This window comes from Triturus cristatus, chromosome 4_1 (assembly GCF_964204655.1).
Source record: "Triturus cristatus chromosome 4_1, aTriCri1.1, whole genome shotgun sequence".
In the NCBI taxonomy this organism is placed as follows: Eukaryota; Metazoa; Chordata; class Amphibia; order Caudata; family Salamandridae; genus Triturus; species Triturus cristatus.
In genome coordinates this window covers 608203745-608347923 of record NC_140585.1, presented here as the reverse complement: position 1 = coordinate 608347923, position 144179 = coordinate 608203745, and the positions used below count along the sequence as shown (strand labels likewise).

Sequence of the window (144179 nt, the reverse complement as noted above, 5' to 3'; positions counted from 1 at the left end):
GTCACACGTTTCTCCCGTGTACCTACGGGCAACCACAATTCCGTCTTTCCCCAGAGCAGCACTTACCTCTGCTCTGCTACGGAACTGTTGAACTGTTACAAATTCCCAACTTCCTACCTCCCAGAAGCCGTACAGACGACATAGAACTCAAAACGACTTCAACATATAGTGTTAGTACATATATCAATACCAATCAATAATCAATAAGCTATATACATGCCAAAATCATCAAACCAAAACAATAAAAACCATCTCTAGCTACCAGAAATACTGGTGCAGTTCTGATTACCAAATCCTCCCCTGCTTCCACGGACGGAATGATTTCTCAGTCACACGCACATACACACATCACACGCTGGTGGGGCCCATAACACCAACATTCATTCTCTCAAACTATCCGTGCCTACAGAGGGATATCAAATCCCGAACTACAGCTGTCCACTTGGATAGAGGAAACCCCTTCTACTGAATTACCCTAACAGTTCCTCCATCCGGAGGTCGATTAAATCATTTAGTTGTTGTAAAGTTTGATGACGCTTTTAACTCTCAAATTAATCAATAAACATTTCAAAGAAATAATCACCCGACACAGTTCTTCAAATAATGATTTTCTTTATCTAATTAAATGCAGGTTAAATCCTAATAATGCATTATTATCTTTTGTCATATTTACCTATTCTGGCTAATTGTCGTTTTCTAAGTCAGAAATGGTCCTCAGAAAGTTCATCAGAGTTCTAAAGTCTCCGTCCTCTCCTGTCAGCATAAGGATCTCTGATCATCGATTCTCCGTCAATAGTGGTCTCTAGCGAAGAGCAGCAGCATAGAGTGTAGCCCCTTACCTCTCTAGACTACTAATATTTATACTAAAATTTTCATATAACAGTAACATTTTCTCAATTCCCAGGCAAATGATTGGCTGAATTCAAATGCATCTCAATACTTTAGGAAACATTTTCTAATGTTCTCATGTGGAAGAAGTTTTACAGTAGGCGTATGGGAAAAACTGTTCCCAGGTACAAATTGTATCTCTTCGTTGGTAACCGGTAGAGTTTGGTAGTTCATTTGCAATTTGCAACATTAGCTTCAGGTTCAGGGACATTGGCACCTCGCCCAGGGTAGTCTTCATGGGCATGGTCTGACAGGTCACACAAGGGACACGAACGAAGTCAGTGCAGGCGCCTTTCTCCATTGTTCAAATGATGAAGTCATGTACTTTAGTTAGGTTTCAGTCGGCGGCCATCTTTTGGTAGGCCAGAATAGTCAACTTTAAGCAAAGAAACACAAAATCGTAATTAATACATAGAAATGATTAAAACAGTGTTATTCCCTTGCTAATACCCTTATGTGTATGTATTTATCTAGCCATCTGCAACAGTCCAAGCCGTTAATGCTGGTTTATTTAAGCGCAAATCACATTAACACTGCTCAAGCAACATTTATCGTTTAATTTGCATACAGCTTAGTTCACTTATTAATTTAAGCCATTCAAATGCATTCCCACGTGTATTTTCTTTGTTAATAAGGTTGATTTAGTACCATCACATCAATCAATTAATTATTTGAATTAATTATTAATCATTTTAATATAAACTTATATAAATGGATTGGGTATATAAAAAGAAAACATTTTACCCGCTCCATCAGTACCATTGGAACTAGCGGAGAGCATCCATAGTTTTGGCAGAGGCCTGTCGCCAGAGGAGATGGCAGACAGACAGGCCACCAGGGATCATGAGATAACATTGGCAAAGCTGAAATTGAATGGCCAGTTGGAGCTAGAGAGCAAGAAAATGGCTCTGGAAGAAAGAAAAATTCAGATGGAGCACGACATGAAAATGAGGGAGTTGGAGATAAAAGCGAAAAGTTTGGAAAACCCTCCCTCTGGTGGCAGCGCAACGCCGGTGCAGATAGAGTCAAGGGTGTACATGCCAAAAGATGTAGTTAAAGAATACTTTAAGAATGATGACATAGGGCAATGGTTCAAGGCCTATGAGGTAGCCATGTCTTCCCACCGGGTCCCTGAGAGAGATTGGGGAGCGGGGTTGTGGGGGCGGTTCCTCAGTGAGGGGCGGGACACACTCTTAGATTTGCCCTCTGACATGTATAACTCTTACCCCCACATGAAGGAAGCTTTAATGACCAGGTATGGGCTAACTCCTGACTTATATAGACAGAGGTTCAGGGGGTGTACCAAGATTGCTGGGAGTACGTATGTGGAGTATGTAACCTTTTTCTGCAGAGCACTGGATGGCTGGGTGAAAGGTAGCAAAGTTAATGATTACCAAGGTCTCTTTGATTTAATTGCATGGGAGCACTTGTCCCTTAATTGTTTTCCTGAGCTACGCCAACACCTGATTGATAGCAAGCTGACTAACCCTAGGAAGCTTGCTGAAGAGGCGGACCGCTGGGTCAGCACCAGGGTCCACAAGGGTCAAGTGGGAGACTCCGCCAAGGGTGGGCAGGGTCCCCAGCAGAAGAGTGGGGGAGATAAGGGAAAACAGAAAGGGTTTCCAAAAGGTCCCCAAAGTAATACCCAAGGGAACCAGCAGAGAGGTTCTCAGCCTCCCCCACCCCCGAAGCAGACAGGGGCCCGACAGTTAAACCTGTTCCCAAGGGGCCCCCATAGTGTTATAAATGTGGTGAGCTGGGTCACTTTGCCAGTGATCCCAAGTGTCGCCAGTAAGTAAAACCAGCACCCACTGGTGCTCTACCGAAGCAGATGGCTACAGTAGCCTTTGGGGAGGAGGTAGAAGTCCCAGGTGGGTGGGACCCCGTCCAGCTGACCCTAGTCTCATTGGGAGACAGTGAAATGGTCCCTGAAACCTACTTGCCCTCCAACACTAAGAAATATGGGCAAGTGGTGACCATCAATGGGAAGAAGGTAGAGGCTCTTTGAGACACAGGCGCCAGTGTGACTCCAGTGCGGCAGCACCTGGTATCTCAAGAGCAGGTTGTACCCCATGCCTATTGTCGGGTTGTCAATGCTGACAACACAGAAAGCCGTTGTCAAATGGCTCAAGTTCCCTTTGAGTGGGGGGGGGGGGTCTCTGGTACTCTGCAAGTCGCTGTGAGAACTGCCATGCCTGTAGACTGTCTCCTAGGAAATGATTTGGAGAGCTCCCCTTGGGAAAAGGTGGAGAAGACAGCTCACCTGCGGATGGTGGGTTTACCTGACTGGGCGTGCGTGACCACCCGGTCAATGGCAGCCTGTAGGGGTGTGCAAGACAACCTGGAGCCTGAGGGAGAGGCCCAGGAACCGGCCTTAGGGAGAGGGCGCAGGCGGAGCGGGAAACCGGCCCCTAAAGTTCCCACGGCCCAGGAGGAAGCAGACCTTGAGGGGGATACCCTGGAGCCTACCAGGGAACAGAAAGCCAAACTGGGGGACCTGCCTGAGCTGACCCATTGGCAGCAAGAAGGGGGCCCCTCCAGGGAGGAATTCTGCAGGGAGCAGAAAGAATGCCCCTCTCTCGTGGGCATGCGGCAGCAGGCTGCAGCCCAGGCCAATTGTGATCAGTCCGGTACACATTTCATCTACTGGGAGAATGACCTCCTGGTAGCCTCAGAGCGAGACGGGTCAGTGGATGGAGTTAACCTCTCACCCACCCTGACCCCTGAGCAACAGGATGACTACCGCCAGCTGCTGGGGCAGTTTCCTGACCTGTTCTCCCTGGTTCCTGGTGTCACAGAGTGGTGCGTCCATGATGTGGACACAGGAGACAGCTTGCCTGTGAAGCACAAGGCTTACAGAGTAACTGGCAGGGTCAGAGCCTGCATGAAAGAGGAGGTCTCAAAGATGCTTGCTCTAGGGGTGGTTGAGTCCTCCAGCAGTCCTTGGGCCAGCCCAATGGTCTTGGTCCCAAAGGCTGCAGCGCCGGGTGCCACACCCGAACTCCGGTTCTGTGTGGACTACAGAGGACTCAATTCAGTCACGAAGACTGACGCGCACCCCATCCCCAGAGCTGATGAGCTCATTGATCGGTTAGGGGCTGCACGGTACCTCAGCACGTTTGATTTAACGTCTGGGTACTGGCAGATCGCCTTAACTGATGGGGCCAAAGAGAGGACAGCATTTTCCACACCAGATGGGCATTTCCAGTTCCGGGTTATGCCATTTGGGATGAGGAATGCCCCTGCCACCTTCCAGAGGTTGGTCAACCAGGTGTTGGCTGGGCTGACCGAGTTCAGCGCCGCCTACCTGGATGACATCGCAGTGTTCAGTGGCACCTGGAAAGAACACCTGCACCACCTCTGGGAAGTGTTGATGGCACTGCGAAAGGCAGGCCTCACGATCAAGGCAAGCAAGTTTCAGATTGGGCAGGGTTCCGTGGTGTACTTGGGACACCAAGTGGGGAGCGGCCAGGTGGCGCCCCTCCAACCCAAGATTGAAACCATCCTGGCTTGGGAGCCCCCAAAGACCCAGACAGAGGTGATGGCCTTTTTAGGACTCACAGGGTACTACAGGAGGTTTGTCAAGGGGTATGGCAGCATTGTTGCCCCCTTGACAGAGCTGACTTCGAAGAAGCAGCCCAGGAAAGTGATCTGGACTGACACCTGTCAGAAGGCTTTTGACACCCTGAAGACTGCCATGTGCACGGCGCCCGTGCTCTTGGCTCCTGACTTCTCCAAAGAATTCCTAGTGCAGACAGACGCATCAGAGCATGGTGTAGGGGCTGTTCTCTCACAGATGACTGAGGAGTGCTGGGACCAACCTGTAGCCTTCATTAGTAGGAGGTTACTTCCACGGGAACAAAGGTGGAGTGCAATCGAGCGAGAAGCATTTGCTGTGGTCTGGGCGCTGAAGAAGCTAAGACCCTACTTGTTTGGGTCTCACTTCCGGGTTCAGACCGACCACAGGCCCCTCAGATGGCTGATGCAAATGAGGGGTGAGAACCCAAAACTGTTGAGGTGGTCCATCTCCCTACAGGGTATGGACTTTACGGTGGAGCATCGCCCTGGCACAGATCACGCCAATGCTGACGGTCTGTCCAGGTTTTTCCGCCTTAGTGAAGAGGAACTCCCTGGGGTAGGGTAGTTCCCCCCACATTTCAGCTGGAGGGGACACGTGTTAGACCTGGCACCTTGGCGTGAGTTTCCCTTCCACTTTTTGCTGATGTGCCTCATGTGTTTTGTTGGTGTTAGCTGCTCAGGGCACTGTGCCACTGCTAATCAGTGCCACAGTGCAAGTGCTCCCTTTTGAAAAGTGTATACATTGATTGGTGTCCATGTTTGGCTAATTTGGTTTACTTTCAGCCCCTAGTAAAGTGCACCAGGAGTTCCAGGGCTTGTAAATGCAAATGCTGCTGGTGGGCTGCAGCACTGGTTGTGCCACCCACAGAAGCGGCCTAGAAAAATGTGTCTAGGGTCTGCCACTGCAGAACCTGCGTGCAGTCTGGTACTGTCATGCTGACTGCGCAAGTGCACCTACTTATCAGTCCCTTAACCTTCCCTTAACTACATATTAGTCACCCCTCTGGTAGGCCCAAGGGCAGGGTGCATTGTAGGCATAAGGTAGGACATGCCCTGATGTGTGTGGCATGTCCTAATAGTGAATTACAGCCATTTTCGTGCTTCACTATTGAAGGCTACCTGCTCTCCATAGGCCAGAATGGGCTGCTGGAATTATTACACGCTATAATCCCAGCGGACTCAGAGAGCATGGTAGAAAGTCAAGTTTAATATGCCTGAACTCAGAATAATAAAATACTTATTTTAGTAAAGTTTATTTTAATATCCTGTGTTTGTAAATACTACTTTTAGAAAGTTAGTATTTACTTGCTTAGCCATTTCAGTCCGCCTCTGCTGTGTGTGTGTCTGCTGCCTAGTTTCAGTGAGGGGCAGGGCTGGGGAATTCCAGAAGACAGGCTGCCTGCCAGGTGGTGGGTAGAGGCCTGCCCTGCCTGGCCTGATCAAAGTGAACAACTGCCCCCTCGAGCCGGAGCTCGCAACGTAAGGAGAGACTGCCTGTGTCCAAGCGCCGAGCCTCTGCGACCCCAGGCCCTAGAGACCACTGCGAGGACTGACGACGCACTGGTTCGCCGATCCTGGCCGATGCCGACAGCGCTGCGTGCTGAAAATCACCCCCGAGCCGCCCCTCCTGCTTCCCACCTCGAGGTGTGCCGTGACGTCTGAAAGCGCCCCACGAAGCATCGCCGTCCACTGACCAAGCGGGACTAACGCGACGCGGGACGCCCTTCTCAAGACTGCTGAGGCCGCCACAAACTTTGCCCTCAAGAATAAGGTACTGTGAGCCCAAGCGCCCCCGTACGACGCGTGCTTTCCTTTGTACGGCCCGTACGTCGCTGTCGTCCCGCTACGCTACTCACGCGGGAAGCGTGAGGCTCTGCGCGGTTCGTACCAAGCTCGTACGGCACGTCCCTGCACCTGTACGGTCCGTACAGGGTGAAGATATAGCCTTTTGCTCACACGGGAAGCGTGAGGCAAACAAAGACCCGTACTGTTGGTATACGACGCGTACGACGACGAGAAGAGCCGTACTGGAGGTGTACGAGGCGTACCGAAGCAAGTACGATGCGTAATGACGCCGGTACGAAGCGTACCTTCAGCGCTACCGTGCGCACAGACCCCAAGAACTCTGCATTATTGCTAAAATTGCCTTTTAAGAACTGTGGCCTCATAGAACATTGAGATAAGTAACTGGAACCCTCTTTTGAAGAGAAGAACTGTATTTTTGAAGCCTGCTTGAAGAGTCTTTTATAAAAAAAGCTTTTATTTTTACAAAATACAAGTCTTGTGTCTGTGTGTGGTGGGTTGGTAATTGGTGTGGGATACCATAAATGCTTAACCTTATGTACTCTGGGATTTAGCCTGACTGCTCGCGCCACGTTACCTAGAGGGTGAGCATGGGTTATTTTCACGAGTAATCCTTTGCCCTGACTTAGAGGAAAGGGTCCCTGCTTGCCGCAAGTGCATACCTGCGCCAACCAGAGACCCCGGATTCTAACAGCCATACCTTAACATTAAAGCACATATCATATGAGTATAAGACATCCTATCCTCAGCGGGCATGTCCAACAAGGTATCTCTCCCTTCATTGACAAAGCGACCCCAAACCCCGCTCCCCAATCTTTCTCAGGGACCCGGTGGGCCAACAATGCTAACTCATATGCTTTGAACCATTGACCAATATCCTCATTTCTACTGTAATCGTTTATCACATCTTTGGGAAAATAAAACCTACTTTCTGAAGGCACAGATGGAGTGCTGCCACCAGAGGGATTCAACTCTAAACTCTTAGTTTTAAGCTCCATCTCCCTCAACATCTTCTCACGTTCAAACGCTAATTTCTCTCTTTCAAAATCTATTCTTTTGCTCTCCATTTCAGCTTCTCTCCTGCTTCTTGCATTCTCTAACTACAACTGCCCTCCTAATTTAAGTTTTGCCATCTCTAATTTGTACCCCCTCTCCTTCTCACTGTCTTCCAACTCTTCAGGAGAAAGGCCCTTAGAGGAAACACTGCTTTCGGGAGATGCCCCTGGCCCATTCATGGGCTCTTCCACTTCCTCTTCCTCTTCCGGTACCACCACCGGATCAGAGGGGTTTCTGGCCTCTAACCAGTCCTTCAGCGCTTTAAGGAAGTCCTCTTTCACTCTGAGACCTGTGGTAGGAACTTTAAACTGGTTGCAAAATTGCTCTAGCTCCTTTTTCTTGTAGGTATTTATCAATTTTTTTATCAAATTCCTCCACAACAGTAACAGAATGGTCAAAACTGGCAGTGTTTAAAAAAATATAAGCTCCAGGAAAGCGGAGAACAAAAATAGAAGATCCTACCAAAACAGATTGTGGCTGCGCTATGGTCTGCTTTCACTATGTAGCATACACTAATCACTGCACATGAGTCATAAATGCAAAGTTCAATTCCTCACCGCTGACCACCAATGTTAGAACCGGCGGTCTCTAGTTGGCAGAGGTATGCACTTCTGACAAATAGGGACCCGCCTTCTCTAGTCAGGGCAAGGGGATTGCACACTCAGATAACCCCTGCTCACACCCTTGGTAGCTTGGCAGAGCAGACAGGCCTATCTCAGAGGCAGTGTGTTAAGCATTTATGACCACATACAGTAATAAAGTGAATACACTACAAACGGACACAACACAGGAGTTATTATAAAAATAGGTATTTTTATATAAGGCTTAGCACAAGACCAAATAACGATAAAAATTAACCACAATCTTAATAAATACTCTTTGGAAGGAAAAATAATAGTTCAGGTAAAGTTTCTTCTTAGGAAATAGATCTTTAGCAACAAAAGTATGTATTCTTCTCAAAATACAGTTCTTGGCAACAATGTGACCCCCACGGGAGTCACACGATGTCAAGGTTACGATAGTCCCAAGGTTCGGCGTCGACCGCGAGGAGCGCTACGTCGAGCCTGGAGTCGCAACAGACCCCACAAACACAGTACCTTTAGAATGAAGCACCACGATGATCCACGGCGCCGAGAGGTCGGCGTCGAGAGGTCAGCGTCAATAGTGTCTCGGAGTCGGGGTGATCCGCAGCGGCGTCGAGAGGTGACGGGCCGGAGCAGCGCTCACGGCATCGAGAAGGGCGCCGCGTCGATGCGATCAGCCGCGGCGTCGAGACGGGGTCACTTGGAGCTGGAGCCGAACTCACTACTCACTGGCATCGTTACTGGCATCGATCGGGCCCGGCGGCCGGCGTCGAAGGCTCGGAACACTGGAGCCGTACTCACGATGTCGAGCTGGATTCGGTGGCGTCCGGCGACGTCGAGATTGCAGATTTCCCCTGTGCACTGGAAACACCACGTTCCAGCAACAAGCAATTCAGCAGAGGGTGAAGTCTTTTAGCCCTGTGACTTCAACAGGAGGCTGGCACTCTTCCAGACCTTGGAGATTTTCTTGCAAGCTTGAGAGTACACACTAAGTTCCTCTCTCCTTGTCCCTTGGCAAAAATAAAGAAGCAGCTTCAGGTTCCCCCCAGCAAACAGCACACTGGCAGAAGGGGGAGGCAAGTCCTTGGATCAGCAGGCTTCTTGTCCTTGGTAGAGGTTTCCTTGTCAGAAGTGATCTAAGTTCTTTTGTTCAGGGGTCCTTCTTTTATACCCCTTTTCTGCTTTGTTCCCTTTGTCCAAGCAGGGAAATTCCCCCCCATCCCAGGTTTGTTGTGGGTGTTGCCAGGCCGAGGCACCTGGCCTATTCACTGAGCAGGGCAGGGTCATCAGCCGCCCAGCAGGAGGCAGAGCCAGTATTGTCACTGGCAGGGGCAGGGGCAGGGCCATCAGTCGCCCGGCAGGAGGTGGAGCCAGCATTGTGTCAGGCAGGGCAGGCTACCAGGGACTACTCTTCCCCCACTCTAAAGGTAAATGACTCATTCACCCCACACTGACTCATTCAGACCTCTGGAGCCACCCAGCCCCTGACACACACACCAAACCAGCAGAGACCGGTGGATAGTTGGACAAGAAAATAGCCACTTTCTAAAAGGGCTCTTTTCAAACACAGAATTTAAAAACCATCCATCCTAAAGGATGTGTTATTAAATTCTGAGTTCAGGGATACTAAACTCGAATCGCTACCATGCTCCCTGAGTCAGATAAGATTATAACGGAGTTAATAATCAGTCTGCCAATTCTGGCCTGTGGAAGGCAGGGAGCCCTTCAATAGTAAAAAACGAAAATGGCTGTAATTCACTATTAGGTCATGCCACGCACATCAGGGCATGAGCTACCTTTTACCAACAATGCACCCAGCCCTAGGGCCTACCATAGAGGTGTCTGAAATGTGGCAAAGGGAAGGTTTTAGAGACTGGCAAGTAGGCTTCCTTGCCAAGTCGACATGGCAGTCAGGGACTGCACACAGGGTCTGCGATGGCAGGCCTGGGACACATTTTACAAGCTGCTTCTGTGGGTGGCACAACCGGTGCTGCAAGCCCACCAGCAGCAGCTAACTTACATGCCCTTGGCACACGCAGTGCACTAGACTAGGGTCTGAACAGTAAGTCATCCAAGCCAATCATGGTAACACCAATCAATGTATCAATTTAACATAGGGAGCACTTGCACTGTGGCACTGATCAGCAGTGGCACAGTGCCCAAAGCCATATTCCAGCAAAACATCGTAAACAGAGGAGGCCAACAGAAAAAAATGGAGGAGAGACTCATGCCAATGATGCCAGGTCTAACATATACCAACCCGCGTTCACCCACCTCCCGATAAAAACTGTACCTCACTAGTGTTGCAGTGCCTCAAAACACCCCAAACCAAGACGGACAATTCCCATTTCACCAATGAAACTGACCCTTTTCTTGCAAGGTGGGTAGCTGTGGAATTTGAGCCCTGGCCCAGCTACCACCCAGGGAAAACTACCAACCGCAGACATTTCTAAAACTAGAATCCAAGAGGGGTCTTGGGTGGTCTGGTTTGCATAGATCCCCCTGCCTTATCTTACCCACAAAGCCCTTCAAACTGCAAACGTTAGCAAAAAAAACCACATTCTTGTCACATTTCTTACGGAAACTTTTGGAATCTGTAGATATCCACAAACTCCCAATGAACCAGTGTTACCACATTTGCACTGATAAAAACAGTACCCTAGCTTTATGGGTTGGCACAGCACCCTCAACAGGAAAGGCATCAAACGAAAAATGGAGAGATCATATTTTTCCACTCAAAACAACCCAATTTTTGCAATGGGGGTTGCTGTGTATTTTGGGCCGGGGCTTGGATGCTGCCCAGGGAAACCTACCAAACTGGCGTTTCTGAAAACTAGACTGTAAGGGGAGTCCAGGGTAGTCCGACATGCATGGACTCCTTAAACATTTCTTACCCACAACGCCATTCAAACTACATTTCTCTGTATTCTCTGGGCATCCACTAATTTCCCACTTAGCATTCCAGCACTTGCCCTCATAAGAATGTACCCCACTAGTCTAGCTTTAAGGGAGGATTGCCCAGAAGATGTCCTAATAGCACTTAGTAGGGTCGTGGAAACAGAAAGTGAGCTTGTGATCCCAGAGAGATCTAAGAACTTTCACAGGGTTGAAGCAAATGGGGTTCCTGTCACTCCTCTGTGGAATACCTTTGCCAGCCAGACAATGGTGGTGGAAAGACTGGATTTGCCCAGACCAGTATCTGCCAGGCAGGTTTGTAATGTCAGACATGTCCATGGTGGGGAAACTACCTACCCTATCGCATTGGTATCCTTTGAATGGGAGGAAGCACTTGCCCTAGAAGGGCAACTGTAAGTCCCCACACAACCATAAACTGTATCCTACAGGCAAGGAAAGAGCTGGGAGTGTTGGCCACCCAGGCATCCCCCAAAAACAGGTTTGTGTCAGGGCCCCACAAGTCTTACCTGTTTCACTCGTGGAGCTATCTCGCAGGGACGCCGTGAGCAACCTCCACCGCTCCCCTCCCTACCCGATCAAGGTGAAGAGACAGACCCAGGTACAGAGGAGACCGGGGGAAGATGCCTAATGGTATCGGGAAAAGACGTTGTCGGTGAGGATCAGAGGAGGAGTTACGCTAGACCGGGGGTGCTCTCAGGGGTATCGCCAGCTAAACAGAGGAATAACAATTAATTAGTGCGCCTGCCTTCCTTTCTTGGACCACACATACAGGCGCAACAACCACACAAAAATGCAGAGCTGGTAGCAAGAGTCAATAGTCACCTGGCATCTGATGGTTGTGTTTCCATTTGTGGTTCCCCAGATAGAGGGCTGTATCGGCGATCCCGACGTCTTACGTGCAGTGGGTCAAGGAACGTCATGCATGCTTGCCGGACAGCAATATGCAATGGAGTAAACAAGGATGCTCCTGCGCGGTGATGCTCAGGTAAAGTAAGAACGTGAACACGCTTCCCTATGCGTGTCACGAAAATAAGATGCAAATGCGCTCCTGCGCGGTGATGCCCAAAGAAAAAAACACATGACCTCGCTTCCCTGTGCGTGTCACGAAGTTAATGTGCAAATGCGCTCCTGCGCGGTTATGCCCCAAGAAGAAAACACATGACCACGTTTCCCTGTGCGTGTCACAAAGTTAGTGTGCAAATGCGCTCCTGCGCGGTGATGATACAAAGAAAGCCCGTGACCACGCTACCTGCGTGTGTCACGGGAAGAGTCAGGCATATGATGCAACCACGCTTCCTTTAGCGTGGTGCGGCATGAACCTGCGAGGGTGCTGCAACAGAGGCGGTCCAAGAAGTTGACGCTTCCTTGCGTCTCTGCTGGGTCACCTCCACGAGAGTCCGGAGGCGAAGATCCGCTGTGTGGAATAGGCGGCGGGAGCAGCAACACGTATCCAGTACTGGAAGCACTGACGGGAATGGGCGCCGCGGTTAAATGCGGCCTCACCCGGAAGTGCTTCCTATCGTTCTGTGAGCACTAGACCGCTAACCTGACAGCGGTGCGTGCTCCGCAAACCGGAAGCCAACATTCGTATGGCAGAGCAGCCCCGGCTGGGACCATGACAGTACCCCCTCCCAAGACCACCCTCTCCCTACACGGGGGTAGCAGGGCGAGGTTTGCGTGGGTACTGGGCGTGAAAGACACGCACTAACAAGAGGGCATGGCGGACATGGGACAGAGGTTCCCAGGAACGTTCTTCAGGCCCATACCCCTTCCAGTCCACTAAATAAAAGAGCCGCCCTCTAGTCCTAGAGTTCCTATCGTTCTGTGAGCACTAGACCTCTAACCTGACAGCGGTGCGTGCTCTGCAAATCGGAAGCCAACATTCGTACGGCAGAGCACCCCCGGCTGGGACCATGACAGTTTGTGGGGATGCTGTCTCTAACCATAGAGTACAGGAGACCGGGTAAGTGTAAGGGGTGGATGCCATCCACAACATGAAGAACAGAGAGCAAGGGGTGGGTTACCTGTTCTGATAGGTAAAGACCCTTAGACTGGCATTGGTGAGGCCACTTCTGGTCTGGTGGTGTTGTTTGAACTATCTCATCAATAGGAAATAGGGAACCTGAGTCAGAGTCCTACAAGACTAAAGAGAGTGTATACCACCCTTGAGGAGTCGTGTGCATTCACCTTAGAATTCCTGGACTGCCAAGGAAATGGACCCTGAGTGGGCAGAAGTGAGAGTGGATGAGGGTGTCTACAACCTGAGATTGTTGCAGGGATTCTGCTGATACACAGAACTATGCGAAGAACCCCAGGACCTCAGTGAATTGTGGTGTACCAGAAACTCACCTCAGAACCCAGAACCCAGTATCCGGCTAGCATAAGTGTCCCATTCGTTATCCGAGATTTAGCTCGGCGGTCCCAATGAAAAGACAACCCAGAACACGCGACTCAGTACATACTCAGGAATGGTGGGAATCGGAAATACCTGTTCGTATATTATTCTCACATCAGTCCACAACAATAATCAACAGAGACACGTTGTAAATAAAAGGGGTTTATTTTTATAGACCACGTGTCCTAAGATGCAGTACTTTGGCTAATACAAGCAGACAAATGATTAATATCAAAACCAGCAACATAGTTACAATACCATAGAATATAAAAGGGGTGATCATATTATAATGACAGTGGATACTACCACCTTCCCTTTACTAAGAAGCTAATATTATTATTATGCTAATAGAAGGTCTCTTAGGCTTGAATAGGGGACCCCATACCTCAAAGATCAGCTTAGTGAAATCACATCACAGGAGCATCAGGAGACTTCTCGCAGGAAGGCTCGTCTTCGGTCTGAATAATAAACATGATGTCTGTGATACTAAAAGCACTAATTTTCAGGCATTTGCAGCTGCGCGTGTGTTATGGCTAAATAGTGGGCCGATCAACCTAGAGTGAAAAACATGCATTGTGTAATAACCCAGACTGTTTGTCACACCATGTACAGACCAAGGTCGCTGCGCAGAGCTTGGGATGGTAACAACAGATTGCTCTTGTGTGAAGCAAGTCGCGAGTCAGCAGTTTGTTTTAAGAAATAACATGTAAACGCAGTGCCGTGTGCAAAAGCAAAAAGATGGCTTTCTAACATCTAACGTGGTTATGCTAACTTAACAATGCCTGTATGTATTCAGAGAGAACTCACTACACGCCCCCTTGATCGAAGCACTATTTAGTAGGCAAGAAAAGAGAGAACGCAGAGTTCAGTTTCGTCAGAGCAGAACAAGGCGTAACCAATCCAAAAATTGAAAAGCAAAAGGGGAAACTGTGGTGTCCGGAAAAAAAATGTAATCAATTAAAATAAAAAAAAAACTCAAAACAACCATCAGGGAGAAAGCAAAAAAAAAAAAAAAAAAAAAAGGTAAATGCCGCAGCAGGGTGCCGTCCAGGAGCGACAGGCGCCAAGGACGATAGTTCAGTCAATCCATGAATGTATAGGCAGCATATGTGGCAACCGCTTCCAACAAAAAATCATTTGCAGGGCCAGCGAAAGTCTCAGCCATCCAATCCATCAACGAAAAGGAACACACGTGGTCTTCAATCAGCGGAGCTTCCAGCACGATCAGAGGGCACCCGGAATGTTCCTCCAAATAGCTCATAGCCAAGAAGTTGTAGGCAGCTGTAGAGATGTCCCAATTACCCAGGATCCCATGTGCTGCTCCACAAGCCATTATCCGGACACCAGAACAGGTCAACTCGTGAGACACTAAGGGCCTCATCAGTCGATCGAAATCCGGCACCGGAGCCACCAGGCTGGTCAAGCACAAATCCAAAGGCCATTCAAAGGGACAATCCAGGCAGTGAAGCACAGGCTGCACGCAGGTGAAGTAGCAATACCGGAAAGATAATCCATATGCCAGGCTTAAGGTCGCCAATGGCAGAGTTCCATAAAAGTCAAGCATCCTATCACGAAGAAGATGCAGGCGGGACAGGTGCACGTGCGGCACAGAAGGAGCAGCCATTCCGTAGTATGAAAAGGAAAAGCAGCACGCCCGCCACTAGTGCCAGAAGCAGCGGAACACCTCCAAAGATGCTCGAGAAAAGGGAATGAAAAAAGCCCGGAACCACACCAAAAATAGTTTGGAAAGAGGTCACGAGACCCGAGCCCACAAGTTTAAAAAAATGAGCCAGGCCGGTCGTGGACGAGGCATTGAAAATAGTATGGATCAAAGAGCCGAAATGCAGGGGGAGGTCAGTATTCAGAAGCGCCTGTACCTCTGTGCGCGTATTAGCAACGTGAAGGTCGAATGTTTCACGAGAGGAAGTCAAAGACACCTCTTTTTGGGACAATAAGGCTCTTATTCTGCTCAACTTGTTGAACTCTGCTTTCAAGGTTGGAATCGAAGGCCAGATGGAAGCATCCAGCCGCCCATGCGGGGGTGGAAAGAGAACATTATTGCAGCAGACCACTTTCTGCGAGACAGTTACAATATACGGGATTCCCACTAACATCCCACAGCAAGCTTCACTATTCAAAATTAAATAACTACCGTTAGCAAGCAGTGTGAAAGAAGGCGTAATCACAGGCACTGGGACACCCCGTAGGATGCATGCTAAATTCGGTGCTTGTACATTGCATGCGCCGTGTAATTGAATGTGCCTACATACCAAGGAATGGTCAGGTGACGTGGTACATTCCTCGCCCTTCAAATAAACCTCAGTCCCGTCCCTAGTACATCTATACGTAAAGGGGAGGGACCAAACCTCATGTATGAAAGCGGTGCCCAGCGGTTCATATCTACCCAAAGCATAGTGTTTCATACAAGACGTAAACTTAAAAAGCGCAAAAGGTAGAGTTATCAATCCGTGGACTAACCACGTAGCCGAATTGAACTCCGCTACAGAAAAAGGCAATGGTTCTAATTTTTCAATATGTAACAATGAATATGTAGCATCCTTCATGGACATAAATCGCTGCTTGTCAGTAAGGTTAAAGGGAAGGAATAACGATGTAGTGTTAAGATAGTCCCAAGGGACTCTCCCTGCCTTTAAAGTCTGCAATGTCCAAGCAAACTGCATAACAGAACGCAACTGGTTTTGACCATGATATAACACAGACATATCATCATGCACAATATCAACTACTGATGAAACAATATTATCTAATGTATAAATTCTAGAAGAGAGAGTGCTAATGCTGTTATCTATAACGGCTAAAACCTTTTCCATGTTGGCTTGGTCAATAGCCCTCAATCTGGAAGCCGCCTCAATCTGTGACAACTTCCAGACTTCGTTGTAAATAGCATACGCCCACCTCTTGGTTCTGCCTCCCACAGGACCCTTAACAAAATCATTCAAATCTATTTTGTCATGTAATTGTGATAAATGAACTTTGACAGACGCCAAAGTGGAATGTCGCAGCCAAGATTGACATAACTTGCCCACAGAGTATGTAGTTACAGTATGTGACGACTCAAACCGAGGGTCTACGCGTTCCTGAGTATACCCCGGTTTCAGTCCCAGAAAACGTCGTTGACAGATATCTGAACTGCTTTGCCAAATTAACCAACCCTCACCATTAATTTTCGAAATATTGAAAGATGTATTTGAAACTAAGGAGTGCAAAGCAGCAAGGGACAGATCTGTGTGGTTATCCCAATTGGGATAAGCGCCCAAATCCGGCACAGAAGGTGATTTTAATTGTTTAGAAGTAGCCAATCCAAAACAGGTGGTTTGGAAGATGGATGAATTCAAAAATAAAATATGATTTGGTATAAGACAGGCACGATGTAAAGCCTCTGTACCCTGTACCTGCCACGGCTTGGAACCCCAAACCGACTTTAGATCAATAGTAGCCTTCCATACATCATAACCTTTGATTGACAACTCGTCCATAAAGGACTTAGAATAAAGCAACTTTGTGTGTGTCAGTCTAACCTTTGCGGTAGGCTCAGGCAGCACCTTAAAATAAAACGCTGCCGGGTTGGAAACACTGAAATCGGTAAAATATGAATACTTGTTAACTAGTGTTTGTGAACTTCCGAATTCGGGAGTAGGACAGTGTTCCCATTGGGTAAAATTTACAAAATTTCTAAATGTATTTGCTTTATGCAGGAAATGATTGCCATAATGTTGAAAACAATACTGTTCCGCATAATTAGCCGCATTTTCGTATAAATCTTCAGCATCAAAAGCGGCATAATATTTCAAATCAGAAAACAGTGACTCAATGGCGTGTACATCCCAATCATCAGAACGTATGTTCTGCCTAACCACATCACCCATAGAAACACGAAATACATTAGGTACATTAATGACCTCTGTAGGCCCATGAATTTGGAATTTAACAGCATCCCATGCGATTCCATCCAAGACGGGCCAGGCAGTAATATTCACAAAAGTCTGGTCCCTCTTCATGACGTGGGACGAGGAGTGGGGGGCCAAAGTTCCATTGATAAGTCTAATTGTCGATCTCTCACTCAGATAGTGGCCATCCACAAGACGGAAAAAAACTATCACGAATCCAATGGACATAAACAAAAAAATACTGAAAAGCAACAGCCAAATGTATGTCCAAGGGGCAATCAAAAAATGTCTCTTAAACCAGCTGAAAAAAACAGCAATGTTCGATGGGGGGCTTAAGGGCAACGAGTTAGTGTCAAAGGAGAAGCGGGACTGTCCAAGCGCCGTAGATTGCAAAACAGGCGAGGGACCACGTGTAGGATAAGCATACTCAGTCTCTTCGGGCAAACCACCAGCCGATGGTATCAATAAGGGATCAGTAACCGATTGCATCTCGATGGCAACATCAGGCAAGGTGTTAGAAGCAAGAGTCAACATTGAATTTCTTTGCATCGTCTGGCATGAAACTGCTGGAGTCATGCTAAGAAGTATCGGCCACTCGCTGAAGTTTGACATTGTCAATAGAGATGTACCTGTTTTCTTTGCGACCAGGAAGTGGAGGTAAAATGACTGTTCGTGTACCCTGCACTCCAAGCACTGGAACTGGTGCACGATAAGAGGGGCCGAACTCCTTCTTGTTCTCCACCTTCTCACGGACCAGATCTCCAACTCGGGGTAGCCAGCCGACTACCGGAACCTGAACTTCAACTTCAGATGTGGAGGGCATGTGTTCCTTCGATAGAGTGTCTCTGGCGTCTTGTAGAGTCTGTAAAACAGCACAGTGATCATCTACGTCAAAGGGTGCGGTCGACGCCGCCATGTCTAGACCATCAAGGTCTGGTACAAACATTCTGATTCCGAAGAGCATCATGTACGGGGTCCGCCCACCCAGAGACCTTCTAGGGAGATTATTAAGTGCACGTTGAACGTTATACAAATGGGCTAGCCAGTTCCGGCCTGTGCCTAAAACACGGGCTGTCAATGATTGCTTTAAGTCACGGTTCATTCGCTCCACCACACTATTACCCTCAGGTCGGTAGGGGGACGAAAATTTGACTAGGACCCCCAAATTTCTCATAGCCTCCTTGTAAGCCTTAGAGGCGAACGCAGGGCCCTGATCAGAATGGAAGGTACCACACGCAAAGGTTCCCACAAAGACACGCAAATCTCTGATGACAGTCCGCGAGTCAGCACTCCTTTGTGGCCATACCCACAGAAAACGTGTGCACGAATCCACTGCAACCAAGATGTACTTGTACGCAGTATCAGAAGAAAAAGGACCGCAGTGATCCAAATAAACACAACCAAATGGTTTATTGGATATGTACAACTGCGTTTGTGATGGGCGCGCAACAGTAGAAGGTTTAATCTGTTGGCAAATGTCACAATCAAGAACATAAGCGCGCGCTTGTTTATATAAACCAAACCACCAGTAACGTTGTTGTAGCAGAGAGATAGTGGCTGACACTCCGGTGTGGGCTGACGCCAACCCCTCATGAGCAGCCAGAATCAGTGCGGGTCTGCAGTCCGCGTTGGGAATAATTCTGTCACCAACGTCGTTAATCCTCACTAATGGGACATTATCAGGACTTAAATGGTAAATGTAACGAGAAGGAAAACCCTTCGGGTAAACGCCTCCCTTTTCTGTAGCAGCAATAGCTGCCAAGATGTCATCATCAATCTTACTTTTTGATCTGGTAACTGCTGCCACTAAGTATGTAGCCACTGCTGTTTTTGCTGCCTCGTCAGCCAAGCTGTTGCCGACAGCATGGACACCAAGTCGTTGGTGACCAAGAGTGTGAATTACATTCACGAGTGGGAGACGTTCTTTAAAGTCTGCCACTCGAACCCAAAGCGTTTTATGCTTAATTGTGCCACCTTTTGTGTCTCGATAATCATTCTGAGACCAGAAGTGTAAATTGTCATTATAGGACTGGACACAGTAGAAAGAATCACTCACAATTAGAGTAGTGACTCGGGGATCAGCAAACTCCAGTGCAAGCACTAGAGCCCGAAGCTCCGCCAATTGCGCGGTACAATCGCCCAATGACTGCGTATGCACTGCATCAGATTGGAATTCACCATTTACGAAAGTACCTACGACAATTGCGCAAGCCGCTGAGTAGGCGTGCTTTGATCCAATTGCGGGCTGCGCAGACCCGTCAGTGTATATGACACAATGGTATTCTTCGAGCGGGCGCAAAGACAGAGGAGCCGGATGAACGAATTCATACTGCAAGAACTCTTGAGTCTGTAATGAGGCATCAAAGATGTAAGTGACGTCTGGCGACGTCAGTGTTGTGGCCCATTGTATCCACCGAGGATGCAAAGCTTTAGAATTTGGTACACTTGCCTTTGTCACTGCTTCCAAGGCAGGATAGGGTGTTACAACCAGAATCTGTTTCCCATGCGACAGTGCGCGTTCTTTAAGGATCGCCATCTGTACAGCAGTCAGAACTTTTTCGACCGCGGAAAAACGTAATTCAGCAGAGGTGTACAAGTGGGATTTGTACGCAATGGGGACTGTATCGCCCTCATTAAACGTCAAATACGTGAAACCCACGGCGCCTGGCACTATTCTTATTACCAGGTTGGTGCGGTTATCACGTGTCAGTAAATATTGTGAAGCAAGAAGGTCAGCCTGTAAAGACTGTAAAATTTTAGAATGTTCCAGCTGCCAGCTAGACTTCGAAAATGTGGGTTGTACCAAGGCGTAAAGCGGCTTGATACGCTGGGCATAATCAGGAATGTACGTACGGCCGAAATTCAGAAAACCCAGCAGAGATTGTAATTTCTTTAGTGTCGTTGGCGCACTCAAGCATGCGCACTTCTCCAGAAAGTGGGGAGCTAACCCCTTACCTTCATTGTTGAGCTCGTAGCCCAAAAACAACACTGTATATTCCGCGATGTGGGACTTCGCAAAATTGAATTTGTAGCCATAGTCAGCAAAACTCTCCACAATATTGTCGACTCGAGACAGATGCGGCAACAGCTCATCATCCGTGAGGTAGATATCGTCAACATAGGAGTATGCTTCGGGGTCTATTCTTTCTAAGAGAGAAACCACGCGAGCGGAAAAGACGCCAGGGCTATTTTTGTAGCCCATGGCTAATCTCGTAAACTGTTTTTGTTTACCGCCCGAAGTAAACGCTGTCCACTGGCTACTCAGTGTGGACAGGTTATGGCTAAAAAAGCCATTGGAAATGTCAAGTGTCGTTTTAAACCGTTTACGCACGAGACTGTCGACTAGAGCCGAGCTATGTGTATTTTGTACCGCGCAGGTCCGGCAATGGGAGTTTAGGTGCCGGTAATCCAAAACTAAACGGTACGAGCCGTCAGGCTTCGTCACAGTGAATAAAGGGTTATTCATAGGGGACACACATGTTTCAATTACACCCTGATATTCCAATTGTTCAAGGATCGCCGCGACGTGAGGTCTAGCTTCACGACGCATGGGATATTGGGGCTGTGGCTGGGGCATAGACCGCAATGGAATCTCATGGCAGGGGGACAACCGGTCCCAACCCACCTGAGTACGATACACCGCTGGCGCAAGAGCCAGCGCCCACTCACCAGCGTACATTTCAGCTTGGTCCTTAGGCACCGTGTGCGCAAAGGACGGGAGGATTTTCTCCTCCCCTCTAGGAGCTTCCAAAATGAAGGCTGGGGGCCAATCTGCCTCCGCTAGGAGGATATCATAGGTGGTGGTCAGATTATCCCAAAAAATCCCTTTTATAGTACGTTGTATGTCACCCTCTATTAATAAGACTATTTCATAAAGTCTATCAGGGGGAGCCACTCTGGTATCAGCTGTTTCAACAGTAACCAATACATCAGTTGCTGTCGCCGCCAGAAATGGACGCAGAGCTTGACGGACTATGGTAATTTCTGCTGCGCTGTCCAGTAGCGTCAGCGCCCATGTCCGGTTCTGAAGCTGTGTCCGCACTATCTGAGGCATATTTTGCCGTCAGAGCCGCCACTTTCTTCTTCTGAAACGGGGGTCTTTGTCGAGCAAACTCGTCCTGCTTGCCTTTACCCTCAGTCTGTCGGGGTTGGTCACGCTGTTGTGGAGCACCCCGACCTTTGCCACCGCCTCCGCCACCAGACTGTGTAGCCGATGTTTCCTGTGAAGAACGAGGAGAGCGCGGTTCAGAAACCTGAAATCTATCAGGAGACTTAATAGTAGCACGATCTCGCAGATCATAAGTGCGTTCACTACTTGACTGAACGGGAGAGGCAGGCCGAGAGCCCTGTTTCTGCTGCTGCTGCTTTCCCTGTTGTTTAGTCCGCCAAGGTTGTTTTGGAAAAATTGGCCGACCATCCTTACCAAAAGTTTCTGCCTTACCCTGCTGCTTAGAATCGGGATTTTTGATCACAGGCTTAACTCCTAAAGAGCTACGACCCAAATCGCGATATGCTTCTGAAATTATTTTTGCAAATTCCTGCGGCTTGTCCTCTTCAGCAACTTTCTTCAGTTCATTACGAACCTGAAAGTGCAACGCATCACCCTTAAGGTTTCCCATTATCATGGTAGCCACCAGGCCAAAATCTCCGAGGAGCCGCATCCCCAATTCTATCGCAGACTCCGCTCCATGGTCCTCTTGAACCTGTTTAATTATGGAGGGCAGCTGTAACATAGACGGAGTGCCGAAGCACTGCGCGTACGTCGCAGCAAAAATCTTACCCCAGGATACACAATCATCTATATGGGGAACTAAGTCTTTAGGCAAACTAATGGTGAGGATCCTGTGTTTTTCCACAGGAGTTGTATGCGGATAAACCGCCTCTATTTGGTCAAATTTTTCAGCAAGCCAAAAAGGATAATCATCCCTTGTGAGAGGGCGCTTGCCCATTACAGAATTGACCATAACAGGACTAATGACCACCGCGTGACGATCACTAGGTTGTCCCGCACTAACAGGCGCCCCCGCCTGTACAGTGCGCGACACATACTGTACCAATGCCCTATATACTGATATAAGGGCAGTGTGTAGTACACGCAATTCAGCCACCGTCACCGTGAGGTAACGGGGATGAGGCGTAAATCCGGCTAGTACCGGCCAAGTGGCCCCCGCAATTGATAAAGGGCCCATTCTCGGCGGTATAACCACATGGGGGAGGGCGCCATTAAACCAAATCTGATGTTGCCAAGCAGATATTGGTGTCCTATACGGCGCATAGTTAGCAGGCACGGCAGTAGCAGTGTAAGAATGAAAGGTATCGTCATCCCCACTGACTGCCGGAATCGTCACCCAGGAATAGAACAACTCAAACGGGTGAGCCGCATCGGCTCCCACTACAAAGATGACGTCCATGCCCGTGTCCGGCACCCCATACTGCGTCAAATGACGTTTCAGAGCTGCACGGCTGTGCGCCGCAATGTCTACTGCCATAAGGAGAAGCTATACTTCAAGTATTTAGTAGCACAAGGGTTCAATAACCTTTTTAATTATCAAGCTTGAAAGAACCTATATCAATAGAACTAGGTAGGTTTAAATCCGTCAGACTTGTTATCCGGAAACAAGAATGAGGGTGCTGTGGACTAAATGTAAGCACTACTAAGGCGTTTCAACTCATAGACCAAACGTTAGGTGCGCCATGTTGCAGGGATTCTGCTGATACACAGAACTATGCGAAGAACCCCAGGACCTCAGTGAATTGTGGTGTACCAGAAACTCACCTCAGAACCCAGAACCCAGTATCCGGCTAGCATAAGTGTCCCATTCGTTATCCGAGATTTAGCTCGGCGGTCCCAATGAAAAGACAACCCAGAACACGCGACTCAGTACATACTCAGGAATGGTGGGAATCGGAAATACCTGTTCGTATATTATTCTCACATCAGTCCACAACAATAATCAACAGAGACACGTTGTAAATAAAAGGGGTTTATTTTTATAGACCACGTGTCCTAAGATGCAGTACTTTGGCTAATACAAGCAGACAAATGATTAATATCAAAACCAGCAACATAGTTACAATACCATAGAATATAAAAGGGGTGATCATATTATAATGACAGTGGATACTACCACCTTCCCTTTACTAAGAAGCTAATATTATTATTATGCTAATAGAAGGTCTCTTAGGCTTGAATAGGGGACCCCATACCTCAAAGATCAGCTTAGTGAAATCACATCACAGGAGCATCAGGAGACTTCTCGCAGGAAGGCTCGTCTTCGGTCTGAATAATAAACATGATGTCTGTGATACTAAAAGCACTAATATTCAGGCATTTGCAGCTGCGCGTGTGTTATGGCTAAATAGTGGGCCGATCAACCTAGAGTGAAAAACATGCATTGTGTAATAACCCAGACTGTTTGTCACACCATGTACAGACCAAGGTCGCTGCGCAGAGCTTGGGATGGTAACAACAGATTGCTCTTGTGTGAAGCAAGTCGCGAGTCAGCAGTTTGTTTTAAGAAATAACATGTAAACGCAGTGCCGTGTGCAAAAGCAAAAAGATGGCTTTCTAACATCTAACGTGGTTATGCTAACTTAACAATGCCTGTATGTATTCAGAGAGAACTCACTACAAGATTGTATCCCTTCACTCTGAAAAAGCTAAGGGTCCAAAGTGACCTCAAGAACAAGTAGGCAAATCCTTGCAGCCCAACAGCTAGAAGTGAGGTCTACTCCAGGCACAAGATTGGAGCGTCCACCTGTCAGCAGATTGCTAGTGGTTTGGTTCCAGACACTGTCAGCAGCCTCTGTTGGTTGCTTACCTTTTTAGCAGAGCTGGCCCTCACTTGGGAGACAGAAGCCTGGCCTAGGGAGCACAATGAACCAAATTGCCTTGTTGGTCATGATGGCCCTATTCACTTACTGGGACGCCTCTGTGGGTAGGCTAGCTCTAACTCTGGTGGGGTGTGCAGATGACAAGGATTCCCTATGGACTGAGTTAGTGGCTGGGTATGAACCTGACAGAGTGGCAGTACTGACAAAGGCAGAACTTCAAAGTAGGCCCAAAGGTGTTGAGGTGGTGCATTGACCTGCAGGGAATGGACTTCACAGTGGAAGAAAGACCTATGACGGACCACGCCAATGCAGAAGGCATTTCCAGGTTTGTCTGCTTAAGAGAATGAGAACTGCCAGGGGGTTGGCTAGTTGCTCCTCATTTTAAGTGCTTATGTTACATAGATGATTCTGAAGATTACGTTTAGTAGGAAAACCCACATATATTTGCTTTTGTTATTTGCTATTGTCATACTCAGACACTTATGGGCAACATTTCCTTGGTTAGAATTTCATGAATCAAGAAATCTAACAAAATATTAAGCAACTATGTTAAAACACGAACTACACCTATATTTCTCAATATGTTTTCAGGCTGTAATGAGATATTTATGTAGGGTTAGTCCTGAATGTGCCTGAAAATAAAACATATAGCTTGTATGGATGTTCAAACACTTGTACCTCTTTGGTCTCTTTGAACAGCCTAGTACCGACATTCTGAAAGTGTTGGCAGGAAGGTGAGCAAACACCCCATCAGTGAAAGCATTAATAGACTTTATGAAGCCCTACAATTACAATAAGCAACTTAACATCATGGTGTCATCACAATTATCCCAGATGGCTCATTGTTGGACTTGGCCCTTTTTGCAGGGTTATCCCCAAACGTTTTGATTCTCCCTCCTATTTATTTTCTGACCTGTTGTTGTTAGTTTTAGGACTCTGGGCACTTTACCACCACTGATCACTGTTAAAGTGCAAGTGCTCCCTGTGTAAATTGTTGTTACAATTAGTGCTCCCTGATTGGCATATTTGATTTACTGGTAAGTCCCTGGTAAAGTGCACTGAAGTGTGCCAGGGCCTGTAAATCAAATGCTACTAGTGGGCCTGCAACACCTATTGTGCCACCCACATGAGTAGCTCTGGTAAGGTAACTCAGACCTGCCAGTACAGTGTCTTTGCACTGTTAACTGCCATGTCGATCTGGCAAGTGCACCCACTTGCCAGGCCCTAACCTTCCCTTTTCTTACATGTAAGGCACCCCTATGGTAGGCCCAAGGTACCCCCCTGGGCAGGGTGCAGTGGATGTAAAAGGTAGGACATATACTGGTGTGTGTGACATGTCCCGACAGTGAAATACTGCCAATTAAATTTTACACTACTGAAAGGCTATCTTGCCCCATAGGATATAATGGGAAATACTTTGTAACATCTTACAAGTATAACTTCCCATTGGGATAAGATAGGGAAATAAAGTTTAGGCTCTCTGAACTCAGAATTTAATAACACATCTTTTAGTAAAGATGGCTTATAAATGATGTGTTTGAAAATGCCACTTTTAGAAAGTAGGCACTTTCTTGTTTAACCATTCTGTGCGCCTCTGCCTGTTTGTGTATTGAATGTCTGGTTTTGGAGTGACAGGGGTTGGGGATGTGCAGTCACTGTAGCCAGCCACTGGGGGGGGGGGGTTGACGTGTGCCTGTGCCTTCCTGGATGACTCAGAGCTGAGCTGAATAGACCTTGACTGAATTTAGAGTAGTGGGAGATTTCCTTGAACCTGAATAGGGCCTGTCTCCCTTGCACAATGCTGTCTCCACCACCGGTGGTCATATTGCCCCAGTGAGGACAGAACTGGTTTGAACTGGGCTCAGATACCCTTGCACCAAGAGAACAAAGACATTCTGGGGTATAAGTATTAGACCTAAACCCCAGAACTTTAGACTACTTCTGGAATCAAGAGGAACATTAGCCAAGTGGAAGAGCTAGAGAAACTGGAGGAGTACTGCCCCTTTGCTGTGTGCTGTCTGGGGTTGGCCTGCAGTAGCTGTTTCTGCCAAGGAAAGGACAAGGACTTTGCTGTGTGCTGTGTCCCCCTTCTTGAGGAAGATCTACAAGGGCTTGAGTTGAGCTTGCCTTCTGTTCTGAAGTTTCGGGGACATAAAGACTTCACCCCCAGCTCCCCTGAACTTCCTTGCTGGGAGGTCTGACCTGTCAAGAGGTGCCTGTGACTGTGTTGAGCCTCTGGAGGTTGTTCCTGCTGTTGGGAGCTGGAAAAGCATTGCAACTACAACAAAATTGACGCATCACAATTCTTGTGGTTGTTTTTCTCATGCAGCACCGCTGTGCGAGAAGAATCTCCACGCATCGCCACTGCAAGAACTGACGAATCTAAGGATCACTGCTGAAGAAAACGACGCAGCGGCGCTCAATGCAGCTGCATTGATCGTTGATGCATCACGGATTTCCACGCATCGTACCTGTGCTGCAAGATTTCCTGACGCATCACCCGCAGACCAGAACCGTCTCAGAATCAATGCATCACTTCCCCCTACAGACTGGATTTGACGCAACACTTCTCCTGCGTACAAGGAACTGACGCATCTCTTTGTTTTTCGACACTTCCCATCTCTGTGGCTGTATGGCCTTGTGAATTTTGTCGCAACTACAGGTACTTTGAGAGAAATCACGCATCCATAGTTTTCTAGGGTCCAAGTTGTTTGAAACTTTTTTAAAGTCATATTCTTTCTTATCACACGTATGTTGGATTTTTGTCATTATGGTCTTGTTGAGTTTAGATAAAGATAATTTATTTTTCTAAACTGGTGTGGTGTCCATTTGTGGTGTTATCATTGTATTATTGTGTGTTTTTAGTACAAATACTTTACACATTGCCTTTGGGATAAGCCTGTCTGCTCGTGCCAAGCTACCCTGGTAGTGAGCAGGGGTTATCTAAAGTGTGTATCCCACTTACCCTGACTAGAAGCAAGGGTCCCTATTTGGACAAATGTACCTATCTCTGCCAACTAGAGAACCCCATTTCTAACATTCATCTACAACAATATGACCTGTATGGCTAGGCCTCAAATGCTCTCTTCTTGACTGCTCATTCTCTGCCGGTTTTGTACACGATCATGGTGTAGATGGTGCGCTGGATATGGTTGATACTAAATAAGAGGATGTCCATTACACTCCATTATGACCCAGATCACTGAACATATAAAACATTTGTTTTAAACTTTACGGAGAGAGGTTACAGTCTTCAGGTGAGCTGTGACTGAGCCACCACAAAGTCAAAGGTTAAGACTTAAAGGTTAAACTGGATTCTATGAATATTTGCCTCAAGCAAATCTTTTATCATGGAAATACATGTACTACATGCATCAACTAACAAAAGCAACAGTGTAGATAAATAAAGTCTTAAAGCAGCATAAATCAAGTTAGATAGAAAGTTAAGCATTTAATGAACATCATAACACTGGAAGGTTGAGAGATCCACTGAGGCAATGGAGTTCCCCAAGGCCAATAATGGGTGGTATTGGCCTTGTCCTCCAATATTCCAATGTTTACATTTGTGTGTCTCCCTTTTTAATTTAGAACATTCTACCTCAATTGTTTAAATGTTCTAATACTCTCATACCCCTTTTGCCTCAGGCTAAACTGCTATAGTCCATGCCTGTGGCTCGGGCATAACACTCTGGTTCACAGACTTAAAAAAACAGTTTAGCTCTTGGAAGCCAGCTATAAGGCTATAGAATACGACAAACATGAAAGAGATGTGACATAGCACTGACAGGTTATAGCACAAAAACAGGTTTATAAGCATTTTTGTAACAATCTGCTTTAAAGTAAGCACCTGACCACAAGCGAAACAACAATATATTTATATTTATCACTTAAGAGAAGCAATGCTCCACAAAGGCATGTTGATTAGTGTCCGAGTCTTCAGTGCTTTTTCTTCAGACACCAGTTTATACATTCAAGTTGCAGCAGGGATCCTCACAACTCCAGTTAAGGCCAGTAGCAAAACATGCAGTTTCAAGTGGTTCGTGGCATCTCTTTGCACTGCCACAAAGGCCCTTCTCGAGGGGGACTTTGGAACTCTCCATGCACAGTGAAGATGTTTTATAGGAGCAGGTAGGATAAATATCTAGTTGTAGCAAGTCCACTGGTTAACCTTTGCATACAATGTAGTTTCCTCTAACCCAGGGCATTCATCACTCTCCAAACAGAGAAGAGATGTTCCATCAGGGGATGCAGTCATCAATGGCAGGACCTGGGCACCTGTATCCTTTGTGGTCAGCAAGAGACTAGTGTCACAAACTCGAAGCAGCTTTTTAACCAAAAAGATAAAAATGGAGACAAACGATTAACAAAGGTCTCGGTTGGGAATTTCTCAATGCAGCAGCAGGAAAGTCATATCTATCCAGAGAATGAAAAAAGACAGGCATTTTAGAGGGTAAAACCACAAGTGATTGTTCGTGAAATGTAAGCAAACATATGGGGAATTCTATGTTGGTCAGGCTCCTATTTTGTGCTGTAGTAGGACCCACTTGCTCTTCTAAGAAATGGGTTCTGTTAAAGGGACATGCACTCTAAAACTTTCACCTCAGAAGCACAAATAGAGTGTCTGCTGTTCTTTGTGGTAAGTAGTACAAATCTCCAAATTCCACCATGACTAGTCAGCCTGCAAACCACCCAATTTGGCACTAGGAGGAACAGTAAACTTACATCAGTCTTGAGATTTCATTAAGGGCATGGATCCGAACTCTGTGCTCCCTCTGTGTAGGTCTGTGTTTGACAATGAGATCTGGCTTGAGGTTATCTTAGTGGTTGGCAACATTGAGAGTAAGCACAGATTTTGTTGGGTTAGGATGTCACATTTTGAAGATAGGTTTTAAAATGGCAGCTTTGTATTCCTATGAAAAATTTTATGAGTTTGTGGTCAGAGGCCGGGATACATTTTTGGGACAGGTGATGGCATAGGTGGGAGGATCTGGACTGACATATAGCCAACTTTCAGTTCAAAATTATTAGGTTGAGAAGTATGTAGTTCTTATAAAGATAATCTGAAAAGACTCATTGTGGTTACCTGTGCAAATTAAAGTACCGAAATTGTGAGCTGGGGACACAGCTTCATATATAATTCACTGAAAAAAATAAATGTTATAATGATGTTGTAGTTATGTCTGGTAATGGGATCTTAAATTATTTGAAAAGAAAAAATCTCTGAAATTCACTGGAAAAACAAAGGTTAAAGTGACTTTATAGTTAGGTGAAATGTAATATTTTAAACTCTAAAAAACACTGAAATTCACTAGTTATAGTTAACCGACGTAACTATAACTTGCGCCCCAGCCATGCACAGATTTGTCATAAATGTCATTTCAGATGGCATCAGTGATGTATGTTATCAATGATGTTACCTGATATGACAAGATATATCTAATATATGAGGTCATAAGCAGCAGCTGCCTCTGGAAACAATATAAACATATGTATATGTTACATATATATATTTATTTTTTCACTGAAAAAACCCAAGGGTTAAAGTTTTGTTATACTTAGGTAGGATAAAAAGATCAGTTTTTGTTATTAAAAAAAAACCTCAGAAGTCCATGAAAAAAACAAAGGCTAAATAACGTTATGGTTAGGTGGATATGTCAGTGACAACATTAATGTTTTGAACTCAAAAAGACCATAGAAATTCACAAATTATAGTTAGCAGAGTTAACTATATCTTGCGCCCCAGCCATGCACTGCTTGGGCCTCACATATTACATCACTCATGACAATGTCTATTTTTGAGTTTTATGAGTTCAAAACATTAAGGTTATCACTAACATATTCACTTAACTATAAAGTTACAATAACCTTTGGCTTTTCCAGTGAATTTCTAGTTGTTTTTTTTAACATAAAGTAAAATGTTATTACCCTATGTAAAGCCAACCCCCTGCCTCGCACAACGTCTGTGCCCCCCTCCCCCGCTCCCACTATGCTCCCTAATATATTTTTTTTAGTTCAAGACAGGGTGCTAAGTTACAGAGTTCTGTAATGGCCACCAGCAAAAAAATATTCATGTTGTTTGCAGCCAATCAGAGTACTCACTCCCGCATAAGCGAATATGCCCAATGGAGAAAAAGCTCCCAGGGCCAATCAGTACTCTCTATTTTTCAACTGGCCTTTTTGCAAGAATCCGGGTAGTCATAATCAGTACCACGTTTACATATGAAATGTCCTTTTTGTGTTGCTAATAACTATGGCACTGCTTGACGAATCTCCATAAAACCTTCCCAAATAGTGCAACTTTTTGTCTAGTTTGTGCATGGAAAGTTACGGGGCAATCAGTCATGCGGGGGCTGAGAAAAGGAGGGGTCCCAAAACTAGTTTTCCTCATTCATTTTTCCATAGGAACTTTAGACATGGCTACTGCCAAGAAGCAAAACAGATTTACACCAAATTTGGCAGAAATCTAGACCGTGGTCCAGGAAGAGTGTTTTTTTTAATTTGGTGTATGTCCATTCAGTAGTTTTGAGCAATTAATGCTCACAAAATTGTATTCTATCGCACCGCGGAGTATTTTTGGCACCAACAGATCTCATAGTGACAGCTGATTTGCACCACTAAATCAACAAGGATGTGGCTGCAGCCACCATAGGTCTTGAAACTCAGTCTCAAGTGCTAGGAAAAATGTTTTAAAAAACATAACATAAGGGACAGGGTCGGGATACCATGACCCCCTAGGCATGGTGGTGGAATTCCAGGGGGAAAAAAAGCAATATGACAAGGTCAGCTCTGGCCATGTCATATTGCTTATATTTTGGTCTTTCAGCCATAATGCAAAGCAACCACGCTGCTGTACAACATGACTCGGACAGCGGGAGGAGGGTAGGAAGGGGCAAGAAACATGACAAACAGCAGGAGTAGGGCAGGAGGTGGCCAGCAACACAGCAGACAGTGTAAACATGCACGCCTAGAAAAAGTAACTCAGAAAGCATGACCATTGGAAGGACACTGCACCAAGAAGCAGTACTTTTGCCATGTCTTAAGGGAGGGAAAACACAAAAGGAGGAAGTGAAGCTGGCATGTGCTGATAAAAGAGAAGCAAGCAAATGAGAGTGACAATGTAGCCAACCGATGGTAAGCGATGGGTGGGCTCTAAGCCCCCTATAAGTACAATGTTTTGCAAGCGACAGACTAAACAGTAAATCGAAAACCAATCTCCTCCAACGTCTCGGTAAACAACATCATAGAGTCAGTAGGCTTAAACAGGTCCTCATAAGTTTGAATATTTTACAGCAATTTGTATTTTTTTTATATCTGGGAGTTGAATCACTAAATCAACTACCATTATGAATTTCATGAGATAATGAGGACACTGAATGTGCTCCTAATACTATGCCAGATCACACCTGTAAGACATTGGGTTATTGGTTGGGGGTGGGGAGAAGCCCCACTCAGGCAACAACCACAATCCTTACCAGGATAAACCACAATAAGTCACTGAATTAACATGTGCTTAACCCTCTGGCAGCTTGGCACAAATGCAGTAGACAGACACTGTGTAACGTATTTATGCAGCACATAAACCTCAATCAAGTGAAAACACAACACAAGAAATATCATAAACAAATTTTGAAAAGTAGAGTAAATTTTAATAAATGAAATTATACCAAAATTACAAACAGACAATCAATAGAACAAGATATATTTAAGTGTTTAGGGAAAATAGCTCCTAAAGGCACAAGGCGCCGTCTGAGGGTATTGGGTGGTGCTGGACCAGGACAAAGTAACAAGTTATGACTGTGGCGCATAGGCCAGACACAGATCCAAGGTAAACCCGCTGGGAGTTGCACCTTCTTTCCTTGGAGCAAGGAGTGCGTGGTGTGGCTTTGCGAGGCTTCACGTCGCTCAGTCTCTGTTCAGATGAGGCTTTCAGCTGTGCGGTGAGGCTTTGCAGAATTCTGAGTCACTCAGTGCCTGGTCTTAAGAAGCTTGCAGCTGTGTGGCGAGGTTTTGAATCACTCGCGTTGATCCGATGAAGCTCTGAACTGTGTGGCAAAGGTTTGCAGGTCTTTGTGTTGCTTGGAGCCAGATGTGATGGAACCTTCAGTTAGGCAATGAGGAGTTCTCTCTAATGCCAGCCAAAGGTCCAGACCCTGGGGAGGCACTTCTTGGGGATCAGGGACTCACTCCAGCAAAGGCCAGCAGCAGGTCCAGTTGCAGCAAGTCAGCTGGAACTTGCAGGGAGGTCACTGAAGCTTGTTGTGTCCCTGTAGCTCAAACAAGAGGTCAGCAAACTGAGCCTTTGAGTCACTCCAGGTTGCCTGGGATTAAGCAAGCAGGTGCAATCTTTCTTCTCAGACATGGGAGTCCTTCAAGCAGCAAGGCAGTCCTTCTGTAAATTCTACAGGTCCAATAGTATTCTGAAGAGTGTCTCTGGAGGTTCAGTATTTATACCTGGTGCGAACCTCTGTGTGTGTGTGTGTGTGGGGGGGGGGGTCCCTATACTACCCCCACATCTGGTTCTGGAAGGATTATGTTACTTACCCTGTTCTTGGCATCTAATGATGTAGATTCACATGCATGCATAAGTCAGCCATCTATTGTTGGGCTCGGAGGATTACAGGTTGTTTTTGGTTCAAGACGTTTTTCGTTTTCCTCGAATCACGAGGCTAGATGATGACTCCTCTTGGACTACACATGGTCATCGACGCCATCTTCAGATTGTTTTGCTGTGGGTAGGTGAGAATGTAAGAATGTATACAATGAAATGTCCATATGTTATTATGAAATAAAGTGTATGAACTGCAATCTACACATGATTTTTGGGGAGGAGAGTTAGCACATGTGAATTTACAGCACTTGATGCCAAGAACAGATGCTTACAGGGTAGGCAACATAATCCGTTTGAGGCATGTGTGCTGTAGATACAGATGCTTTGCATGGACTGTAAGGCAGTCCCTCTATCGAGGTAGTGGTTAACTTGTGGGGGTTGCAGTTGTTTGAAAAAGTGTTTTAAGTCCTGTCTGACCAACATTGGCTTGTTGTCATGCACTGCTCCAATCTTTCTTGTGGAGTGGGCCTTTGGGGAAACAGGTAAGAGTTGTTTAGCTTTTGCATAGCATGTTTGGATACATTTAACGATCCATCTTGAAATGCCTGATTTTGAAATTGCCTTTCCCATTGGAGGAGGTGCAAAGGAAACAAACAATTGTTTTGTTTTTCTAAATAATTTAGTCCTGTCGATGTAATACATTATTGCCCTTTTGACATCTAAAGTGAGTAATGCCCTTTCTGCAACGGTGTCTGGTTGCGGGAAAAAATATCAATGGATAGATTAACATGAAACGTGGAAACCACTTTTGGTAGGCTTTTTGGGTTAGTTCTAAGTACTACTCTGTTCCGATGTAGTTGAAAGAAAGGCTCTTCAAGAGTCAACGCCTGAATTTCATTGACTCTTCTAAGAGAAGTGATAGTGATTAAAAAGGCACGTTTCCATGAAATGTACTGCAATTGATAAGAGTGTAATGGGTCAAACGGAGGACCATTGATCTTGTTAGGACAATGTTTAAGCTCCATGCTGGGCAGATGGAAGTCTAAGAGGAATTATGCTTTTAAGTCCCTCCATAAAGGCTTTGATAACTGGAATTTTTAAACACACATATGTGTTGTCTTTTTTGCAGATATGCCACAATAGTTGCAAGATGTAATCATATAGAAGAGTCTGCCAATCATGCAGTTTGTAAATGCAATGAGTATAGAATAATTATCTGTACCTTAGCATGAAGAGGGTTGACGTCTTGTTTGTGGTAGAACATAACAAATCTTTTCTAATTTGCTGCATAACATTGCCTTGTAGTTGGTTTACCAGCCTCTTTCAGAATGTTCATACATTATTGAGGTAAATGTAAGTATCCATATTCTAAGACCTCAGGAGCCTAATCGCAAAATTATTTTCTCTGGGATTGGTAGGTCTCAGTGTTCCGTGGTTCTGTGTGAAAAGGTTTGTGTTGAGGTGAATCTTGTGAGGGACTAAAGACAATTCCAGGAGTATTGAAAATCATGGTTGTCAAGCCCATGCTGTAGCTATTAGTATCATGGTGAGAGATGTTGGTCTGAGTTTCCTGACCACTAAAGGAAGTAGTGGGAGAGGTGGAAAACTGCATGCAAATATTCCTGATCAATTCATTCATATAGCATTGCCTTAGGATTAATGGTGTCAATACCTGTTTGCTGAAGTGTGGGCATTTCGCATTTTCTTTTTTTGCAAACAGGTCTATTTTTGGAAACCCCAACTTGTGAAAATATAGTTGAATAACACTGGGGAGAATCTCCCATTCGTGGACTTGTTGTGGAGTTCTGCTTAGAAAGTTCGCAATTTGAGTGCTTGTCCCTGCTACATGTTCTGCTAGGAGATGAATGTTGCAGTGTATTGCTAATTTCCATATTTTCTGTGCCAAATGAGATAATTGGAGAGAGTGTGTCCCCTCCTGTTTTGTAAATAATACATAGTTGTCATATTGTCTGCTCGAATAAGGATAACTTTGTGTTGTAGGTGAGGTAGGAAGGCTTTGATTGCTAGATGAACAGCTTGCAGCTCTAGGTGATTGTCATGGAGATTCTTGTGTTTGGAATCCCATCCTCTGAACAGTGAGGTTGTGGAGATGGGCTCACCAACCTGTGAGGAAAGCATCTGTTGTAAGAATTATGTGAGGAAATGGGTCCCGAACCAGCCACCCTTTGGGTAGATTCTGTGGATTCCACCATCCAGAGAGTGATATGTGCGGCCGTCTACCAACACTCGGTCATGTAGTTGACCCAGTAATTGAGTCTATTGTTGAGAGAGACATTGTTGAAGTGGTCTCATATTTAGTCTGGCATGTGGGTCTATGTGGATTCAGGATGCCATCATGCCCAGAAGTCTGAGAAAGGTTTTGGCAGGAATTTGACTTTCTGTTTGAAACTGCTGAATTAATTCTACTATATTGTCTATTCTGTCTGTGGTTGGGTAAGCCAACGCTAAGTTTGTGTTGAGCACAGCCCCTAGGTGCGACTGAGTAGCGGCTGGTAGTAGATGAGACTTTTGAAGTTTGATGGTAAACCCTGGTTGATGTAGCAAATTTATGGTTTGTTCAGTGTTTTGGTTGCAAAGATTGAAGCTTATTGTTTTGATTAGCCTGTCGTCTAGGTATGGGAAGACATGAATAATTTGTCTGCGCAGATGCGCTGCTACCATTGCTAGACATTTTGTGAATACTCTTGATGCAGTGGTAATCTCAAAGGTAAAAACTTTGAACTGATAATGTTTCTCTTGAAATAGAAATCCGAGGTATTTCTTATGTGCAGAATGAATTGGTATATAAAAATAGGCATCTTTTAGATCTGAAGCCGCCATGAAGTCCCCTTTTTGTAACAATGTAATGATCTCTTGGAGAGTGATCATATGGAAGTGTTCTGATGATAATGATTTAATGGTCTGAGATCGAGATTGGGCCGTAGGGATCCATCTTTTTTGGGGAGAAGTATAGTGAATATACTCCTGTTCCCTGAATTTGCTGTGGAACTGGTTCTATTGCTCCCTTTTGTAATAGAACTGTTATCTCTTTCTGCAGAAGGATATGACGTTATGTAGTTTGTGTTTGCGAGGTGGGATATTTGGAGGAGTTGTTATGAGTTCCAGATAATAATATTGTTGGATAATGTTGAAGACCATTGGTCTGTTGTGATTGATTTCCAATTGTTGAGAAACTGTTGCAGACAACCCCCAACAGGTGTTAAGTGTTCTGGGGGGATGGTAAGGAAGACATTGCTTGTAATTGGCATTTGAGGAACAGGTATTGTTTTCCCTGCCTCTTCCCTTAAAATTGTTTCCTCTATAGGAACCTCTGTAGAAGGTGCTAGATATCGAGGTTTGTCCTTGATTTTTGTATTGTGACCTACTGTCAGTGGTTGCCGTTTTGGCACCTTGGTTATAATTGGGCCTACAAAAAGAACCACAACAGATGTTAGCTTGTAGAGCTCCCATTGATTTTGCTACCTTGGTGTCCTTTTTCATTTTCTCAAGGGTTCTGTCTACTTGAGGCCCGACAATATTTTCTTTATCGAACGGGAGATTTAGTATAGCCTGCTGTACATCAGGCTTAAATCCTAATACCCTTAACCATGCATGCCTGCATAATAGGATACTGGTGTTAATACCCCTAGCTGATGCGTCTAGTGCACATTTAATGGAATTGTTGGTAGTACGTTTACCTTCATTTACTATTTATGGCCCTTTTTTCTATGGTCCTCGGGGAAATGTAGGAGGAGCCCCTCCATTACATCCCAGTGGTTCCTGGCATAACTCGCTAACATAGCCTGGCTATTGGCTATACAGCAACGATTAGCTGCTTGTGCCGCAACTCTTTTACCAGAGGCATCTATGAGGTTGGACTCTTTTTCTGGATTGGTGCATCTCCAGTTGTTTGGGAGTTAGCTCTTTTCCTTGTGTTTGACACTAATAAGAGTCTAGGGTTAGTTGGCCCTTAATAAAAATGAGGTCTGATGGTACTGCCTTGTATTTTTTGTCAATGTGTGGAGTAACTACCCTTGCTTTGACTAGAACTTAAAACATTTCGCTGGAATGACGTGTCATACCTTTGAGTAATGGTAAGTATTGTGCCCCTCTAGACTAATGTCTGAGAAAGAAAATCCTCCTCTATTGAGTCTTTATATAGAGGGGCTAGATGGAATGTGGCTGCATGTGCTATTAGAGGCAGAGGCATCTTCAGGTGGTGATGGACAAGTGGGGTATAAACCAGGGTCAGCGTCTGCTTGAGGCTCAATATCATAATCGTCCCAAAGGATCCCATGGTTGTGTATCATCTGGGATGTCATGATCTTCCTCTACTATAGATTGAGGGTATATTTTACCTGCCTCAGACAAATGTAGTGAGTAAGGTGGTGGAGAAGGAGTTTGTGGTATTGGTGAAGTTGGAATAGGAATTTGCAATGGACCAGTTGCAGCATTCTCTCTTCTTCTTCACAGGTTGAACAGGAATGTCCAATGCCTCTTCAAAACTCAACTGTTCTTTAAAAGTCCGTTGTTTTGATTGTTGTATAATTATTTTCTTAGTTACATGCTGAATTTGCAGTCTTTTTTTGTTTTGGATCAAGCTTTTGATGAAATTGCTCGAGAATTGGCTCTGGAGAGGTTTCAGTCCGAAAACGAAGCATTTTGGTGGTAGAAGTTTTGTTTTCGATGAGGATATATTCGGTTAAAAAATATGGAGTCTTTGTTTCAGTGCAGATCGAGGTATTGCAGCCTCAGGTGAAAAGGAGGTGGAGGCCACGGCTGTAGGACGAACTTTCGGAGCAAAGCCAGAGGGCATGGTTTTAGTCATGCTTTGAGTGAACGCCATGGCTTGTCTATAGTGGTGGCCCACGAGCACATTTTTCGGTGGAAACCAATGGTTTGGGCTTAGGGTCAGGGGTAGAAGTACTCACAGTCCATTGTTTCTGCACTGGCTGAATAATGGTCGAGTTGTCCCTCCTGCGCAGCTGAAGCTTCTTCCTCCTCTTCTTGTCGAACGAAGATGTACGGGACATCATCCGCTTGTTTGCGCTGCATTTCCTGTTGTCTTGCATGTCGGCACCGAAGAGCCTTTATGGCCCGAAAGGATTTGCAGGCCTCACAGGTTTCTTCTCAGTGCTCGGGCGAGAGGCATAAGTTACAAACTGAATGTTGGCCGGTGTGAGGCTATTTGGAGTGGCACTTCGGACAGAAATGGAACGGAGTACATTCCAATGAAACTTTATTCTCCGAGAGGGTTGGAAACTGAAATGTTTTGCCTGTCCGGGTGCGGCCCGCCAGAGCAAACCGAAGACCTGCTACGGAAAGGGTGTATGGGAAGCAATAGTATACGGATCGAAACAGAACTGCTGACAGATATAACGGGAACGAAGGGAGCCAGGAGTCTCGTATGATGACCATACACTGTATTACCAAGAGGAGGAGTCACACAGCCTCGTGACTCAAAGAAAACTTCTTGGAACAAAAACATCTTGTAATCATCTGAGGATAACACTAGATAACAAACTTATGTAAGCTTGTGTATTTACAGTACACATGCCTCGCACAGATCCTTCCGTCTAAGCTCCAAACTGTTCAGGGTGACAAACACAGGGCAGGCCCGGTGTCAGATTCTTTGTGGGTGGAGAAAGCACTGCCCACTGAAATGTATGTGGGCCGAGTACAGTCCCTCCCAGTCAACCTGCTAGTATGGCCCATCCTGTCCACACCTAAGCCCCCTTTGTGTTGCTGCCTAGATGGAATACAAAACCCCAACAGCAGCACTGTCAGAGGGCCATGGGGCATGCAGTTGCTACTGGGCCCAGCTGTTGTGGTTGAGGTCTTTTATTCCTGATGTCCCGCCCTACTATGAAACCTCAGCAACTGTGCAAAGAACCCCTTCTGCACTGGACTCTCAAGTGGTAACTGTGGTGAAGTAGTCAAAACTCCCTTAGGAGTGAGGTTGACACAGGTCAGTTAATACGACTCATAACTCAAAGTGCAATGCCTAGTTTAATACTCGCTTTTATTGAAAGAAATGTGTTTTATTTCTAAGACTACACATGCAAAGTTATATGATATTCAAAACCAATAACACAATCCCCCTTGAGATCGGTACTCTAGCAGTTACCAGGCAAATCCCTGTCCCACCCTTCTTTGTGTTTGGAGTTATTCCCCATTCACTGGTAGCCGTATCCAGGGAATGCAAACTATAAAGAGTTCTCCCTTTGACTCTTTAGAAATTAGTCAAAAGTGTCTAGGGTGCTGCAGCACAGCCGGTCCGTTCCAGTGATCAGAGCTGCTCCCGATCAAGACACAAAGGTAGGTTGCTATTCTGCCCTGCAAGGGAGGGGTTGCTGGTGTGATCCTCCGGCTCCCGACCTGAGCTCCAACAATGGCACGCTGTCCTCGTTGAGGTCCTGGTGAAACTATGAGTCTTTGTCAAGTGCATATGACAGCATGCAGACTTGAACCGCTGGCCACTGCAGTTTTCCTCTGGTCAATGACCAGAACCTTAGGCCAAAGTGACACTGGCACTCTCTTTTGGCATACTGAGTTGCGCAGTAATGACGATCTGGGAGCAGACTCTCCTGATGTGATCGTCCTCGCTATTGCAGACTCACCTGGCATACGGGTTCACCAATTTCGCCAGTTACAAGTCCTGCGCTCCTGGCCCAAAATCAGTTCCCCAGTGACCCTCTCTGGTATATGGAGTCACTGCAGAGGTCTGCCTGATGTTTTCTGCACAGCGCTTCTGATACAGCTCAGAACAAGGCGGCCTTCTTCTGGCCTACGAGGGTCGCAGAGCAGATACTGTTCATGACCAACGGTCTGATCGGTGCACAGCCTCACTCCTCCCTCAGGGAATCTTCACGCAGGGCTCCCTCCAACGCTCTACTTTACCTCGCAGGGCACGCTGGTCTTCACAAGGTAGGCAGGCGATGGCGCTCCAGGGCAGGTGATCTCGGTGTCCTGGGTGATGTCCCCGCACCCCCCCACCAGGTAGACTAGTAGGCCTTGGCCCCCAGTTCTGGTCACAGGCAGAAGTCTTGCAGAGCCTCCCCTTCTAACACAGCCCATCTGACTTCATGGTACAGGACACAATTTTGTGGTCGCAACCTCCTCTTCTTATAGTCGTTTTCCAGACACCAAATGTGATTTAGTGTCTGAATCTTTGAGGTTTTAAGTTGGGGTTCTGCTTCTTTCGAAGTGGACACTTCTCTCTCTCTTTCTTCCTGAACTGTGTCGGTCACAGCAGGTAAGACTCCGAAGCTGATTGTCCCATAACACCAAAAGACCCCCAGCTCTACTCTTTATCATTCCCTTATCTGGCTCGTCTCCCTTTCTGAGATGTGTCCTGGTCCCTTCCCTGTGATCCATCACGGATTCAAATAGCAGTTTTTTGAAGCGTAAAGGGAGTCTCTTCTTTTCCTCTCCAGTGTGTGTCCCTCCCAGCTCACAGGAATGCAGCAATACACAAACCTGTCTCCTGGCGGGGATTCCTCTCCTTCTCATGTCTTCACCAGGCAAGCCTGAGCATCCCAAAATGGAACTCAGGATCCTCCATATAATGTACCATTGCAGGCACATTGACTCGGTGTTAATGTTCAGCGCTACTACCACTATGCTTTGTACCCTTACATGTACACATGCCTTTAGTGCACACATTGTCTGCTCGCACGGTTCATCACTGAAGCTTTTCTGCATTTAACCAGGATGGGTTATTTACACACTCCCTGTTTTGTACTTCACACAAGCACACATGCCATGTCATATATTTCTCACAGGCATACATACACTCAGCACGTGCACTAATCCCACATGTACTACACAGCACTCCTCTACCCCTGTACTGTACCATTCCCAGTCATACATACAGCCACGCAGTCACTACACTATTCCAGCGCTAAGCTGCACTCCACATCTACCTGACGTAGGCCAAGGGCGAGTTAAGCACACAGCAGTGGAACTTTTAACATGTGAATGAGCCCGTAGGCCTCACTCCAGTAACACAGGGTAAAATGGTCCTGTTCACTACTACTGATCAATACACGGTCTGCTGACACCACTGCGCTTCTGCTGCTTAACTCGTGGTGAAGGTGGTAGACTTCCATCACTATGAGGGTAGCGCTTTGGGCGCCCCTCCCAGTCCAACCAGTTAGCAATCCACGAGACAGGCATATGTCATGGCACACACACATGATCCGTGTTGGTCTATGACAAAAAAGTCAGCACTACAGATCCCAACAACAGTTCAGCTGAACACTCAGGGCACGGGCACACGTCTTTACCACGCAGAGGACTTTTCCACCCAACAAGAGCCTTTCACAGTCATGTACCCCAGGACACTGACAGAATCCACAAATGGTTGGGACATGGAAATGCCAACTTTCTAAAAGTTGTATTTTCAGAATAGAATTGTGACTTTAAATTAGACATCACGATTCAAGAGGATTTTAAATTACAATTCATTGGAATTTGAACAGTATATTTCTGCCTGCTCTCTATATTTAGTGATCGACTATTGAATGTTCCATTCCACTCCATTCCATAGATCTTTATTTCGGTCACCTGGATCATAAAAGTACATAAAATATACTCCCACAAATGAACCATAGATAGTACATAGCTTTAAAAGTTTGTTCACATAAAACTGTGTGTGCTAAAAAGTGACCAAGTAAATAACTATACAGTTTGGCAAATATGACAACAATAAAGTGCATCTTAAAGGTTATGAGATAAGTCCACACAAATCGTATTTTAACCCTTCTGAGTCAAACTGCCAGGAAATCACTCTGAACAAGCCTTTTGAGCTAAAATGTAGTCACAGTTAAAAACGTATTTCATCATAGTATCATTAAAACCCCCCTTTTTTTTTATTATTTAGTTCTCTTTTTTTTCTTAAAAGGAAGGAATTCGTACAAAAGTATTAAGCAGATGTGAACAACTCAAATTCCTAGAGTCATAGCGGTGAGTTTGAAAATATCCAAAGCGTGCGCCACATCAAAGTTAAAAAACGAGATACAGCAAAGACAATGGGGCGTAAGTGTTGTACTTTAAAATTCTAAATGCCTCTGCACAGTGCACAGAACCTAAACTCCTGCAGAGTTGGATGAGCCTGTACTGTCTAGCTAATTTATAACCAGGACAGAAAAAAACATGTAGCTCTGACTCTTCCTTACAATTGCAGGCAGGGCACCCTCGAGGTAGAGTTTTAGACCATTTGTTGTAAATGGCATGGAGAGATAGGGCCCCAAATCTAAACTGTACATATAATTTCCTAGACAGGATTGATTAAAGGTCATCAAGGGAGGGTTCTATGATGTACTCGTGCTTGATTTTTAGAAATTCAGCTGTCAAATGTCCCAAGACCGAACTTTCCTAGATAACAGCAAGTCTGTACATCCTGTAGGATTAGACCAGGTATGACCGCAAAATTAAGGGGCACGATTCTTCAGGATTGCTCCAACCAATGGCAAACATCTGTTGTGTAAACAAACCAAGGTATTTAACCAACACCCGGGAAACAAAGTAGCTCCTTAAGCTCTGATCGATAAACGGCCAGTTCCGGGTTCACCCATAATCTACGCCAAAAAGTTAAGGGTCTAAGGCCAGTCTCTTCCCCAATAGACCTAATGCCCAGATCCAGGCGTGGAGGGGTCAGGGGAGTACTAAGGGGGAGACCGAACATCTGCCTCATAAAATGATTCTCTACCTTTCTATTGAATGCAATAGGGCAATCCAGTGTTAGTCAATGGGAGAGATATGCCTTACAACAGTGTATAATGACTTTAGGAGTTTTCCACAGCTAGGACGTGTAAACACACGTCCTACTTTCAAAATGCAATGCACCCTGTCCTAGGAGTCTTTAGGGTCTAGCTTAAGGGTAACTTATAAGTACTAAATCAAAGTTTAGGTTTGGCAAAAGGTTCATTTGGCCAGGTCATAAAGGTAGTTTAAACCAGGACACTTTAGTGGGTAGCACGAGTGCTGCAGGTCCACCAATAGCATTTAATTGTAATACCCTGGGTACATGTAGTACCATTTACTAGGGACTTTCAAGTAAATTAAATATGCCAATTACGCGTTGTCAAATTTTACCATGTTTGAGGGAGAAAGCGCAAGCAGTTTACCAGGGTTAGCAGTGAGAAAGTGCACAGAGTCCTAATCCCAACAAACACAGTTTGAGCATCAGAAGGCAAAGAGCTGATGCTGACCCTGCAAAAAGTGCCAGGTCCAAAAAATACCCATAAATGGTCCATAACCAAATTTATTTTACAAACATTTCAAAGAGTTAAGCATATAAAGAAATGCATCGGGCAATGGTGATTGCAGAGAAAGCACAATTGTTACAGGTTATCAGAATTTTTCAAGCACAAAGACAAGACAGACAAGACAAACTACACACACAAAATGGAGTTCATGTATATTGATTTACATTTCCACTTTGCAGGGATTACCAGGTGGAAAAGTTACTGAGATAATTCACAAATTTCACTATTATGTTGTGGCAAATCTCCTGAATTTGACATTTTGTTCACTAGGTTAAGTGCACTTATTAGCTAGTAATTTTGCTTCTTTTTTAACCTGTTGTGACGATCCAGTCTGAATTGTTGATAATGATTCAGGAAGAGCTCATATTATGGTTCATTGATTCAAGATACAATATCTTTGTATTGCCAGGTACACAGTTGTTCAGTTACTGAACAGCAGATACTAATAAAAGTTATTTTGTGTCACATGCCCTTCAAAAATGAAACTCAATGTGTAATGAGTTTATGATAATGTATGTAGTCTCTGTATGTCCTGATGAATGTCACTCATGTAGTTTTAATTTCACCAGAACAACTATGTCATCCTGTTCCAAGTCTAAAGCCTCTAAATTCTGTAAGATCGATGAGTGAGATATCCTTAACCAACCAGTTGGATAGATTCAGGCACATGAATATATACCGTTGACACTGAATTATAAAGTAGTTTCCTTAAAAGTTCCTTAGCATGTGATTTTCTATTACTATGTTTGATAACATAGTTTGTTTCAATCTTGTGTGTATGATTCTATTGGCAATAGCCTGATAACTGATAATTTGAATAGGCGGGCTAGTTTCGAAATTAGAGATGAGCTAACGATAAAAACTTACAAACTTGTCTGCTGACACTTTAATCTGTATAAACACACGAGAAAGTGATTTTCATTAAATTAAAAGAAATCTACATCCATATCTGAGGAACAGTTGCATTGGATAATTTTGCTGGTTTTGTACACCCATTTACTTCTTAATATTTCTCCATGTCTTTCTTATTCAATCAAATGCAAAGAGCTATTACAGAATCTATACAAGGTAAATGAAATGGAGAGGTGCATTTAAAACCCCCACAATATCTGTCATTGTTCGGTGGATGTAAACGACGATGCAGATGAAGGGTAAAAAAATAACAAAAGAATCTCCTGCCTAATTCTTGCTAATTTGCTGTCCTGTCAGGATTACCAATTTTAGGGTACATGTTCTGTGATAACCCACACCATTGTCAAGCACTGCTAAACTTTGTTCCCCTGAAATTTCATTCTATGTGACATATGTCAGCAGTAAGACAATTTTGAGACTATTCCTTATTTACACAAGGTACAAACGAATATTCCAAGATAACAAAGGTAAAAGACTTGAAGGAAGAATGGGAAGGTGGGAAGGAGATTAAGGCTGGTTAGACACTGCCCCTCTTGCCAACCGCAAACTGATGGGCAAAGGAAAAGGAAAAACTGTCACGATGGGAAGAATGAGAGATAGATGCGGGAGGGGCAAACAAAATCGTTAACTGCACTGAAGTGCCAAGATCGTAACACTTTATTCATGGACCCTTGCTTGAAATAGTTCTTGCCCTAGAAAACAGCAGTAAGTGTACTATGGACCTTCCAATCACTGCTTAAGTCCTGCTAATTATTAAACCAATGTTTATTCCTTCCTTTCTTTCAAACGTGCACAGCTGCAATGCTCTTGTGAGTAAGTTGGAGCTGTATAAGTACATTTCATGGCATGGCTGCTGTGTGAAACATGCATGAAAAATGAATGTGAATGACAAATGCTACATGAGCGGTTTCCATTTTTCTGTGCCCAGAAGATTTGACTGATCCATTTCATAATCACATTTATAGAACCGCATTGAACACATTTGGCTTTGGATCATCTTCCCAAAGTGCACGTCCCTTTGAGATATCTCCACACACAGTGATTCATTAAGTACAGACAACTGCTTGATGTCCATCTACTTGCGACCCACCCCCTTCACCCGCCACCAATTACTGCTCAGCAGGAGCAATCAAACTGATGCAAGTAAAACTCACATGCTTACAAAGGAGAAGCTTTAACAGAACAGGAACAAGAAAATGGAAATCGACTCAATGATCAATACTGGTCTGTATCCCAAAGACAGGAAAGTAGGACCTTAAAAGGTTCAATAATGGGTTAAGATTTGAACAGGTGAAGATCTGTAAAAAGTAAACAACAACTTCCATAATAGTATGGAGAAATGATATGCAAGTAGCACAATTACTTGGTACTAATGTGAAACGTTCATTGCTGGCCCAGGGAAATAGGTGGCTAAATATTCTGTTAACGAACAAAATTAGAAAGAATTATTCAAATCAGTTTCTAATCATCTTGCACAGGTAAGAGCAAGAAGGGCACAGGTGTGAAACAAAGAACTCTAGGTTCTAGATTTTAACCTTTGCACACCGTGAAGGATTAATTCCACCTGCACAGGGACACAGGTTTCTCTGAACGTCAACTTTCAAGCTCATTTTACTTTGACCAAGGCAGTCTATTTGATTATGAAAATGTGACTCTAGTGTGGCAGGAACCTGAACTGGTAAACCTACTGTCCATCAGAGTGAAGAATAATGTGTTGGGATGCTGCAGTCTATAAATATCCTTAGACTTGCCTTGCACCAAACATGTAGAAACCAAACACTTAGCTATGGAAACTGGAGCAAATAACATCCAAAACCCAAGGGCAAACACAGAATCAGACGGTCATCAGTGATTATCTCATATCATGAGTCCAGGATTTGAGATAAAGCCCTTACTGTTTTCCTCGTATATCCTTGGTTGCACAACATGTCACACGGTCATAAATAGCTTTATTAAAACGAAATATAAAATTAGCTATGAGTCACATTATGATGCATGTACTAGGACATGTAATAAAATCAAATGTGAGCTCTGATAAACCGATAGTGTGGTTACCGAATAGTGCTGCAATGCCTTTTTACACTGTGTTCTCCCATAAACAAAGCACCCAAAATCACTGGGCTCATTTTTCACTTCCTTGTGCATAGGTCGTAGCAGAAGACACGCAAATACAATGCATCTCCATTAGTTATTTTGCTGTATTTTCTGAAGCAGATAGTCCATTTGTAGGTTTAGATTTGGCTGTCCCTTTTTGGTCTTTTTACTTAATATCTTATAAGATTCCATTTTTCTTTGCTTGTAGAGTCTCTGTGCTTCTTCCTTTTCTTGCTTTCTTTTAAGAGCCTCCTGAAATGACAAAATACAATTAAAAATAAACTTCATTGTAACAACAAAGCCATGCAGGTTGAAACTTTGTGTTGTAAGAAAGTGTGGGTGTTAAACCCTTTAAAGTGCTAACATCTGCATAGGCAGGTTCATACAGCACGTTACTAAGCTTGCTACTCAAAATTCTGTCTGAATAAAATTAAATGATTTCAGCTTTATTAAATAACTCATTTTTTTCAAGCCCACTTGAATCAAAATAACAGTGTTTTATGTCAAATGTGTAATTGTGGCAGTAACTGCATTCTTTTTCCACATTATTCAACATTAGTTGTCCTTTTGCATAAACATTCTTAAGGTTTGGATAAACAGGCTGCCTGGTACTGCAATGGTTTGTTTAATTAAACTGGTGCCTTAGGGGGAACATTTGTGGGGAGTCAAAACTACCAATGCGATGACATGTGGCTCTATCAAATGCACCTATTCAGGTACAGTGTCTTGAAAGTTAATACTACAAAATAAACAACACGCTCAAGTACATTGTAAGAAAACCACCTAAGTGGGCTACTGATGGTAATAAAAACCTTTCGAATTGGAAGTGTTTATTTCAACATTTGGGGGCCAGAATCATAACTGGATTTATGAGTATGCAAAGTAAGACTAAATGAGTACTCATTGATCTATCTTACATTCCTTCGCCCCAAAAAAACTAGATCGCAATTTAGCACAAGGATAGCAGTGAAAATAATTGAGATGGACCATCAACAAAATAATTGCAGATTCAAGCAGTTGTTGTGCATTCATCTTCCAATTGCTAGAATGACAAACAGATTAGCTTATATCTTGAAAAATAACTAATATCTTGCTGACATTTGGTTACTAAGGTTTCATGCTCAAGGCAGGAGAGTCTTTTCATGTTGTTTCTTACAGATAGTCAGCAGATGCATGCTAACAAAACTATTTAAGGTTCCAATTTCATAAGAAAATCTCTCCTTGGTAGTTACGCATTCAACATCTCAAAATAAAAGAGCACTGTGCGATTTCTTTAGCGGTTTTTGAATTGTCATGTAAGGTACTTGCAAGGGCGTACACATGGAATTGTGATCCAATATCTTTTTTTTTTATTTCTACCTACATTTGTATTATAAGGCTATTCCATGTAGCATACTCATATAAATTGAACAGCAAGTTGTTATGCTGCAGGGTTTTATATAGTGCTCGATCACCAGTCAGGTTTCTTGGTGCTGGGTAACAGAACAACGCACTGCAGGCAAAAACTTAGTTGTACACTTGTCTAAAGAGCTAAGTCTTCAAGAGTTTCCATAAGCTCATATAGTTGGGTGTTGAAGTGAGCGGCCTTTTAGGACTGTCTGAAGAAGAAGGAAATAAATGAACAAAGACCAATAAAAGGAAAACAAACTCATATACTGAAGCTCCCTCAATTTTAGGTGAATATGCATATGAAAGTTGGAGAGCCCCCAGGAATTCACAGTAGCTCCTTGTAGGAAAGTAGGATCTGCTTCTATGGTTACATTTTGCCTGGTGCAAAGCTGTATTTTGACTAGTCTGACTGGGATTCTGCTGATCAGGACCCCAGTCCATCTGCTTTCTCCCTAAACTGTTGTGTTCAGTACTTAGGTACCACCCAGTTTGGATACTAGGGTACCCTTATAAGTCCCTATATAGGTTACTTAAGGTACCCAGGGCATAGGTACCCCAGAGGTCACCCATGGGCTGAAGCATGTCTTATGCCACCCGTGAGAGACCATTCAAAATGGAACTACAGGTCTGCCATTGTATCCTGTGTACACTGGTGCTAGCACGACTTACTAAAGATATAGGTTTTCCATATCTAGGGTCTCTGCACTTAAAACCTATAAGTCACCCCTATAGCAGGCCTTTGCAATCCTGAAGGCAGGGTGATTGGTTCGAAGTGAAAGGGTGCCCCTGCATGAGCAGGATACCCCTGCAGCCTACGGAGTCTATTCTCCCGGGTTGTCAGTGAAGCACACATATACTATATAGAGGGGAACGGTGTAATTACGTGATGACCATCTCGAAAATGGCTGCAACAAATCCTATCATGTTTGGTATCAAACATGTTGGGATCATACCTCCAGCACCGTAATTGGTGTGGGAGGTAGGATTCCAGGCACTGGAAGAACCCTCCGTTAGGCTCTCAGTGTTTCCGGTACCAGCCTTCTTGACCTGGACAGCACAAAATGGTTGCTGCCGCCCAGAGGCACAATTCTGTCCTGTTGCTGAGCCAAGCTCGAGCAGGGGAAGGCAGAACAATAGGCATCCTGTCACAGGGAGGTGTGACCACCTTCCAGACAGGATTTAGTGTATTGGGATGGGGTGGGAGCGCTTTCCAGTGCCACTCAGCCTGCATGAGGGGTACATTTGGTGTCCCTGTGCAGAGTACAGCTCAAACCAGTCCAGGGACCCGTTGGCTCCCGCTTTGGCGCATATCTGGACAAAAGACATGGGAGTATCCTCCCCCCCCCCTGTCCAGACCCTCCCCTGGGAGGGTCCCTGAATCTTCCCAACCCTTAACCTAGGGTACTTAAGGGCTTACCTGGGTGTATGTCCCTAGATTCGTTGTGGGATAAGATTCAGATCAGACACCACTGCACTTCTATTGTCTGGGCACTCGGGATTTCACTGGACTTTGTTTGGGCCCGACTTCGTCTCCCTTCCAGTCTGCTGCATCGTCTGAGCCTGAGCATCATAAAGGAACCTTCCAAGGCCTGTGAAGCATCAAAGACACCTGTAGAAATCTCCCTTGGAATGAAGGAGTCACTCCCCTGCATTCGCAGGCACCGCAACTAAGTCGACCGGTCTGCAGATCCTGAGCTCCTCTAGAATCCATGGGCTCTGCAACACAGGTGGTGGTTTTCCACAGCTCCCGAGGCCTGCCCTGCCATCAGACCAAGTTTGAAGCCAGTATCCCTCATGGGGTTTACAATAACTGAAACCCTGTGCACCGCATCCAACTTGCAGTTGCAAAGGCTTGGTGGCTTCTTTGCAAGAAGATTTTCGGGCTCCAAGTAGCCCCAACCTCGAGCACCTCCAGTGACCAGAATCTTCAGCCACACCTCATCGTGCGCACCCTGGCCTGCATCTTTTGGTGAGCTGCTTGAGGTCCTCTCACAACTCCAGTGCCTTTGCTAAAGCTTGTTAGTGCTCCCGCCAGACACCGACCCCTTAGCACTCGACATCCTTCGTGGGACAGCTCGTGCACGGCTCCTGGTACTCAACAGCATCGCCTGGTCCTCACAGCTGCAGAGTCAAGGTCATCGTCATCCATCCTGCAACATCTCCTGGTCACCCTGAGTGACAGACTCTGTCCCCTCTGCTTGCAGGTACCTTTCATCTAGAATCCATCCTTGGATTCCACCAGACACTTTCTCCTTCTTCAACAGCAGCACTTTCCTGAAGTCCTCCACTGGGTTAGACGGTGGTTTCTCACACCACTTCACGCGTATGCACCCGGCTTCCCTTGTGTAGGTAACATGGGTACTAACTAGGGTATCCTCGGGTGGGGTGGCTCTCCAACCTTCTGTCTTCCACGGGGTTTCTTCAGAGTCCACCGGGAAGGGTCCTTAATCTTTAAAAATCCAACGCGACTTGCACATAAGAGTTGCATGGAGCATGCGGTCATGTTTCCACACTGCACACACTCTCCGTGGGGTCCTTATCTACTCACCTTGGGTGGTTCCTTGGTATGTAGTACTTCTACGTCCTCTTGACCCTGTGCAAGTTGTGGTTCTTATACCATTTTCTTAGTATATGGTTTGGTCCCCCCGGGGGTCCACTGTGTAATTTCGTGCCATTTACTGTATTTCCTGGCTAAAGTATTGTGTGCATGGTGGTGGTTATCTCCGTGTTGGAGATATTGGAACGTACTGCAGAGTATTATATAATAAATGCATATTTTTATAAATACTTGGTGTGGTTCTTTTCACTTAATCTATACTATAAGATTGCATTCTGGTAAAACAAGCTGTTTTACACTCCTCCTGGACTAAGCCTGAAGGCTGCTCTCCACAGCTACCACTTAGAGAGCTTTCTAAGGTTGTCTAAGACCTCTTAAATCACCATAAGGGTTGTCTGAACTGGTGCAAGGTGTCCACTTACATAAATGTACATCTTATACCATGCCAGCTTCTCACACGCCAAAGACAGCTCATCCACCAGTCGGTAGAGAGCTCACAAAGTGGTTCTGGTCACTGAGATGTCAGTAGACTATGTTGGAGGCTTGGCTTTGTGGTAGCACTATTAATGGCATTGGCATCAGACCTCATGCCCACCGGCCCGTTGGTCATGTTGGGGTTATTCAAATGTTGGGTGACCTCTTTAAGTCAGCTAGGTGTTGCTCTAGCTAAGGTAGGACCAGGTGAGGTAGAAACCTCCCAGTCCCAAGTAGAGGTTGGAGAGAAGGTAGGCCGAGACACAGTCCTAGCCAAGGTGCAATTTAGAGTAGGGCCTGTCATAGTTGAGGTGAGTCACACCCTGGCAGAACGATGTATGGTAGAGTAGGCTTTGCATTGGTCAGCTAGTTCCTCTACAGCCTTCCTCAGTGAATAGTCAAAAAGACTTACCAAAGTTCAGGTTGAGTTCTCCTGGACGTATTAGCTGTGTGGGGGTGGGGCATGTGCAAGGAAAGAGGCTTTTTACAGATTTAGCCCAACGTTTTGGCCCCATTTTGACGGCTAGGTACAAGTTTACCGGCACTGAAATGCCCTGAGCCCTGTTAAACATGTGCATGTGCTTTGACACTTAAAATGGTGCATGTTCAATTGGCTTGTTCCCAAATGACATAGCCTAACTTACTTGTAAGTCCTTTGTATATGGAACCAGAAGTACCCAGGGCCTGTAGGTTAGTGTGTCTAAGGGACTGCAGCACTTATTGTGCCACCCTCACTAGAGCAAGGTGAAGGTGAAACATGGCTCCCAATGCAGACTGAAAGGGCAGTTTAAAACTGCAAATTCGACTTTTCCATTTAAAGTAATGGCAAAGCCCTAAACTCCCTTTTTAATGTATCCAAGTTAGCCCTCTGGCAGGCCAACGAGGCTTAAGGTAGGGAGCTGTATAATTAGAAGTAGAACATGTACTTTTACATGTTCCAGTAGTAAAACCCTTACATTGTTGTTTTTACTGTGGAAAGGCTATTAGCCGATTTGACAAGTACAGATTTACAGGCTGGCACCCCAGTTCTGCTAACTTCAGAACAGGACTACTAAGGATGGTACTGTTTGGAAGCAAAATAGTCAGTGCATTAAATCCGATTCAATGGTTAAATGAAGTTTAATGTCACTGCTGGGCAAAGTGCAACTTTAGAAATGGCGTATTTAGTTGCCCAAGATTTCCAGTGCCTGTTTACTGATGTGCATGGGGCTTGTACTGCGGACAGCTTTCTGCCCTCCTGGGGAAATGTGCTAAGACTCCCAGGAAAGGACACAATAGGGCTGGCATGGGAGAGAGATGTTACCCCCTCCTGCAGGAAGCCACACTGGTGTTAGCCCAAAAGGCGAACTTTAAAGTAGAAGCTGTCTTTGAAGGACAAATGGGTAACACTTGGGAGAGGGGCTGCTCTATTGTTTAGGCAGACAAGCTGGCACTGGAGACAGGAGTGGAGAAGCCAGTTGTCAAACCGTTTTTTTCAGGAGTGTGTAGCCCTGAGGTAGCCACATTCTGTGGGTGGGTTGGGCGCTCTGAGTGTCGAGAGAAGGGTCTTGCCATCTTGGGAGTGAGGAGAATGGTGCATACCGAGATAGCCAAATGTCACACTTCCCGATTAGTGGTCATCAGGATGGATGGAACCTGGTAGCCCATTGGCTAACAACCGCATATTAGCCTAGGGGTTTTCTGCAGATAAATAGGGCACCCATTGCACCCAGATTTCGACCGACTTGGAAGAAGGTCCGAAGGAGGACTGCCCTGCTGCAACGAGGGACCAGCAAATAGAGGCTACACAATCGAAGACTGCGCCTTGCGGCTAGTGAGGAGAGGGACTGCGCCTGCCATGTCCTGCTCAAGGAGAAGTTGACTCCAGAGCAGAGTTAAGCCAAGAGAACTAAAAGGGCAAGCAGATGCCTCCAGTACGCAGCACAGGGAAACAACAGCCTAAAAAGCCTGCTATGGCAAGTTGGTAGCCCAAAGACTTCAAGCTGCTACCACCGCCGCAATACAGCACCGAGGACCAAGATCCGACGCACAAAGTTGCACCGAGTTCACGAGCCCAGGAGTGCTGTTGGAGAGATGCTGGGATCCTCAGAAGGAAAGTTAACAACCCAGGAAGTATTGGCCTGTAATCGCGACTACAGGTGACTAATAGTCCACTGGTACTGGACTTCGGCCAGACTGAAGAGGACTTTATGGGACTTTGACCCTGCAAACAGGACCCCATATCATCTTCGTGGCCAGAGGAATCCCTGCAGAAATACCCTGGTCAACTGCATCGCATTAACAGCTTTCTTGGGGCATCTTTATCATCCTTTATCCCTCGCACCAGGACCACTACATAGGAATTTATTACAATGCGGATAAAGTGCCTGGAATTGCTGAAGGGCTTGAAGGACTTCTCCTTTAGTGACGGCAACTGTTCTTGAGGCTCTTGCTGGTCCCCATGGTTATCTCCTTGCCAGAGTTGGTTGCCCCAAGTAATAGTAATCAACTGCATGGAAACTAACACAAGTTTTCCATGAAAATGTTGTTTAAGTGTTCAAATTGTTGACTTTGCCAAGGCTTGTTCGAGGATGAGTGAAATTGCTTTGATTTATTATTGCTTGTAAAATCAATATCTCTGGAATACTCCGGTGGATAATTTTCATTCTAATATTCATTTCTTATAAAAAAATACAGTCTAGTTTTCATAAATTGGTGCCGGATTTCTAGACTGACATTTTAATTTCCTCTTCAACTGTTTTGGTGCTCTTTAAATGCTTTACACTTTTTCCTCTCTGTAAGCCTTGTTGCTCAGTGCCATAGCTACCGAGGGTTGAGTGGAGGGTTTTAAAGACGAAGCCTACTGGACCTAAAGGGGTTGGTAAGTGTGTTACAAACCGAGGTCGCAAAACACCACCATGTAATACACCCCATTTCCTCAAAAAAAGTCAGGCCTAACTTAGAAGCAAGTATTTTTGCAGCACACAAACAGTAATAAAGTGAAAACACAAAAAGAACCAATGATGGATGGAATGCTGAATAAATCAAGCATCCAACCACGCCACCCCGTTCGGACCCAGCTGTATGCAAATCAGTCTTGACTCTGCTCCCCATTTTAACAGTCCTGCCCGAACTGCCAGGCCAGGTCCTCCCTGGACCGGAAACGAGCTTACTGGGACCGGATTCGGGCTATCACCCCTCATCAGCCAGGCTTGCTTGAATCCAGTGGCACAGTGAGCACAGGACCCACGTCGGGGCATACCCTTCCCACTTAGGGCGACAAAAGCATAAAGAACAAATGATTTACGGAAGGCTGAACAAATCAAGCATTCACCCCAGTCACAGATCTGGTTTAATCCATCTTTTTTTTTGCTCACCACGCCACCCCAGTGTGGACCCAGCCAGATGCACATCAGTCCCATGGGAACAATCCTGCCTGAACTGTCAGGGTCAAGACTGATTTGCACATGGCTGGGTCCAAACTGGGGTGGCATGGCGAGTAAAAAAAACTATGGATTTAACCCAGATCTGTAACTGTGGGTGAATATTTGACAATGTTCCGCGTTCATCTTCTATTTGTGTTGCTATAAAGTTTGAACACAACAGAAGAACAATCCCAAACCAATTAAGTAAAATAGAGTATAATTTAATGAAAAAAATGGCACCAAACAAATTAAGTCCAATCAGTAGAACCGGAGTTACGAAGTTAGAACATTTTTAGTGGAAAAAAGCACATGAATGATCAAAGCGCCAACCCTGGGTATCTGGTCGCGTGAGACTGGGGCAAAGTCAAAAGTTAAGGCTGACAGCGATGGAGAATGGGCCAAATACACAAGGTGGGTTAGGCCTGTTCTAGGCTTACCTTTGAATTAAAAAACACAATTCAGAGACAAGTTCATGAGAAGGTAGACTTTAGTTGGAGCAAGACAGCAGCAGGAGGACTCGTCGTCATAGAGGAGCTGCTGGACGGACTTGCAGTTAAGATTTTTACACTGACTGTCTTTTTTTCAAAGTTGAAAATCTCCAAAGGGATGAACCTGCAGGCTGTAGATGACAAGGGCTCCACAACGACTGATACGTTCGTAGAGAGGTCCCACTAAACAGGATTTGATGCTACGGAGAACGTAGCAAGAGTTACCGGGAAGTCAGGCAGACTGGTAATCCACCTTGGGCAGACTGGCTGGCAGGTAGGTCCTGGTCTTCTGTTCTTAGGACACTTTCTGGTGAGAAAAATTGATAGTCCCAAGTTATAGGGTTAGGCAGGAGCAGAACTTCCAAGGGTCCAGAACCTGGGAAGCACCACTTTGGTGGTTAGGACTCACTCTAGCAGAGGCCTGGTGCAGAGTTCAAGGTCTCTGGAGCTTGTTATGTCCCTGTAGCTTACAAAGGCGGCCAACCAACTAGCCACATGAGTCACTTCTGGTGGTGCTGGGCTCAAGGGAATGGTTCAGTTTACCTTCAAGCAGAAAGGCAGGCTTTCATGCAGCAGGATCTCCCTCTGGTAGAAGCAAGGTGGTCCTCTAGTCTAGGCAGTCCTTCTGAGGTCTTCCACAGGTCCAGAAGTGTACTGAAGAGATTAATTATGCCTGGGGCCAAACGTTGAAGTAAGGGGAGGGGGCATCCAGGCTACCCCCACATCTGTTTCTGGAAAGTTCTTCTCTTCCCCTGACAAGGGTCAAAGAAGTCTGGGGTGACAAAAGGCTGGTGTCAGGTTCCTTTATGTGTACTGCAGAAAAATTGCTTTCACATGTAAGTGGGGCGGGGATCAGCTCCGCCCCAGGCATCTAGGCAGGATGGCTCATCATGCCTACACCTAGTCCCCTTTGTCCCACTGTCTGGCAAGAATACCCAAAACTCAACAGCAAAGTCATTCACAGTCATGTGACCCAGGACACTGGCAGCAGGCACCAATGGTCAGGGTAAGAAAATGACAACTTTGTAAAAGTGACATTTGCAGAATTAAATTTCGACTTAACCATTAAAGAGGATTTTAAAATTACAATTCATTTGATTCTAAACATGACATTTCTACCTGATCCCAACCAAAAGACTTTTTAAATATTACATATAGAAACCAAATGATTTTAATAGCAGCCTGAAGTAGGATCATATATTCAGTAATTTTTATAAATATTCAGAACAACATACAAAGCCATCAAGGATTAGAAGGAAAACTGGAAAAACACAAATTATATAAACAGAAACTCAGACATTTACAGTATGGTTATATAAATATTGACTTAGCACCACATTTTGCAGTACTCATGCTATTCATATCTTTAACAAATCACATTTGGAATAGTCATGGTACTTTTCGGTCAACAACGTTTCAATCCCTCATTGGAATATGGGGGCTATCATCAGGACTTAAAATATATGCCTGAGAGAAGAAATGCCTCTCATGTAAGAAGAGTAAGGGAATGAAAGAAAAAAGAGAATAGTTGGAGAAAAGAGAAAACAAAAAAGAAATTGAGAGAGAAGAGAAAACAAAAAATGAGTTCCAAATAGAGAAATTAGCGCGACAGCCTCTCATACCATGCAAGTGCATGAAACGGGACGTTCAAGTACTCGCTGTAGGGGTGAGAGTGCATTCTATATGTAATACTGAAAGTTTTTCTGGAAGGGACCTTTTGTTCCTTTCTAAATTTTAGGTTGAGCCTAGACAGCGTTTGCGCTGTCTCTTATAGACATTTGTGGGCTTACAGCCCGCCAATTGCATCTTATTTGTTTATTTCAGTGTCCTTTAAAAATCCTTGCTTCCAAGTGGTTAATCTCATCTTATTTGTCCCTCCTGGACGATGGTAATTCACTCTCACGGAGCAGCGCCTCATTACTTGTAGCCTTCCACTTATCCCATTTTAGTTACTGGCTTGGGTACTATTTCTTCAATTCTGAAAGAACACTTCACACAACCACAGCGTTCATGCTTGTTTCCGTTTATCAGTGCGGTGGTCATTACAGTGCTTCACCTTAAGCATGGCGGATACTTTGGGAGGCCGCACCTTCTTTTTTTTATGCACGGCGCCCGCTTGCTTTAAGAAAGGAACATTAAAATCTGCAGTACGCTGCTTCTTTAGGGTGTCTTGATAGAAGCCTGGAAGGATGGATACGGGAGAAAAAAAAGTACATAGCATATACAATGCTTTGAGAGGGGGTTGTAAAACGCATCCACCCACCAGGGGGCGTGCGCTGTAAATTATAGGATACGTTCTTCACAACTGTCTTTAGTGTAGCAGCGGCAGGGCAATGTTCCTACAGGGGGCTTGGTCAGGCACGCCTGCTTATCTAGCCCATTCCCTGCCTTTGGTGAACGGAGGCGGCCGGAGTTAGTCACCAGCGCTGTTACGGAGCTACTGCAGTGCGAGCTAGAGCTTTCTGCTTAACAGTCAGCGACCTGACAGTGATCAGCCCGCCAACGACATGTCATCACCTGCCCCTTGAACACACTAATTCCCATAAGCACTCAATACTTGCCTTCCTGTACTGCCCAACTTACCCGACTGCTAAGCCCTCTCCTGGTCCCTCTCAACCAGTTCTTCGAACTCAGACTCCTCCTCACCCGCTTACTTCATCCCTGCTCATCTGCTTGTTCCATTTAAGCACTCACCAATCGCTTACATGATGTGGACCTTTAACCCCTTCATTGCTACCATTTGTTCTCAAAATCACCCTCCTCACCTTTCTTTTAAGTTGACTTCCCTCTTTGCATATCTGGTATGCTACCTCCACCTCTGCTCTCCGCCCTCATCTGTACCCCACTTCCTGTGCACATCCTTGGGCCAAACCCTACCTCCTGCGGAGCTCGTTTGCACCAACTCCTTTCAAAACTGGGCTGCAGGAATCTTGTTGTGCTATTGGGGAGTATCAGGCATGGCATTTGCAAACTTCTGGTGCATTCTGCGCTTCTGTAACAAAGACCAAAGGAGCAGAGGGAGCACAAGCATGTGCGGTGGGACCTGGACCCTACCTTGGTTGGCGTGAGACCTTCGCAACGGCGCCATTGGGAAGGTGATCTAATTTGTGATGCATTGATGGCAGAAGATAATTTCTATGTACATAATTTAACTGTACAACTGTTAACTGTACAAGTCTAAATCTCTGCGTTGTTCTTATGAGTGCCAGTACCTCCTTCCACTGTTTGTCTTTGAAACATATGTTGCAATCCATTTCCTGCTTTTGCCTAGTGGTCATTGGCAGGATGATCATGTCTGTATTTAGCTAGTGTGGTGACACTCTGAAAAAAAGTCAGGAGTTGTATGGACTAAAGCCACTACTTTGTGTTAAGCACATGGTGGGTATTGAGATTTTAGGTTTCAGGGATTGTGTGATGAACATTAGCGGTGCCTCCAGTGCAGGGGGTTTAAAGTACAGTTAATTGGATTACCTGATCAAAGGAAGATGTTGGATATTGCACCCCTCTTAGTTTGAGGCATTTCAAAGGGTGCTACAAGAAACATGCTCACCTGCCATTCTGTATATATTCCCCATTTTATTTCAGGATGGAGTAGTATGTGCACAAAGGGGCACATGTATCAACGAAAATACCGAATGCAAACGGGCAGATTCACAGAATACGCCTCTTTGCCACCAGTATTTTTGCATTTGGGATGCATCAACCCAAATGCAAATTCGCAATTTAAGTAATCGCAAAATGTGCGATTACTTAAATGGCAAATGCATTTAGGGAATCGCAATGCAATGCATGATGCAATTTCAAATTGCGAATTCACCGTTAGGGATCGCAAATTACCATCAATTTGAACTTAATGGTTATTGGTTAAAAACTTTGACAAATGCACTAAAGTGCATTTTTTAAAGTTTCATGTTACACAAACACATGCCCTTGGGGCATGTATGTGCGTAACATGTGGTAACATCTCAATTTGAGGGGTGCAACAGGGTGTCCTTTTGGTACCCTTGCACGCTTGAAATAGCATGCGCAATTTGCGAGTACCTATTTGGTACTCGCAAATTGCACATGCAATTCCCCATTCATTCCTATGGGCCTCTAGGCCTATAGGAATGAATGGGTACCTACTTAATTGCGATTCGCAATTTGCGAGTCGCAATTCAGGAATATGTAGGAATCGCATTTATTTTTGAGATTCCTACATACATAGGTATTTGCGAGTCCTAAATAGCGATTTCTTAAAATTCGCTATTTAGGATTTGCTAATCCAGACGTGGATACATATGGCCCAAAAACCACTGGCTGAACTGCAATTTATTAAACCTTTTTCTTTCTTTTTATTAAAAAAGTAATCCATACAGGAGAGCAGAGAAACTAACTTAACATATTAGTTAAACCCCACATACAATTAGTACAAAACAGGAAATAAGGAGAAACAAAGAAAGAGAGCAAAAACAACACAGAGGAAAGCATCGTGGTAATAACATTGTCACACCGCCACCGACGAAGAGGGTCGGAGTGGAGACATTAACGAATCTTCGTTTCCACCCCGACCACAGGACGTTGCCGGCTCCGCTTTGCGGGACTGTAACTTTAAGAAGGAGGGAACGGCAGGACCGACGTCAGCGGCCGTGGACCAATCGGGAGACCAGTTCGGCAGTAAAGCTCACCCGGAAGAGGACAACGGCGCGAAAGCCGGAGGGAGAGTCGAAGGAGGAGAGCGAGAACGTGAGGATCAGTGGAGTAGCGGAGCAGAAGAGTGGAGAGCGAGGAGTGTTGGAGCGGCGGAGGACGTGGAAGAGTGGAGAGCGAGGAGCGGCGGAGGACGTGGAAGAGTGGAGAGCGAGGAGCGTTGGAGCGGCGGTGGACGTGGAAGAGCGGAGAGCGAGAACCGCTGGAGAGGAGGAGGTAGCCGAAGCGAGGAGAGCGCAGGACGGTGCCCGGATTGACGAGAGGCGAGTCGGAGGGAGGAACCGAGAGCCAGGAGGCCAACGGCAACGCGAATCGCCCCGCCACGTTCCCGGAGGAGCGTGGCTGGGAAAGGTACGGGACCGACTCCTGGGAATTACCTTTTCACGGGGTGGGACTCACTAGTGGGAGAAGGGGAGGTCACGGGGGTGTGAGTGTACAATCTTTGAGGAAGCTCTTACTTCGCCTTTCTCCCCTCACACTCCTATACGAGTAGTCATTTTGTTTTATTTTTGGTGAATACAACGTGGTGACGGCCCCGGTGTTCCCACACTCCCTTAGTCCTTCTCACCTCTGGTTATACGATCCTCACCTCATCCGTGTCTATATGTTTGTTTTGTCTCCTTCCCTTCATACGTAACCAACCCGGAGAGACGTGGAGGGAACGCACGAAGTCTGAAAGGGACCTCGGGGAAGAGAAGAGAGAGACCGAGAAGACCCTATCATGGATGGTTGTGCATAATTATACCTCGACCCGGAATAAAAACTCAAACCTATCCAGAACCTCGTGTATAGTGGCTCATTCTCCCGAGCGGAAGGGGGGGGGGGGATTGGGGTCACCACACGACAAACATCAAAACTAAACCCCATTGTATTGGCCAGCCAGCATCTCACTCGTCCAAAGCCTAACTGGATACCAGATCTTGCTCAACCTCCATTTGCGAGCATCATTCTGTAGCAAAGACATTTCCAAGCAACAAATGTTCACAAATTCCCACCAACAACTCCAGGGACACGGAGCCGCACTAGAGAGCCAGGAACGTGCCCACACCAACCTGGCCAAAGAGATGGAGAAAAAAATATAAACCCACCACGTTTTGAGGGATAACCGGCGAATGTCCAAACATGATCAGTTTTGGATCCCACTCATCTGACAAGTTCAGAATAGTGTTAATTTTCCCGAAATCAAAAACCTAGTCTGCACGCAGGATGGGGCAAGAGGCGTACACATGAACCGCATCAGCCTCCTCCACCCCACAACGAAAACAGCAGTCATCCGCTCTGAGCTTCATAGCCCAATGAGGGGTATAGTAGAAATCTTTAATACATTTTATGTGATGATACACTTACAACACTGTGTGCCAGGAGATTACTAAGCCTCATATCATAGACCTTTACCTCCATGTCAAGAAGCCTGCTCCATTTATCTGCCCTCAGTTGAAAAGATCATCCCTTTGATCCCGCACAGCAGAATAGATTAGCTTATAGACCAAACTGATGTTTCCCTGTACAGGAGCTTTTGTTACCAGATCCCAAAGAGTAATTTGAAAACAATGAATCTCATTTTTATTGAGGCTGGGGATAAAATGTTAGATTTGCAGATACCTATAAAAACTTATACGAGGAAAAGAAAACTGCTGCTGCATATTCTTGAAGGATAGGAAAACACCCCCCTCAAATAATTGACCCAGGGTAAACAGTTCAGCTGCCTTCCAGCTCTCTCAGAAGTTAGGATGGACACAGAGAGATAAATTAGGGTTAAATTTAAAAAATGTGTTTTGGTTGAACAAAGTAGTATCTGGAAATACTTTTTTTAAGAGAGCTCCAGATGACATGGAAAACCTTTAAAGGACCGGCAAAACTACCCCCAGATAAGTAGGTAAGTGTACCCATCGATTATCCTGAGCAGAAGGAATAGCATTAAACAGAATCTGTGTTTTATCGGGATTAAGTCTGTATCCTGAGACTTCCCTGAATCCCTGTGTGGCCACCTCAACTGCCCTCATCGCCCAAACAGGGGTGGGGGTTAAAACTGCCACATCCTCAGCATACGCTAGAACCTTCACCTAGAATTGATGAATCTCAGGGGATAGATATCCTCGGTCATTTTGAGAGACTGTATATAAGACTCGATATATAAAGCGAACGGCTGGGGAGAGAGGTACAACCTGCTTTAAGTCCAACGTAGAGTTGGCGAACTCTGGCTATAAAGCCAGCGCTAAGTCCCACTGTCTGTATCATCTCCTGGACTAAAGGCATAGAGACTCGGTCAAAGGCCTTCACTGCGTTGAACATGATCATACTAACAGAGCCCTCATTAACTGAGGCACTTTCCAGGGCGGTAAAAGCTGTGTGGTCACATGAGGTTGTATCCGATCAGGGATAAAGCCATGCTGGTTTGAGTCGACCAAACCAGAAATAACCGCTGATAGCCTATTAGCCAGAATAAGGGTGTAGCTCTTCAAGACAGCATTGATTAAGGAACTTGGATGGTCTGAACAACAGAGTCGGGTCTTTTCCATTTTTTAGGAATGATAACATTTCTGGTCTCATCTCCAGACCACGGGACCTGACCACACGCTTTAAAGGAATTAAACAGGACCCTGAAGAACCAGGGTTAAGATGTGCGAGAAACCCCATAAGATTCAAAATTGATCGAATCGGGCCCAAGACCTTATCCTTAGTTAGAGTGCAGTGAGCAACTTTTACCTACAAGAGAGTTACGGATGCTTCTAGGTTGGACTGCAGGGCTTGATCCACCGTACAATGAAAATACCACCCGGCCTGGACATAGAGCCTCAGTAGATGGAAAGTGGTCCTCTTGATTGGTTTCCTCATAGAACAGCTGGAATACCACTCCAATGCATGCAAGGTCTACAAAGTAATCCCCCCCCTTTTCCCCCAACTAATCTGCTGAATAGTATTTAGATAGGAACTGTCCTTGACTCTATAAAGGAGAGAAGAGAACCCCTCTCTTCATTGTTCTCAAAATTTAGCAATTGCTGAGCTTGACAGTTTTTAACCACCCAATACCATATACGCTGCCTAAGAGAGGCCAGCAAGACAGCCAGAAGATCCACAAGAGATTCTGTCCGCTACCTGTCTCGGGCAATTATGCTTCATCCCAGGCTATTCTCCAAGGTGCTAAGAATTATGCGGGCCTCTGTCTCCTCCTGGTCACCGCCCCCCCCGTCGATAGGCCGAAAACTGTAGAGTATGTCCCCAACAAAAAGACTTAAGTGATTCGAAAAAACAAACATAACAGCTGCTGAGCCAATATTGACCTCCAAAGACTCATGTAAAAGTACAGTCATAGAACGAATATATTCCTCTTCCAAGAGCAATCTACACTCAAATGTCCACCCTTGAGGCACAGAAGGCTGAAGGAGGCCATCCACTTGAATAAGCAGAGATAGATAATTATGATCAGATATAACTCTTGGATTAAGCATGATCTTTGATAGCGAGATCAATGGATTACTCACTAAAAACATATCTATAAATGGAAGAGTTTTATGGAAGGCAGAATAAAAGGTAAAACCAGGTTCATTGACTCTCTCAAAGCGTCATAGATCAACCAGTGAGTATGAGGAAATAAGTTGTTTCAGTGACCCTCTGAGCTGGTGCTTCCCCCAAGAGCAAAGCTCAAGTGATCCTGGACCGGATGAGTAGAATATTTTTTCGGGCATAAAGTGAAATTGAAATCCCCACAATTAACAAGGGGTGTTGCCTAGGTTCATCAGGTTGCCAAAGCGTAAGATAGACCTGGGAGAATTAAATAGCCTTAAGCCACAAATGGTCTGCCTCGTGATGCATTTATCCTCTGCAGAAATTCTGTTGTTAAAGGACCTTGGCTATAGAGTCTTATGTGCATAGTATTTAACCTCTCCTCAGAGGGGAGTTGCATTATTGGCCCAGGACAGTAAATGGGCGGTTCGGAGGCATAAGATTTACTCTGGTGGTCGGTGCCTCCTCGTGACTAACCAGAAGGACAATATGAGTCTTACTATCTGTATAATCTGTGGTCCGAATAATGACGACGCAACAATTGTTGACTCTTTGTTGGCTGAACTTGTTATGTTTTGACTGCTCAGTCTCAAGCCCACAGCACTTCCCCTAGTAATCCTTGTACTTTTCTGCGTGATAGACAAGTGCTAAAAAAGGGTGCTTATTTACCAGCAAAGGGCTCTGAAATATGAGGGCCCATGGACACCTGTGGGGAAAGACCCACGCTGTTACAACTAAGGGCCCAGCAGCCAATGAATCCTCTTGACAGCTGTGTTTCATTCTAAGACATGGATGCAACACGGTTGATATAGGGTACAAGAAAATATGCTCACATTTCTCCAGTGCTTTCTATTTACCGTGGTTGGAAACCAGAACTAAATTCAAGTTAGCATGCATTATTTATAAAGATTTAAATATCTAAAAAAAAAAAATTATCTTCACGCTGCCCTCAGGTTGTTGGGTGAAAGGAGAAGCCTGAGAATTCTCCAAATCCTAACTTTAGAAACTAAATTCAGAAGTCAAAAAGTGGCAAAGTAGATTTTCAGGTGCAGCAATAACACTTTGTGAACATTTTAACTCAACTAAGAGTTAAAAACACTACTCCAATTTGTTTAAAGAAAAAAAAAGTTTCTTTGACCAAACTACATCTGGAGTTGTGGTTAGGCTCTCTAGCTATTAATATTCTCTTCTTGCTCTCCTCTGTCGTTTAAGCTAAATTGCCTCTTCTTGTCTTCTCTATTGCCCACTATCCAGTTTCTTTTCTTCCTCCCGGTCTTGTGTGTCTTGTAGCACCTCCCTTCTGGTGTGCTGTAGTTTTGGTGCTAAGATGTACATACTCCTTTCAGTTAGAGGGTTGCTTACTTTACTTTTAAGAAATGATGCTCTTGATGGTGTTGTTTTAGTTTACAGCACACTGGTACCTGTTGAGAGCTCTAAAAAAATGCACAAATAAAGTAAATATGGGCCACAAAGAGAAAAGGACGACTAGGGATCACAGTGCTAATAGATTGAAACAAGCCTCTGTACATGCCTCGTTGCTGTGCTCTCCCTTAATCCAGGACCTGCCTTATGCCCTTCAATTATCTAAATCCAATCTGCCACAAATTAATGGGGTCCCAGTGAATACACTATTATAGGCAGATGATTTGCTAATACTCTATCAAACTGCGATTGACAATTACTTCCCTTTGAGTCTTAGGGAGCTGATGGGAGCACAGTAGTAGCGGTCCAGCTGCTGCAGTACCGGCAGTCGAACCGCCCTATTACAAATAGGACAGTCAGACCACCATTGCACAGCTGCATATGCCAGAGATCAGAGATCCCTGGCAGTGGCGTGGCGGTCTTGAGGCCGCAATATGCTTGGTCGGACCACTGCTGTCGATGATATGTCTAAGGTTGGAACTTTGATCTTTTATGGGCTAGATTTTATTAAAAGCTTTAGAAATTCATAACTCTGGTTCTAACGACTGGAATCTTGTCATTTTAGTGACAAATAACGTATTATGTTTTACTCTACTTTTCTAAAATGGTGTGGCATTTTTTCGTGTCCTGTTTTCACTTTATTCCCATTTATGTGCCGCAGAAATACTTTACACATTGCCTCCAAGTTAAGCCTGACTGCTTTTGCGCCAAGGTACCAGAGGGATATCCACAGGTTAATTTATTGACTTTTGTAGTTCACCCTAACCGGGATTGTGGCTGTTGCTTGAACAGGGGTCAATACCCCATTCAACCAACAATCCAATTTCTCACTCACAGGACTACTCAGATTATATTATATTTTTCAGCCCAACGGCAGGCGATTGAGTAGAAGTTGGCGAGATCCTCCAAGTCCTTGGTGAGGGCTATTAGCAGGCAAAGGATGCGTCTTGTACAAATCTGGTAAGGAAACTTGATTGAGCGAGGTGTTAATCATGTTATAAAGGGGCCAGTGGGCGTACCGGAGGGTTTTGGTCTGGAGGATTGGGTTTTCAATTGTATATTGGTGGGCAGCCATCCAGTAGGATGAGTAAGTGAAGTGGCAGTCAAGCTACTTGAACAACATGGAGGTTGCTGGATCTCTTAAGGAGCAAGGACAGTTCATGTCCTGTCATCCTCGTACTTTAGGTCTATGATCTACATGTTGAATGTCGGAAACTGTGGAGATGAGGATGCGTGTGAATGTGGTGTGAGTAAAGTCTTTGTGATGAAGAGTAGAGTCAAGTTGTGTTGTGCGATGAGGTCTGTGATGTTTGACGCACAGAGGACTACAATGATTGTGTTGATGAGCATGGGTTGTCATGTTTGTTCTGTTGGAGGAAAGTGTGTGCAGTTTAGAGGGATAGGTCAGTTTTGGGTATTTGCTATCTGGCTGTAAAATGTAGGATACTGAGTTATGAATATAAATGAGGAGTTGTAAAAATACTAACTGAATCATTTCTAAAACCACAGTATGTTGCTTGACTAATTCAAACTCACCTCTTTTTTCTTGGCGCGATTGGCTTGTATTCTTTCATACTCTTCTTTTGCTTTAAGATTTGAGGTTTTCTTTTTGGACTTTGTTTGATTTGTAGTGCTGGATCTGGAGAGTGAACCAACAATACATGACCAGTTGTTTCTTTCTAGCAAAGTAACATAGAAACGTAAACTTTTAAATATGCCCAAACCAAAAGACAGATATTTATGGTTTTGTATTTTGTCATTGTAATTCAATATGTTACAAGGTTTCACAAAGGAGGACAAAGTGGAGAAGCTTTGCAGTTTGTTACTGAGCTAATGGAAAGACCTTATTCACCTCCCAGGTAGAGTAAAGTGGATTGTTTCAGAGGTCAGATGTTCTTTAAGTGAAGGACAAAAACTTTTGGGAAGTCACTAGCAACCACCTGGTTCTACAAAAGAGTTAGAGAGCACTAAACTGTGTGAGGCGCACTAAACTGTGTGAGCACAAGGAGGTGGGGTGAAGCTCCTCTCTGTTTAAGGCTCGGATAGGAAGAAAAATAAGTCACTTGTTTGGAAAGAGGGGTTTCTTTTGATATTCTCTTGGAACCTGAACCCTCACTAAATGGGAATGGCCAATCTGCACATGACAGACTGGTGATACAGGACATGCCCAGTGTTGGTCTAGAACATGAATATTCACTCACAGTTGGTGTTGCTAGTCAAAACATCTGGTAAGGAAATTCCATGAGTACCGCCTCAGGTTTGAGGGCGAGTGGGAGGGGAATAGGATGAAGGTATCACTCTTTGCTGTAAGGGTTCACAGCAGCATAAATTGTTGTTGTAAGGATATGGGTTTGCTTCAATAAGAGGACATGATACAATGAATCTCAAAAGGATGGTAATTACTGTATCAGGTCCAAATGAGTGAAAGCATGAATTACAGATGGATGTTTCAAGAGGGAAAGTCCTCTTTTACAGAAAGACGGAGTGTACGAGGCGATGGCAGGGTCTGAGAGGCAGAAAGTAGGGAACAGTTTTATGCTGTCAAAAGGGAATAGGTAAGGGGTAGTTTAGGTCATCATCTCAGAGTAGCATTAGTCTGGCATGGAATACACCAAGATTGATCACACCAGCTGTGAAGTACCCACCAGGGCACAAGCAGTAATATGACAGTTTTGTTGCCTTGAAAATTGGGGTTACTGGTACCTTGACCCTCACAGACACCAAAGCTCTCAGTTAAAAACCTTCCTACAAGATAGCTGCTAGTATTATTTATCGTTCAGTATTGTTTAGATTTGCGAACAACTATTTTTACATACTTGTTTAACTAGTAAGTCACACAACGAAATGAGCACAACATGCTATCTTAAATGTTACCATACAGAATAATGTAATAAGTGATGCCAATTCCCTCAGTATGAGAAAAGAGGCCAGGTATTAAGCAGCCGAATGCAAGTAGAACTATAAACCTCAACCAGTAAAATAAAATCCCCATCTGCAACCAAAACACCTAACAATAAGCACAAAGTACACAAACAATATATCATATTCAAAAGATGAGCCTGTCAGCAGAGAGGAATGTATACAAGAACAATTCTATGTGTATTCTGCGGGTGATGGTAAAATAAAAGCTGTAAACGCTAGTGAATCCAGTGAAGTACCCATTTAATAGCAGTGATCTTTTCCAAGGCTGCCAATTGCGAAATCCTATTTACCACACATCAATCAAAGGAGCGTCAGTAGACTACTATTTATGGCAAGAAAATGTGGTGAGGGTAGCCATACGCAGGTAGGATATCAAAATTCTAGCAGCAGAGGAGAGGATTTATGAACCATTTGCTGTGCCACAAATTGACAAAATATAGCGAAAACTCCACTCTGGGAAAATAATCTCTTTTCAAAGTGTTTGCATGGATTTGGAGTGAACGCATTTGTGCAGCTTCAGTTCTGTGTAGGTCACCCTGCATAACTCAAATCTGTATTGAGCATAGGAGATTCCATTTAGCATGCTTGGTCAACAAAAACGTGAGATAGAATCTTGCAAGGTGCAAATGCCTACATGCCTGTGGATTTAAGCAAGGTCAACAGGTGTTCCATCTGGCCCTCTAATTCGAAATCCAATTCACCCGTAAAAAGCGCTTCTGCCGCATTTCACACAGACTCCTAATGAATGTCTGGGGTTGTATTAATAAGGAAATAAACCTCTGATTTTTTTTAGGTCGATACAGGGCAAGCTATTATTAAGTATGGTCCAGTTGAAGACCCAAGGCTTATGCATACTAAACTTTTAAGGGAAAATGTAAAAGACAGAAAAACCAGACACTGGTATGATAAGAGTTTAGACCTCATCTTAGTTACGCATGTGTGAACTACAATACCACAAGAAGAGATCAAGGCATGGGTAAATTCAGTACAAATCCCCCACATGCTGAGTCGCCATAAATCCAGGACAGTCAGATATTCAATCTCCTCTAAGTGCTGAGTTCAAATTCCCAGTCCATCACGTCGATGGACAATCACTCACTGAGAAAACCAGCTTTTGAATGAATATCTCAACATAACAAAATATAAAAAATACAAACAGAATGAAATTTGAAATGGGATCAGAGGACACAAAAGGTTAGGTACATTCAGTGACCAACACTGGCTCGTGCCTTCCACTTTCCAGAATGGATCCTTTGTCAATGTTCACTGCATTTCAGGGCAGGAATTGGTGCTTGTGGAAAGACTACACTTTAAGTCAGTTGGGTGACAATTGTGGTCTGGATCCAATTCTAGCAAGCCTTCATTTCCTCTTCCAAAGTAGGACAGACCCTCACTTTAAAGCTGAAGAGTATGTAAAAAGGGAAATCTCAAGCAAAGCGCATTTGTACCTTGAGGAGGAAGCTGTTCTTGGACCAAAATAAGCGTGGATTAGATAACATCTTGCAATAAATGGAAATAGGGTTGGGCAGTACCTGGCTTTCACAGGCTCTTCTCCCTTCCCTGGAGAACTAATTGATGGTGAGAGAATCTGGTATAAAGCTCTCCTTGTTGCTATTTAGATTCTAATTTATAGTTGCAGTCCAGATGATTTTGAGACACCTCCCGAACCTGTAGAAGCTGATTAAACAAGTTTCTCTGAAATGCAGATTACTGTCATTGGTTCAACCCCTCAAAACTACATCAAAGTTCATCTTGGACGACGGCCTCTGCAGTGGGCTTCATTTTAGGGGGTTCGAACAGAGCCATTACTTAAACACAGATATGAACCTCCGGTCTAGTGCTGGATATATTTGGTCTTACTATTGCAAGAACATTTTGGAATTTGTCTCGGCTGGAGGTTGAAATCTTCCATAGTGATTGGTTGAAGTGTGTGTGTGTGTGTGTGTGTGTGTGTGGGGGGGGGGTGGGGGTGGGTCAGAGATTGATCTTCTGGTCTTGTCGTTTGTTTTCAGACGTTTCTGATCAGGAGGATTGGGCTTTTTGTACATTCTTTGATATTTTTTTTAATATAAGTGTTAAAATGCTCTTCCTGCTTTGGATGAAAGATGCCACATAGGAGGCCTCGAACACAGGGATCAGAATGTTAAGTTACTAACAGTGCGTTTCCTCACAAAGCACTGGTGTTGAAACTAAAATGGGGCTGGGAGTCTGGAAGAGTAATAACAAGGACCAACATCATCCACAGCAAAGTTCTCACTGAGAGACAAGCTGCCAAACATATGCTGATGAAAAAAAGATGGAGACGCCCTAACACTACAATTGAATTCACCCTCACCATTAGCCAATGTGAAATGAAATGAAATGAAAAATTATATTTATATAGCGCGTAACTACCCGGAGGCCTCGTCGCGCTTCAGCAATTACTATGACGAGCTCCAAGGTACATTAACACGCTTTCGCAAACAAATGGGTTTTTAGGACTTTCCTGAATGCCATCCTATTGTTGCTCTGTCTAATACTCACAGGAAGGGAATTCCATAGTTTGGCGGCAGAGTGTGAGAAAGAGCGACCGCCCCAACGGGCTTTGATAACCTTTGTTGGAGTTGCTAAGTGCAGTGAGCCGGAACGAAGGGCTCTGGAAGGGACGTAAGGCACTACAAAGGGGAACAAGATGGCAGGGCCTGTTCGATGAAAAGATTTGTGCACTATGCACATCGCCTTAAACTGAGCTCTGGCAGTCATTGGGAGCCAATGAAGCTCCTTAAGGGCTTTCTTAGCTGATTGCCAACGAGGAATATTAAACAATAGCCGGGCGGCACAGTTTTGGGTGACTTGGAGCCTTTTGGTCACCGCTACAGGGGCGCCCAAATATAAGGCGTTCCCGTAATCCAGGCGAGAGAGAATCAGGGCCTGAACCATGACTCTCCTCGCCTGGAAAGGGAGCAGAGGAAGGACCTTGCGGAGCATTTTCATTAACCCAGCACAAGTTGAGGCAGTCTTGGTGGCTTGGACCGAGAAATCAAGCGCCCTGTCAAGCCAGATTCCAAGGCTCTTTATCTGGGGCTTAGGGAGGGGAGGAGTGCCAAGGCATGTAGGCCAAATAGAGGCCAAAGTGTTCGGTAAGGAATTACCTAATAACATGATCTCCGTCTTCTCCCCGTTAAGTTTAAGACAAGACGCATGCATCCACTCAGCAACAGCCTCTAGACACAGACCCAGGGTGTTAGATGACCCCTCCGAGTGGTCCAAAGAGACCACCAGTTGGGTGTCGTCTGCGTAGGTGACGATACGCACACCAAAGGGCTGAACTATATTTGCTAGAGGTTGCATATAAACATTAAAAAGAGTGGGGCTCAGGGACGAACCCTGCGGAACCCCACAACTGAGTGGTTGCTTGGCCGAGATCGTCTCACCCTCGAACACCTGAAAAAAACGCTCATCCAGGAAGGAAGTCAGCCATTCCAGGGGCGCGCCCGACACACCCATGCCTTTCAAACGATGTAATAGGATGGCATGGTTGACAGTGTCGAACGCGGCACTGAGGTCGAGTAGTATGATGGCTGCTTTTCCTCCCTGGTCCAGCACCGCTCTAGTCTCTTCTGTTACTGCTATAAGGGCAGTTTCAGTTCCATGCTGAGGGCGGAAACCCGTCTGAGAGACACATAGTAGGCTATTAGATTCTAAATAGTCCACTAAGATGTTATTAATGTGTCTCTCAAGAAGTTTGCTCATCCAAGGAAGTAGGGAGATAGGGCGAAAGTTGGCCAAATTGTTCTGATCTAAGGTGGGTTTTTTCAGAAGTGCCCTAACCATCGCACACTTCCATTGGACTGGGACAGAATTCGAAGCAATGGAAGCATTGAGGACATCCAGGATGGCAGGACGGATGACGTCGATTACTTTGATAAGAGTCTGAGGAGGTGCTGGGTCGTTAGGGGAACCCGAGGTGACTTTAGGGATTATTCCATCCAATAAGGAGGAGTCTAGAAGGGGGAATTTGTCCAACAGGCAAGAAGTCATCGTGTCGGGGTCCATTGTGGTGGTAGGCTCCAAGTTCCCACCAGCTATGGAGAAAGAGGAATAGATAGTTGAAATCTTCTGGGAGAAGAAAATTGCTAAGTTATTGCAACGGGTTTTTGCGCCGTCAAGTGACTGACGCTCAGGGGGAGGGGGAGTGATTAAGGATTTAGCAATTTTAAAAATTTCCTTAGGAGAATTGGCAGCTAAACGAATTTTTGATTCATAAAACTGAGCTTGGGCAGATTTAATATCACTTTTGTAGAGCTTTATAGCAGCTCGGTACTCCACTTTTTTAGATTGAGAATATTCTTGTCTCCAGGCTCTCTCTAGGTTACGACAGAGTTGTTTCCTAGACCTGAGAGCAGGCGAGTACCAGGGAGCAACTTTGGGTCTATTTATTAGATGCAAAGATTCCTTTGGAAGGACTAGATCGAGGGTGCTGGAGATCCAATTGTCAAAATTGACAGTGGCTGTGTCGGGGTTAGTCACCTCCGGGGCTGGCTGATCAATGAGAGCTAGTTTCCATTTAGCAAGTGGAAGTGAAGCCCATTTTCTTCCCCAGCGCTTATTGTGGGAGTGTGACATAGAAAAGCTGCCGGTAGACCAAGAAAAAGGTACCAAAAAGTGATCGGTCCAGGGTAGTGGTATAGGTGTCTCCACGGTTAGGCTCTCTAGATTACTGTAAATGTGATCTAGAAGATGGCCCCTGATATGCGTCGGTTGAAAGCCTTTCTGTAGCAGGTCCATAGCCTGCAGATTAGATCGAAGGCTGTTGGCATCTGCGTCAAGTGGGACATCCAAATGCAGGTTCAGGTCTCCTAGTAGAGTAAAATTTGCTGAAGACAACACTAAGTCGGCAACTGTGTCCGTTATATTGGTGATAAAATTGCTGAGGGCGCCAGGTGGTCGATAGACTAACATACCAGAAAAAGTGTTTAAGGGGGAGAATTCAAGAGTAAAGTGTAAAGTCTCACAGGCTGGCGTAGAGGATGGGGTGACACGACATCTAAAATTGTCCCTGTAAATAATGGCCAGTCCTCCCCCTCTACCTGTCTTACGATCCAAACGTTTACAGGTATAGCCTTGGGGGGTGGCCCATACAATTGTAGGATCGATATCTAGCTGAAGCCAAGTCTCCGTTAAAAAAAGGGCATCAGGTTTAAGATCTTCTATCAACATAGCTAGTTCAATATGATGTTTTGGCAGGGATCGGCAATTGAGGAGACACATCTTCCATTTGCGCGTAAAGGAATGATTCCCTGAGTCTGGAGGTGAAACACTCCAGTCACAGGTTTTGCAGCGGGCCTTACGGTTTATAGGCAGGACCGAATGTAGGCAGGCAGCTTTAGTAGTAGAACGAAGTGCATGCAGCAAAGGAGCACTGTAAATAACACGGTTGCCTACCATGTCTGCGGAACTGGGGATGGGGACTGGAGCTGGAGCGACCGGTCGCGGACTGGCGCAGACTGGCTTCTCTTTGGCGCCTCTTCGGCGCGTCTATGGCGCTCCCGCTGCGCGTGCCGCATGAAGGGGGCAATCCAGTCAACCAGCAGGAGCAAAGTCATTAAATTGTGACAGACAAAGCAATAGAAAGAGAGACACAGAAGGCGTCCAGCAATAGGGACCAGGCAGTGGCTATATGAGAACAAAGGTAGTACTGTAGTAGAAGTAGGTGGGCATTACAACTTAGCTTCCAGAATCAGGCTAGTTATCAATTTCATCTACTGATCATAAAATGGGTGAGGATGCAATAAAGTCAATGGGGCAGGTACACCCCAGGTTCAAGGGCAGTTCATAGTAGATGTTCATGTCATCTCCCTTCAGAACCACCAGAGATGAAACATGAGTTCACTTGCTGATTTAGCAGGATTCCTCCCATTCCATCCATCCAGTTGATGTTGGCTCCTTACTGGTAATATCACAAAATGTATAAGGTTGGTGCCATTGATCTGTTTAATGAGCATCTCGCCACGGCTGTCTGAGACTTCGCTCTGCTTTGTAATCCGCCTTAGAGCAAGAGCTTCTGTAGCAGCTGCTACAAAGGAAGGATAGCAGCAGTCAAACTCAGTCCAGGTTAGAACTCAGGAGCAGAAGTAAGCAAACTGACAAACATGAAACACTGATTCATCTGTTTCTAGGCTCCCAGAAGAGTGAGGATCAACGCAAGTTGATTCACATCACCCCCCTCTAGATACCAAATGTTGGAAGCCAAGTGACTGCAGCCTGAATCATAGAGCATCATCTGTCAAAGTATAAATTAGTCCCTTAGTTAGTAAAGCTCTGCCTAGGCAATACATGCGTAGGCAGAATTTCATTCTCATTTTGTTACTCTTTAAATCCAAGATTATGATCAACAGCCCAGAGTTTACTCATAGCAGTATTGCATTACGATATCTTATACATGCATTTAACCTCGCATAAGATCTGGTGATAGTTGATCAACCTCGGAGCAAGTGCTTATAAAAGCAGAGGAATTGGAGTTTATGGGACATTAGCATTGATGGCCTACCTTAATACAGATGTTACACAAAATGAGGCATAGGAGGCATCTTTACTTCACTCGAAAGAAAAAAGAAAGTGAGCACATGCGACTCAAATTGATGCAACAGGAAAATAGGCCCTAGCCATTTTTAGGTCTCGCCTATGCAGCGCGCATGCGCTGCATAGGAGACCTTTAGCCGTCGTGCAGCTCTTTTTCAAAACACATCCTCATGCTTGTGGCGGCATACGCCTTGCGGGAGTGCGCAGTGGCGCGCCACAAGCACGAGTATGTGCTCTGAAAAAGAGCAGACTGCTCCCCCCAGCGCGAGCACATCACTCGCAGGCTAATTACCTTTCGCGTCCGCTTGAGTTTCAGTGCTTTCTTTCCAAAGCTTGTGTTTGTGTCCGTTTTTCCTGTTCACCGACTTTTTATGGCTGTAGGGTTTTGCATTGTTTTGCAAATTGCCACATATCTTTCCTCCCCCTGAATGATGCTTGTTCCCCCTTAAACTGCTAACAATGACGTCTCCATGGGATTGCTACTGCGTTTCCACGCTCCTCGTGAGAGTGAGGTGTAAATGGCGACTCTCGGCTGAGGCCTTTCACAAAAAAGGGGAAAGAGACGAAGTCATCAACAAAGTGTGGTAGACTTGTTCTACGTGCATTCTTTTGGCTAGCATAGCGCAGCCATCCACTGCCAAGTTGCTATTGGGCCAATCCGATCACATGAAATAATTTATACCTGTCATAGTAATTGCCTCATTTGTTCCATGTAATGTAAAGAAACCAGGAGAGTCCTTCAGTAAGACATTCTGCGAAATATTAGTAAATCGAAATTGTTCACACATTTAAGTGAGTGATTTCTGTTACTCACATCGCACCGCAGCTGCTAAGCTATCCGATTATATATGTGCATGATAATATATGTGTCACGGTAGAAAGTGAGATAAACACATTCGCATCATAGTCCTCAGAGAAGCTATTCAGTAAAATTGGTGTAAGCGGACTACTTTTGCCGTTTACGCTTCACTGTGGTGGGTTTCAGGTTACACCGTCGCACTCTTTTAGTTGACGCTCTGCCGCTTTATTTTCATTTAGTTCAATTCTGTTTATTAGGGCTGTTTAATTTTTATTTGCTTCAGTCAGTGTGCCATGCATTCCAATCCAGTATGAACACTGTGTCATTTACTCATGTTAAAGTTTTTTGCAGTTGAAACCTATGCATTATAAGCATTTGCATTCTTTGTTCACTAGATCTTAATTGTACGTTGACTTCATTAGACCTCAGTTTCAATTGGATGGGCATTTACGAATGCAGCTGCTGTTTATACCTATAATTAAGTTTTCGATCAAATTCTCCCAAAGAACATTGCATTCAGAAGGTAGGCATTAATTCCAACTACATTTTAATGCATTATATTTTCTTTCTGGTATAATTGCTTAACAAAATGGAAATATTTATTTTTAGACCCAAGGGCTATTTTTTTCAAGCTCAGCCATTTGTATTGCGAACTTTGTGTTTGTTAGCTATATTATTTCTTAGGAAAGGTGCTAAATATAGTTTAACCAACTTGATAGAGTCAGATATTCAAAACCTCCCATTGGAGTGCCTCACTCACATCATTGGCAAAGGCAGTATATTTGGGCTCTAAAAGGCCCAGCTGTTGGCTTTGCCAATACTTTATTTTCAATTGCACACTCACTTGCATCAAGACCCGTGCACATGCATGGTTAGCAATCTTCAATGGGTTTTCTTTTAAATAAAACCCACTCCAAGATGGCTGCCGATATGTAGGCAGATGTTATGATACGTGCATATGTACACATCGTGACTGATGTGGAGGTACCCATTCTTTGTGACACAGGCGTTCATTTTTTAATTTACATTTAACAAGGCAGATGGCAATATTATAAAAGTACATTAAAATGTTAAAGAGAACATTCAAAAATGTATGTAGGTAAAGAAGTGAGCATTGAGGTGGACTTTGCAGCTGCAGGACGCTCTAAAAAACACAAAACAATTACAAAAATTAACAAGCATTGGCATAGCCAATAAGTCTCGCCCTTGGGACCTTATAAGTGTTTAGCCATGCAACAGTTAATGTTGTTGCAGTATGGATATTGTGCTGCATAACTAAATACTTATAAGGTCCCAAAGGCGAGACCTATTGGCTATGCCAATGCTGGTTTAACTGGTCATTTGTTTCTTTCTCTTACTGTTATTTATCGACTCCAGGCATGTCCAATGCAAGTGTCAAAGGGAGGCATTACAAAATGCATTGCCATGGTTTAATGGATACCTTTTAGACACTCACTGGTCATATTTGATTTACTGGTCCCTAGTAATTTGCACTGTGTGTGCCCAGGGAATGTGAATCAAATGCTAGCACCGATTGTGCCACCCACAGAAGTAGCCTTTTAAACAGACCCCCCAGGATATAGCGGCATGGATTCGCAAATTTAGCGGCACAAATATGGAAATTAAGCGGCACAAATATGGAAATTTAGCGGCATTTTTGCGGCACTTTATTTTACTCATAATCATTCATTTTCAGCCTTAAATCAATGGAAAGTCTTTTAGCAGAGTATTCCACTTTGAATAGGCAACCTGGAATATGGAACAGAGGAAGAAGCCCACAGGTGAAGCCTGTTATCCTTTGGAAATGCAATTCTCCATTTGCTTTAGTATAGGTTGGTAGCAGTTATCACACCTTTTGACACACTGCGGGACCGGTGTTTGGCACATCCGTAACCCTTTTCTCACCTTAAGGTCTGAGGGCGGCTGGACACCGCTTTCGTGGACAGGCCATGGCCCTTTGAGCAGGACCGAGAAGGTCCACTGTGAGAAAAATAACTGACTTTATTAGTATGCAAACCTTTTGAAATCCTACCACTGCCCATTTATTTTAAAGCGCATCTGTTCCTTATTGGTAGCGACGGGAACCCGCATTCGGGTAGCCCTGCACTTTATAAATGTAGACTACTTGTTCTGTCCCAGAAGGCATTTCTCACAGAAGCTAGCTTTATAGATGCTCTGAGACCTTCAAGAGGCAGAGAACACAGTTACAAGCTTGTCCCCAATGGACTCAGATCAATATTTATATGTTAATACCACGTTTGCATTTCTTTAACACATTGCGTCCCAATAAATGGTTGCTGAATAATGAAATACCTGAAAACGGGACAGCGGAGTTGTTTTTCCAGAACAAGAAGATTTTGAGCACCCTTAAACCTTTGGCCCCACTGCCTCTTCTGACACCTCTACATGTCAACGTCAGTCGATCATTCTTGGCCGTCTCTAATGCCAGTGTGTAGAGTCTTGTATCAGAAGCATCCCCAGAGAAGCCCCTCTGCGGGCCCTGAAGTACTCCGGGCGAGAATGCAGAGACTTACCGACAACTGCACCTCTTTAATGTATGCTTCACTGCCTTATTGATCAAGAGTATTGGCTGCTTCCCAGATACAAATAATAAAACAATTGCAGCAAAGCCTCCTATGCATGTAAATCAATGAGAGTGACAGGTGGAAATGAGACTCTTACTGCCGTGTGATGGAAAAGAAAGTGATGTAGGTTCAGCCCTTAATAGTCGGGAGAGGCTGGCCCTCTCCAGCACGGGGCAGGTGGCAGGTAGGAACTCTCTATTCACCGGAAAGTGAGAGAACAAAAACTGACTTACCTTTAATTATCCCCCTTCCGATTTCAACAGGGAACTTCTACAAAGTCAAGTATAAGACTTCAATGTATTCATTTACGGGAATAAAATGCGCGAACCTTTTATTCACACAGGTGCATTCTTGCACCGTTTTCAGGTATCCTCCTCGCTTCCATTCTTTTCTATTTCTGGAATATATGTACTTTGCCATCTGTAGAATAATGAATCACTGAAAGTGTAGAGGACAGGGCTTTTTCAACTCCGGAGTAATGTCTGTTTTGGTAAACATGCCGCTGTTCTTCGCATCAGAGCTAACTTGTAACAGCTTCGTTCTCTAGAGCCCTCTTTCCTTACATCATTACACACTCTCGCCCCCACTTTGGGCCTTGATTAACATTAACTTGTCTTTGGACACCACAGCTCTACAGGGGCAGCCAGGAGCTGGCTGAGTGGCCTGAGGGAGGGCGGAGCAGATCTGGGGTGGGCTCAGGTTGCGTTGGATTGGCATCGCACTGTTCTACCATTTCTTTAACACATTGCGTCCCAATAAATGGTTGCTGAATAATGAAATACCTGAAAACGGGACAGCGGAGTTGTTTTTCCAGAACAAGAAGATTTTGAGCACCCTTAAACCTCTGTGGTTACACATGCTTTGATGGACAAAGGCACACTATTTTGTGGCCACGTTCCAGAAACCTTTCATCATCAACTACGGGATTAGGTCACTTTTGTAAAACTTGCGGCATTTTTACAAAAGAGCCGCGAAATCCTGGAGGGTCTGTTTAAATGTGTCCTAGACCTGCCACTGCAGTGTCTGCGCGGGCAGTTAAACTGCCATGCCGACCTGGCAAGTGCACCCAATTGCCAGGCCCTAACCTTCCCTTTTCTTACATGTATGGCACCCCTTAGGTACGACCAAGGTACCTCCGTGGACAGGGTGTAGTGCAAGTCGAAGGTAGGGCATTTGCTGGGGTGCCTTTCGTTTTCACTATTGAAAGGCTGTCTGTCCCATAGGTTAACATGGGAGCTGCCTTGTAACATTTTACAAGTGTAACTTGCCATTGGGACAAGATGGAGAAATGGAGTTCAGGCTCTCTGAACCCAGAATTTAATAACACACTTTTTAGTGAAGGAGGTTTTTAAATTGTGTGTTTGAAAATGGCACTTTTAGAACATGGGCATTTTCTTGCTTTACCATTCCGTGTGCCTCTGCCGCTTTCTGTATTCACCGTCTGGTTTTGGAGTGACAGGAGCTGGGTATGTGCATTCACTCTAGACCAGAGGTCTTCAAACTTTTGGATGCCGAGACCCCCCTGTCAACATTTTGAGGCGTAAGGACCCCCTCCTGACAAAAAGTTCTAAACCGGTTTACTAAATTGTGTGGGATGAAAATGTAAATGAGGTTATGTGAAGCCGCGTATTTTGGGATAGCATTACTTCATTATTTTGACATTTTTTACACACAGTAACACCGAGGGAAGATTTCACCCAATCAGTACCCATTTATAGCCAAAATACAGCAATTATCATCAGAAAGATTTCAAGTCAACCTTTGTGAAGGGCCTTCCACTCTGCAGCAATATGTGTTGCCACATTAGAAGCTCACCTGGCCCTGACCGGGAGAAGCAGGGGTCCCTTAAAACCCTGGCGGTTTTGTGCAGAGTTAAACAGTTTACCCATGCAGCTTTCCTCTCACCTCCTCCCTTCCATCCCTCTCTCCTCACCCCGGATCCCTCTCTCACTTTGCAGGCCATTTTCTTTCACCCCTTTTTACAACTTCTGCATTCTCCCCATTCAACCTCTCACTTCACCTTTAATCACCTCTTGCCATTCTGTCTTTTCACTGCCCTCATCTCTAACAGTCTCTCACATTTATCTCATGGCCTCTCTGGCCCTGTCACCTCCTGTGCCCCTCAGCACTTCTCATTCACCTCGTCTCTCCATTCAAATTTTTGTCTATTTGTATCTTACACCTCTCCAGTCCCCCCATTCCTCTTTCACATCTCCCCTTTGTTCTAACAGAAGCCCTCACCTTTGGATCACACTCACTTCTTGCGTGTCCACACTTCTCTTCGGCAATTCACATTTCTCCTCATCCCTGACCTCTTCAATCAAATTCTCTCACTCCCTTGCTGTCCTCTCTCATCTCTCCTCACCAAGCATACGGGTCGGACCCGTATGCTCCTCTCGGCATGTGCCACTCTGCTTATTGTTCCCTAATTCAAGAAGGCATGAGTTGTCTGTCTCACTGTTTTGATGCAGGCCGTGCAGTTATGGAACGTGCACCCTCCTTTGCTTCGTTCCACCAAGATTCTATTATCCTTTAGGAAGATATAAAAACCTTTCTCTATGCTCTGTAGGTTACCCCATTTGGCTGGTTCTCCTTCTGTGTGTTTCTCATTTGCCTTCAGGCAGTAGATGGTCAGTACAAAAAAAAGCAGTCACCCAAAGCTGTATTTTCAGTATTTATCTGTGCATACTTCGAACAGCAAATATAAATAGAAAGCACTTTGAATTGTGTTCTAGGGCTGCCTCAATGATCCATGACTGATAATTAAAGAGAACAAAGACAGAAAAGTCATACAACGAATGCATACATACTTTTATATTTCTAAGTCTATTTAGTGCCAAGAGGAGGTCTTTGCAGGCTCTTTAAACAAAACACGGCAGGCATTTTTCTTTTGGCAAGCCTACTTTATATTCCTTTCCATGAAATGCATTCTCACACTACAGCAATAAATGTAAAAGACAAATGTAAGGAATAGGCTGAGTGGGGACCCAGGGGGTACTGGAACCAGGGATAAAACCTAAGCCTCTGTAACCAGTTTGCAAAGGCATGTAAAAATGCAAATGGTCTTTAAAGACCTGTGAAAAACAAGGGAGTGCTGGAGGTAAGACTCCAGACACTGCCCAGCTGAGCCTCCAGCAGCTCGAGTTTCACTGCAGCAGCCCGGACTGAGACACAGAACGGGGGAAGCCAGAGGGGGGGCTGAAGCCCTTGGGCCTGTGCAGAGTGTGACTGGGAAGGCGCGACCCCCTTTGCATCACTCCACGGCCCCCCTGGGGGTCGCGCCCCACAGTTTGAAGACCCCTGCTCTAGACAGTCATAAGCAGGGTTGAGGTGTATCCTGCCTTTCCTGTGTGACTCATAGCCTGGTTTAATACACGTGTCCACATTTAGAGTGGTGGGAGGAGTTTTCACTTGCACCTGAATAGGCTTGATGAAGACCTATGGAACAAAGCTTGCCTCCTAAGTCTCAGGGAAATCAAAGACTTCAGAAGATCCGTTCTGGATCAAAGGAACCAGCCCGGAAAAAAAGTGTAAGAGCTGTGTGAGGAGTGCTATCCATTGATGTGTGAGGGTTGGGTCGGTCTACAGTAGCTGCTTCTGTCTGGTGCAGAAAAAGGCCTGGACCATTCTTTCAAACTTTGAAAAACAGCGCATGGTGAGCACTGTATTCCTCAGACCAGAGCTTGTGGAGCGCTTTGCGTCTCAAGATTTCATAGCCAGCGCGAGTGTGGTGCAACCTAGGGGAATTTGGAGGGGCAGCATTATGCTTTTGGTCATAAATGCGAAAGGAGCACGTGTGGAGCGCGACTTACTTAAAAATATATATATATATATATATACACCGGTCTGTGCAACTTTGGCAGGTGGGGATTGCCTTTCTGCAAGGAAGTCACAATGACCAACGTATAGAGGGTCCTGTGCTGACTGGAGGCATCACTAGGTCCTGTGACACTCCTGCCACTGCCCCCGGAGAAACCCCTCACCAGCGCTATCCCTCTCCCAGCAACGCATGATTACCGAGTGACACCCATGACATCAGCGGCCTGTCTGCAAAGGACAGTAGTGCCGGAACTCGTCCTTGCCCTCAAGATCGGGCAACTTCAGTGCCTCACTGAGGCTGAGCGAGCCCGACTAGCCAGCAGTGCCAAATGAATAGTCTCCCTGGTGGTGCAGGGTTCTGCTTGCCTCCAGAGAGACCACCATAGCGGCACCAGAGAGGGCACCAGAAGGGCACTGTGCTGCTGGGTGGAGGCCTGCGTGGTACGCTGTGAGTATTCAGACCCGCGGGGAAGCCCCACCGCTCCGTGTGTACCTGGTGAAGGTGCACTGCCGGGAGGAGGTTACTGTCTGGGGGTTAGCAACTGGCCCACATACTCGTTGGCAGCTGCCGTAGAACCCAGAGAAGTCGCCCGCCAGAGGAGGTAGTCAGTCCTCCCACCCCGTGACTGCACATACCTTGTGGTGGGGAACACTTGCTCTGTTGTGGCCCTAGTGGGGCGAGCCTGCGACGGGACACCACTTAGGAACCGGACGCATTCAGGGAAATGACAAGAATTACTATACTCACTGTTGTAGGTGGCCCGATAGCCTACGTGTGGGATACAGGAATTACCATGTAACGCCTGATAGGAGCTACAGTAAATTAGCATCCTATAACTGAGTTGGTGATTCATGTGTTTCTTTCCCTACCTAACTGCTCCCTTTGATGCCATGATATTATGCTTTACGGCGTTTTTCCTTGCGATGATAGGATAACTAATATCATTTCAGGATCTGCATATTATGTACAGTGATGGTGTTTTTATGACGTGTGCAATATATAAGTATCTACTTAATTGCACTAACTGTGATGTTATGACAATTGCCGAGCTGGTAAAATAATTTATGTGATAGTGGTCTTTGTGTTATATGAAATATATGAATATAATCCTGTATAGACTCTCTTCTGTGGTGTTTTTATTGTGTCACTGGTGTGTATTGCGCAAACGCTTTACACATTGCCTCTGGGATCAGTCTGACTGCTTGTGCCAAGGGGGTTAGGAAGGAACCCCATTTCTTACACCCCTGCTAACGAGCGGTAAGGTGCCTGTGTTCCTCCTTCCAACGTGATGAAATTGGCATTCCCCTAACTGGCATATTTAACTTACCCATAAATCCCTAGTACATGGTGCCTAAAGTGTACCCAAGGCCTGTAAGTTGAATATCACCAGTGGGATGCAGCATACATTGTGTTACCCACAACTGCAAATTTGACCTGTCAAAGTTAACCATTTTTGACAGGGCTAAGCCCTCCATTTATATATTAATAAGTCACTCCAAAGTACGCCTTATTGGCAGTGTGCATGGTATTTAAAAGTAGGAGATGTGAAAGTTTAATATTAAATATGTCCTTACAGTTACAATGCCCAAAATGCTATTTCACTGCAGTGGGGTTAGCTGTTCCATAGGACAGCATTAGCATACAATATTATATTTAATATTGCGATCTCATTCTACAGAGTTTATTCTTGTACTTTGTAAAATATTTCTTGCAAATCCTATTAATGGAATAGTTGTATTTGTAATACATTTTTTAGAACAGGCACTTTTAAAAAGTTGCTTATTACCTGCCTAACGCCTCTAGAAGCCCTTCTGTGTGAGCTTCTAAATGTCACACAGGAGCTGAATAGCCACCTTAATGAGGTGTGAACTTGCTTGCAGAGTTGAGACAAAGGCCTTGGGTGAAATTATGTGTTTTGTTTCTTTGGCAGGATGGCCATCTGGGCTGTGACCAGGAACATATTTAACTTCAAAAGGGGCCTTCCCTGTCACAGGCAGATGTATCCAACACCTGGTCCAGCCTCTTTCATTGTCCCCATTGCCAGTCAGGCACCAGGTTCAGAGGGAGATGATCTGTCCCAAGATTGGATTATGAGTGACAACAGAGAAGGGGTTGGTCATGTCCCTGGCCACATCTCTAGGGTGGGCACAAGACCACTACACAGGGGTTGAAAGGCTCTGCCATGTTGGTTTTGGGCAGAGAGGGACGCTCTGGAATTGTATGCACTGAAACATGTAGGACATGCTGCAACAGTAGCTAGGGTCACCACTGGGAGCATTTACCCCATTGGTTTGGCAGTGGTCAGGAATTTGCCCTATCCACTGGCTGGCACTGGGCATAACAGTGGCACACACAGTACCCTCCTCAGATGAATTTGGGACCTGTGGAAGAACAGAGTTGTCTGTGACTTGAGACAAGGCCTACAGAATGATCCTTTTGCCCTTCTTGTACCCAATACAAAGAAGTGGACTCCAAATATCATAAAGCTGACCTACTGTTTGCGCTACAGGGACACAAGCTTCAAGAGGCCTTTTTCTGCATTCCTAGCTGACCAGCTCCAACTGAACCTCTGCTGGAGTGAGTCTTGACCCCGAAGTGCTATCCTCGAGGTCTTGGACCTATGGCTGGTGTCAAAGGATGTTCCTCCTAAGAAATCCTGAAACCTGTGGGACTGGACCAACCTGCCAAGCCGATTCAACAAAGGTGTGTTGCCGCTGGAACAAAGATTCAGGGTGCTCTCGCTACATTCTTCTCTTCAGCAGTAAATCTGATGCAGTGGGACCTTGTGGAGCCCTCTTTAGCTACAACATGCAGCCTTATCCCAATGGAAGAATCGGAGCTCCATACGAAGGTTGAAAACTTCACTGGGCGAAGGTGTTGAAAAGTATCTGGCTGGCGAGGGGCCTTCTCTGGGTGCAAAATTCAAATTTCTCCCGCTCTGAGCTTTCCTGCCAGAAGTCAATGGCTTCACGGAGACCTCGTGCAAGAGCTATCCGAGGATGTGTAGCCCTTCTTCGGCCACAACCTGCTGCCTTGCCCTGCTGAGGGTTTTTGACTTCCATTGCAGAGACTAGGTCAAAATGCAATACTTCCCTAGGACGAACCTGTTCACCTTTTCTGACCTGTGCTCCATCGGGGTCGCCCTAAACCTTATACTTTATGTTTTTTTTTTTTTTTTTTTTTGAAACCGTTTATTGCAGTTTATAGAAGTTACAGGTATGGGCCTACAACCACACGGCCGGCCGCTAGAGCATCAAAAGCATATTACATACATACAGCAAAAAATTTTCTCAGCGGTGCACAGTAAGAAAACAGGAGTGATCAATGGTGCAGGTCTCCAAGCTCCATGCCCACAGTACGGTTCCATTTTATTAATACAAAACAACATAAACAAACCACAACCGCAAGGCAACCCTCGATACAAAGTGACAACACGTGCTCCATAAGTGGGGGATCCACACCAGCAGCAAAATTCTGAAGAGGGGGACGGGAGTAGATCAGGGACTGGGGGACCGCGCGCCCGCGGCCAAGGGAGGGGCGCCATCTAGGGAGACGGAGCCGGCGAGGCCGCCGGTAGCAGCGGCGGCTCACAAATACCCCCGCGGTAGGCGTTCCAGGGGCCCCAGAGTTTCATCCACGCCCCAGGCTTACCCCTCGCCACATACACCACCTTTTCACGAAACATACACCAATCCATATGCTCTTTCCAGGCCGACACCGCAGGGGGCCTCTGGGATCCCCACAATTGGGCAATATCACGCTTGGCTATCATGTATCCCAGAGTCACCCACCGCGCCTGCGGGACCGAGTAGTCATTTGGTTCCCAGACATTCAGCAAGCATCTCCTCGCTTCAGGCAGCAGCGTGACACGCGTAACCATTCGTAGAACCTCATGCACACCACGCCAGAATCGCTCCACCTTCGGGCACTCCCACAGTATATGCATGAAAGTCGCCAACGCACCACAGCCACGCTTACACATTCCATCACCGGCAAAACCCATACGTAAAAGCCTTGGCCCATACTTTATGTTTTTGCAACATTTATTAATTTATGAGATTATCACAGGACAAACAAGCATGTGCTTACAGATGACAATATGAACAATGTACCAGAAAGAAAAGAGAAAAATCTGACACGTTTTTCAGGCCTGGCAGTTGGGTTACAGCAATGATGATAGCAGAATGTATGCACATCGAAAGAGTAAAGTCTATAAGGAGCATTAAGTCTGCTGGGAGGACTAGAAATGATGAGAGGTTAACGCAAAGGGTAAACAAGAAAAGGGGAGTAGGGGTGGGGTGAAGGAGGGATATGGACGATCATGTCTAGGGAAAGGGTAGAGTCACATTAAACTTTAAAGATTCAGAACTCCAGTTCCACCTTATGAATTTCGTTTTATTTTATTAAAATGTCCTCTATTTTTCAAGATTGGTTGTGTTTTGACTTTATTACTGTCTGTGTACTTCATAAATACTTTACACCGTGCCTCTATTTTAAGGCAGTCACTGCCACAGCTACTGGGAGTTGAGTTCAGGTTAATTTAGTAAGTTTTGTGGTTAACCCTGACAAGGACTGTGGTTATTTGAGGTGAGTACTTACCCCCAATTTCATACACCCTCCATTCAGTTTGATTTGTCTTCTACAGGACCTAAACAACAATCAATGAGGAAGGAAATACTTTTGGAGCTAAATAGGAGGTTGCCATTGCACCCACCTATATTGTAGTTGTTATCCCTGATCACCTTCAGTGTTTTAAGTGAAAATCATGCTAACCTCATTTGCTTGGGTACTCATTGGCTTCATCTTCCAGAAACCCACATTTGCATTGTATGCCCTCCACTAGTATGAGGGTAAGATTCACGTAGCCTATGACTTCAATGAAGAGCCTTAGAAGAACTGCAGGAAAATTACACTAAACTGATGACCAAACAATGACTGTTCATTTCCCAACATCTATTACTTCAGTAATTAATTAACAATGCAGATAAAGAATAGTACACGTCAACAATAATTAAATCAAATCATACTCAGCGACTGTGTTGGTTTTTGGTTCTGGGAATGTTTGACTGTCTTTTTCTTGGCCTTCTTTACTTTTCATTTTCTGTTTCTTTAACATTTCTTCTTCAGCTAAATAGAGATGCTTTAGGTGTTCAGGATAGTTTTCTGTGTACAGCAGTTCTTGTGCTGGATTGATGTTTTTTTCCTTTTGTTTCAGCCTCTTGTACTGCTGTTGAATTTTTTGTTTTCTCCGGAAAGCAAACCCTTGACCTGCAATTAAATGCATCACATATAGAGTTCAATTTCATCACTTATTTTGCAAAAATGGGGAACAAGGGAAGAGAAGTGAAGGATCACATTTACTGGCCAGCATAAATATTGACATTTTATGATGTTTGCTCATGAAAAAATTGAATTCACAAACATTTCCAAGGAGCACGCTTTTCGGACCTTTTTGAGTACACTCTTGTGAATTCTTGAAAGTCATAAATCTGCACCTATGCGAGGATATGTACCCGATGGGTGCAGTTTTGTGAATTTCATTAAGAATCCAGCCCTAAATTTATATGGATGCCCATTACGGTTTTACACAGATTCTCCACCGATTTTTTAAACAACAACAGCATGCATCAAATGCCTCTACTGAAAGATGTTTCAAAGAAAGCGCATTAAAATTTGGAAAATAGTTTAACAAAAACAGGTTTTTCAAATTGCAATGTTTTTGTGTACATTTTACTTTGGGAGCAAAAGGGCACAAATCTTGTCTTCGTGTTTATGCATATATTTACATATAAATGGAGAGCATGCTGGGTGCATTATTCATAGTCTCATATTGTTAAATTTTGCAAACATGAGTACATTTTTTATACTGTAACTTCGATCAGTGATGCAAGGGGAGCTCACTGAATTTCCTAATAGCGCTCACGCTAACGATACAGGTTTTCAAACTAGTGATTCATATATACTAGTTTGAACGACTTATAAATATGGATACAAACCTTACCAAAATGGTACAAAATCCTCTTTCACAGATCCATACTGTGGTATTGTAAACTGGCAGTTAAAGGATTGCATGGGATTGAAGCTACTTGTCCAGTGGACAAACTAAATATGAAAATGTTTTGTCACTACCCCCAAACATGCGTGTGCCTTCTATAACAAATTTTTTAATACAGCTTCCTTCTCACACCATGGCCTGAGGGCTGTGAGGGCCTGGTGTACCCCCCACAGTCCAGTCCAAGGGCTGGAGCGTGAGGGTATGTTGGATTTAAGCTCCTTTCACGGCTATGACATATGACAACCCTCCACTCAGCTAGGACTCACTGCACGTCGAGTATCGGCCACAACGCTCATCATACTGTGATTCTGGGCAAATCACTTAATCTTCCCGTGCCTAAAATAAGAAAGAAAAAAAAAAAAAAAAGAATGTGTCCTTATGCAACTCAACTGGTGCTCATGTAAAGCGCTCTGATACATGATACCTTCGGCTCAAGTTTGCGCTATATAAAACTAGGGGAGAAACAAATGGGACTTATATCAGTGAACTACATATATGAATGAAATCGTAAGTCAAGTTCCTTTATTATTGCAAGAGTTAGGAAAACTCAAAACAATGAAAGTAAAGTTGCACATAAAGGAGGATATTCGTCTTGTTGCACAAAGACACAGATGACTTTTGTTTCACTTGCAAAATACTGTTGAAAAGGAACTTAATTAGTTGCTTAAACATGACATCATTGAACGCTCCACTGGTCCAACACCATCAGTCTCTCTCATTGTAATAGTGCTTAAAAGAAACAGTGAAGGAGCTATACGCATATGCGTTGACATAAGTCAGGCCAACAAAGCAATTGAGCGAGAGAGACATACCAGTACACTCATTTCATATACGATAACTCAATTGAATGGTGCAAAATTCTTCTCTCGACTCGGCCTAAATAAAGGATATGACCAGTTGGAACTCGAAAAAAAATGAATGTACATTATAACCTTTTCTACCAATATTGGTTTGTTTCCCTACACCTGACTGAGTTTTGGTATATCCTATGTTGCAGAACTTTTCTAAGACGTCATTCAACATATCATACAGCCTGTAGTAAATGCATTTAACTATAGTGATGAAATATTGTTTTTCGAATTCATATTGGTTTTCGGAGCTGACAAATGTGAATTCCACAAGAAAACCTTGAAATTCTTTGGCCAAGTCTTTTATGAAGGGGTATGAAACCAGATCCAGCAAAAGTAAAAGCACTGTCTATTGTTAATCCCCCACAAAAAAACAAGGAAGCGGTTGAGTGCCATGGAAATGGCATTGTTTGAACTACATAGAGAGGTCTTAGTTGATGCTAGGCCTGTCAGGTTAGGCACAATCCTTGTGCAGCACAATGGACAGCCAAGTGCCCGAAGACATATTGTGGCATACGCCAATAAAAGCATGTCACAAATGGAACATGCTTACTCGCAACCAGAGAAAGAAAGTTTGGCAGGGGTTTGGGCTCAAGATTATTTCCAAGTGTTTTTAAAAGGAAAGCCTTTCACAGTAGTGACTGATTATCAAACCCGCTTGACGATATTCGGCAATCCCAAAGCCAAAATGCCTTCTAGAATTGAACGGGTAGGTTTGAGGTTACAAGAATACAACTATACGATTCTTCATCATCCTGGGAAAGAACAGAATCCTGCAGATTATTTTTCAAGAGTGCAAATGCAATTCACTGGTACCCCCCTCCAAGACATTGGTCGCCAACATTAATTTTACTGTGAAATCAAGCACACCAACTGCTCTGTCTTTAGAACAAATTATCATGCCACGAGCCAAGATAGTGACATGTTAAAGTGAAAAGACATTGTTGCTCATCAATCGTAGAACCAGCACGCTAAATCTCTCACTAAAGATAGTGAGTATTCGAATTTCCAAAATGTAAGAGATGAACTTTCAGTGACTCAAGAAGGCCTCATTCCGCAAAGTAAATGAATTGTTGGTCCTGAAAGTCTCCGACAACAAGTAATCAAGACTGTCCATGAAGAACATCGAGGATTAATTGCCACTAAGAGAGCTCTCCGTGATAAAGTAGGATTTCTGTATCTTGACGAAAAGGTTAAAAAAGAATTGAAGACTTGTCAGATATGCAACCGTCTTTCGTCTCAAATTATTTAGCACCCTTTGAACCTGTCAAAATTGCCACATCATGCTAGGGAGAAAATTGCTATCGATTTCTTTGGTCCGCTACAGAATGAACATCATATTTTAGTTATTGTTGATAAATACTCCAGTTTTCCATTGGGAGATATTCTTCCATCCACTACACATGAAAAGGTTACTAACAAAATTGGATGGCATCTTTGCGACATGGGATGTACCTGCAATGTTAAAATCTGACAACCGCCCACCTTTCAACAGTCAAGAAATCAAAGATTATTTAAATCACCTTAATATAAAGCATCATAAAAAGCACTCCTCTTTGGCCCCCGGTCAATGGTCTTGGAGAACGGCTTACAAGTACTCTAAAGAAAGCTGTTCAGCATGCTACATTGGAGAAGCTCTACTTCAACGTTTTTATGAACACTACTCTTCGAGCTTACCGTTTGACCCCTCACTCAGCGACAGGGAAAAGCCCTGCAACTCTCCTTTTTGGAAGAGTCATGACGACCAAGCTGCTCCAATAGAACAACCTCAGATCCAAGAATGAGGAAGGCATTTGTGCTATACACTTTGGTCGCAAACAGAAGATGAAAATATATGCTGACAAACGACGTCATGAAAAAGTTGTCACCTTTACAAGAGGTGATCGAGTGCTCGTCAGTCAACATAGAAAAAGAACGTCTAATTCTCTTTTTGAGGCTGAACACTTTACCATCACTAACACCAAAGGACACATGGTAACTACCCAGCGTCCTGGGAAATCCCTTACGGGAGATTCCTCTCATTTTCAACATGTGGCCTATTAATCACCAAACATAGATGCCAATGTAGAGACTGAGTCCCGACAGACTGTTGATGACTCTTTGTCTGCTGATAATTCCACCTCACTTGTGCAGATCACTGACACTTCGACTGCCAGTTTCCGGTGCCCCAAATAGTACGCATCATTCAAGCACAACAATGCTTAAATGAAAATTATAATTGCCTATATATCTATGAATTTATTAATGTATTTATTTACTTATTTGTCTATTTTGAAAAATGTGTAACTCGTTTTTTAACAAAAGCGGGAGATGTAGTGACTTGTAATAAAAAAAAAAACACTGGGACTCTTTTGGTGCCACTGTAGGCCTGTGACGTAAGCGTTAGAGAGATGAGTGGAAGGCAGGCTTAGAATATTGAGTTCTGATTTAGACGTAGCAGAATAAAGACTTGCACAACTGCTCTCCATCTGTGGCATGGTCATTGGCGAGTACCTGTGCTGGCAGGACGCTACAACATGGAATTGGTCTTGGGCCTGCCTTTTTGCCTATTAAATGAGCAGCATTAAAGTTTTAAGCAAAGCAGACAAAACATTTGGTAGAATGTAGAAGTGTCTTTCCAGCCTACAGGTGTCGCTTCAAGATAGAGCCCATCGTGGACACCCCTACTGTGTGCCTCATTAACACTATTATGCAATAGGGGGAAAGTGAAGTCTGGGACCTAGAAAGACACCCTTTTATTCAAAATAGGACAAACTAAAAACAGTCTAAAAAAAAGCAGACTGCAGCAGTGCTGAGAACTAAACAACCTGGCAATCAAGTGGAAATACTTAATGCGCAGCAAAGACAAAACCAATAAAAGAGAATAATCTGGATTGAGAAAGAAGATGGTTGTATCTAAGCCGTTGTTATACATTCAGAAAGCACATTCTCATCAGTGACCCCTTTCTCTTCAGAGAGCAGGCATTTGCACTCACAAAATACCTATTGCTGTAATATCCCTTAAGTATTATTATATGAAACGTGATACACTTACTGAAAGGTAGCGTACATTTTCCTAAAAAAAACACCAGATGCAGTGCCGGCTTCCCCCTCCCCAAAGAAAATAGGTGAAAATTACTACTGATGACGCGAGAAAAACATAAATAGAAATAAACTCAGATGGAAATATAGATTTTTTTTAATCATGAACCCAAGATCATGACTTATACACTGTGACTTTAAAGCACATTTTCATCTGTAAAAATTAGTTTCCTGTATAAAAAAGTTAAGTACGCTGCACCGTTTTTTATAAACAGCATGGATGCCGGTATTGCATAGTGTAAGCGCCGCAAGTTAGCACTCTAGTCTTTTCTATTAACGTGGAGTTGAAAAAGAGCATGGATTAACCTGGGCTTTTCTAAGTATCGGCCGCCTACCCTCGCTTGTGCTGCCTTCAAACTTCTTCCGCGCTTCCGGCGGCATCCACCGTCGCTTGCTCTTCATTTTATGTTTCTGAACCGATCCCATCCCGTGAGATGCAGGACCATCACGCCGCCTCTTCCCCGTTACGTTCTCCGGCGCCATTGCTGTGAACGAAAACAGCCTGGTTAGGGAAATAGAGAAAATAGACACAGAAAGCGGATTACTGCACAAGACCCATCTTGATCCAAGTTTGCACTGGGAGATGAGACTAAGTCTGTAGCCATATTGGGTGTGGGTAAATTCTTCCGTTCATGCGAATGTATCCATTAAACATGTATCCCAGTGTCAGACTGCACATCTATATCTTAAATCCAGCGTCGATATGTGTTCGAAACATCTATATGTGGGATCAGGTGAACCAAATGATACACTTCCTTTTCGTTATATATAGCGTTCTCACATTAGTGTCCCTTCGAAGTGCAGCGTTCTAATCCCTATAGCCCTTAGTAGTGGAGCACCTGTTCGAAGCAGAGTGTATCTCTGTGGTAGAGTTTCTACCTGGCCATTTTTTACCGGCATGACTAGTATTTCAATGCCACGGCCGGTAAAAAAAAAAAAAAGTTTCCATAAGCAGGTATTTTTCCCCTTATCAGTAAATAACATAAACAGTAAATTTAAGAAGAACCCCTTTAAGCTGCTGAGCCTTTCTTACAGCTTTTTCCTTGCAGTTTGACTGCCTCCAGTCGGGATCACGATTCCGAACGATGTACCGTCTGGATCACTGAGCTTGGTGGAGGTGGTGGTCCGTCCCCCAACAGACAAGGGTCCGACCGTCAGCATTGTAATGCAGCAGTCAGACCAAAGGGCTGTCTGACGGTGGGACCGCCACTGATGGCCTGTTGCTGGCTGTCCCACCAACATCATAATGTGGCCCTAAGTGTTGAAAAATTGAAATTGAGTAGGTAAACAGCCATTTGTGACAATGTTTTAATCAGTAACTTTTTGTCACAATGGCAGATTTACAAAAGTAATGTTTCATTACGTTTGCTTGACCCTTTTCATTATGGGGATATATAGGGTTTGTAGGTTCTCCAAGAACCCGAGGTACCCGGAACCAACAACTGAGCTACACCGTACAATGGTTTTTCATTGTGTCCTGAGTATAGACTAATTCATATGGTGAAATATGTTGAGTGAAAAATAGGTATCCAGATATCTGAAATAGGCACATCTCTGAATTTGTGGGTACCTGCAAGAGCATATGATTCAGAGGGTATTTTTCAAAAAATCTATGTTTCGCACTGGCTTAAATTTGGAAGGCACAAATTCAGCGAAATCCAATTGGTAATAACAAATATCCTACTATTCTAAGTCCCAAATGGTACCTCACTTATGTGGGTAGTCCTAGTGCCTGCGGCAGGAAACAGACCAAAATGCAACAAGGATGCATCGCATCCCCTCAAAACAGACCAGTTTTTTGTAAAGTGCATAGCGGTGGATTTTGGGCCACAGCTCAGCCGGCACTTATGGAAACCTAGCAAATGTGTACATTTTTTAAAACTAGACACCTAGGGGAGGCAATCCAGGATGGAGTGACTTGTGTGGCTCTCACCAGGTTGTTTTACCCAGAATCCCTAGCAAACCATACACTTTCACTTAAAAAAAACACCTTTTCCTCACATTTCTGTGGAGGAAAGTTCTAGAACCTGCAGGAAACGGCCTGAAACGGAACATGAAGACATCACATTTTTCCATTCAAACCTGACCCGTTTTTTGCAGTGTGTAGCTGTGGATTTTGGGCCCTAGCTCAGCCAGCACTTAGGGAAACCTAGCAAACCCGTACATTTTTAAGATCTAGACTACTAGGGGAATCCAGATGCCCTGCAATCCTCAAACTTTGGCCAAAATCACGTGTGTTCCTTACATTTCTGATATGGAAACTTCCAGAACCTGCAGGAATCCACAACTTTCCTACCACCCAGTATTACCTCACTTGTGCCGATAAAAACATTAGTCTACTTGTGTGGCTTGGCCTAGTACCCGTGACAGGAAAGGATCAAACCAGGGCAAATGTGAGCCCTTATTTTTCCCAGAGAAAGGTAGAAGTCCTATTCAATGGCGATGCAGATGCTCCAACTAATCACACCAAACTTCCTTTAGGAGAAGATGTGCCAGGCTTTTCTTTGTACCTCTTCAGATACATGGAGCTGCTACTGCTGCCTTATATTGTTCTGGCACATAACTTCTTTACCAGCCGGTCCGTTTTCTAAGGAGTGCTAATGAGAAATATAATTGACCAATTGGAAATGTATATGACATCATTTTGTAGTTCCTAACTCAGTAGGCCTTAAAACATGCACTACAAATAAATGTGCACATATTTCTTTCTCTGTAAAGTAGAAAACTATTGCGAATTATATGAATCTGCCTGGCTTTTTGGTCTGTTGTATCTTTCCGTGGCTAACAGATGTAACATTACAAGGGCTTGTTTATGCAGAAAACTGTTGTATTTTATGATGCTTCCTTCTAGCTTAAAGTACGTGGAAGAAAATATTTGTGCATGATCAAATTAATACAGCCTATTTCAATGTTGTTATTTTACATCTAGTGGAAAGAGTATATGTATGTAATGAATGCTCCTACAAAAAAATCATAGTGTAATTGTATTTTTAATCTACAAATTTCAGAACAGATAGCAAGAGAAAATGTTTTTATTTTTGTGTAATATCTTGGTTTCCGTTACTGTTTCTGACAGAATGTTATGTATTAAAACTGTCACAATTAGTCCTATAATCATGAATTGTTTGTATTGTTCAAAATACTATAAGATAACTTGAATTAATTGAAAAGTAGCTCATTTTAGCACGCATACATGACATGGGCAAGAGCACAAACTCATCCTCTCTTAGTTCATTTTGGGAAAGCTCATTTTCTGTCAGCACGCTTTAGCAGAGCACATTTGAGGTACTTTTAGAACACATTATAGGCACAGGTTTTGGTGGAGCCATTTTGGTCTTGTTGTGCAGAACACTCTTGCTCAATATAATGATTTGGATAATTGATTATACACTTTTTATTTGGCTTTCATATTGTTTCCTAGGCAATTTATGTGGCATGAGCATATTGTTTTACTGACTATTGGCACTATTTTTGCCAGTCACATTGCTACTGTAATGTTAATTATATGTTTCCTGAATAAACCCAATTGTAAGAAAAGACCAAATGAGTGCCTTTTGAGGGTTTTTATGTGGAGGAGTTTCTGAATTAACTTTGCTACCCAATGGTCCTGCTGATCGACCCTTTTTGGTAGAACAGAAGCATCAATATTAATGTTAGCCCTCTGTGGTGTGCTCATATTTTCATTTGAAAGCAGGGCTACCTCTGCCTTCTCACCAAATTGACTGTTTAACCATTTACTACCTTCAAGATACAAGACATAAAGTCATGAGTTACATTTTATTTTGCATTTCACAAGTCTGCCGAGTGGCACAATGACATATGATACCATCAGCCATTCATATCTTTGCAGAGAACATCATGTTGCATTCTGGGACTTGTAGTTTTGCTTTTAATACTTTCATTAATGGCTCAAAATCCCAGTATGTAAACCACTGGCGGGTAAATTGCCAGAATTGGCTGAAGGTGCTATACACGACATAGTGACACTTGTCACTTATGTTTAAAACAAATTAAACATAGCCCAATCCATTTAAAAACTACTTGTTTCAAAGTAAATGTTAGATATGGGATTTCTGGTTGGCTAGGGCTTGTGCCTAAGCCAGGTAGAAACCACCACTCTAGTCAGGGCAAGTTACACGCTGAAGATAACCCCTGCTCACCCCTTTTGGTAGCTTGGCACGAGCAGTCAGGCTTATCCCAGAGGCAATGTGTAAAGCGTTTGCGCAACACACACACACAGCCGCAACACACTAGGCACACTACAAAAGGAACTCCACACAAGGTTATATCCAAAATAGCCTTTGTATTATCAAAAACACATTAGAATAATAATTACACCATATACACTGTGCCAACTGGCTTTACAGGGGATTATATATTGCTGGGCAGCTGTGAAAATCTCTGTAGGCATGGGCACTAAGGGTGCCCTCTAAACAAATATGCCCAATTGTTGCAGTGGCCTACGCTCTTGCAGGGCAGCTGGGAATAAACAAAGTAAAGGGGCCCCAAATGCAAAGTGCCTCCTGAAGCCCCTCTCTGGGGCTCTTGGCACGAACCTGCACCACGTTGCAGCTGCCCACTGTCAGGCGGGGCAGCTGGAAATAAACAAAGGACCCGGGCACCCCTGGGTCCGCTGGACCCCCACGGGGGCCCTAAAACAATGTGGTTCATGGAGGGCGGGCTTCGACTATATGCCCCGACGCGCCCCTCCCTTCAGGGGCTCTAAGAAGGAACTAATGGCCCCCAACGTTAGAGCGACCCGCAAAGGCGGGTCCGCTCAGGCAATAGGCCTTGACCCTGGGCCTCGAACAGGAACCAACAACACGGGTGAAGCCCCTACTCACTGGGGCTGCGGGGTAGGACTCCTCCGGTCTCCTCCCTCGCTGGACTCGGGTCCGGCACTCTGCGCTTCCACGTAGGCGGGGTGGGCTCCCGCCTGCTTTCATCCTCTTCTGTGGCGGCGTCCGCGGGGCTTCCCTCAGCTTCACGGGAGCCCACCCTGGCATTTCCGGACTTCCGCCTTCCCCGGCCGTAACTCCGCCCCGAGTCAGGCAGACACGTCTGACTTCCGCTTTTCGCCCGGGCTGCGGCGGTGATTTCTTCTCTCAGTAGGAAGCGGGGTGGGCACCCGCTAAGGCCACCGATGCGGGGTGGGCATCCGCATCAAGATTAAACTCATAAGCGGGGTGGACACCCGTAATACAATCATAAGCAGGGTAGGCACCCGCAATTAACTCGGCAATGCGGGGGAATTCCTACGTCGGGTTTCCCTTGGTGGAGGACGCTGCTCAGCGCTGCGCAGCCCATGCTCTCCCCTCCATTTAGGGACCAGTAAAATAAAATACAAGCGTTCACAGGGCGCTAAAAGCCAGAATCCAGCATTTTAGCCCTTAAGGCCCTGGGAAATAAGTAAAAGCATTCCCAGGGCGCAAGAGCCTTCCAGGGCCAGGGGCACAGCTGGGCCCAGGGAGGCCAGAACACAGGGCCCTCCAGATGGGAGGCAAGCCCCCATGACGGTTCCTCCTGGGCCCCAGCAGCAGCAAGCACCCACCACGTCAAGAACAGCACAGAAAAAAACATTTCATGAGGTCACAGTCCCTACATTTATACTTCACCATCCTTTGTCTGTAGTGCAGGGGGGAACCAGATGCAACTAGTTCAGGGGGGATTTGGAGCACTTTGTTTTGCAAGCTCCTCTTTCCCTTTGTCAGGTGGGACTAGGTGCCAGCATTGTACAGGCTGCGCACAGTCCTATTCAGAGTCAGGGGATTACTCCTCCCACTACTCCCAGCACAGATGTCCCAGTCAGCCTAGTGCTGACTGACCCTGCCCCTCCTGGAGCCACACACATCTCCCAGCCCCTGTCACTCACAAGCCAGACATGCAGTTCACATCAGGCAGGCAGACACATAGCACACAGAAATGCCAACTTCTAAAAGTGGCATTTCTAAAATAGTTAAAATAAATCTGCGCACACGTAGCACTTATTATCACTATTCCAAACATACCAAACCTGACCACGCTGCGCCTCTCATATCAGGGATTACCACTGATACACTTATCAGGGAATCCCCAATGCATTCCTATGGGAAGGCAGCTCCATAGTAGTGAGAAACCAAAATGGCTGTTTGTCACTACCAGGACATGTCACACACATAAGGTACATGTCCTATCTTTTACCTACAATGCACCCTGCCCATTGGGCTAGCTAGGGCCTACCTTAGGGGTGACTGACATGCAGTAAAAGGGGGGTCACAGACATGGCACACACTTTAGGTGCCACGTCACAGCGGCAGTGACACTGCGCACACAGGCCCTGCAATGGCAGAGGCCTGGGATAGGTTTGAAAGGCTACTTTGGTGGGTGGCGCAATCAGCGCTGCAAGCCCACCAGTAGCATTTAATTTACCAGGCCTGGGTATATGAGATACCACTTTACAAGGAACTGACATGTAAATTAAATAGGCCAAACAGGTGTAGACCAATCTTACCACATTTATCACAGAGAGCACACGCACTTTACACTGAACAGCAGTGCTAAAGTGCCCAGAGTCCTAAAACCACCAATACCACGAAAGAAGAATGCTAGGAGAAAGGCAAAAAGTTTAGGGATGACCCTGCAAAAAGGGCCAAGTCCAACAGTAAAATAAAAAGCAATCTTTACTCACTTATTTTGTGAGGGTTCACTCTTTCATACACAACATATATCAAAACAAGAATTGGTAGTACAAAATCTTTTGGGTGTGTTGTGGAATGTTTTATACCAAGCTTCACAACTAAATGAAAGTACTGTATCTACAGCAGGAGAGCAACTTTCCCTACCTCAAAAGGTAAAGGACAAGTAGCAGAAGTAGGAAGAGCATCACGATTCTCTCAGTCATACAGGACTGGCAGGGCAAGCTTTAGGGTGGTGCAACCAGTGCAGCTGCCCCTAGCGCCGACCTCCGAGAGACTGTGGGAGGCAATGTGTTGAATAATTACTGAAATGTTTAAAAGCACCTGCTACAGAGTTCCTTGTGTCCCCAGCCACATTGATGTTCTAGCTGGAGTGATCAGTTTTGTCTAGTGGCTGATTTGACTCATCATAATGTAACGTAGAGGGTTATTTTGCCTGCTGCAAAGAATGTGTAGCATGCAGATCCCAAAACTGGGTGAGTGAACTGTGAGTAGGTTTGTTAAACTGCTGAACCCCTACTAAAACTGCAGGCAGGCTAAAAACGTTCATACTGGTATCTCCCTATCACAAGACTGGAGAAATGAAAACGGTGCTTAAATATTGCAACTATGGGTTAATTTGCTTTCCTGAAGACTATAGGTTTCTCACGACAATTATTGCAAAACGGTCCTTGGTTCACAGGGTGTGTTCACCTGCATCAGAAAGGGGGGGCAGAGCTTGAAATTTCCTTAAACACTAGTCCTTGAAGAGGTCCACAATGTGCAATTGGTCAGGCTGACGGCATGTGCAGCATGTTTCAAAGAGGCAGGTCACAGTAATCATAGCCTGTGCTGTGGAAAGGCCATACCGATACCACCTTGCCACATTTGCAGCTGAATGTGGTCAATGGGCAAGCATATGCCTTGAGATCGCAAACCAGACACCACGACCTCTGCCTCGATACTTGTGTTAATAAGGCAGTAGTAATGAGGCGGTGAAAGCCAGATCCCATAATTCTATTAGTCTCTGCCTGTGTTGCATACTGTCTTGAACTTTTCCAGCACTGCAGACTAGTACAAGCATTAGTCACAGAATGTGTACAGTTAAGGCATGACTGACGTGTAGGTTATTAACAGATCTCTGGAATGGACGGTTATGAGAGAAATGTTATGTTATGTTATGTTAAAAAATATTTGTAACGCGCGCTATCACCATAGGTTTCTTGGCGCTCATTGATAGGTAACGTGATCCAGAGTGAGAGGGTAAGTCATATGCGGAATGAAAAAGCAGGGTCTTTAAAAGTCTGCGGAAACAGTCGTACTCTGGGCAGAGACGGAGTGAGGGTGGCAGAGAGTTCCAGGTGGAAGAGGCCTGGACAGAAAAGCTTAAGCAGCCGTGCTTTTTCCTTTTAAATTTGGGGACCTCAAGGAGATTAAGAGAAGCTGATCGAAGAACTCTAGAAGGGATGTAACGAATCAATCCCGAAGAGATGAACGCGGGGGCTGCATTCGAGAGGGCCTTGAAGGTGGAACATGCCAGTTTGTGAATGCAACGTTTGGAAATAGGGAGCCAATGCAGACTATGGAGGAGGGGAGTGACGTGCTGATGTTTAGGCTGGTGGAAAATCAGGCGGGCCGCATGATTCTGCACCAGCTGTAGTCGGTGAAGGAAGCAAGCAGGGATACCCGCGTACAGCATGTTGGCATAGTCGAGCCTGGAGGTGATGAGTGCAATGACAACTTGGGTCAGGGCTTCTTTGGTGAGAAACCTGCTGATCTTGCGGATCCGCCTGAGGTGGAAAAAACAGGCTGAGGTGACCGAGTTGATTTGCGGTTTCATCGAGAGATCTTCAGAAATGATCACCCCCAGGCTTTTGACTGAGCGCACGGGAGTGGGTGCTGTCCCCAGAGATTTTGGCCAGAAGGTGGAATTCCATGGGTGATTGGGGCCTCCTACCAGGACGAGCTCAGTTTTGGTAGGGTTCAGCTTTAAGTGGCTGTGGTACATCCACTCCGCGATGGTCAACATGGTGGTCTGGAAATTAAAACGGGAGGAAGGAAGGGAATCTATGGGAAAAATTAACTGAAGGTCGTCCGCGTAATTAAAGATTGTGACCGGGAAGTTGCGAAGGGAGGCTAAGAGGGGTTGGAGATACAGATTAAAAAGAAGCGGGGATAGTGCAGAGCCCTGTGGGACTCCGCAGGGAAGGGATGTGTAGGGTGCGGACAAAGTGGAAAGATGAACGGACTGTGATCGCTGGTGAAGGAAAGATCTAAGCCAGTCAAGGGCCACTCCCTGAATGCCGGCATTGTGGACACGGTCGATCAGGATGGTATGATCGACCGTGTCGAATGCCGCCGAGAGATCTAGTAGGACAAGGGCTTGGGGGGTGTTATTGTCAGCGCCCTTCCTGAGGGTGTCCATGACTGCTACTATGACTGCCTCGGTGGAATGGAGGGGTCTGAATCCCGCTTGTTGAGGGTCCAAATAGGAGGATTTCTCTATGAAAGAGCTCAAGCAGCGGGTGACGTAGGTCTCCAGAATTTTTCCTAGGTAAGGGAGGAGGGAGATGGGTCTATAGTTACTGAGTATGGTGGGATCTGCGTTGGGTTTCTTTAGGATGGGTAAAATGGCAGCTTGCTTGAAGGAGAGAGGGACCTCCCCCATTGCAAGAGAGTTGTTGAGTAGTGCTAGGGGGGGGCCTGGACATGCGAGGAAGGCTTCTCTCAGGATCTGCGGGGGGCAACAGTCATTGGGGGAACCCGACCTGACTTTGTGAAGGAGTGAGGCGAATTCTTGTAAAGAGATAGGTGGAAACTCCGACAAGGTACTAGTATTTCTGGGGGGGAGAGGAGGGGGAATAGGAGATGCCGGGATCGGGATATTGTTTTTTATTGTTGTTATTTTCTCTATGAAATAGGAGTTTAACGAGTCACAGAGGGTTTGGGTCGGCTGGGGCTGGGGGGTGACCCTATCCGGCAAGGAGAGCTCATTTAAAATTGAGAAAATATCTTTCGATTTGTTATTTGAATCCAGGATTATTTGTGAGAAATATGCCGTCTTGACTGCCAGGATCGATTGTTTGTAAGATTTTAAAGCCTCAGTGTAAACAAGTTTAAGCTGTGGATCATAATGGCGACGCCAGCGGCGTTCAGCTTGCCGCAGGGCGAGTTTGTCTGCTTTGAGTTGGTCCGTAAACCATCGTTGTGCGTCGTGGGGGCGCTTAGCTTTGATCTTATTTAAAGGGGCTACTTTGTCACTAGCCTGACGTATCCATTCATCAAGATTGTCAGCCTGACCCTCTAGGGAGGTCAGAGATGTGGGAGCAGTAGAAGCTAGTGAGTCGTGAAATTCAGACAAATTGGCTTTTGTATACGTGGATGAGTGCCTGAATATGTAAGATCGCACACCATTCTCATTTAGGTGATATTCCATTTTGGCATCCTGAAACCCATGCTCCTGCCACTCGAAGAACTGCTGTTTGTGTTTATTCTTTGGTTTTCATTGTTTTGAGAAGTAGCCATTACCTAGTAGGTTGTTGTTTTTGAAATAGCCCAGTTGCAGCCTAAATAAATATGCTCTAGATAGGCACACGTGCCAACCTCTTCAAAAAGGTTTAGAATGTACAAGTACCTGTATCTGTGCAATCCCAAACTTGGTGCGACACCTTTTCAAAATGTTGAGAGGGGCCACTACGCTCCCTTATTGTTTAGGCACTCCAAGTATTTTAAAAAAGGGTTAAAAAGTGGTCATATTGCTGTAAGAAATTGGGTGAGGGGGTGGAAGTCCCACTCAGGCAACAACCACAGTCCTTGACAGTGTGAACCAAAAAAGTCACTAACTTAACCTGTGTTTCACCCTCTAATAGCTTGGAACAAAAGCAGTCAGGCATAACTTAAAGGCAATGTGTAAAGTATTTATGCAGCATACAAAGAGTAATAAAGTGAAAACACGACAAAAGAAAAATCCCACACCAATATAGAAAAATAAAAACGTTAATAAATATAATGACAGCAAAAATCAGTAGAACCGCAGTGATTAGCTTTTTAAAAGATTTAGTGAAAAATAGCGCCTAAAGGATCAAAACATTAAAGCAGACTGCGATGCAGTGCAGTTCGGATACATGGGGTGGCTTGGACTAGACCTCGACTTACCGTTGGACTTTCAGAAAAAGTTCTTGAGAAGGCAAGTGTCTCAGCGGGGCAAGGCACATGCTGTACCTGAGAATGAGTTGTCGACGATGGGGAGCATCTGCATGAGGTCTCGTTGAAGCTGTAGACAATGGCGACAAACGTTCTGTGGGAGAAGCTGGATTCTCAGGTTAAGGAGGTTGTCATCGTGAGTGAGGTGCTGGTCATCATCTAGCCACGTGAAGATTCCTACCTTTGGACTTAGAAGCTTTTCTGGAGCTTGGATTCACCCAGAGGGACGATGCTGGAAACCATTGTGTAGTGATGAAGTAGAGTCACAGAAGATATATAATGTAGTTTATTTCATAAATAGAGCTACTGGGTAGTGGAGGACGGACGTGCAGGAACTCCTCCACTGCTAACCACCGTTTAAGTGTCAAAACACATTTACCAACATTCCGTGACCCATTACATCTGAAAATTCCTAACTAAAATCTTCACTAAAGCTTGGCCCAGAAGACAAGTACACTCAACCCATACATAGCAAGCATTACACATTGTCCCTTCTCCCAGAACAACACAACACAAAACCCCAGAAACACGAAGATACACAACCACACACCACAAACATATAAGAATTGGAAAATAAGTGAATAAACACAATTAACAGGAGCAAAACCTGCTTGGTTTAATATCCTGAGTGTTTGTGGTAGCAAGTGTTGCTCTCAACGTATTTTAAGGTTGTCTTCTAAACTGATGCAATACTATTTTGAATTTACCCATATTCCTGGTGGAAGAAATAAAAGAGCTGATTTTCTGTCACGCTTTCCTTGCAAAAGTGAAGAGGATAGTGAACCGTGAAATTGACTGATTTGTTGAAGATTTTAAAGATTGTCTAGTAGATTCCCTTGAAATTTCTGAGTTAATGGTCTGCGCTGAGGAAGCATGGGTGGAAGCCATGTCAAGAGACCAAGTTTTGCAGAAAATCATAGGTTTAGTCAAGGGAGGTTGGCGTAGGGAGAAAGTTCTCTCACCTTTGTTAGAGCCATATTATAAAGTGAGGGACGAAATTTCTATAGAGGGTGGTCTTGTATTAAGGTCAGACAGGTTGATTCCTCCAAAACAATGATGGGTAGTATTATTGCAAATGCCCATGAGTGTAATCTGGGTTCTTCTTTTACCAAAAGACCGATTTGTGAGTCGTTTTGGTGATCGAGAATGGACACTTCAGGAGTGTGGAGTCAAACATCTCAAAAGTTCATTGTATCACCCCCAAACCAATGGTTTTTTAAAGTGGGTGAATAGAGTGGTGGGGGTGCATCAGGTGGGCAAAAAGCTCTAAGATTGATGTGGTGAAAGCTGTGAGCAGTATGCTATAGTTTTATAGGACCACACCTCACTCCACCACCAAAATTTCTCTGTTTGAACTTCTTAGAGACAGGAAAGCCAATACAAGTTTCTGTCCTGTGTGGATGTTGAGATGGATCAAAGGTGAATCTGAGGTGGACCGGCTGTTGGAGTTGATGATGAGTAATGTGGAGTCTACTTAATAGAAACAGAAAATATGGTATGATAGAAGGAAGAGTGCCATATTGGTTCAAGTCAATATTGTTGACTTGGTTTGCATAAAAACTTCTGTCCATGTTTAGAAAGGAAAGAGTAATTTCAGCAGTCCTGTCAGGGTGGACAACATTTGTGGCAATGCCATTAAAGTTTGTGGCAGACATTAGTAGAATCTGGCAAAGGTAGTAAAGGTTGGAAAAGTGCCAGAGGAGTGTGATGGATTGGTCCCAGATTGCTGGTTCTATCAAGGGCTATTTGGTATGATCCTCAAACCAGGTGCCAAAGAACTAGTTCTGGTGGTTGAATGTGAGGATGTTGCATGCATTTGAATGGAGCAGGAAGGTTCCCACCTTGTTTGGAGAGCAACTTGGCAAAATGCATGGTTTCTAATACAAAATTAGATTGAAGAAAGGGGCTGTTCCAGTTAAACGCAAATTTAGGCGGGTAGGGGTCCCTTTCAGTGTCAGAAATGATCTTGAAAAAGAACTCAGGAGTCTGTGTGAAAAATGGATCATTGAGCCGCAGAATATTCTCTCTGGTTTTCGCCTTACGTTGTGGCACGTAAAAGGTGTGGTCAATTGCATGTCTGTGTGGATCTTAGATCGCTAAATAAAAGAATGTGGGTAGATTCCTATCCATTGCCTAAAATCCCATGATTTATTTGCTTGTTCTGCAGGTGCCACGGTTTTTTCTAAACTTGATCTACCTAGCGCTTATCATCAAGTGGAACTTCATTCTTCTTCCAGCCATTTGATGGCATTTATTTTCCACATTGGCATTTTTCAGTACCGTAGGATGGCTTTTGGTTTGGTCTCTGTGAAGAATGTTGAAGGTGCCCTGGCTTTCCAGGATGAAGTGTTGGTTTTCTCTAAGAATGCTGAAGAACACAATACTATTCTTGAATATATTTTGAAGATTTTTAAAGATCATGGTGTATTACTGAGGAAGGAAAAATCTAAAGTCCTTTGCAGTGAGGTGGAGCATCTAGGCCGTGTAATTTCTAAGAACAGCCTGAGTCCTAGAACTGGTTTAGTGAATTCCATAATTGGAAGTGCCCTGTGCAGTGCCTTGTCCAGGTAGGTGTTCGGGCCCTCCTCCACCCGCAGGCTGCTGCCTGCGCCTCATCCCTCGAGGTCCAGTGGGAGAATCTTGCTCTTCTGCTGCTGTCTGTATTGTGTTGTGCCCGTTTTTCTGTCTGTTGTCATTGTGCCTTTTTTTTGTCCTACTGTTATTGTGCCTACATATTTTTATTTGTGATCTGTTATTTGGTGCCTTGTCATTCTCTGTTAATGTTTTGTTATTTTCTGCCCATTTCCCTTTAGTTCCACTGCTGCCCCCGTGGCCCCTCCCCCCTGCTGGTACCCACCCCCACCTTTTAGCTGCGCATTCCTCCCCCTTCCCTATTTAATGGTGGGTGCTGGTGCGCCAAGCGTGCATCAAAGGCAAGCCCGTCTGCACCTGTCTGCGACCAGCGCCAGGTACCTGGATCTCCGACCACCCACCGCTATGACTCAGCTGCCCTCCTCGCACTCAACCCGGGAAGGAACAACAACTGCCAGTTGTCCATGCCTAACACCACCCACGGACAGTTCTCCTGCTGTCACTGCCGCCAAACCTTCACCACCCTCCGCAGCTCCCCGGCTGTCGCCCTCACGCCGGACGCCAACACCACCGAAACCCTGAGATGCATCCTCCTCAATGTGCGCTCCCCGCACAGGCACGTTGTAGAAATCTGGGACCTCCTTGACTCCCTCTCGTGAGACGTCGCCTTCTTCACAGAAGCTTGGACCAACTCCGTCCCTGACATCGCCATCACCATCCCCGACGGATAGAAGAGCCAGAGGAAGGACCGCCCCTATCGCCCAGAAGGCGGACTTGCTATCGCACACCAGAGCTTTCTCCCGCTCTCGACCTCCAACTCGAGCGACAGCCTGCCCGCCACCGAACACCTCCATTTCCAGATCCAGACCAGCCCCAGAACGACGCTACAAGGCACCCTCCCCTCGTCTACAGACCTCCCGGACCTCGAACTCCGTTCACCACTACCATCGCCGACCTCATCGCACCCCACGCCATCGCCTTCATGGACGTGCTCATTGGAGACCTCAACTTCCACCTTGACAACCTCAGCGACTCCAACTCAGCCATCCTCCTGGACAACCTTGCCAACCTCAGACTGAAAGAACTCTTCACCACCCACACCCACAAGGCAGGACACACCCTCCACCCCATCTTTCGCAGGAGGTAACAACATCCGCTTCAGCCACACCACACATCCCCCTGGACGGACCACCACTGCGTACACTTCCACATCAACAAACCCACTGCACCCAAACCTGCACCCCGCCCTCCACGAAGGAACTGGAGCAAGATCACAGAGGAGCAACTCAACTCCATCCTCAACCGTCTCCTCCACCTCGACCGACGCCAACCTCGCAGCCAAAGAACTCCACAGATGGATCACCAACTGCACAGATGAGCTCACACCCCTACGTAACCCTGACAGACAGCACTCCAGAAAGGCCACCTGGTTCACCGCCGACCTCCAAGAATCCAGCCGCACCTGCAGATGTCTCGAGAAGAACTGGAGAAACAGCAAATCCTCGGAGGACAGCACCGCCTACAAGAACGCCAGGACAGAATACCACCCAAGCATCTGATCCACCAAAAGGACATTCATCCAGAACAAGATCCTCGCCAACTCCAGCAACTCCAAGAAACTCTATAGCATCATCCAGGAATTCACCAAATCCCGCAGTGAAACCACAGACATCACCTCTTCCCAGGACCTCTGCAACAAGCTCGGCTCCTACTTCCATCTGAAAATCAAGGGCCTCTACGACAACTTCAATGACCCGACACCTGACTCCGAAACCACTCCCTCCTCCAGCAACACCAGCCAGCCCACCATCTCCTCCTGGACCCCAGTAACCACAAAGACACCACATCAGCGATTAAAGGCATCCAGTTAGGGGCCCCTCCACACCATCAATGCCACCTTCCAAACCGGCATCTTTCCCGATGACTGGAAACGCACAGAAGTCAGACACCTACTCAAGAAGCCCTCAGCAGATCCCACGAACCTCAAGAACTACCAACTCATCTCCCTCCTCCCCTTTGCAGCAAAAGTCACCGAGAAGACGGTCAACATCCAACTAACGAAATTTATCTAAGAAAACTCCATCCTCGACCACTCCCAATCCGGATTCCGCAGGAACCACAGCACTGAGACCGCTCAACTCACCACCACAGACGACATCCGCACCCTCCTCGACCAAGGACACACCGCAGCCCTGATCCTTCTCGACCTCTCTGCAGCCTTCGACAGTGTCTCCTACCGCACACTCACCACCTGACTCCACAACGCCGGCATACAGGGAACCGCCCCTCGACTGTCTCTTCTCTTTCCTCACCGGCAGAACCCAAAGAATTAGACTTCCAGCCTTCTTCTCCGAACCCACAGAGATCAACTGCGGAGTACCTCAAGGATCATTGCTCAGCTCCACACTCTTCAACATCTACATGGCCCTCCTCACCATCATTGTCAGACAGCAGGGACTCAGATAGTATCCTATGCCGACGACACCCAGCTCATCCTCTCCTTCACCAAGAACCTCCTCACCACCAGACTCAACTTCCAGGAAGGAATGAAGGATGTTGGATCCTGGATGAGCAGCAGCTGCCTGAAGCTCAACTAGGAAAAGACAGAGGTCCTCGTCCTCGGACCCTCCCCCTCTGCACGGGACAACTCCTGGTGGCCCACCGCCCTTGGAAGCCCTCCTACCCCTACGGACGACACGCCCGAAACTTCAGCACCGTACTCGACTCCTCCCTCTCCATGACCCGACAGGTCAACGCTGTCGCCTCCACCTGCTTCAACACCATCCGCATCCTCTGAAAGACCTTCAAATGTATCCCCCCGAATCAAGGAAGACTGTCACCCACGCACTCATACCCAGCAGACTGGACTATGGAAACACCCTCTATGCCGAGATCAACAAGTCTCTGCTCTACAAACTCCAGACCATACAGAACACTGTGAAACCTTTCATGTGTTCATTTGGTTTGGATCTGTTTGATCTTTGCTTGACTTGGTATTTGTCTTGACTGGGTATTTGATTGGTAATCTGTTAATTTTGAAACCTAGGTTCTGTTAAGTATTATGAGATCTAAGTTTTGTTTTGAGACTTGCTATTTGTTTTGACTAACATTTTTTCTTACAGGTAATGTGAAAATATGTTTTATTTGTCTCTGTTATAAGTTTTTTAAATCTTATATAACATGCCTGTGTTTAGTACCCTTTGGAAGTTTTGTTGTTGCTGCTGCGATAAGCAGAGCATTTTGGAAGCAAGAAGGTACGCCACATTTTGAGATGTACATCAAATATGGTATTTGTCCCATCATGTATAATACATTGTGGAACAAATATACGAAAGGGGATCCCCAGCTGGGAAGGCCATTATAGGGAACTATGGACCCTCACAAACTCGAGTATTTAGTTAATCAATTGTTTTTAAAGAAAGTTAGGCCAGCTATGTTTGACAGTTTGCGTATGTGGAGGAAAGAAGTGAAGGAGCGGCAGCTCAAAGCAGAGAAGGTACAAAGGAAACAGGAAAGGAAGACAGAGTATCAGAAGTATAAGGAATTAAAGGATAAGGAAGTTCAGGAGAAAAGGGAATGTTTAGATAGAGAGCATAGATTATTAATATCTAAAGAATATATAGTTAGACCAACAGTAGAAGTAGAGGTCCACCAAGAAGATGTGGATTCAGATATTGATGGATTATTGATAGAACGACCCCTGCCCCCATATGTACCCTTAACACCTCTTCCCCCTGGACCCCTAAATATCGCCCCCCTTGTATCCCCGCACCCCCTCCTTTGCCCGCGGTTGTCCAGCTCCCTATTTTCCAACCAGTACCGGTACATTCTTTACCCCCTCCAACCCAAGCCACTGCACCCCCACCCCAAGCCTCTGCACCTCCACCTCAGGCCACTGCATTTGAAATGACTAATGATTCTGTGGTTCCTGCATCTGTCCTGACCCCTCGAGTTCTTCGCTCTACTGTACCTCAGTTTCATCAGGATGCGATAAGGTTGATGGTATTAAATTGGTTAAGCGATCTAGAAATGGAAGTGGAAGAAATGAGAGATCAGATTCAGGATTTCTCTGAGGGTGAGCATCTACATCTACTGTATTCTCTGTCATTGACTTTAAGAATGCCTTCCTCTCTATTCTTTTACATCAAGAGAGCGGATATCTTTATGAATTTCATTACGGGGTCGCTCATTCAGATTTTGTAGGGCTCCACAAGGCTATACAGAAAGCCCTAGCATTTACAGTCAGGCACTTAAGTGACAGTTGGATGAACTTCTTTTGCCACCAGGAGTAACACTGGTGCAATATGTTGATGACATTTTGCTAGCCGCAGACACAGTTGAGCATTGTAAAGAAGCCACTCTCTCTCTATTGCATCATCTTGCTGTCAAGGGACATAAGGTCTCTAAGAATAAGTTACAATATTGTCAATCAGAGGTCACTTATTTAGGTCACCTCTTGTCTAAGGAAGGTCGCACTCTGACTAAAGACAGGATTCAAACTATCCTAAAAATTCCTATTCCAAGTACCCAAAAAGATGTCAGGGCACTTATTGGTATTACTTCCTACTGTAGACAGTGGATTCCAAATTTCTCCCTTATTATCAAACCTCTTTTGTCTCTTGTTACCAAAGACACTCCCTCTCCTCTACCATGGACATCTGAATGTCAGGAAGCATATCATCAGCTCCGTGCATCCCTTTGTTCTGCTCCAGTGTTAGGCACTCCAGATTATGCAAAACCTTTCATACTATATGTACACTGGAGAGAAGGATGTGCATTGTCATTTTTGGCACAACCATATGGTAATAAGCATCGTCCCTGTGCTTATATTTCAGCTGTATTAGACCCAGTGGCCAGAGGACTCCCAGGTTGTCTCAGAGCTCCCCATATGTACCCTTAACACCTCTTCCCCCTGGACCCCTAAATATCGCCCCCCTTGTATACCCGCACCCCCTCCTTTGCCCGCGGTTGTCCAGCTCCCTATTTTCCAACCAGTACCGGTACATTCATTACCCCCTCCAACCCAAGCCACTGCACCCCCACCCCAAGCCTCTACACCTCCACCTCAGGCCACTGCATTTGAAATGACTAATGATTCTGTGGTTCCTGCATCGGTCCTGACCCCTCGAGGTCTTCGCTTTACTGTACCTCAGTTTCGTCAGGATGCGATAAGGTTGATGGTATTAAATTGGTTAAGCGATCTAGAAATGGAAGTGGAAGAAATGATAGATCAGATTCAGGATTTCTCTGAGGGTGAGCTTCTTTGTCTTATAAGTAAGCTTTCTCATCAACTTATGGTTCAATGGGAGATGACTACAGGGCGAAATGGCCCAGATGATGTTAGAGCAATTAATAGACAGTGTCAGATAGGGGCCTTCCCTGTAAAAAGAATTAATACTGCCATAGTAACGATAATTGGATACCGCAATGAGCTCTCTTCCTCTCCCCGAATAAGACCTATGAGGGAAGCTGCGCCACAGTTCATTCCTGGAAGAGGGAATGCAGACGATGATGACCCAAATAGTGCTAATGCTAGAGCCCATTTTTTGTACAGTTGGATATATACGCCCTGGAAAAGGACGGATGTGCTCACTTTAAAAGCCTCTTTACCTGAAATACGGAAAAATCCTAGGGGATTTTATGAAGATGTACAGGCAGCCATTGATTCTTGTTAAACCAGATTGGTCGCACACTGCTACACCTACCAGGCGTGTTCCCCCAATGAAAATGGTCCCTGAAGGTCAGCGTCGGCGGATACACCTATGCTCGAGTGTGAATGCAAGTATGCGTGGCGTGTGCCATCCCTGGACACGTGTTTCGAGGTAGTTGCCTCTCGTCAGCAGGGAGTAGGAAAATGTGTGGGGTTGCTGTGTAAGCTGCTAAAATCGTTATCAGGTCTAGTACCTCTCGTAGCGCGCAGGTGCGTAACCATGAGTCCGTCGACTCCACCGGCTCAAGGGAGCCTGAATATAAAGTTAAACCAGATTGGTCGCACACTGCTACACCTACCAGGCGTGTTCCCCCAATGAAAATGGTCCCTGAAGGTCAGCGTCGGCGGATACACCTATGCTCGAGTGTGAATGCAAGTATGCGTGGCTTGTGCCATCCCTGGACACGTGTTTCGAGGTAGTTGCCTCTCGTCAGCAGGGAGTAGGAAAATGTGTGGGGTTGCTGTGTAAGCTGCTAAAATCGTTATCAGGTCTAGTACCTCTCGTAGCGCGCAGGTGCGTAACCATGAGTCCGTCGACTCCACCGGCTCAAGGGAGCCTGAATATAAAGTTAAACCAGATTGGTCGCACACTGCTACACCTACCAGGCGTGTTCCCCCAATGAAAATGGTCCCTGAAGGTCAGCGTCGGCGGATACACCTATGCTCGAGTGTGAATGCAAGTATGCGTGGCGTGTGCCATCCCTGGACACGTGTTTCGAGGTAGTTGCCTCTCGTCAGCAGGGAGTAGGAAAATGTGTGGGGTTGCTGTGTAAGCTGCTAAAATCGTTATCAGGTCTAGTACCTCTCGTAGCGCGCAGGTGCGTAACCATGAGTCCGTCGACTCCACCGGCTCAAGGGAGCCTGAATATAAAGTTAAACCAGATTGGTCGCACACTGCTACACCTACCAGGCGTGTTCCCCCAATGAAAATGGTCCCTGAAGGTCAGCGTCGGCGGATACACCTATGCTCGAGTGTGAATGCAAGTATGCGTGGCGTGTGCCATCCCTGGACACGTGTTTCGAGGTAGTTGCCTCTCGTCAGCAGGGAGTAGGAAAATGTGTGGGGTTGCTGTGTAAGCTGCTAAAATCGTTATCAGGTCTAGTACCTCTCGTAGCGCGCAGGTGCGTAACCATGAGTCCGTCGACTCCACCGGCTCAAGGGAGCCTGAATATAAAGTTAAACCAGATTGGTCGCACACTGCTACACCTACCAGGCGTGTTCCCCCAATGAAAATGGTCCCTGAAGGTCAGCGTCGGCGGATACACCTATGCTCGAGTGTGAATGCAAGTATGCGTGGCGTGTGCCATCCCTGGACACGTGTTTCGAGGTAGTTGCCTCTCGTCAGCAGGGAGTAGGAAAATGTGTGGGGTTGCTGTGTAAGCTGCTAAAATCGTTATCAGGTCTAGTACCTCTCGTAGCGCGCAGGTGCGTAACCATGAGTCCGTCGACTCCACCGGCTCAAGGGAGCCTGAATATAAAGTTAAACCAGATTGGTCGCACACTGCTACACCTACCAGGCGTGTTCCCCCAATGAAAATGGTCCCTGAAGGTCAGCGTCGGCGGATACACCTATGCTCGAGTGTGAATGCAAGTATGCGTGGCGTGTGCCATCCCTGGACACGTGTTTCGAGGTAGTTGCCTCTCGTCAGCAGGGAGTAGGAAAATGTGTGGGGTTGCTGTGTAAGCTGCTAAAATCGTTATCAGGTCTAGTACCTCTCGTAGCGCGCAGGTGCGTAACCATGAGTCCGTCGACTCCACCGGCTCAAGGGAGCCTGAATATAAAGTTAAACCAGATTGGTCGCACACTGCTACACCTACCAGGCGTGTTCCCCCAATGAAAATGGTCCCTGAAGGTCAGCGTCGGCGGATACACCTATGCTCGAGTGTGAATGCAAGTATGCGTGGCGTGTGCCATCCCTGGACACGTGTTTCGAGGTAGTTGCCTCTCGTCAGCAGGGAGTAGGAAAATGTGTGGGGTTGCTGTGTAAGCTGCTAAAATCGTTATCAGGTCTAGTACCTCTCGTAGCGCGCAGGTGCGTAACCATGAGTCCGTCGACTCCACTGGCTCAAGGGAGCCTGAATATAAAGTTAAACCAGATTGGTCGCACACTGCTACACCTACCAGGCGTGTTCCCCCAATGAAAATGGTCCCTGAAGGTCAGCGTCGGCGGATACACCTATGCTCGAGTGTGAATGCAAGTATGTGTGGCGTGTGCCATCCCTGGACACGTGTTTCGAGGTAGTTGCCTCTCGTCAGCAGGGAGTAGGAAAATGTGTGGGGTTGCTGTGTAAGCTGCTAAAATCGTTATCAGGTCTAGTACCTCTCGTAGCGCGCAGGTGCGTAACCATGAGTCCGTCGACTCCACCGGCTCAAGGGAGCCTGAATATAAAGTTAAACCAGATTGGTCGCACACTGCTACACCTACCAGGCGTGTTCCCCCAATGAAAATGGTCCCTGAAGGTCAGCGTCGGCGGATACACCTATGCTCGAGTGTGAATGCAAGTATGCGTGGCGTGTGCCATCCCTGGACACGTGTTTCGAGGTAGTTGCCTCTCGTCAGCAGGGAGTAGGAAAATGTGTGGGGTTGCTGTGTAAGCTGCTAAAATCGTTATCAGGTCTAGTACCTCTCGTAGCGCGCAGGTGCGTAACCATGAGTCCGTCGACTCCACCGGCTCAAGGGAGCCTGAATATAAAGTTAAACCAGATTGGTCGCACACTGTTACACCTACCAGGCGTGTTCCATTGATTCTTGTATCATGACCTTAGCAGATATTGATATGTTTTTTGGTATGATCCTACCACCTGATATGTGGCGACTTACCCGGAAACAGGATCATGCTGTTGATTTGGGAGGAGATTGGACTGCCATCTTAGCAGCTGATAGGGATAGGAAACCTGGTCAGAAACCTAGTCAGCTTATACTGGATCTGCCTGGTAACATACTTACTTACATAAAAACGATAGTCCCAGCCAGAAAAATAGATCGGGCACTTCTTACTGTTTGTAAACAAAACCAGGGAGAGGCCATCCCTGATTTCTTTACTCGCTTTGAGGAAGTATTCCATGATTTTAGTGGACAAGATACATCTACACCTACAGGTGCACATTTATTTGTAGATAGATTTGTGGGAAATTTGCTTCCTGAGATATCAGTTCGCTTAAAGAACTCTGAAAGCACATGGGCTTCAGTGACTCTAAAAGCTATATTAGATATGGCTCAGTATTATCAGAATCAGGTTACCACTGAGCAAGAACGCAAAGAAGGAAAATTAAAAGAATTGAAAACTAAGGTGATGAGGGTTCAGGCCTATAGGCCCCAAGATCGAGACCGTGGCCAAAATTATGGTCTGAATTATAGACAAATGCCTACAGTAGGGGCACACTGCGTAGACAAACTCCTCTCGGACTGGATCAATGTGCTTATTGCAAAGAGAAGGGACATTGGCTCTCTGAATGCCCTGTTTTAGCTGCTAGTGGGAGAGGAAGGGGACAAGTGACTAGTAATCGAGGGACTTAAGCTCCTCGACAACAAGCACAGCAGGTTCAAGCTCCAGAGAGGAATAGGTCAGGAAATTATTTTGATCAGCGAAATAATCAATATTCTATGGAGGATTGGGAATCAGACGAAACTGAGGGAACACATTTTGCCTAGGGCAGCGTAGGACAAGGAGGACCAGTTGAGATACCTGTAGGGCCCTATATAACAGCCACCATACTTGGGCAGGATCAGAAATGTTTTGTGGATACAGGGGCAACACGTAGTGCGATATCTCAGAAACTGGTCCCTGGGACACCCTTGTCTGGCCAAGTGATCACATCGATAGGGTTTGATGGAACACCAACTCCTAGTGCTGTGTCCCAAAAACTACCTTTGCAGGTTGAGAATTTTATCACTACAACCCCCTTTTTACTCCCCCCACATGCTCCAGATAATCTGATGGGACTTGATCTTTTGAAATATTTCCATGCTACTATACATTTTTCCCCATCTGGAGTACGTGTCATTTTTGGGGAAAAGGCATTACCTAAACAATATAATTTTTCTTTATGTCCAGACCTTGATTCTGTCCCTTCATGTGTTTGGGCTACTACTGACACAGATGTGGGAAGAATGGAAATTTCCCCAGTACTTATACAGGTTCGGGAGGATGCTTCCTTACCAAGGATCCCGCAATATAAAATATCAAAAGAAGGTGAAGATGCATTGATGTCTATCATTGATGACATGATACGTACAGGAGTTGTTGAGGAAGTTTCCTCTAATGTATGCAATAGTCCCATTCTCCCCATTCTAAAACGGGGCGATGGAACAGGGGATTAGATTTACAGATTTGTGATTGACTTGAGAGAAGTCAATAAAATAGTTATCCCTCAATATCCTGTTGTCTCAGATATTACGACTTTGTTGACATTAATTCCATCTACATCTACTGTATTCTCTGTCATTGACCTCAAGAATGCCTTCTTCTCTATTTCTTTACATCAAGAGCGCGGATATCTTTATGGATTTTCATTACGGGGTCGCTCATTCAGATTTTGTAGGGCTCCACAAGGCTATACAGAAAGCCCTAGCATTTACAGTCAGGCACTTAAGCGACAGTTGGATGAACTTCTTTTGCCACCAGGAGTAACACTGGTGCAATATGTTGATGACATTTTGCTAGCCGCAGACACAGTTGAGCATTGTAAAGAAGCCACTCTCTCTCTATTGCATCATCTTGCTGTCAAGGGACATAAGGTCTCTAAGAATAAGTTACAATATTGTCAATCAGAGGTCACTTATTTAGGTCACCTCTTGTCTAAGGAAGGTCGCACTCTGACTAAAGACAGGATTCAAACTATCCTAAAAATTCCTATTCCAAGTACCCAAAAAGATGTCAGGGCACTTATTGGTATTACTTCCTACTGTAGACAGTGAATTCCAAATTTCTCCCTTATTATCAAACCTCTTTTGTCCCTTGTTACCAAAAACACTCCCTCTCCTCTACCATTGACATCTGAATGTCAGGAAGCATATCAGCAGCTCCGTGCATCCCTTTGTTCTGCTCCAGTGTTAGGCACTCCAGATTATGCAAAACCTTTCATACTATCTGTACACTGGAGAGAAGGATGTGCATTGTTATTTTTGGCACAGCCATATGGTAATTAGCATTGTCCCTGTGCTTATTTTCCAGCTGTATTAGACCCAGTGGCCAGAGGACTCCCAGGTTGTCTCAGAGCGGTTGCTGCCACAGCGATTTCTATACGCCAATCTGAGGGGATAGTGTTGAGCAACAAGCTTATGGTTATGGTACCCCATCCGGTAGATGCACTTCAGAATCAGACTAAAACACAGCATTTGACTAGCGCTAGACTTACAGGCTACGAACTTACACTTTTGGCACCTCACATCACACTAAAGAGATGTTTAACATTGAACCCAGTTACATTGCTGCCTTTGCCAGCTGAACAGGCGCATGATTTGCATGATTGCATTTTCCTAACAGAAGAACAGACTAAGGGAAGAATAGATCTAAAAGATACACCTGTTTTGAGTGACTATCTTAGAAACTTGACTGAAAAATTGTTTCTGATTCATCAGCATGTGCGTGAAGCTATTCCAGACAAATCAGAGGGTTCGGCTCATGGTCTCCAACCCGGTGATTTCGTGCTCCTCAAGAACTTCCAGAGTTCTAAGAACCTAGAACCTCGTTGGAAGAACATCGAGCAAGTGCTGCTGGCAACCCGAACTGCTGTTCGTGTCACCAACAGACATCACTGGATACATGGATCCCACTGCAAACGAATTGCAGCAACTGTTCTTCAGCCAGAAAGCAGAAGTGATCTAAAGGACATCTTGCAGACTCAGAAAAGCATTGCTCCTCTGAACGAAGACACCCTGTTCCCAGATCAAACTGTGCCGTTGGCATCAAGGTACGATTTACGACCAAGGAAGGGCGGGAGCAGATAGAGATACCGGAGGGCCGATTTCAATTAGTGGAACGGTTCGGCTGCGACACAGTGGGATCACAGAATCGGCTGAACTAGGTTCAGAGGGGGTTGTGATACGTGTTCAGTGTTGCCTGGATCTGTCTCCGACCTGTGGTGTATCGATACCGAGAAGGAGACATGCAGAGACTTGGATCCAAGTTGCAGTTGCAAAACAAAGACAAGCCTCTGTGTATGGTGACTCTGATCATACTCTTGATAATCTTGGCAGCAGTTTTTTGGACAATGGAGAAAGTGATTCCGGCCCGAACCCTATTGCCCGCTGCTACTCCTGTCCCCACAGAACACTTGTACTATACCCTTCCCTATCACGAACAAAAGCACCGCATGTCCTACCTCAACAACACTTTCATACAGATGTTGCATCATACTCACAATGCTACGAACACCACCAACTGTTGAGTGTGTGGAATGATGCCAGCTCACCAAAAAAAGGGAGGAACACCTTTCATTCCCTTGCCATTTTCACATAACGGCTCCTGCAGAGCCTGGTTCGCACTGTTGTGGGCTTCTGACATTGCTAACATTACTGACTATGATGTAGGAGGACTCAATTCAAAACTGAACAGAGTGTGTTACCCCGATGAAGAAGGAGATCCCCAAGCCAAAGGAACTGTATGGGAAATGGAAGAATATCGCAGAGGAAATTCCTCCACCAGATATGTTTTCCCCAACACCCGAACAGCCAAGGGTAATGGACCTCCTATTATCGCTGTAACCAGAGCCCGAGCAGAACTTTGTGTGAGCAGTATTGGCCGTATTCCTGTGGGAAAAAGTGACTGTACAACAGTACTTAACATTACTGGAACAAATAACAGTAGTTTTTTGTCCTCACATAATACCTACTGTATCTGTGGAAACAAGGGATACTATCATTTGCCAACTGGTTGGTCTGGCATCTGTTTTGTGTCTTTCTTGCTTCCCCCCTGTGTTTTTAGCACCTGCCTCTTATCACAAAGACTTGAAATTATTTAGTGACATCTCTTTAAATAGGTTCAAACGGACCATAAATAGTGATGAAGTAGATCAGACCGATACAGCCTTGCAGCAATATGTAGATTTTAATTTGGGACTCTTTTTCTTCGTTGGTGCAGCCCTAAACAGTAGCAAGATTAGAAGCCTAACCCAAGTAGTAGAAGCAGTAACTAATCAAACAGCAATGGCTCTAGGAATCATTACTGAAGAACTCCAGATTACAAGAATTGTAATTCTTCAAAATAGAATGGTGCTCGATGATCATGGTGGAGCATGCATTTCATAGGGAGTAGCTGTTGCGTGTTCATTCCTGACCACGCCCCTTCTGTCTATGACACCATTTCTAAATTACACAAAATAGCTGCAGAAATACATCAAGACCAAGGAACTTGGTCCTGGTCTGACTGGTTACAGGGACTTATCTCCACTTGGGGTTGGAAATTGTTAATGGGAATAGCAATCGTAGGGGCCATCTTTTTTACTTGTTGTTGCTGCATTCAATGTGCCCCCACAATATGTACAGCTTGTATAGCCATTTGTAATAGTATTAAACCTTCCCCAGTCAATGTTCATGAATTGAATAGAGAAATGATTATTCACACCGAAATTCATGAACTAAAGAATATTAATGTACAGGATTAATATATGTACTTTCTAGAATGTATTCCGCACAGCTGAAAAGGAAGGACTGTGAAACCTTAAAATCTGAATCTCTTGTTTTCTAATTTAGCTGTTCTTCATCCATGCTCACCTTTGACCTGTTTTCAGCCTGACTCTATCCTTGACACCACACTTGCATAAACATTAGGTCACAAATCTAAGTTGAGACATTGTAGGCTGCGTAAACATGCAAAGTCAGCACAAAAGAACAGCTGATGTCTGCACTGTGGGTTTCGTGTGTATTTTAAACAATGATAAAGCCTTAGACAAAGTTTGTTCAGATAAGCCTATCTTGCTATGCAGCTTCAAGACGCGACAGTTACACAAGGCACCAAGTTTGTTGATTCTTACCGATGGTCTCATTTGTGTGTTCTTCCCAAAGCTCTATTTACCTCTGGGCATTCCTAGTCTGTGATTTTCCCTATATAAACCCATGCAACCATTGTTCAGTGTGTTCTATCCTTGGGTATCTTGATGGTACTTGTCGGATGGAAACCCATTCATGAATGATTGAATAAACTATCCATGGTTTGACTTCGCTCCCCTGTCGATTCCTCCTTACTTGATAAGAACCCGTGGTGAAGTGGTGATCCCTGCACCAGCAGGTTAATTAATTAATCTGCTCCACAACACCGCAGCCAGACTCGTCCTCAGCAACCCTCGGCACAAACACATCTCCCAACACCTGCGTAACCTCCACTGGCTCCTCGTGGAGAAGACAGTAACTTTCAAGATACTCACCCATGCCTACAAATGCCTCCACAACACTGGACCCCAGTATCTCAGCGATATAATCTCCTTCCTTACCCAAGAGGAACCTCCGCTCCGCCGACCTCGCCGAACACCTGTGTATCCGCAGAGCAAGAGCGGGTGGAAAAACCTTCTCCGACATCGCGGCCAAGACCTGGAACGAGCTCCAGATCGACTTCAGACACGCCCCCACCCTGCACGTCTTCAGGAAGACCCTCAAGACCTGGCTCTATGACTGACCGGAGCTGCACCCCCACGCCCCAGCGCCATGAGACCCTCACGGGTGAGTATCGTGCTTAAAACTCCGATTGATTGATTGAGCTCCACCTCCCTCCGACAAAATTGGGGTAAATCGTTTTTTGGATTGTGCGAGTTTTATTAGCGTTTCATTCCTGATTTACTAAAAAAAAGGCACTAACTTTGTATGGTGTGAGAAGTGTGATCTGGAGTTTCAACAGACTAAGACATTGTTGAGTCAAGGTGAAGCCCTCAAACCTTATAACCCAAGGTTGTCTTGTTACATTTCTGTTGATGCCAGCCAAGTTGGTCTTGTGGCTACGTTTACACAGAAAACAAGGAACTCACTATAGCTTTTGCTTCTAGAGTTCTTAGGGAGATGAAATTGCAATATTCAGTCACAGAAGATATGTAATGCAGTTTATTTAATAAGAAGATCTACTGGATAGTGGAGGACAAACGCGCAGGAGCTCCTCTACTGCTAACCATAGTTTAATTGTCAAAACTTATTTACCAACATTCTATGACCCACTACATCAGACGATTACTAACTATAATCTACACAAAAGCATGTTCAAGAAGACAAGTATTACACGTTACTATGAGGTGGCCCTGAAGAGAAATTTGCTGCAGTAGAGGAAAGTAGCAGGAGCTGCGGCAAATTGAATCCCACCGGCGATGCACCTTCGTTGGATCAGCCTGCAGGTAAGTCCTGGTCTCTTGTCATTTCTCAGAGCAGTTCTTGCTGAAAAATGTTCTATGTCCCAGGTTTTGGAGTTTAGCAGGAGGAGGCCACTTTAACATCACAATAAGGGTGCAGGACCCTAGCACCACCACATGGGGTTTAGGACGCACTCCAGCGTGAACCTGCAGCAGAAGGCAGGCAAATTGCATTGTCATTGGTGCTTAGTGTGCCCATGTAGGTCACACAGGATTTCAGCCAGCTAAACTTTGGAGTCACTCCCTAACCCCATCTCTGGTTCTGTTAAGTTCTTCCCCTCCCCTGTCAAGACTCCAAACTGCCTGGGGTGACAAAAAGGCTGGTGTCAGGTTCCTTTATGTGTGCCAGAGGCAAAGCCCTTTGAAGTTTAAGTCGGGCAGGGTAAAGCTCTGCCCCAGCCATCCAGGCAGGATGGCCCATCCTGTCCATATCTAATCCCCGTTGTGTCACTGTCTGGGAGGAATACACAAACTCCAACAAGTAGGGCCATTCAAAGGTTTGGGACCCAGGACACTGGCAGAATGCACAATTGGTAAGGGCAAGAAAATGCCAACTTTCTAAAAGTGGGTATCAAAAGGAGGGTTACATCCATTAAAGGGGCCTGGTGGAACGTGTAATAGTTTTAGAGAAAAGAGGAACCTGGCCACCAATTTTCAAGGGTGCTATTTATTTCAGCAGACTACGGGGCAATGCATTTAGTCATGCTTAAACATTTTGGCATGCTTAACACATTTTTTATAACCATGTGAGTCTTCAGTAAGTCATTCAAAGATACACAACTCATTGAAAAATAGAATTGCAAAAACACAAATAAACAACACTTATAATAGTGAAAAACATGGAACATAAATTCAATACAATGGAAACAATTACACCAGTATACATTGAGCTCTCTCAAAACGCCCTATATTTGGCTTTTTTAAGAAGAGAAGCTATCCATGGGGGTCTCTGTGGGGATATATATGTGCACTAAACCCTCTCCAGAGTCCGTTATTAGTTAGAACACCCTCGTGGATGAAACGAAATGCCAACGCATTTCCAATCCCCAGACTGCTTAAGGGATTACTGAAGACTCAAATGAATATAAAAAATGTTTAAGCATGGTACAATGACTAAATGCATTGTCCCATGGTCTGCTGAAATAAATAGCAGCCTTGAAAATTGGTGGCCAGGTTTCTCTTTTCTTTAAAACGTTCTAATAGTGGCATTTTCAAAATTGTGGCTTAAAATCAGGCTTTATCATTAAAGAGGATTTTAAATTACAATTAATCTGAGCCTACACAGCACTTCTCTATGTGCTCCAAATCCAAAGTTAGCACTTATTAAATGTAATAAGGTAAACCAGTGTTAGTCGATGGGAGATATTGGCCTTACTCTAGTGAAAAATGACTTTAGGAATTTTTGCACTTCCAGGACATGTAAAACCTAAGTACATGTTCCCTACTTTTTAAATACCCTGCTCTAGAATCTGTTAGACCCTACCTTAGGGGTAACTTGTACGTTTTTAAAAAGGAAGGTTTAGGCCTTGCAAAAGGTTTATTTTGCAAGGCCAAATTGGCAGTTTAAAACAACACTGTAGGCTACAGTGGTAGCCTAAGACTTGTTTTAAAGGGCTACTTTACTGGATGGCACAATAGGTGCTAGAGGTCCTCTAGAAGCATGTAATTTATAATCCCTGGGTGCATGTCATGTACTACCATTTAATAGGGACTAATAAGTAAATTAAATGTGTCAATTAGATGTGACAACATTTACCATGTTTTGGGAGAGAGCACAAGCAGTTTACACTTTTTAGCAGTGGGAAATGTCAGAGTCCTAAAGCCAACAACATTGAATTCAGCAAAACAGGAGAGGTAAAGGCAAAAACGTTTGCTGGTGATCCTCCAAATAGGGCCAGGTTCAACAATTGCACAGACTGAAATGCTGTCTTGATGGTGCCGTCCAAGACAAAAAACTAAGAAAACCCCTTACTTGAGACATGGAGATTGTTCCACCATAACAATGATTCTTAGCCTTTTGACTGCTATGGACCTCCACTGAATCATTACTAGAGGTTGGAGACCCCCGGCCTAAGCAATTTCCACAATTTGAACCTCAAAACAATCCCCAAAAATACAAAAACATGTATATACCAAACACATGTCCAAATATTGGAACATTTAATTTAATTCACAATCAAATTTGGAAAGGTTTTAACATTTTCAGTTTTGCTTCTTTATTTGTATATACTTTTTATAATTTTATTTATGAATTTGAATATTATTTAATTTTGTAAAACATCTGCAGACCCCCTGAAGAGGCCTCGTGGACCACCAGGGGTCCCTGGACCATAGGTTAAGAACCACTGTACTATAAATCCATTTATAAATGAGTATACCAAACTGGGTTGCATGAGCAAAATGATCTCTGTACGGAATGTGAATCTCCAGGATTTTTTCAAATCTTTATTACACAATTCAAATATTCTAAACTGGAGCAAGTGAGAAAGTTGTGTAGTTCTAACTAATGTGTATGATCAGAGACATTAATATTTGTGAAGCTTCTTTAGAACTTACTGATAAAATGTTTGTTTCTTGCTTCATTTGGTTTGCTTTTAGAGCGGCCTCATCACTCTATATTATATAATTACGAGAGTTTGATAGGAAGTTTATTTATGTTGAGGTCTTTGAAACAGAGTATATTCCAGGAGTCCTTTTTTTAGGTGAAAAGTGAGACAGGCGGCATTCTTGCACATGTTCTTTTTCAATGGTTAAGAACTGTACAGAAAATTCACAATTTTACCGGACCGCTTTCTGTTCATCCATCCGAAGGACGCTTAAGTCGGAGCTTGCCTCGATCGGCTGTAATACATCATTCCTGCTAATCAGCTTATTCAAACGCTGCAACTGTATACGCAATCTCGGATCAAAGCCCGTGTCTATTTATCGTTTGCTTCTTCGCTACCAAGAGAACTGTGTGTTCAGTTTCCCGGGACCAGAACAGTTATCGCCCCCGGAATTCCTTTGAACACAAACTTCGCCTCTTTAACACCTCAGATCAAATCTCTTTAACCATCTCAAGTGTTTCTTTCAACTAAAACTGACGGGACCCGAGCATTTTCTAATTTTCGCTCAATTTGCACGCCCCTTCAAACAAGGAAACCCATCTGTCTACCTAGCTGATTTGATTTACTAAGAACCTTGGCGGTCCGGTGGAGGTCAGGACCGTTTTTCGTGTTTTCTTACGACTGGACAGCCACAGTTTGATTAGTTTTCCCTATTCCACATAGGTCCCATTACATCACTAGCCCGTTTCATACGGTCTTTGTACGCCCTGAGGAAGGTGGTACCCGAATTAGGGTGTGGTCACCGAAACGCGCGTCGGCACATTGAATGAGGCCCCCCTGCCTGTTTTTCACCTCTCAAATATTGAAATTGTATTTGAAATCATAACAAAATATGTATAATCATGCACGGTATTGAGTATCTATACACTGATTTTCGAATATTGATTTCATTGTATGCGGGGCCTCTTTGTTCATTTAGGTTATTGTTGACATAAGTGTGATGTATGTATTGGTGTTGCTGTATGACATTGATGTGAGTCTGAGAGTGTGCTGTGAATGACTGTTTACGGGATCTTTCTTTGATCAATACTGTTGTATATAAAAACTTTTTGTCATTTTTATGTATTATTATCTATAAATTGTTAATATATGATTGCAATGGAACTGATCTTTTTGACCTAGATAAAAATGAAAAATAAAATCTAAAAATGAATAGTTTCTTCCTAATGTGTTAAATGTTCTGTTCGCTGGTTCAGTCAGAGTGTCAATGTTTGAATAGATGATACGGTGTACATATTGAAATATATAGGTAGAGAAAGGTTTTCTCTTTGTGAATTTTCTATTTTCCCCTGATTCCCTACCTACATTAACTTGTCAGGGGTTCCCCTTGTTATATTGGCTAAGAACTGTACAGCACCATATGTCACCATGGTCACTTCAAGGTGCTAGAAAATAAACCTACCGAATAAATAAAATGACATAGGAAGGGGTTTTGAGTCCAGCTGGGTTCTGGGACTACTCTAGATCTGCCATGCTTTGATTAATCCCCTTGATAAGGTGCATTCTTCAACATAAGGATCAAAGAGACCATTGTTCCATGCAGCTGGTTCAAGACGCACCCTGTTAGCTCATCACCTTTAAGTGGGCACCACCAATGTCCCACTGCTGATCATTTGAAACCAGGAGCATCCAGATGTTAAGGAGTCACTCCACCCATCCCAGGTGGGGTGTCCAAGCACATGGTGGAATGGTCCAGGGGCAACAGTCAATGCAATACTTATTTTGCCCTATTAGGTAAGTGAAGCACATCATGCATAAGATACAAGTCTTGATAAACGAGTTATATTTTTCACGGCATAGATTACACACCACCATGAGCAGAAAAAGCTTCCATGCGCTTCATAGGTTTCCCATCAAATGATCTCTGTAAGAAATGGGGTTACTGGTTGACGGGGGTGAAACCCTACTCAAGCAGGAACCACAATCCCTGTCAGAGTGAAGTCACAAGTAAACCCTAAATTGACCTGTGCTCAACCATCGGGTAGCTTGGCATAGAACAGTCTGGCTTAACTTGGAGGCCATGTGTAATATGTGTATGCAACACTTTAAACAGTAACACAGTGAAACGACTTCACAAAATGATCCCCACCAGCTTAGAACAATAGAGTAGTTTTTAATAAATAAAACAAGATTGAAACAACAAAAATACAATCAGCAGAACCGGAGATATGAAAGTTTAAATGTTTTAGTCAAAATAGTGCAGAAAAGTAAAATGGCCAACTGTGGATATCTGGTTGAGACGGACTGGGACCAAGTGACAAGTTAAGGCCCACCGCAAGAGAGTGTGGGCTGGCTACAGGAACCCAGTTAGGCCCTTTGAACAAGAGCACCACAAATCCAGGTAGCCGAGTGGTGCAAGGTCCTGAGCTGAAAATGCGTTACATAGCCAAGGTGATGAGTTGTCATTGAGGATCCTGCAGTCGAGGGCTTGTGATGCAAAGTCTGGCGTTGAGGATGCGCTGCCCAGTCAAGCCATTTGATCGGTTCGGAAAAGCTGCGAGAACCTGCATCATCATTGAGGCTACAGTCTATGAGAGATTCGCGATGCGAGGGCCTGCATCGGAATTTCCTATACGGGCTGCGAGATTGATGCGGAGTCCTTATGTAGGTAGAACCAGCAGAGACAATGCTGGTTCAAATTAGGATTGCGCTGCGCAACTGAGATGCAGCATCAGTTCTGCTGGATCCACAGAAAGGCTGGCAGAGCACCTTCAGGTTCACTCTTCAGGATCCAGGGCTGGGGTGGCACCACTTGGCGGGGTAGGACTCACAGATGTTGGAGTCCAGGTGATGAGTTCAAGGTTGCTGGAGCCTTCTAATCCTGAGGCTCTAGTCAGGAGGCCAGCCAACTAGCCCATGGAGTCACTCTGGGGTCCTGGGTTCAACAGATGCAGGTCCAGTCCTTCTCACCCAGACAAGAGGGCAGCAGGTCAGCAGTCTTTCAAAGCAGCAGTCCAGCAGAGTGGCAGTTATTTCCACAGCATAGCAGTCCTCCTTCCTGGCAGAGTATCCACAGGCCCAGAAGTGTACTAAAAGGCTCCTCGGCTGGCTGCTGGTCAGAAAGCGCATTTTCTTTAGGATATTCTGTCTCGCTCACAAACTCTATTGTATCTGTACCTGAAGGACAAATGACGAGATATGGGGCAGAGCTTTCTCCTATACTGCAACGTGGACATTGAATCAGCTTCCTGATCATCTCTGTAGCTGTGTGGATTTTGCCCAATTCAAAAGACTCCTAAAAACCTGGTTGTATTAATGTGTGGGTGCGACTCTGAGGTGGTCGAGAGCCCAGATACACCTTGGGTGTTATTCATTGCACATTATCAAATTAATATAAAATAAGGGTTGGTGTTTGCGGGCCAATATTTATACCTGGGCTTTCCTTTAAAGTGGGAAAAGCTTCTTGAGGTTTCCCCGTTGAAGTTCACAGGCTTCCTGTCATCCCTGCTCTGGCTCCAGACTAACTACAGGGGGTATGCAGCCCTTTGTGTGGAGGCAGGACCAATTCAAGTGTAAATAGGGCTGTGCCCCGCTCCTCCCTCCCATCCTGCCAGAGATAGCCCATTCAGGCCCACCAGAGCTCTCTATTGAGTGTGGCTGCCTAGCAGGAATACACAAAGCTGAACTGTCAGCTACAGCTGGTCATGTGACCCAGGCACAGGCACTAAATGGCTATGGTAGGAAAATGCCAACTTTCTAAAAGTGGCATTTTCAAAACTGTAATTTAAAATCCAACTTTACCATAGCTCAAGATTTTTCATTACAATTTCAAAGACACCAAAATGAACTAATTACCTGTTCCCATTTGGAAATGACAGCTTATTAAATTCAATAAGGTAACTCCAATGTTATCCTATGGGAGAGGTACACCTTGCAATACTGAAAAACAAATGTAGGTGTTTCTCACTATCAGGGCGTGTAAAATTCAAAAGTACATGTCCAACCTTTTAAATACACTGCACCCTGACCTTTGGGATGTCCAGGGCCTAACCTAGGAGTGACTTACAAGTATTTAGAAGGAAGGTTTGGTCCTGGCAAAAGGGTCACAGTGCCAGTTTAAAACTGCCCACACAGGCTGCAGTGGTAGGTCAGAGACCTGTGCTACTTAATTGGGAGGCACAATAAGTGTTGCAGGCCCACTAGTAGCATTTAAAATACAGGCCCTGGGTAAATGTAGTACTGCTTTACTAGGGACTTATAAGTAAATTAAATATGACAATTGATTATAAGCCAATGTTATCATGTTTTTAAGGAGTGAGCACATGCACATTAGCATTGATTAGAAGTGGTAAAGTGTGCAGAGTTCTAAGGCCAGAAAAAATGGAGGAGGAAGGCAAAACATTTGGGGGAATACCACACTAAGGCTGAAAGGTACAGCAATCTCACACAGTCTGCCCACCCAAATTCAATATAAATCAAATAAGGTACCTGCTATGGCACCCGTTAATGAAAATGATATTGCATGCAACTAAGGAGTTAGGTGACGAAATATGAGAAGGAAAGTGATGACCAACTTTCATCATGAGGTTACAGAACCTCGAGGCAACTTGCAATATCCTTTTCAAATATAGTAGCGTGGATTTTAGTACTTTTAACACTTGGTCACAAAATTGCTAGTTACTCTGACTTCCCATTAAATACTTTTACACCTTCTAACAAAATACCTTTTCTGGGTGAAGATAATGGTTACGTTTGCTAGCAAAGCCATACTAATGGTAATATACAAGGCTCATATTAAGCTAATACCTTTCCATTCCCCTTTGCCCTCACAATGAACAGCTGTTGTACGGCACCATCCCCAGGAAGCACCAGTTATTATTGGAGAATACAGGTGCTAATTGCTTTAAGAGGAGCAGGTGAACCCATATTTCTCCGGTAGGAACATAAACGTGTTTGCTGCCCATATACAGCACCACTGTTTCATAATTAATTGGGAACTTTAAACCTACCTTAAGCACCACAACCCTTTCCTTTAAATAATTTTGAGAGGAATTTTAAGCATAGGTACATCCATTATGTTTATATTTCTTTTTTATTTCCTACATTTTCACAAAACTTTTCTAATGCCGCGACTGGCGGTCGAGAAATTTAATAATTGTGTAAATATTTGACTACCTTACAAGAAAAATTGAGAATGTTCCACCATCCAAAGTGTCAAAGGTTCGTCTGTTGAGCAAGCGATGGGTTAAAATTGGTTTCGCTTATTAATATAGTTTTGATTCACATTAAAGGATTTAATGTGATTAAAATACTACGATCGCACGAAATAAGCATTGTTATTGCAAATTATACATTCTGGCCAAGCAGAATATTCTTTTTGCATTTGAAATTTCGCTAGAGGATTTTACCGATTGACGGACGCGCCAAACTGTTCCAGTATTGATATCAAAGCGCTTTAAAAGCAGCAGAATTTAGTTTTTATTAAAACATTTTTTAGCTCTTTTGAACACGATGCTCACTCGCTGTCATTTTGGGAAGGTCTGTCATAAGTGGATTCAAATGTATTGACTAGTTGTGACGCGCGGCAGGAGTAAACCAATCTTTACTTTAATAGCTCGCATTCTGTCGGGGAGAGATGGCCAGGACATTTTCACGGGAAAGCGTGGCAGCACGTTGCTGTGCTAGGGGTGAGGCGTGCGCTGGGCGGGTTGGAGGCAGGGCTGTCGCTGTTTAGCGGGCCACGCTGCAGGAGTAAGCTGCGTCTCTCAGGCAGGCAGACCCCGCCGCTCTAGACCAGCAGCGGCAATGTCCTCCTCTGATCGCCCCCCGCTCTCTACCCTGGAGCAGCCTGCCTGGGAACTGCTGCGCCAAAGGCTGCGCGCTGTCCGAAGCTTCCTGTCCGTGGCTCTGCCCATCTCCAACGCGCACACGGGGGACTTCTACACCCGCGGGGTGTGGGACGAGTTGGTGTGTTGCTCCCCCGAGGCCGTGCTAGCAGCCTTCACTCGGCACCACCCGCCAGAACAGCTGACTCACCCGGAGCCCACTAGGACCTGGGGTAAGTGCTGCTTGGGAGAATACACTGTTTGAAATGGGTAGGAGGGACGTAGAAAAAGTCCCACCTCTGCATACAAACACACAGCCTACTCCATGCTCTTCCGGCCACACTGTGTCTCGTCATATTACTTCCTGTTACCGGGTCATAGCAACTGCGAGCCTTCACTGGAGGCAGTCCCGGCATAGCTGCTGTGTGGCCCCATGGCAGCTGTGATGCATTTAGTTGATGCAAGGATTTTTTCTCGCTGGCAGTATGATCGCTTCATTGCTTGCATTTCTTTGGGAATAGTATACCTGCAATGCATTAAGTGAAACTACGAGTTCCAGCATGCACATGCTGTTTATTAAAAAGAATGCAATTTCTGTTGTTTTGCTTATTCTGCTGCTGCTCATTCTCCCTCCCAATCAATGCCCCCCCTATGAGATTTCTAGCCCCACAGACCCATATGACATAATTGGAAGATTCTTTATTCTTAGAAGTGGGCTAGTGTTCTAGCCTTTATTTGTGACAATACATTTCTGATTTGTCTATGTGCTGAAGCGTCAGTTTTTTCTCATAGTTTGTGCGTAATATATGTATAAAACCCCCATGTTTTATGTGGTTGGGGGGATTTTTATTTTTTCTCATGGAACTCTTTCCTTTTCGGAGAAACTTTCATTTTTCTCACAGTCTGTTCGATTATTGAGAGACTTCCTTCTCAATTAAAAATGCAGTTAGTGTTCTTTAAGAACCTGACAAAATCGATACTGATTTTATATCTTCGTATCTGTGCCTTCATGGCGAGCAGCTTTCATTATTCTGCATTGCATATTCTAATTTTTGTAATAAAACTCTAACTTTTTATTGATCTAGAACTCATTTCTTGAGAGGTCTCACTAACTATTTGGTTTACTCTGCTGCTACTTGGTTGGCCTGAAGGTGGGTAAGGTGGTGTCTCTTAATGCTGGATCAAGGGTGTTGGAGCTGAATCGCCAGAGGTACATTTTGGGGTGTAATCAAAATATTGGTGTTCATTAAATTATTGGGGATCTTGCTTCCACAAATGTAGTAGCAGAGGATGGTTGCGTAAGAGTGCCTCCTTATTCTTGAAGATCCCTAGAGTTGCCCAAATGGTTTTCCCATGGTTTTTGAGGTTTTAATGCCTGTACCAAGGGAAAAAGGAGTTTTTGCAACTTTGCCAAACGTTCGGTGTCATGGAGATTCTTACAAAGTGACAAGCTGTTCTTCCTTTACAATATGGTGTGTAAGTATGAATAGGGAGAATTGAAATGTTTTTAATGCTTTTTGAAAAGTGAGTTTGAGAGCTGGAATTCTGGTTCTGTTGTGAGTTGTTTGGGTATGTGATGGTGATTATGGGTTCAATTGCTGGATTGATTACTGTGATGTTGTGTTATTATTCATATTTGTAAACGCATGTGAGGTTTTATTGGTTGGTTTGGTTATCATATTTCTCAAAATCCAAGATCTTGCAGATCAGCACTTGTCTATAATTGTGGTATGTGGAACAAAGCACCACTCACATATTGATAGGGATTCTTGACTAATTCATTTGTTTTTTACGACGTATGCCTAATTCCTGTTAGTGTATATTATTCTTGTGCACAGAACAAGCACACTGGGGTGGATTGCTGCTTGGCGGGGATCTACCTAGTGTGAATCATGGTTTAAACTGAGCTTTTGGTTTCTGTTCTTGATTTGGAGCTTTGTTCTTGCTCCTGAAGTTTCATGGTTTTGATTGAATTGATTGATTTACCTACTTTTCCTTTCTTTCTTGGGTAGACAGACACTGGGTTTGTTTAGTTACGTGAGTTTAAAGAGGCTGTGTAGTTTTTTTCTAATTCATGGATAAGTTGTGATGTGATTAGTTGCTTAGCTAGGAAGCCGTTTTGGGATTGGTGAAACTTCACCATATAGTAGTGTTCTGTTTGGTTGCTGATGAATCCGCACTGTGATAGGTTGACCTTTCAAAGAGCCTTGTTGGGACTGGTTATTGTTTGCTAGGTTGTTTGTTGTGATTTTGAGTTGATCTTGTGGGTTGTTTTGAATGGAAAGCTTGTCGGTAAAGTCTAAGGTTACTGTAGTATCCAGGGAGGGTCAGAACAGACCTACAGAAAGAACACTATCCTATGAAAGGATGAAAGAGATTGGGTACTATATGTGTACCTGGATTTTAGATTGCGATGAATATACCACACACAATGAAGCGCTCCAATTTCCAATAGAGGGTACTTTTAATGTCATAAAACTAGATTTCTTGAGCCAAACTATAGACAATACCCAATGCCTAGCCCTAAACAGTTTGAGGCACTTGACAAGTGGGATCGCATGGCTACAGAAAAAGAAAGCAGGTGAAAAGCTCATTTTGATAGTGGCTGGAGAATAAAATGAATAGACAAGAGAGAACTTGGAGAGAGAGGAAATAATAGAACATGTATAAAAGTTCCTTACTATAGTCACAGAAAAAGAAGAGCAGGATAAAGATAAAGCAGAAAGGAAAAGTGAACATGTTGCTTGGATTTGAGATCTTTAGAAAAAACATAATACAAGAGGTGTTTGACAAAAAAGGAACAATTAGTTTATCTAAACAGTTCGGCCGAGAGAACAGTTACAGGCACTAGGTTTGAGAACTGTCTCAATTTACATTTGGTAGATGTCCTTATATACAAAAACATGACAGATCATAAATGTTTCTGGAGTACCATATATGGTGAGGAATGTTTGTTGCTGCCTTTGGAGTCATAAATTAATGGTCAAATGGTCACTATCAGTGGGTCTTGACCTCGCGTGGACACAGTGTGGCCAGTGGTGAACGCAACCACGGCTGGCACAGGTAAAGGCGGTGGGGTGGGATGGGAGGCAAGGGGAAGTCGACAGACAACAGAATAGGTATAATTAATTAAATAATACCTATTGCGTCGTCTGTCGGCTTCCCCCCACCGCATCCTGCTCTGCCCACTGCGCTTGATGAGTACAGGCCCCAGCTAGGCCCGCAGGACACAAGGGTTCGCTCTCCTGTAATGGAATCTATAAGGAAGTTGGCACGGAAACTGCAAAGTACAAAGACAGAGTTTATTAACCCTTAAGGGTGGTCCTACAATCCATACAATACCCTCCAGTATTGCATAGAGTAGCACACAGAACTTTCGTACACGGTCCCCTTTTATACACAACAGAGGGGCTCATAAGTGGGAGGATACAACATGAGGCGAAGAATGTTACCTTTTATGGACATTTTCGATACAAGATCAATATGTGGGCGGAGCTGACATACTCCTTGAGCCCGCGAAAACATGGTCAAGCAAGGACTAACTGATAACAGATGTGGTCAAGTCTGGGCATGCGCCAGACGGACAAAGGAACTATTTATAGACTGTTACTAGGCAGATTACAAGAGCAACTGACACAAAGATAGGACTCTCCTCGTGTTGAGCACATGGAGACATGACAATACAAAATGGAGTCCAAACTTCAGTCAACATAACGAAAGAGACATGTGTAAGGCAGGAGAATTCATGTCTTTAGTAAATGCTTAATCACATCGTAGTTTCAATTTACAACAGACGACCCTTTCAGCATTTACTGAAGACATCCGGTTTGTTAGGATAATCATCGTATATGTCAATTATCATCATCTCTTCTACTTCCCTAGCTAAACGTTTCTGATAAGTGACATTGGCAATAGCTTTCTTATCGGGGATACAGAATGATATACATAAGGAACAGAGCAAGGGACCACACTGGACACAGATGCAGCAAGAAAACAGAACTGCTATAATTATACAGAGACCAGTTAAAACCTTCCAACCCCAAGCAGTGATCAATGCCCAAAACCATCCAGAAAAGGACCAAGTGCCGTTTTCTGTATGGATTTCAGCTGCAATTTTATGCAACCTGTTGATTGCATTATAGACTGACGGTTTGTGGTCAGGAATAAACACACAGCAACTACTTCCGATAATTTTACAAGCTCCACCTCGATCAGCTAACATAACATCTAACACCATACGATTCTGCAATGCAACAATTCTGGTAATCTGTAATTCTTCCGTAAGATTCCCAAGAGCAGCAGCGGTTTGGTTTGTCACAGCCTCTACCACTCTTGTTAATCTTCGAACTTTCCTACTATTTAGGGCAGCTCCAACAAAGAAAAACAATCCTAGATTAAAATCAATATACTGCTGCAGACTGGTGTCAGTCTGGTCTACGTCATCAATTGATAGAGTACGTTTATACCTATTTACAGTCACATTATTTAACAACTTCAAATCCTTATGATAGGATGCAGGTGCCAAAAATACAGGAGGCAACAAAAATGCTACATAACATACTCCGGACCAACCGGCTGGCAAACGGTAATAACCTTTATTTCCGCATACAAAGTATGTATTATGGGATGCTAAGAAGGTACTGTTATTCAACCCATCAATGTTCAATATGGTAATACAATCGCTAACACCAACAGGAATATAACCCACACTTTGGACACACAGGTCCGCTTGAGCTTGTGCCACTTGAATCACAAATTTGTCTTTTCCCACAGTGTCTCTGGTGTTCGTGAAAACATATGGAATCGATTCATTGTCTGGTCGATACTCTTCCCATTCCCAAATTGTCCCATTCGCTTGCGGATATCCATCTTTATCCTGATGACATTCTTTATTGAGTCTGAAGAGTAATCGTCCCACTGTGGGTTTCCGAGTGGCAAAAAGCAAAGTGTACCATGCTCTACAAGAGCCATTATGAGAGAAAGGAAGAGGTATGAATGGCGTTCCTCCTTTCTTCTGATGAGCTGGCATCATACCACATATCCAACAGTTCGTAGCATTTGTGGCAACGTGGGTATGATGCAACATCTGGATGAAGGTGTTATTCAAATAAGATTGCCGATGCTTCAATTCTTGATACGGAAGGGTATAGAAGTAGTGCTCCTCAGGCACTGGAGTGGTCAACACAAGTAACTCTCGAGCAGGAGTCACATCCTCCACAAACCATGTGGTTATCCCAACAATAGCTACTGTGAGCATAAAACCTGTCGCACAAAGGATCTTCCTTTTCTCCATGTCAGAATAGAGAATCAATATCTTCCTGAAACTAAAAGGTTTGTCAGAACTCTTCCCCTTGGGCAGCGGTCGATTTCTTCACCAACGGGCCAAGACGGGTGTCGCTACACTAATGCAGGGCTGATCCCCCCCCCTTGCCTCATTGGCTCTCCGTTTCACTAACCCAAGGGCCGTTCTGACAACATGTCCCGATACTGAAGGATTCACTTTCTTGGCCTCAGATGATATCGCTTTCCTCCAGGAGCCGCGTGGTCCGGAAAGAGCTCCTCAGCGTCGTTCGATTCCACAGCACGGCCTTTCTCTGTGGTCAGAATCTCTCGTTGATCGGTCAATACAGCAGGCTCCACCAATCCGGGCGGTACTTTGCGGCAGTGCAGGGAGTGGATCCAATTCTTTCTGTTGGACACTTGCACAGCCGTCCTCGTTGCCAGTAAGACTTGCTCAGGACCAACCCATCTCGGCTCCAGGCTGTTCGTCCTGTCAAAGATTTTCACCATGACATAGTCTCCAGGCCGGAGACTATGTCCTTCGCCGGTGGACCGATCAGGGAGCGCCTCCCGGACCTGTTGATGAATAGAAACCAAGTTATCCGTTAACTGTGCCAGATAATCATTCATCATTACACAAGGTACATCATACACAGTCTTAGGTTTTGGTGGACCCCAAATATTCATTGGACGTCCAAAGACAATCTCGTACGGTGTAAGACCGATTCGAGAGTGCGGTACCGATCTAATTGACAACAACGCCAGCGGTAAAGCATCTGGCCAAGTCAAAGACGTCGAAGCTTGAATTTTAGTGATCTTAAGCTTCAGTGTACCATTATACTTCTCAACTAGTCCTGCAGATTGAGGGTGGAATACTGCGTGGAACTTCTGGGTGATGCCTAGACCCTTCAAAACATACTTTATAACATCCGCTATAAAGTGGGGTCCGTTATCACTCCACAGAAGTCTACAAACGCCATATCGAGGGAAGAACTCCTTCAACAGCATCTTGGCGGTAGTCATTGCAGTATTGTCCTTCGTAGGGTATGCCTCAACCCATTTGCTAAAGGCACACACCACTACTAGAACATACTTCAAATTGTTACAACGCTCAAGCTGGATGTAATCCATCTGCAAAACCTCAAAGGGTGCAGTAGGCGTTACAAACCCTCCTGCTGGGGTTCGAGTACCCTTTCCTGGATTGTACCTCAGGCAGATCATACAGGTCTGCACCACCCTCTTTGCCGTGCTAGCAATCTCTGGATGCTCCCAGACTTGGGTAAGCAATTTTACAATTGCGGAAGCTCCAACATGTGCTAGCCCATGTGCCATCTGAACCATAGGTTGTACAAAAGCCGTGGGTAATTTCCATCTATCCATCTGCTTATTTCTCCAGCAGCCCTCATCATCCAATTCTCCCTCACTGGACCATTGCTCCCGTTCTTTGTCAGAAGCGGTCCTCTGTATTTCTCGCACTTCTTCCTTTGCATCATGCCATCTTTCTACTTGCGACTTCACTACATACATGGCAGTAGCACCGGGCTGCATCGCAGTCTCCCGTGCCACCCGGTCTGCTAACGCATTCCCTTCTCCAACTTTATCGACTACTTTCCTATGGGCGCTACATTTAACGATGGCAATTTTCTTCGGATATGTCAATGCAGTTAAAAGATTATGAACTAACTCCCCATGCATTATTTGTACTCCATGTGACGTTAAGAACCCTCTTTCCTTCCAGAGCAGGCCGAAATCGTGCGCTACTCCGAAGGCATAGCGGCTATCTGTATAAACATTCACACACAATCCTGTACTGAGCTCACATGCTCGTGTTAATGCTATCAGTTCCGCTGCTTGGGCTGATTTCTGTGGTATGCGTGCTGTCTCCACTATTGTTTGCAATGTGGTAATTGCATACGCTGCTGAAGCCGTACCATCTGGTAGCTTCAGGCATGACCCGTCCACCCACAATTCTCCATCTACATCTGAAAAGGGCGTATCCTGGAGATCAATACGACCCTTTGTTTGTTCCTCGGTCACAAGGATACAATCATGTGCTTTCCGTGCCTCAGACCGAGTCTCGGGGTATGGCAACAATGTGGCCGGATTTAACGTCACGCACCTCTTCAACGTAATATGAGGAGCCAAAAGCGTCAGCTCATATCCCGTTAAACGGGCACTGGTCAAATGCTGAGTCTTTGTCTGATTAAGCAAGGCTTCAACAGCGTGGGGGACTAATACCAACAGCTTATGAGATAACACAATTCCCTCGCTTTGGCGTATTGACACAGCTGTTGCCGCAACCGAGCGAAAACAACCAGGCAATGCTCGGGCAACAGGATCAAGTACAGCCGAAAAATATGCACAAGGGCGCTGCTTGTCGCCGTGCATCTGCACTAAAACTGATAATGCACATCCATCTTTCTCATGCACATACAGCGAAAAAGGTTTGGTATAATCAGGAGTCCCTAACACTGTTGCTGAACAGAGAGCCTGTCGCAGTTTCTGAAAGGCAGTGTCACACTCATTCGTCCAAGGAAGCGGGATAGGTGTGTCCTTTGTCAAAAGAGCTAACAATGGCTTAGCTATGTGTGAAAACCCTAGTACCCATTGCCTACAAAACGACACGAGACCCAAAAATGCACGCACGTCCTTCTGTGTGGACGGCGTTGGCGTGTCCAGAATTACTTGGACACGATCTGGTGTGAGTGCACGCCCCTCCTTAGACAAAAGGTGACCCAGATAAGTCACCTTTGGTCTACAGAATTGCAACTTTTTCCGAGAGACTTTGTGATTGTGGGATGCCAAAAAGGAAAGCAAGGACAACGTACTCCTTTCGCACAACTCCGAAGTGTCGGCCGCCAACAAGATGTCATCGACATATTGAATGAGGGCGACACCCTCAGGCAGAACAAAGGAGTCCAATTGTCTTTTCAGAGCTTGACTGTAAATGCTAGGGCTTTCTGTGTAGCCCTGAGGTATTCTACAAAATCGGTAAGACCTATTATTTAGAGTGAAACCAAAAAGGTATCGACTATCGGGATGAATGGGAATTGAAAAGAAGGCATTTTTCAAATCAATAACTGAAAACGTGGTCGCCGTAGGCGGGACCAAAGTAAGCAACGTCGTGATATCAGAGACCACTGGGTACTGGGGTATCACGATCTTGTTCACTTCTCTCAAATCAATGATAAACCGATAGACTTTGGCATCCGTAACCTTTTTCAAAATGGGTAGAATCGGGCTATTACAAACATTATAGGGAACTTCTTCCACTACTCCCACCTTAATCAAATCCTGCACAATCTGTATAAGAGCCTCTTCCCCCTCCTGCGAAATACGATACTGTGGAAGGCGTGGTAACACCGCCCCCTCCTGGACACTAATGTGAACAGGCGGAATCACCATCTGTCCCACATCAGTATCCGAGGTGGCCCACAGAGCACAAGGGAGGGTAGCTAACACAGCATCTTCTGTAACCACACACATCCGTTCAGACAGGGGGTAATTGTCATTCAATATCACCCGCACTCCAGCAGGGGAACAGCGGATCGTAGCTCTGAAGTGCTTCAGCATATCAAGGCCCATAATATTGTCCGGCGTGTTCGGGGCAAGCAAAAACGGACAGGGCGCAGAAAAGGAATCAACCTGAAATGTGAGGGGCCGCGAAAGAGGGCTTCGGGAGAGTGTACCATCAAACCCTACCGATGTAACCATTAAGCCAGATGGGGGAGCCCTCGGAACCAATTGTTTAGACAGCGCACTACGAGTCGCTCCTGTATCCACTAGGAACTGATCAGTAGAACCCAAAACCTCAGCTGATACGTAAGGACCCTTCTGATCAACCGGCACCTCAACTGATTCTAACCCCCATCCAACGCATTCCTATGCATGCTGAGAATCATGGTACCCAGAACGGTCAATCCCCGACACTTGATACTGGTTTTGTCGATCGAAAACATTAGACCTATCTCGCTGCTGCCCGGCAGGGTCAAAACGAGCGTGATCATTAGAATTCCCTCTAAAATTCGAGAAACCCCCTCTACCTCTCGGGCCACCCTGATTGTGTCCCTGACGCGAAGCATGCAACGCTGGGCAATCTCTGGCCCAGTGTCCCGGTTGCTTACAATACGCACATTGATTCCTATTCAGATCAGATCGGCCCGAGGGAGGACCATAAAATCCTCCCCTACCTCTATTTACACCCCGTCGGGGCGGACCATATACTTGTGCTAACATCACCTTTGTTTTTAAATCCTTCGATTTCTTCTCCTCCTGCCCCTTCGCTTCTTGCTCCTGGCGCTCATAGTACTGAGCTATAGTCAGGAGGGCTGTCGGGGTCGCAGTGGACCAAGAACTTTCACTCGCTTTTAGGCGGGCTGCGATCGCCGGTAATAAATTCGCCACATATTTATCAGCAAAAAGGTGTCGACCCGTGTCATCCGTAAGAGACTGACCACTAAAATCATGAAACGTCTCCTCAAAGCGCGTAAAGAAATCTGCAACTGATTCATCGACTTTCTGCTTGCACGAGGCTAGCATATTCCAGTCAATCTTTTTAGGGGGAATGATTGTCTTCAACTTAGTCAGAATAGCAGCTGGGAGATCTAAGATAATCTGAGGTGGTTTCTGCGCGGGCTTTCTCTCCCTATCCTCATCCTCAAGCTCAGACCATCGAGCCTTAAAAGCGGCAGCATCATCCACCTTCCGCACAGATCGCCACATATCTGGTGGTAGAATAAGCCCAAAAAACAAATCTATATCTGCTAAGGTCATAATACAAGAATTCAAGGCCCCCTCGACTTCTTCGTAAAAGGCCGCTGGATTCTTGCGGGGATCAGGCAACGCATTCTTTAATGCCATGACGTCAGCCCTGTGCCAGGGAGTATAAACCCAATTATACACAAAATATCCCTTAGCATCGGCGGAGGTAATATCCGAGCTAGTCCCCGTTCCTTTAGGAGGAACATACAAAGGCGCCGCCTCTCGCATTGGTTTAGCATGCACTAGATCGCTCTTATCTGATTGAGAGGTGGATGAATGGCCATCTCCGGTACGTGAAGCCGACCGCTTCTCCTCCTCGACTTGTTGGCGTGCTTTCTCTTTAAGGTCGTTCGCCGCATCCCGCAACGCAAACAGTCGCCGAACCGCCTCAGGCGCCTTAGAGGGAGAGAAAACACCATTACGCAATGCTTTAGCATCTAATACCACATCGTCAGGTTCAAAGACACTGGAATATTTCCGAAAGGCACCAATCACTTCATCAGAAAAGTGTCCCAAGAAATACAACCTTTCTCTATCCTGCCACGACTCCCAGGAATCCAACAACTCAGCAAGGGATAACTTGCCCTTACATGCACGATAGGAAACCTGCCGAAGCTCACCCATTCGCTCAGCCGATAACATGGACCGCGTGTCTACCTTACCCGAACCCGATCCAGAATCTTGTGGCCCCGGGGCAGACGCGCCGACATAAGGAGGCGGAGAACGATCTAATAAATAAAAATCATCGTCATGATTATTAAGAACAGGATAGAGTGGCTGACGAACAGCATATTGACCCGAGACTTGTAACCTGCGTTCTTTCTCTTGCCTCTCCGTCTGTTCTCTTTCCTCCCGACGCTTTGCTTCTTGCGCTCTCACATGATCATTCTTACGTTGCTCTTTATCAAACAGCGCTTTCTCACGTTTCTCTCGCTCACGCACTTCCTTCACCCATAATCGCACACATTCAAACATGTCTTGACGAGCACGCCGTTTACACATACACTGTTCCACATACTCAATCTTACGCATATCAAACGACCCATACAACGGCCACCGTAACTCAGGATCCTTTCTGGTATATTTCCTCCATACTGTGCTGTACATTATGGAGGAAAGACCATGCTTCACATACATATCCCTATTAGGAGTCCCCTCTGGGGGAGCTGGAGCAGATTCCTCGAGGTTTAACCGGTTTCCAAAGCAGCAGCACCACTTATGGAGTGCGCTAAAAGCAGGCATGCTCAAAAATAATGCAGAATATGCAGTATTATCAAAAATGGCACTTAAACGTTGTGCCGTTCAAAGTTACACAGTTCCGGAGAAATATCTCCACATTACCTGCCTATATGTGTTGCAACGCATATATTCTCACAATAATCAATACAAGATATGACCGGTCATCATGAATCAAACTCAAATAGCCAACCCAGGCTTCAAAAACTCGGAGCAAGTACCGTACAACGGTTCTTACCAATCAAGAGTCCAGATTCCAACTGCCAAGCTCCAAAATTCGCCCAAACGGCTGTCACGGCAGGACCGACAGAAGAGGTCTCAGTTGAGGACCGGCGCCACCCAGATGGTCAGGTCGGAAGGGAAGGAAGAAAAACCTCGGGATGCCAGGACGAAAGTGCCTCTGGCAGTGATCACATCCCCGGCCAAATTCCTCACCTTCGTCGCGACCAATCCTTCGAGCATCCGAGTCGCCGATGAGCCCCACGTGACGGGCGCCAATTGATGAGTACAGGCCCCAGCTAGGCCCGCAGGACACAAGGGTTCGCTCTCCTGTAATGGAATCTATAAGGAAGTTGGCACGGAAACTGCAAAGTACAAAGACAGAGTTTATTAACCCTTAAGGGTGGTCCTACAATCCATACAATACCCTCCAGTATTGCATAGAGTAGCACACAGAACTTTCGTACACGGTCCCCTTTTATACACAACAGAGGGGCTCATAAGTGGGAGGATACAACATGAGGCGAAGAATGTTACCTTTTATGGACATTTTCGATACAAGATCAATATGTGGGCGGAGCTGACATACTCCTTGAGCCCGCGAAAACATGGTCAAGCAAGGACTAACTGATAACAGATGTGGTCAAGTCTGGGCATGCGCCAGACGGACAAAGGAACTATTTATAGACTGTTACTAGGCAGATTACAAGAGCAACTGACACAAAGATAGGACTCTCCTCGTGTTGAGCACATGGAGACATGACAATACAAAATGGAGTCCAAACTTCAGTCAACATAACGAAAGAGACATGTGTAAGGCAGGAGAATTCATGTCTTTAGTAAATTCTTAATCACATCGTAGTTTCAATTTACAACACGCTTACCTGTGCCAGCCGCTGCTGGGTGAACGTGTCGAGATGTCCAGCATGGGAAGCACGTGATCACTACATGTGCTAGGTCCTGATTGGCTATGCGTTCCTAACATATGTGGCATCTGACTTTATGGTGTTTTTAGGAGCACGTGTAGCCCCTCCGACCATGTGTGCTTTATTGGGCAATCTCCCCTGACCATTATAGTGTCGCTGTGCTTATCTATGAAATTGCAAAAAGAACAATTGATGGACATAATGCTGAACGATGTCACACACTCACCCCAGTACAGAGATCTGGGCCTAAATCCATTGTTTATTTGCCCCCCATGCCATTCCAGTTTAAAGCCATATTCAGGTCAGTCTTGACCATGGGAACAGACCAGACCGAACTGCCAGGGCAGGTCCTCCCTGGACCGTAAACAAGCCTTCTGGAACCGATTTCGGGGTATCACTCCTCATCAGCCAGGCTAGCTTGACTCCATTGGCATGGAGAGCATGTGACCCTCGCCTGGGCATACCCATCCCACTCGGGGTGACAAATGCAAAAAGAACAATTGATGGACAGAATGCTCAACAATGTCTAACATTCACCCCAGTACAGAGATCTGGGCCTAAATCCATAGTTTTTAACCCAGATCTCTTGACTGTGGGTGAATGTTTTGATTTGTTCCGCATTCCGTACATCATTTGTGTGTCTTTTGCTTCCCACCCTAAGTGTGCTGGGTATGCCCAGACATGGGTTCTGGGCTCGCTGTGCCATTGGATTCAAACTAGCATGGCCAATGAGGGTTGATACTCTGAAACCGGTCCCAGGAGGCTTGTTTCTGGTCCAGGGAGCACCTGACTTGGCAGTTCAGGCTGGACTGTTCCCATGAGGAGCAGGGTCAAAACTGATTTGCAAATGGCTGGGTCAAACTGGGGTGGCATGGTGAGCAAAAGATGGATGGATTCAACCCAGATCTCTTGACTGGGGGTGAATGTTTATTTGTTCCGCATTCCGTCCATGATTTGTGTGGCTTTTGCTATCTGTGGAATTGATCAAGAGTTTCCTGCTCGAGTGTTTGCCTGCCAGCTGTGCACCCTCTCACCTCTGAATCATGGATCAGTAATCCCAGGCCTAGGTGTCAGGGCCTGCTTGACTACATATTTGCCGGTTGAGATGGATGTGGTGTTCAGAATAGGCAATTCTATTACTAAGGACAAGATTTTTTATCGATGAACGCATCAATTTCCATATTAACAAACATACAGATTAATCTGATGACGATAATTTTATACATGAGATTTTGAATTCTAGACCTCTGCCATACACAGAGGCAGTGACCACCTCTGTTCCTGCTTCTGTGGGAGTAGAGACAAGTGCTAGAGAAGACAATGTGGGGGTACAAACTCCTGCTGGGGTGGTATCAAGTGCACTGACAGTCATTAATGACAGCAGTGTCTAGTACAAGTAGAGATATACCAATTGAGATTCAGAGACAGGTTGTAGCACCAGAGGGAGAAGTGATAATTGAGCCTCCACCTAAAGATATTAGCATAGGCATTTTGAAAATTGAATTTAGAGAGATGATTCAGGGCAATGTTGATTTGAATATGCTGTTGGCTTACAATGTTGGTGAAATTAGATATTTGATTAAAGAAGCAGCCAGATTTGTGAATCAGGCACATGTTAAATTTGAGGAGTTAGCCGATAAATTAGTTGACTTCATCAAACTAAAGTATGTGAAGCGAAATTACTAAATGGATTTGACACATGAGGACATTAAAGAAATGGGCTTGATTACCTTGAGGCCTTATATTAAAGATTTAAATGAAAAACTTGAGATTAGAATGACTTGAAAAAATATTGAGAAAGATGGTTGAAGGGGAAAGCAATTAAAACAAGCATTGGCATAGCCAATAGGTCTCACCTTTGGGACCTTATAAGTGTTTAGCCATGCAGCACATTATCCCGACCCACATGCTCACATACTCCAACACATATCACACTGGGACCAGTAGGGCCAATCTTATAAGAAGAAAAGTGAATAGACCAGGACTAACTACTCTTGCTGGCTAAAAATAACATAACTGGAAGAAGCACATCATCAGGCTTGGGTCAACTTGAAATCTAAGCAGTCTTCTAAAACTGTCAACAACCACAGGCCCTAATTGCCCGGTTAGTGCTAGTGAGGTGCAAAGAGGTTTGAAGGGTGGTTAAATAGCAATTGTAGTGTCAGTAGATGAATATTCTCAGGCTAATCCAGGCTGTCATATCCCTACAGAAGGTAGCATTCTAAGCCCTAGCTGGTTTGCAGCTGAGTCCATATATGTATGCAGCACAGTATTGCGCTACCCTGGAGAACATAGCATGCACAGCCTCAGAAGAGAGCGTGTGTCAATCTAATGAACACATATGGCACTAGTGCGTGTGCGTTTGTTTGGAAATATTTAACATCTCCGGTGGTGGGATCGTGGGACGGATTGCAGGGCTGCTCTTTTCAGTGAAGGAGGAAGTCTCCCTCAACCTGGTAGAGCGCTTTATCTAATGACCAGACTGGACTTTCATTTGTTTTATTTTCAGCTATGAGTTATGTCTGTGGCCTGCTTTGGTTTAAAATCTTGCTGCCAAGTCCAATTCCGGGGCCGGGGAGAAGTGCACTCAAATTCTGTGGAAAAGTGGCGCCACCCTTCAAATCGGCTGCTCTATGCTGTGGACTGAGAGAAGAGTTGGATGTGCTGAGCAGGGAGTGAGGAGAGAGTGTTTCCAAGCGACCAGAGAGACCAGGACTGGCCAGAAACAGACCTGTTCTTGTAATTTGAGGTGAGGCCGAAGCTGCCGAGTTAACTGTGAAGTGCTTTTGGGCCTTGCACTGGTGGGGGAAGGGCCTTCACGAGGATTGTTAAAGGGACACTGTGCCATCTACTGCCAAAAAAACACAAACAATTAAAGTCCTGTAACTAATGCAAGCCCGCTGCGTTTGCTCACCCCAGGAGCTAATTAGTTATGTAAGGCACAGACTGCAAGAGGGGTAGGGCGCTTCGGTCTTGGAGGGAGCCCGGTGGACACTTGTTTTATTTGTATTTTTTTTTCATTTATAGGAGGGCCCAGCAACTTCAATTTGTTTATGAGCCACTACTTTCTATGCAATTTGTTTTCACGCACATTTTTTCAGTTTACCTTTTGAAGTTTGTCGCCATCATGAAACAGTGCAACAGTAAAAAATAGCTGCCACATCATGACACGTGTGTGCTTGTGTGGCTATTGCATGCGCATGTGTATGTTATCACACTGTGGAAACCTTTTTTTGTTCTTGCAATACTGCTCTACATTGGCTGACAAGTATTTATCCTGTCTGCTGATGCGTAAAAGCATTGGCAAAAGCATGGGCAGAGCCAGAAGGTTTGTAAAAACAAGCGAAAGGAGAGATCTATTATCTTTGCTAATGATGCTTATGTTATACTCGGGAGGGGGGGGGGGGGAACTGTTTCCTATTCCACCTTCAGTATCTAAATACATGCGAAAGCGCTTTTTACACTGCCTTTGGCTAGTGCTACAAAAATACCACATACTAACAAATATACATACACTCACGGCAGTTGCGAATCTAGGAATAAGGACCCCACATTATACAACAGTAAATGGAAAAAAAAATATTCATAAAGACATTATATGGCGAGCGCAGCGTTAGACACAAAAGCCGCTTGCTGCAGTCAATGTGCATTTTTGTTAGCTTTTGCCTAATTTAGCTCAAGGCGCGGCGGGGAGACGTGCTCTTTGACATGCACGCGTTACAGCTGCAAGGTGTGAGTGCCTAATTGGTGGCAGCGGAGCTGTAATTAGACAATGCGCACTGAATGGCCTCGGCCGGTTTCAGCTGAGGAGAGTGGGAGCAGCAGTCTCCAAGAGGAAAATCAAGGCTAACAGTTGGATTGAAAACATGAAATGCCATCTAATAAAATACCTAATATGTAAAGCTCCGCAATAACATGTATCTAAAAGTGGGATTGAAAACATGAAAAAACGAAGCACAAGCGCGCGCGCCTCGCACAGCAGGAGGGGTGAGAGGAGGGGGCCTGCGTGATTCCCTTTCGAGAGCGAGCGACAAGGCGTGATAAATGCTACCATATGGCGCTGCCAATCGCTCCCGCAAGGGACTCGCCACATGTGCACGCGTTGCCATTGAAGGCAATGGAACGCGTGCACGTCTTTGCCTCAAAAAGGGAATCGATGGCTAAAGGTCTCTTTCCTATGCAGCGCATGCGCGCTGCGTAGGGGATACCTAAAAAGGAAGAAAGAGTTCGAATGCAGGTTGAGAAATGTTGCAAGTGACTCGGAGGTTGGAGGAGGGACGGTTTTGGAATTTCATGGACAGAATCTTGTACATGTCCCATGGACACAAGCTGATTTTTATGCCTTTACATATAATTTCCCAAGTTGTGAGAGGATCCAGCAAAGTGGTACAATGAAACCCATAAGCAGAGACACATTTCTAAGATGTGGATAGATTAGAATTCATTGTTTAAGATTGTGGTTCCTCGAGATTTTTGGTTGGCATGTAAGGTTGTGATTGATTGGCCTACA

General features: G+C 45.0%; 2 protein-coding genes across 3 annotated transcripts in view; one reads left to right on the top strand and one right to left on the bottom strand.

Moving 5' to 3' along the window:
- Positions 1-41050: 41050 nt before the first annotated feature.
- CCDC59 (coiled-coil domain containing 59) lies at positions 41051-95361 on the bottom strand. 2 transcript variants are annotated; one of them, XM_085652971.1, is made up of 5 exons: positions 95231-95361; positions 90722-90871; positions 85430-85670; positions 65252-65354; positions 41051-46040 (listed from the first exon to the last, which is right to left on the bottom strand). In XM_085652971.1, the coding sequence occupies exons 2-5, from the start codon at positions 90867-90869 to the stop codon at positions 45879-45881; spliced, it is 654 nt and encodes a 217-aa protein (XP_085509097.1). In that variant the 5' UTR covers positions 90870-90871; positions 95231-95361; the 3' UTR covers positions 41051-45878. The 2 variants fall into 2 exon arrangements, with proteins under 2 accessions (XP_085509097.1, XP_085509098.1); XM_085652972.1 differs by lacking the exon at positions 95231-95361 and adding an exon at positions 91420-91441.
- A 31647-nt stretch (positions 95362-127008) lies between these two features.
- Positions 127009-144179, top strand: part of METTL25 (methyltransferase like 25) — a 580957-nt gene continuing 563786 nt past the window's right edge. The window contains exon 1 of the mRNA XM_085652969.1: positions 127009-127480. Coding sequence (XP_085509095.1) covers positions 127228-127480 — 253 coding nt within the window. The 5' untranslated portion in view covers positions 127009-127227. The remainder of the gene's footprint in view (positions 127481-144179) is intronic.

Coding starts and splice junctions, on each gene's coding strand:
- CCDC59 (XM_085652971.1), bottom strand. CDS start 90,869: ATGGCGCCGGAGAACGTAACGGGGAAGAGGCGGCGTGATGGTCCTGCA. Junction 65,355..85,429: donor AAAACCAACACAGTCGCTGA/GTATGATTTGAT, acceptor TTCACTCTCCAG/ATCCAGCACTACAAATCAAA. Junction 46,041..65,251: donor ATCGCGCCAAGAAAAAAGAG/GTGAGTTTGAAT, acceptor TTGTCATTTCAG/GAGGCTCTTAAAAGAAAGCA.